The sequence below is a fragment of a genome, unplaced genomic scaffold (genome assembly GCF_019419815.1).
Source record: "Pyrus x bretschneideri cultivar Hongxiangsu unplaced genomic scaffold, Pyrus_bretschneideri_v1 Contig24, whole genome shotgun sequence".
Taxonomy (NCBI): domain Eukaryota; kingdom Viridiplantae; phylum Streptophyta; class Magnoliopsida; order Rosales; family Rosaceae; genus Pyrus; species Pyrus x bretschneideri.
The window spans coordinates 2261061-2392327 of NW_025999546.1; the positions used below are offsets into that span (position 1 = coordinate 2261061).

General features: G+C 37.1%; 14 protein-coding genes and 1 pseudogene across 34 annotated transcripts; 5 read left to right on the forward strand and 10 right to left on the reverse strand.

The window, feature by feature from the left end:
• Positions 1 to 866: 866 nt before the first annotated feature.
• On the reverse strand, positions 867 to 1949 carry LOC125478278 (50S ribosomal protein 5 alpha, chloroplastic-like). Its single transcript, XM_048586347.1, has 2 exons — positions 1787 to 1949; positions 867 to 1379 (listed from the first exon to the last, which is right to left on the reverse strand). Exons 1-2 carry the CDS (start codon positions 1893 to 1895, stop codon positions 1021 to 1023), a joined length of 468 nt encoding a protein of 155 aa, XP_048442304.1. The 5' UTR covers positions 1896 to 1949; the 3' UTR covers positions 867 to 1020.
• Positions 1950 to 2413: 464 nt separating this feature from the next.
• On the reverse strand, positions 2414 to 13708 carry LOC125478270 (tRNA uridine 5-carboxymethylaminomethyl modification enzyme MnmG-like). Its single transcript, XM_048586337.1, has 13 exons — positions 13433 to 13708; positions 11706 to 11854; positions 11139 to 11230; positions 10204 to 10317; positions 8111 to 8441; positions 7716 to 7895; positions 6390 to 6470; positions 5881 to 6099; positions 5528 to 5670; positions 4451 to 4617; positions 3640 to 3857; positions 3399 to 3491; positions 2414 to 3029 (listed from the first exon to the last, which is right to left on the reverse strand). The coding sequence occupies exons 1-13, from the start codon at positions 13635 to 13637 to the stop codon at positions 2832 to 2834; spliced, it is 2190 nt and encodes a 729-aa protein (XP_048442294.1). The 5' UTR covers positions 13638 to 13708; the 3' UTR covers positions 2414 to 2831.
• Positions 13709 to 15887: 2179 nt separating this feature from the next.
• Positions 15888 to 16601, reverse strand: LOC125478348 (LOB domain-containing protein 1-like). The gene has a single exon (XM_048586494.1). It carries the CDS (start codon positions 16599 to 16601, stop codon positions 15888 to 15890), a length of 714 nt encoding a protein of 237 aa, XP_048442451.1.
• Positions 16602 to 28952: 12351 nt separating this feature from the next.
• On the reverse strand, positions 28953 to 29532 carry LOC125478185 (stigma-specific STIG1-like protein 1). Its single transcript, XM_048585991.1, has one exon. It carries the CDS (start codon positions 29466 to 29468, stop codon positions 29016 to 29018), a length of 453 nt encoding a protein of 150 aa, XP_048441948.1. The 5' UTR covers positions 29469 to 29532; the 3' UTR covers positions 28953 to 29015.
• Positions 29533 to 34625: 5093 nt separating this feature from the next.
• On the reverse strand, positions 34626 to 35369 carry LOC125478187 (stigma-specific STIG1-like protein 1). The gene has a single exon (XM_048585996.1). The coding sequence runs from the start codon at positions 35303 to 35305 to the stop codon at positions 34853 to 34855; it is 453 nt and encodes a 150-aa protein (XP_048441953.1). The 5' UTR covers positions 35306 to 35369; the 3' UTR covers positions 34626 to 34852.
• Positions 35370 to 37452: 2083 nt separating this feature from the next.
• Positions 37453 to 38709, reverse strand: LOC125478349 (stigma-specific STIG1-like protein 3). Its single transcript, XM_048586495.1, has 2 exons — positions 38692 to 38709; positions 37453 to 37947 (listed from the first exon to the last, which is right to left on the reverse strand). Exons 1-2 carry the CDS (start codon positions 38707 to 38709, stop codon positions 37453 to 37455), a joined length of 513 nt encoding a protein of 170 aa, XP_048442452.1.
• A 792-nt stretch (positions 38710 to 39501) lies between these two features.
• Positions 39502 to 41738, forward strand: LOC125478196. 3 transcript variants are annotated; one of them, XM_048586038.1, is made up of 3 exons: positions 39525 to 39986; positions 41108 to 41280; positions 41376 to 41738. In XM_048586038.1, exons 1-3 carry the CDS (start codon positions 39798 to 39800, stop codon positions 41605 to 41607), a joined length of 594 nt encoding a protein of 197 aa, XP_048441995.1. In that variant the 5' UTR covers positions 39525 to 39797; the 3' UTR covers positions 41608 to 41738. The 3 variants fall into 3 exon arrangements, 1 of the variants encoding a protein (XP_048441995.1); XR_007258942.1 differs by having other exon boundaries at positions 39502 to 39986; positions 41145 to 41738; XR_007258943.1 differs by having other exon boundaries at positions 39502 to 39986; positions 41235 to 41738.
• Positions 41739 to 42351: 613 nt separating this feature from the next.
• On the reverse strand, positions 42352 to 43790 carry LOC103946101 (very-long-chain enoyl-CoA reductase-like). The gene is made up of 2 exons (XM_009356730.3): positions 43010 to 43790; positions 42352 to 42929 (listed from the first exon to the last, which is right to left on the reverse strand). Exons 1-2 carry the CDS (start codon positions 43376 to 43378, stop codon positions 42441 to 42443), a joined length of 858 nt encoding a protein of 285 aa, XP_009355005.2. The 5' UTR covers positions 43379 to 43790; the 3' UTR covers positions 42352 to 42440.
• A 1089-nt stretch (positions 43791 to 44879) lies between these two features.
• Positions 44880 to 60504, reverse strand: LOC103946102 (ubiquitin C-terminal hydrolase 13). Its single transcript, XM_048585979.1, has 32 exons — positions 60344 to 60504; positions 60125 to 60215; positions 59278 to 59422; positions 59003 to 59160; positions 57530 to 57795; positions 57237 to 57455; positions 57030 to 57138; positions 56831 to 56946; positions 55880 to 55978; positions 55227 to 55336; positions 53668 to 53742; positions 52226 to 52304; positions 51989 to 52135; positions 51805 to 51885; positions 51544 to 51663; positions 51064 to 51186; positions 50495 to 50572; positions 50285 to 50373; positions 50106 to 50214; positions 49860 to 49928; positions 49497 to 49607; positions 47708 to 47763; positions 47425 to 47602; positions 47228 to 47329; positions 47076 to 47147; positions 46781 to 46846; positions 46444 to 46509; positions 46242 to 46325; positions 45986 to 46099; positions 45809 to 45883; positions 45594 to 45680; positions 44880 to 45386 (listed from the first exon to the last, which is right to left on the reverse strand). The coding sequence occupies exons 1-32, from the start codon at positions 60374 to 60376 to the stop codon at positions 45345 to 45347; spliced, it is 3369 nt and encodes a 1122-aa protein (XP_048441936.1). The 5' UTR covers positions 60377 to 60504; the 3' UTR covers positions 44880 to 45344.
• A 586-nt stretch (positions 60505 to 61090) lies between these two features.
• Positions 61091 to 65265, forward strand: LOC125478322 (ABC transporter I family member 6, chloroplastic). 3 transcript variants are annotated; one of them, XM_048586443.1, is made up of 7 exons: positions 61091 to 61624; positions 61850 to 62071; positions 62173 to 62313; positions 62560 to 62736; positions 63448 to 63545; positions 64233 to 64294; positions 65039 to 65265. In XM_048586443.1, the coding sequence occupies exons 1-5, from the start codon at positions 61211 to 61213 to the stop codon at positions 63526 to 63528; spliced, it is 1035 nt and encodes a 344-aa protein (XP_048442400.1). In that variant the 5' UTR covers positions 61091 to 61210; the 3' UTR covers positions 63529 to 63545; positions 64233 to 64294; positions 65039 to 65265. The 3 variants fall into 3 exon arrangements, with proteins under 3 accessions (XP_048442400.1, XP_048442401.1, XP_048442402.1); XM_048586445.1 differs by having other exon boundaries at positions 61097 to 61624; positions 62173 to 62295; XM_048586444.1 differs by lacking the exon at positions 64233 to 64294.
• Positions 65266 to 68873: 3608 nt separating this feature from the next.
• LOC125478199 (uncharacterized protein YnbD-like) lies at positions 68874 to 71353 on the reverse strand. Its single transcript, XM_048586055.1, has 2 exons — positions 70569 to 71353; positions 68874 to 69293 (listed from the first exon to the last, which is right to left on the reverse strand). The coding sequence occupies exons 1-2, from the start codon at positions 71110 to 71112 to the stop codon at positions 69112 to 69114; spliced, it is 726 nt and encodes a 241-aa protein (XP_048442012.1). The 5' UTR covers positions 71113 to 71353; the 3' UTR covers positions 68874 to 69111.
• Positions 71354 to 77151: 5798 nt separating this feature from the next.
• On the reverse strand, positions 77152 to 96942 carry LOC103962543 (uncharacterized protein YnbD). 17 transcript variants are annotated; one of them, XR_007258955.1, is made up of 8 exons: positions 96656 to 96935; positions 96105 to 96216; positions 95547 to 95618; positions 88860 to 88975; positions 88513 to 88651; positions 87566 to 87637; positions 86377 to 86448; positions 77152 to 77634 (listed from the first exon to the last, which is right to left on the reverse strand). XR_007258955.1 is itself a non-coding variant. In XM_048586051.1 (6 exons), exons 4-6 carry the CDS (start codon positions 85484 to 85486, stop codon positions 77453 to 77455), a joined length of 726 nt encoding a protein of 241 aa, XP_048442008.1. In that variant the 5' UTR covers positions 85487 to 87637; positions 88513 to 88626; positions 88860 to 88975; positions 94971 to 95109; the 3' UTR covers positions 77152 to 77452. The 17 variants fall into 17 exon arrangements, 6 of the variants coding, with proteins under 6 accessions (XP_048442008.1, XP_048442007.1, XP_048442010.1 ...); XR_007258956.1 differs by lacking the exon at positions 77152 to 77634 and adding an exon at positions 85035 to 85587; XR_007258954.1 differs by lacking the exon at positions 77152 to 77634 and adding an exon at positions 86152 to 86281.
• A 2047-nt stretch (positions 96943 to 98989) lies between these two features.
• On the forward strand, positions 98990 to 100241 carry LOC125478350 (F-box protein SKIP23-like). The gene is made up of 2 exons (XM_048586496.1): positions 98990 to 98999; positions 99100 to 100241. Exons 1-2 carry the CDS (start codon positions 98990 to 98992, stop codon positions 100239 to 100241), a joined length of 1152 nt encoding a protein of 383 aa, XP_048442453.1.
• Positions 100242 to 107062: 6821 nt separating this feature from the next.
• On the forward strand, positions 107063 to 110291 carry LOC125478293. Its single transcript, XM_048586386.1, has 3 exons — positions 107063 to 107914; positions 108512 to 108666; positions 109143 to 110291. The coding sequence occupies exons 1-3, from the start codon at positions 107278 to 107280 to the stop codon at positions 109395 to 109397; spliced, it is 1047 nt and encodes a 348-aa protein (XP_048442343.1). The 5' UTR covers positions 107063 to 107277; the 3' UTR covers positions 109398 to 110291.
• A 9427-nt stretch (positions 110292 to 119718) lies between these two features.
• On the forward strand, positions 119719 to 120618 carry LOC125478351 (annotated as a pseudogene).
• Positions 120619 to 131267: the final 10649 nt, after the last annotated feature.

Below are 131267 nucleotides of genomic sequence, written 5' to 3' on the forward strand. Positions count from 1 at the left end.
TCTTAAGAATGTCACAAGGTAATCATTTTTAACCGCAGGATGAAATCCGACGGTCACAAAAATGCCTGTATGCTACAGGGGGCGCACCGAAGAAAAACCGCGCTTGGAGAGGGTTTTGCCCTGCAAAGATTGATACACAATACAACATAAAAAAAACCAAACAATAAATTAGCAGTAGTTGAAAGCTTGCGTTCGCACTGGATGACTGGGGAGAAAGATCCAGCCATAGAACTGGAGAACAACCCTGAACAAGCCAAGGGATGATCAAAACATGCACAAATGGCTAGGAGATGCAGAACCTTGCAAAAACACAAGGAGAGACCGACCTCCTCATGAGTACGGGGAGAGAGGATCGAGTTCATATTTCCAAATTGATTCTAGTGGAAAAATGGAGAAAACCCCCCCGGAATCAGAATAGCGAGGTGGCTGCTTGGTGTTCTACGGTGGTTTGGTTATGATCCTAAAACGTTTAGAGTTTTATTTAACATATCTGTGGATAGAACTCCAAACTCTAGGGTTGATGCTTTACAAATTCACCGTGACAGAATGTCAATCTGCACCATGCTTAAGTGGCAAAATATATTTTCGGATTCATCATGTTCGAGAGATCATTACGGGAGTTCATAAAACATTAGGAGAAAATTTCGACATTTCTAGGGGTTGCAAACAACCTTCAGTTACAGCGTTTTTTGTGCCAAGCAGCCTACCCTGCATTATTGGTTTAATGTAAATGTTGGAGCAGAACTTGAAACAATTTCTACATTTGTTAGATGAAAGGATTGCCTAAATCAACCACATTTCTCACATCTTCGACGCGGAAAAAGCAAATGCATTCTGCCATCTATAAATTCCTAGTTCACATCATATTGGGCAATACTATTTTCATTGACATCAACAAGATTCAAACTAAGAAATTACGTCAATATGAAGAGATATTTGATCGTGCACTAACAAAATGACGAGAGACCGCAGAAACAGAAAGGGTCAGAACTAAACCTGCAAGAAATCTTGAGGTAAAACTCAGACATTCTTTAGCTTTTTCATCTTTGATGGAGGCCATCTGCCTTTCTTTCTCAGTTTTCGCTTGCGAACAAGTCGGTTCCTACGAAGCCTTATCTTCTTCGCCAGCTGCATCTTCGCCTTCTGCTCTAGGCGCTCTTGCAGCTTTGATTCCAAGGGAAGCTTGTTGATGGGTACCGCCACCTCTTCCTTGCTGTCTGGAAGGGGCTCACTACCCTCATTTGCAGCAGCAGTTCCATCAATGTCAGAGGAGGCCTTAACAACTACTGAACCTGACCCTTTCACAACGGGCATACGAAGTCGAACTCCGCTGAAAAATTTCGGACGCAGACCATTTGGTTTCATGTGCATCCATGAAACTGAAAACCAGAGACACAACAAAATTATCATACGAATACGAATACGAGCAGAAAAATAAACAAGAAAGCAGCTAAACAAGCAAATTAACTACAAAAACGCTCCTCGAATCACACTGTACGTTTCCATTTTGGAAAATTTTTGCACATTTATGTATTGATATTAGAAAAAAACGAAAACGGAGGTGAAACTGGATTATTGAAGGCGAATGCCTGCACGCCAAGTGTTTGACAAAAGACCTGAACGAGCAGAAACCAACCAAGAACACTCAATTGAGCTGTGTGGCTTGGAGAAAACAGGCGAGCATTTGAAGTAATTTAAATAATACACAACAGAATGCAAAAGCTGATGTACTAAGTAAATGGAGAGAGAGAGAAGAGAGAGAGAGAGAGAGAGAGAGAGAGCTTACTAGTTGCAGAGAAAGGTGAAGGTGATGAAGTTGGAGACGGCGATGAAAAAGAAGAACGGGACGAAGCGGTTGTGAGAGGGAGAGGATTGGAGTAGAGAAGAAGACCCATTTTCGTGCTCGCTCACTCGAGTGTCAAGATTGAAATTTGGTTGGTTATGTTCTAGCTTTTGCTCCTTTGGATAAGCCGATGATGATTATAATCCTGACCGTTAGTTTTCAGTAATACCCATCTGATCCGTCGATTCTTGAAATTCTAAAGAGCTTCAACAGGTTTTTTATTTGACCTATTTTTAGCTGGACTCTGTACGCTCCATTTTGGTTTGTTTCTATGTATTCCGTCAAATAGCAGTTAAATTTAGACTTATTTTTAGTTACACTTCTTGAAATTCAATTTTGATCTCGGTTTACCCTTTAAAACTTTAAATTTACATTTTCTCTATCGTCTCGAACATATAAATAATACTCCAATAGAAAAAATGCAAATTTAAAGTCTTGAATTTTCTACCTTTGACTGGTGGGGTCCACCTAAAAAAGATGTAGCTTTATTTTTTCGGTCGCATTTTCCGGCCAAAATAGATATTTTACATTTTATCCGTTGCAGAACTTTCAGCCACCCTAAAAAAGATGTACCAACTTCATAACATCAATTGTATCCGGTTTGTTTTCTTAACGGAATAGAAAATCTCAATAACTAATGCTTGAAAAGGGGTTTTTCCTTCACCAGTTGCAGCCTGAAAAAAATGACATTGTACTTCAACTAGTACTTTTAACTTATATCTTCACTTCTGTTGCAGACATGAATACGAGACTATGCAATGACAAGGATCGATAAGCGTTCCCGGAGTATACAGGAGCTAATAGCAGCAGATCCTCATAGTTCCGTTGCAAAACAAGCTATCTGTATGCAATTCCGACCTGGGTATCCGCCCAGACAGATCTCCAATTCACCTCGTACCATGATGCGTTCTCTAGACATTGATACTTTAGGATACACTTAATACACTTGAATCCAACTCAAATGCTAACTTTGACAGGCACGGAAACATCATGAACTGAGTGTCCCAGTCAACGGCAATTCATCTGCATGCTGATCTGTGTCCGTCTTGATAGAATTTAGCAGTTCGAGCTTCTTCTGTTCATGCGCTCTCCTCCTATTAGCTTCAAGGATAATGAGGAGAGCAGTGATATCGGCAGGGCTCACCCCACCAACTCTACTGGCTTGACCAACGGTCTGCGGCCTCACCTGAAAACATCATTTGTTGTTTCATTAAAACCAAATGAAACATATTCAGAACAAAGCAGCATTCAATTACTATACGATGCATGATACAGCGACAGCTTCGTATAAAAGAGGAAACTATCACTTTCAAAAGAGATTTACTATCACGTGAAAGAATCAGTGTCATGCTTCCAATTTTCATCAAGTCATTACATTTAGGCGTCTATGCATATAAAATGACATATAGATGAAAAGTTAAAAAAAAAAGAACAGGAGTTTGGTACTACAGACATTTTGTCGACAATATGAAAAGCATATTAGTTTCTGCCACATCAGGGTTCTGGACATATTGGTAAAAAGTTATGACAAAATAAAATTATATATCGTGCACACCTTGGAGAGCTTCTCGCGTGATTCAAGAGATAAAGTTGTTATTGAATAGTAATCTAAGTCCTCTGGAAGTAATCTGTGCTGTTGATGGACCATCTAAACACAAAGGAAGAGTTGGACAATATGAGATTATGGATGAATAAAAATTAATAGTTACTAAGCATCTAAATAGAAAATAAATCAGCGAATTGCATGATTTAAAGCAATGGCAAAGGTTCTATTGAAACACATAATAGTTCCTCACTTGTTGGAGTTGGCTCTGTTGGCGCAGAATGAAGCCGGCATACTTGATGTCAATCTCCACACACTCTTTTTCTATTCTAGACAACAGTTCATTCCCAAAACCATGCTTATCAAGAACTTTATATTCTATGTGTGGTTTCTTTAGAAGACTCTCCAAAGTTGTAAAGTCCTTCACTGGCTGACTAGAAAGACGAGTAACATCAGCTGCCAATTCCCCTCCTGAAAGAAGCACAGAATAATAACTATAAGTTCCAGTTATATATCTCCAAACCCACAGATCTCAGTTTATTCGACTTTTTTAATATTCAAACCAACTTAAAAGGAATAAGCAAAAGGTTAAAAAAAAAAAGACATGGTATTGAATCAACCAACCCATGCCCAGTTTTGCCCATATAGCTTAATCCTAAGGAACAAAGTGTAAGCCAATGCGTACAGCTATGAGGTGTGTGACACGCGTCCCAACACGCGCTTTTTAAACACTGGCCATACTAGACTATAGGGTGGGTTATAGAGCACAACTGATGCTCGCATTAACAGGGAGTGAATTATATGCTTACCTTGCTACTTAGACTTGAGATCCCATGTGAAACTAAAGACACAACGTAGAAAGGATCTAAAGGAATTGCAAGGTTAACCCATCAAGTTGAAATCAGGGCCAATTGAAACTTCCTGGTAAACTAGAAGGGGAAAATGTACTTCGGCTTGATAGTTTCACTAAAATATGCCAAGTTAAACAACCTAAAGTACACAACAATGCTAAAAGTGTAAAGAGGCTACAAATTATAACAAGAATTAGATAAAGAGATGAGAACCTGAAATTCTGACACTTTTCAATCGCTTCTTTTCTTCTGAAATTCGAGCTTGTTTGTCCTGGTAGAGTTTCCATCGTCTATCATCTATTAACCCAATTTCACGCCCCAGTGGTGTGAGACGGCTATCAGCATTATCAGATCGGAGAAGTAACCGGTGCTCTGATCGACTATATTGGAAAATAAAGGATAGGATGTTATGGAATGTTAAACCAACTTGAAAATCTACAGATGAATTATGAACTTATTTTATGTCATGAAGAATTAATTGACGCTAGATAAATCAAACTATCTACGATTGGTATTCCGCCCATGGCATCTAGAGGTAGCAGTGCCCCTCAACATTCACAGGTTCTTTTGTGTAGAAGCCTAGAAGGCCACAACAATGACTTCTACTTCCACCGTTTAACTTCCAAAAGTTGAGCATTGTCTTACTGCCATATAGTTGCTCGTCCTCATTGTACCTTGAAAATTGATGGGGAGGCCAGTGATCTGCCAAGGGCAGTGATACCCAATAGAGAAAAAGAGATGGTCCTTTACGGGTGGGAGTAGTGTTACATTTAAGTTTTCTACATAGCTACATCATTGTTTAGAAGAATAGTTGGTTCTTTTTATGTCACCAATTGGCTGTGTGTTATAGTAACATCGATTGGCTTGTTTGTCTAGAAAATAATGAGATATTTGTTACAATAGAGAAAAAAAATAGATGGTCCGTTATGGGTGTGAGTAGCGTTACACTTTAAATTTTTTTACAGAACCTCTTGGTGTCATAAAAAGAACCAACTATTCGCCAAAACAATGATGTAGCCATGTAGAAAATGTTAGAATTTAGAAAGACTGTTTAAAATGATCTAAAGTTACGCAATTAAATAGTCTTCCAAGTTCTGCTTGTATCTTCAAAAACATTCACGTGACCACTTATGATGTGAACCGTGAAGTGACTAAGCCGAACCATCAAACATGCCACCTCAACCACCCACCAAATTTAATACTTAGCACTTACTGATTCCAAAAATTAAAAGTATGACTGGAAATAACAATGATCTTATATATATTGGGATAATATCATGAGCTCATTACCTGGTTAGCATGCGGTAAGGCTCTCGAAGGTCCTTCGTGACCAGATCATCAATCAATGTTCCTATATAACTGCTTTCTCTCTCAAGAACAATGAGGGACTTGCCATCTGAATGTCTGGCAGCATTGATACCAGAAATAATGCCCTTGAGAAAAGCATAAACAAGAATAAAAAAAATTAAAAAAAAATTAGAACAAATAAATTATTGATTTAGAGTTTAGACACAACAACCCAAAGGCACAAAGTTCCTTTTAAACAAGTGAAACCCTAATGCATGATTCTTTCAGATGTAGCATTGCATCGACAACTACAGATAGATTGTATTTCACTGAGTAAAGGTACTCTAAAGAATTACTTGTGCTGCAGCCTCCTCATAGCCTGTAGTTCCATTTATTTGACCAGAGAAGAAAAGCCCATCGATTTTCTTTGTCATAAGAGACCGAGAACATTGATGAGCAGGCAAGAAGTCATACTCTACAGCATAAGCAGGCCTCAGCATTGAACAATTTTCAAGGCCAGGCAAAGTCCTCAAGAGTGGTAACTGTAGTCTCTCTGGTAAACCAGTTGAGAATCCCTGTGTGGAGAAGGAAATGATGAAATTTAGGGAAATGATTTTTATAAAAAGCATATCCACAACACAGATTATAAAATATTGATACCAAGTATAATCTGCTATAGTTAATCTGTTAAAAACTTGACAAAATTCGGGTATCTATATGCATTCAATCAGAGACAAATTGATGACATATATATATATATAAGAGAAATAAAAAATGGGCACTAACCATTCAGTTAAGTCATTTTATTTATATTTTTCTCCTTTTCATTTAATGCAGAGAAGGAAAAAGGTGAATGCTAATATACCTGCACATAAAGCTCCGGCACATCTCGGCCCTCTGGTTCAAGAAATATTTGATGAGACTCTTTATCCTGAAACCGAACAATCTAAACCCAAAAAATAGGCCAAAATGACATCAGGAAGCTTCCCTTGATAGGAAAGAAGAAGATTGGAAGAATGTTATTTTATCAATGTTCCACAAGGTATATTAAACAAGTGAAGGGTTACCGGTTGTTGGAAACCATGTTTAACACGTTTGTTACTTTCTCATCACCCTTCATTTGATTTTAGTACTGTTTGACCCTTAGGAGTATTTTAGTAACACTATTGTAAATGCTTCTAACATAATGTGTTGGGGTATTCTCCATCTATAGTGTTCTCCCCACCTTTAAAGAAGAAACTAAACAGTTTCCACAGCAACCATAAATGATAGTACATAAATGGTGCTTCATGTATGGAAAGGATGCCCTATAGTGTGCATCCCAGGCCTTGCTTGTCCTAACAGCTTCAGATACAATGTGCTAAATAAATTTGACTATGTCGCCCCACTGAGGCAGAATTCTTGCAGCCACAGAACCAGTGGAGGTAATCTGGCTCAGAGGTTTAACTAGATCTGGGATTTAAAAGGTATATAACTACTGTGTTTTGTGAAAGTTGGAGCATTATTTATCTAGCAATAAAATGGACAGACCATGAGCAACCAAAGAATGTTGATATCTGGATGCAAATTATTAGGGATGTCATTGCCTACAGAAGTATAGCAATGGGTCATCAATTACCATTATCTTAGGTAACGGACAGACCATGAGCAACCAGAGAATTATCAATATCTGGATGCAAATTATTAGGGATGTTATTTGCATACGGAACTATAGCAATGGGTCATCAATTGCCATTATCATAGGAATAATTTCACTTGTTTATAGGCCTCATTTCCTAAGCCTATAAAAGGATGCTTTGAGAACCATTTGGAGAATACCTCTTTATTTCAAACTTTTTCCTTGAGAGTTATAGTTCTAGCTAGTGTGACAGTGAAATATTATCTTTTAAATTCGTTAAGTTTCATATAGAGACTTTTTCTTAAATAACAATCATGCATTCATTAATAAATAAATTAAATAAAAAAAAAAAAAAAAAACCAGTACAAGGGAAGGTCTCACTGTGAGACCTCACATCCTCACAGAGAGCCAGATTACAACAAAATTGATATGAAAGTGTCAAGACTCAAAACTATGTTGTTTTTCATGATACTTGAACACTATACTTCACTTGGTGATGCAATCGTAGTTTAAGGGCCCAACTTCATATAAAATAATTAGAAAACTAATAGTACTAGGTCAATTTCAACTTACCTTATCTTCAATTGAAGGGCAATACCTAGGCCCCTTCGCCTCAACCCATCCTCCATAAGTAGGAGTTTCATGCAAGTTATCTTTGATTAGTTGGTGAGTGCTCTTTGTGGTACGAGTGAGATAGCAGCACATTTGTTCCCTTTCAATATGGACATCAAGATCAAAACTAAACCAGCCGACCTGTTAACCATCAATTCAAATTTAGAACACAATTCTCAAAACAACAAAACTGATAGTTCTAAATATTAAGCTCTGAAAAGAAAAGGTATATGTTATTGTTATGACATTAAATACTTTTAACATCTACTTGAATGACGAGTGCAAAGCACGAATTAAAATTACGAGTGTCACACAACCAATATACAGAACCTACTTATGGGATTAAATAGATGGACCTCTTCATCGCCACGTTGTGGTTCCAATCCAGAAAAATCAACAGTGCGACAGTCCACACGCGCTGGGGTTCCAGTCTTTAACCGATCAGTTTCAAATCCAAGGCGCTGTAAGTTTTCAGTGAGTCCAAGTGAGGCTGATTCGCCAGCTCTTCCTGCAGGCATAGAAGTTCTACCAACCCAAATTTTACCACTCATAAATGTGCCTGTCGTGAGAATAACTGAAGGAGCATAGAAGTTCATCCCAAAGAATGTCCGCACACCTTCAACATTGTCATTCTTTCCTAATAAGATATCTGTCACCATTGCCTCTCGAATTGAAAGGTTTGGTGTGCTGCAATACAAAAGCAGATCAAAATATATGGAAAGAAATAGGCACAAAAACATAGATCTGCAACATGAGAATAAGTGTGATAATTGTGCTATATTTTGGTTTAAAAAAAAAAAAAAATCTGTTTCTTCTCAAAAAAAAAAAAAGGAGAATAAGGCCTTCTACAGTTAATTCAGGTGAGTTTGATTCCTATAACACGATAGTAGAGTAAGTCTGATGGAGGTGAGTTCTTTTTCGAATGGTTGACCATTTGTATTGGAACCAAACTCATGAGTTGTATGAGAGTGATTCCAAGTCTTGATTTCAATATATTAAACTCAAGGATCTCTAATATCTGAAATTAAAACCTATTAATGATTTTCAGTACAATAAATTAAAAGAGACGCTGTGAGTATTGGCAAGAGCACATGAATATATATCCTTCTAGGAAGTGTTGCATTACAAGCTTCACAAAATAAAATGAAAACTCAATTATCATTACTTGAAACTTACCTAGATAACCTGATAATTTTCCTTTGTTATTCAATTCTCTTCTTTCTTGATGAGTGATATCATGTTAACATTCCAGGTTCAAACGTGTAGTTTTATTTCATTTTATAAATGAAAGAATTTAGTATAAGAAATATGGAATGCTGCTTAGTCTATGATATCATTCAGTCAGCCACAAGGAATACGTTGGAGCAGAAATTTTTAATACAATTTAACGTCAAAATCGTACCAAATTGAACTTTTAACCTGTCAAGAATTATCCTAAGCTACGTCATTTTCAAAGCTAATTCATGTCCATACCAAATGCATAAAAATATAGAAACATATCAAATGCATACAAAGATGCATACTCATATAACCAGTGGTAATCTAACAAAGATTTAGACGAAAGACATATCAAGGCCATACAAAGATGCATACTCATATAACCAATGGTAATCTAACATAGATTTAGATGAAAGCTTCCATCTAAACCCATAGACCAGACACAGACAGTTAAGATGCATCTCATCAGCCAACTATATCCGACCTCACATTTGAGATGCAAGCCCTTAACGTAGCTCCCCAATTTAGGTCCTCGTTAGAACATTTTCCACCTAGTTTTTTTTTTTTTTTTTTTTACCACATTACTTCTTTTTCATTTTGGGATTTCATTCGTTTCCATAGCCTAAAGGTTAAAGTTGAAGAATACACTTTATACCAAAAACGTTAACTTAATGTAAGCAATTCAGCTGCTTTTACAACTGTTATCTAGTTGCTTCTATTGTTTGGCCGCACCAGTTGGCTGCACTGAAGGAAACATCTCAGAAGGGGAGAAATGTGTTTTTGCCAGTACTGGGGCAAGTAACTCTGTAGCAAATGCTGACGACAGCATCACTAAATCATAAATACTTTCTAATGCTTGATCACACAGCCAAAATAATAGCACATTTTCGTAATTCAACCTAAAAACAAAAAAGAAGCAGATATATTTGATACTACAACATGCATTTACAGGGAAAAGCTATTACATTTCAAAGTACGATAATTCAAAAAATAATACCATATCCCAATTCAAGCAATCATGATTCAGAATTTGCAAAACCATAAGAACCAGACTGTGAAGTGTTTGTTATTAAAGTATAAAGACTGGACAAAATCAGCCACATATGAATTTCATGACCGTCTATGTGGAAATAAGAGGTTAAAAAGAGAGAGGAAAATAAACCAAACCCCACAATTATCAGTAAAAGGACAGTAAAAGAATCATGAAAAAAAAAAAAAAAGTAATACTTGCCTCTCTACTATTTTTCTCATTTCCATAGCATATTCCCGTTTATCAGTCTGTGCACGCAGTGCCCGAACAGCAGGGCCCCTTGAGGCATTGAGTACACGCTTTTGTAAATAGCACCTAAGCATAAAAATTGAAAATCAGTAACAGTTGCAAAGACTGAAGGTGAACGTGGGGGACTTTAAGGTAAAACCAACAAAACTACAATATTTAAAAAGCAAAGAATAAGTAGAAAGAATTACAAATTATCTGACATGCTGGACCAGGAAAAAATTGGCAGGAACCTTACAAATACATATTGCATTTCATATTGTAAATATTTTACCATTAACAAGAAAATGTTTTACCATTATCAGAATATATTCTGCCAATTTAATGACCCTATTTAGGGCATATCGAAGCTTAAGGGTTAAGCAAGCTTACGCAATGGCAGAGTACCTGAAACAACTTCTTTTTGTCCGCAAAGAAAAACAAAAATCCCAAATGGCTTTCCCAAAAACTAAAAGGCAATACTTCCAAACCATTTGTAGACTGCTAATGAACAGCATTTTCTGATCATACTCCAATGATCCCATCTCAAAAAAAAAAAAAAAAAATTCTTTTCTTTATTCATAAATTATAGGCCCAGTTACCTAAAAATAAGAATTTTTTTGTTCTTTTCATTTCTACGTTAAGGGGTTGCAATACACAATTACTTACACCAATACAATCACTTTACTTTTGTACTTGAGCATTTTATGCAATCCTTCTTAATGCATGTGTCATTTGACCCTCTCTAATTCTTCGATGTAAATACCCCAAACCCGCACCAAAACATACAAAGTTCTTGAAAAGTCAGTTCTAAATTTCATCGTCCAAAATAAAAACAATAGCAAGCCACAAGTATACCCTCAAGCTTCTCAGAAAAGAACATTCAAATATAGGAGATTTTATTACTTTACCGATCAGAAATCTTCCCAATTTCACCACCAAGGGCATCCACTTCGTGTACAAGTTGAGACTTTGCTGGTCCACCAACTGCTGGGTTGCAGGGCTGCATAAAACATTTTTCATTAAGAAGCTCTGTAAATGATCTGTGTCATGATTCTAAACACCTAAACCATTTTGCATGCAGTAACATGATCGCACCTCTATTTGTGTGTGTGTGTGTGTATGTGTGTGTGGAGAGAAAGAGAGAGAGAGAGAGAATACAATATCAAATCTAAAGGTGAGGAAATGAGAATAATTGAATAAATTAGTTGGAAAGCCTGACTCCCAGTTTTTGTGTTTTGCAATATGTATGCTAGATACTACATCTCATTGGGTTAACTTTCAATCAGACCGGGAAAAAAAACCTGCTGAACTTTCTAGAGTAAAGGATAAAAAATTTCTCCTGCTCCTTTAGAGGAATTATAAGGTTAAAATCAAAATGAAAATTAATTTCACATATCTAATTTTGAGAAATACAACAAAACTTCTAAATACAACAGAAAAAAATATGAGGTTATCAAGAAAAAGCAGAATTAAACCTGCCAAGCAATTCTATCAATATTTAGGGTGAGTAGAAGAGTTTTCGCCCCTAAATGAGCAGATGCTAGGGCAGCTTCACAGCCTGCATGTCCTCCTCCGACCACAATGACATCATATCTTTCATCATGTATCCCATCATCACTTAGACCTGTGAAATTGTGAACAATAGAGTGATTGAATTTCACCTTTAGTATTCATACTTACAATTCCTAAATTTGTGAATGGTAAAGGCCAAAACTTAAAAAATCAAGGCCAATGTAAAACCCACACATGTTAACAAAGACCATCTCATGCTATTTGTTCAAGGTTAAGAGATTGGAACAAAAATAAGGGGCTAGGTAACAACTAGACTAGCTCTCCTCTTCAATTTACCATTATTATTAAAAATAACTATACTAATAATAATGACACTTTTATTACAAATATATGGGTAATTATTAGAATTCCAAATTTTTTGGGTTTATTTACTCTTAAATAGCAATATAGCATATACAATTATTTTTTTGGAATAAGTGCATTTTAGTAAACACAATGGTTTCATTCCAATTGACTCTACCCCAACTTTCTTCAAATCTGAGTCTGACTCTACCCCATTCAACCTTTTGCTCATTTCCCTTACTCCAATTCTGATTCTGATTACGGATTAGTAAATGAGCCATAATGATATTCCAAATTGAGTGGGTCCCAAACAAAAGTTGTGGGTCCCACAAAACAAACACAAAACAGAGGCAAAAGAAAGACCACCTTATCCTAATTGTTCATGCCAATACAAATTCGGAAGAATCATTTGTTCCAAAACCAACTCATGTTATTTGTTGAAGGCATCCTACTGGTTGTTTGTTGAATTTAATTTAAAGGCTTACAGGTACTGTAAATGCAGGATTTTGATATGACATCACCAGCTTGTCTAGATTATGCAGTCCAAGCTGGTAAGCCATTGATGGTTTCGTTGCAGTTATATTTGCCTCAGAGAAGAGTGAGGGCAGAAGTGAAAAAGAGTATGAGAGTTTGAAAAGCTTGTGACCAAATTTTGGTTTAGAGAGAACTTGTCCCTACAAAATCATCTTTGTAAGGGAAGGGAGCAGAAGAGCTCATACACTCTAGCAAGATATTCTATTTTCCTAAATGTGGGATGAAGGTGTTCCCGAACCTTTTCTTCCACCTCTCCTATCCAATCCTCGCTCAAACTTGTGTTCCCTAAGCGCTATGAAATCGGGGTCTTTCCTTCTCATGCTCTCTATTTCAAGTTGAATTTTAGCTAAAAAGACTACAAAACTATCTTAGGAGCTTCCCTATAAAAATTTCTCTCCAACCATACACTCTAATATAGGGAGTCAATGAACCAATCAAATTATTAAAACAGTAGTAATTAACGCTACGAGCCCTTAGGGCTCATTTTGAATCCCAGATTTAGGAGCTCCAAGCGGTTTTCCTATCCTAGGAGAACGATAGAAGTGTGATTGAAGACGAATTTTTCCAACTCCTGGCTAAATCTTAGTTAGGAGCTCATTCAGGGAGCCCATTGGAAATGCTCGAAGCAGATTATTCTGCTACACAAATAGAGATTGCATATCACATAATGCTCAACCAACGCAGAGAGAGACCGTTAACTGCATAAAGTACACTATTTTTGCAAATTAATGTCAATTACTGAGAGGCACGGGACATGTTCGACAAAATTACTGACTGACAAAGAGAAAGAAGCACAAACACATTGGAGTCGTACCTGGGCCGGTCGAGGCAGCAACAGAGAATCGGCGGGAAAAGTTGAAGGTGGAGAAGGAACGAGTGCGGCTGAAGGGCAGGTCAGGCAGCCTGAGAAGGAGTCGAGCACGAGGAAAGTGAAAAGGAGTCGGGAGAGGAGAAGAAGAGAAAGGGAAGTGGCGGGCGAGGCGAGAGAGATGAAGCGTCAGTGCTGGCGTGGTCGCCATTGCTGAATTTTAGAGAGCTGCTTCGCTCTCTCTTTTTCTTATTTGTGACTTCGTGACAGATGAAGCAGATAAAATTATGAGAAATTAGGTTTTTATTATTATTTTTGCTATTTTATTGATTAAAATTTTATTTTAATTTTAATTTTTTATTAAATTTTTGGGTATTATAAACGTCATTAATTATTTTAATAATAAAATATTTTTTATTCTAAATATATTCATTTAGTGTTACAAATGTTGCATTTTGGTGTATTTATATCTAGTCATGCTAAATTTTTTATCATATATTTTTATTTTTAGTTTGTGCCTAGTTTTAATTTGCAACCCTCTTTTAAGTTGTACTAATTTTCTTTTCAATTTTTATTTGTACCTATATATTAATTTCTTTTTATGCCCATATATTTTAAAATTTTATCTGTATTTGTACCCATATTTAATTCTACTAAATGTACTCATGCTAATTATATGTATTTATTTTATGTTTTAATAGATATCAGTAGTTATTTTTTAAAATATGTTAATAATTATGTGGGTTGGGTACATTATTTTCTTGCTATAATTTTGTGAAGAACAATGTTACTCTAATATTTATCTTTAAGTTTGACAAAAAAAAAAAATTTAAGTATTTACTATATTTTTAAAATATTATTTGAATTTGTTTACATTTCATAATTTGTGGGACATTAAATGCATAAATACATGAGTTAAATCTCTTAAATAATGTTAAGGACCTAGATCAAAATATTTAAACAAACAAGATTTCAGCTCAACAATTAGGTTGATTAGGGATCAGAATCAAAATTACTGTAAAATTATTATGAAATAAACAAAGCAGACAAAATCGCCATTCAGATTTTAGGTTTGTCCATATTGAAAAATTGTGTAATATTCGGTAGATACCTATTAGAAATTCAGTGGGTACCTGCTGAAAATTTGAACAGTTGCATTTGTTGCCCAATCTTTGCTTTAAGCCCACTGAAAATACACACAACTTCCGTAGCTACTTGCTGAAATTTATACAATTTTGGTAGTTTTCCTAATGAAATATTGTACAGTTACGGTAACAACTTCTTGCCAAATCTTAAATTGAGTATTTACCTGCCGAAAATATGAACAAATTCGACACTTAGAGTAAGTATAAAGGCATTAACCACAACGCTATCTACCACTTGCATATTGAGATATATATTTTTAATTTAAAAGTTGTGAGGTGTGTTTAACCACCTTTTAAGATATTACATTGATTTTTAGCTAATATGGGAGCAAAAGAAGTCTTTGAAGATGAGATGTGGGGCATGTTTTTGAGTTTGAAAATAGCTTTGGATAAGGGTGTTAGGAGGATACTTGTGAAATCTGACGTCTGTTATTTTAGTTCACTTTTCAAAAGTATTGTGCATGATTTGCATCTCTTGGCTTCATTGTTATATGGTTATCATCACTTGATTTCTCAATGTGATCAATGTGATTTAAATCATATTTATAGGGAAAGGAATATATTGGCAGATGGTTAGGCAAAGTTGAGTTTTACTTTGGACTTGAGCTGTATTATGTTGGGATGACCCTTATCGCTCAATTGTTGGTCTACTTCTAAATGATACTTCAAGGTTGTTAGGACTCGAGCTGTTTGTGTAAGTCCTTTGGGCTACTTTGTATCCGAAAAAAAAAATTAACTTGATCTTTTATTAGTCAGTTAGGGGATAATTTGTTATTGAAAAAAACAAAATTAGACGAGGACTATCTTAATTATATGAGATCACAATGTTTATTTATTTATTTTTTTGAACAAATGATATTATCTACACTAAGAGAAGGAGGTGCACTTTACCTTACAATGGGCTAACAATAATGTGATTTAAATTCGTGCAAAAATTAAATCTAAGACATGAGGAATATCACTAGACCGTAATAAGTGGCCAGGCACATTAAGCACTTGTTTAAATATTCTTAGAAATTAAGGACTTGTTATTTAATACGTCGATCAACAAACATCATGGGGAAATGTACATCATCAACATCGACCGTCTTCCTTTTAACAACAAAAATTATGAAGAACAAAACAGAAACGAAATCATTTTGTAATTAACTTATCGAGCTTAATTAATGTCTAGCTTTGTTAGCTAGCTAGCCCGAAGCATGCTGCTGCCGCGCGTATCTTGAACGATCAGCACTGCATCAGTCGGTCTCAACGAATTAAACAAATTTATTCGACTTTGCAGGCTTCTTGAGATTCATGAACTTTTTCACATGGAATTAATATCTGTCATTGGAATCCAGATCATGATAACATTGATAATTCGGAGCTGCCGGAGCATCCGTTTCTTGTTCAGCACGAATAGAAAAAGCTTGCGCCGGTGGAACAAAATTATAAGGCTGTTGAACTTGAACCGGCATAGGAGCTGCTGGTTTTACCAAATTACGATAGTACAGATCATCATCCTGACCATGCACATTGTCTTCAATCCGCCGGTTTGCATGATCTTGCAACAACTGATCCTTGCAAACCACGGCGAGATGTGTTCTAGCATGATAAAGCTCTCTCATTGCTTCTTGCAGCTGGAAATTTAATTGGTTTATGATTCCCAAACAGCCTGTGACAGGAAACTTTGCGCGCATATCGGACTCGAATACAATAGACTGCATTGCGTCTGTTTTCTGCTGAGGTTCGTGAATTTGTTTAAGAATCGTCTTAATATTGCTCACCCCATACAAACGATGTGCGTTCCGAAACGTTTCGGGCTTACTAGCTGGGAAATGTGCGGCGAGAGGGCAGTCTCGTGTGCATTTCTTTCTCTGGTGTTTGCATGCTGCACAAGCCTGACCTGCACTGCCTCCTCCTTTCGCTGGCATTGTAGGGAAACCGAAACACGTACGTTCAAAAACTGATGCAGGAATTAGTACAATGCAGAGATACAAGGTGAAAAGGACTGCTGCAGCTGAAGTTATCGAATATCGCGCTGGCTTCATCGATCAGAAAATGAAGAATTGAAGGTTTGATTGTGATTGATGTTGTTGAGTGATGAGAGCACGGACTAGAACTGAGAGATATATGGATATTTAAGAGATAATATTTAAATTTAAATTGTGTAAATTGATTAAGATTTGAATTTGAATTTCATTGAAAATTAATTAGTAGATGTTGTTGGTTAGCCGTAAAGTATCTACAAAGAGTCGTATATATGCAAATTACTAGGTTAAAATTAACTTCCAACCAACAAAAACAAAATTATAATTAAGTTGCAATTTTTAAACGCGATTAGTTCATAAAAACCTCTGTAAAACTCCGTATATTATAACTAAACTCTTTGACTCACCATTTGTTACTGACTTTGAACATTAAAACAAAAAAGGGTTTATAAGCCCTAGCCTTGTAAGCTCATACCGGCGCTCAGGCCAATACTTTTCAGCTCCCAATGCGCTTGCCAGCATGATTCAAGCACAATTATTGTCCAGCACCGACTGCTCCCTTCTCAATCCCCAAAATTAGACCCAGTTTTCAGTAGAAGTCAGGGGAACAACTGAAGCAGGCATGAATCAAGCGCAATTTATAATCCAGGACTGACTGCTCCCTTCATTTCCCCAAATCAGAATCTGTTTTCGACAGACGTCGCCGGAACAACTGAGGTACTTGAGGTTGTGCCAAAACAAATAGCATCAGGCAATGTAGCCGATGCAGAAACATTTCCAGCAATGGTGGAAGCCAGTAACTGGAGCTGCAGCAGGAGAGGCTCTCTCAGCTAGTTTCAAACAATAACCAACCCATGTTGGAGTATGCTGATTTGTTGAAACTGCTTGAAGAAGATCCAGAGGAGTTCAGCTTGTTTGACAGTGCACCAAATGCAGGTGATGCCGACCATTACTTCCAACTGCTAACGGAAACTTTACTTGAAAATTGCCCGTATCCTCATCCGCTATAATTTATCAATTCCAAAGAAGTCTTTTCTTGTTCAAAGGTTTCACTGTTTGAAACATTAATAGTGTTGTCTTCCTCGCCGAAGAAGGTTCCTCGAATTCTTGGTCTGGTGTTGCTGAGAGAGTAATGGCCGCTAAAGCCATCAGCATCGCTAGCTGAAACAAAACATTGAGGGATTTCATGTGATCTAGTTGTGATTGGAAAAGAAGAATATAGAGTATTTGATGTTGAAAATTATGAATATATAGTTTGGATGGATAAGCATGCAGGGCTTGAACATGCATACATATGTAGGGGACGATGCATGAGGGTTGACATACAAAAGTCACCAATGCGGGGAATATTGCATGGTTGGTATATTAGCAAAATGTCATAATTCAGTAAACGAATGTAGGCTTCCAGAAAAAAATTGTAACTTGTATATATTATCTCAAAATTAATTAGGTGAATAGGAACAAGAAACATGCATACTACACAGATAATATATAGGCAGATTGCCGAAGCTCCTAATTCTTTTCATTGGCCGTATAATTTCTAGTTTGGTTTATGCAGCATGCTCTAGGGGTATGTTGATTTTCATCCTTTGATTAAGAGTTTTCTGAAAATATGTGACAGTTTAAGTACTTATAAAACGTGACAATTCAATTACTATGATCTAACGGTATTCTTCTTTACTTGTAAGTGAGAATTCTTAGGTTTGATTCTCCTCAACTAGATAGCTATAGAGAATGGTGTTAGCAATTAATTATCACTTTTGACCAAACTAATTTTAATTTAATTTTTTGGACACATGCTGTTTTAACTAGTTTTATTCGGGTTTCCCATTTTCTTGCAAAGAAAAAGTTGTCCCACCAACTGGCTACCGTCTCATTGTTCGATCATATCTTGGGCGCCGATATAGATATGATCTCATCCAATTAGATGCCCGGCTGGCTTTTCCTTTGGAAATTAAATTCCTTCTAGGTCACTTAGTACTACGGTCTAATGCAGTGACAGAACCATTTGAGGACCAAGAAAGGTCCTGGCCTACCTTGAAATTTTCATTTTGTAGTTTTTGTTTGTATACTTTTAGTTGGATACTCCGCATTCTTCAACTTATGTGTGTTTTCTCCCCTCTAGCTTTATTGTGTTTCGCTAATTGACAAAAGAAAATATGTTTTACAAGTATTGTTATGAAACTAAAGACATATATCAACTAGCCTTCCTTAGTTAGTTCACTATTTTGCATGGTAGAGTGTTCTTTTATAGTGAAATTACGCATAAATAGAATAGAGGAAGAATTTATCTTGAAAAACAATTTTCATAGCTGCAGTTTTGAGTTGTGGTTATTAATTTTTGTTCAACTTCATTATAGGAACTTATAAACAAGTTTGGTACTTACGATACAATTATCTCAAAAAAAAAAAAAAATCGTGATTTCATTACTCTCTTTTGATTATAATTTTTCATTCCACTATAAAAAATGAACCTTTTTCTCTCATTATTTATATTTTTTTTTCAATTTCTTTCATAGGGCATAGAGGCCCCTCTATCTTTAATTTCTAACTTCGCCATTGTTCTAGTGGTATTCCTTAACTGAAGGAGGGCCATAGGGCTTGTTTTAGCCCTATGGCCCTCCAAGAAACTAATACTTTAATGAATAGTACATGACCATATTTCTTACCATTTTCAACCGAGGGCCAAAGGATCATAGGGCCAAACATAGCCCTGTGACAAAAAAACATCTCCAACCGAGGGCCAAAGGGTCATAGGGCCAAACATAATTTATTATTTAAATTTAAAAACTACAACAACTTAAATTTAAAGTCCATAATCATCATCATCTTCATCATCCGCCATTGTAGGAGTATAGTCAGAGGTAAACAACTGCTGCTAAGTCATAATTTCTTTCCTTTTTTTTTTCTATCAAAATAGGCCTTACTCATTGGAGTGTAATTTGAAATGTTCATTTCCATATTCTTATCATCCATCTCTTATTGTATTTGTTTGGTCGGTCTATCATGCTTACAGTTCCTTTCTTTCACGGCAATGACATTTTGCTCCGCCATTAATTGTAATGACGTTGCCACTTCCTATTGAGTGGCATAATCATCGTTTGCCTTACCCTTTTCCTTCAACCTTCGGGCCTTTTTTCGTCCCATAGCCCTAGGTATGGAACCTTCACCCGAAGACGGATTTTCTATCCTTGTTTGTTGAATGGTAGGAGATTCATCTTTATCCACATCTACAGCTGAGGATGCAATTCCGAACATCGGCGTAGGACTTACTCTATGTTGAGGTGGATCTTCAAATAACACCCACCTTTTACAAATTTCCCAACAACTGTGATGCTGAAAGGGTTTCCAGCTGCCCTCCATATACAATTCCTTCACTTGGTGTACCTAGAAAATATAATTACAAAAATTAAAGGAAATTAATTTATGAAAGTAAATGTAATATAATTAAATATTTAAAATAAATTGTGAAAACACTTACTTCGTCGTACAAATTGGTGCCACTTTCATGTCTACTTGCGGCTACTAATAGTGCTTGATGCCATTTGTTCAAACTTGGATGAAGATGTTTCTTCCATCTTGAAGAATAACTCTCGTGGTTTGGGGTATATTCAGTGGAGTGGTGCCTTCGTATAACTCGTAGTATTTTTTAGATACACGAGTCCAAACACCTTCACTTGTTTGAGAACTTTCCCTCACACTATCTTTTGAGACCCATCTATAAGCCCTGCAAAGAGCTTCATCTCTTTTTGGGTCCAAGCCCTACCTTTAATTGCAAATGAGGCCATTTGAAAACTATTGAAAAATTTGAAGGAAACATTATTGGAAGAGGTAAGAAAATACGAGAATTGAAATGGTGTAGGAATGGTGAAAAATTGTGACAAATGGTGTAGGAAAGACTTAGGCATTTATAGGAAAAAATGAGAATTTTTAAAATTGTTTAAACAAAATTTTGGCCAAAAAAAAAAAAATCAAATCCAACGGTAACTGATGTCAGCATGACATCAGCTAGCCGTTGGTGTTTAATTTATAGCCCGCCAAGGGCCGGTTAGCCCTTTGGCCCTTTTTTGTCTAGTGGGCGCCACCCTTTAGCCTAGCCCTCGGTTAGAGACGGTTTTCAGGCTGTTTTCTACCCTATGGCCATTTGAACCATTCGGTTGGAGATGGCCTTAGGTTCGATTCTCGCCAAAGGTGAATTTGAACTAAATTATTACTAACCCGTTGTGAGACTAAGCCAATCCCCTCCCGTTTAGTGTAGATAATATTGTTTGTTTAAAAAAAAAATTCATTATATCATATGTACAGTACCAAACTAATCAAATTGAATGGTGAAGATGATCTCCACATAAGAACTTAATTAATTAAACAGAAGATTATATTTCCCCTCATAATTGAGAGAGAAAGAGACCCATTTCATAATAAACCTCTAATACCAGGTACTTATTTAAAACAATAACTTGGAGTACAAGCTAGAATATTTCTTAACATAAAAGAATTATACAGCACACAAGAACAAGGAAACAATCCTAACCCTAAGAGGAAATATAGAATCCAGGTTGGATCCTCCTTCTCTTACAAATGATTTATTCCTTAATTACATTATAATAAAAAGAAAAATCAAATTATAAACAATAATTAATTGGTTAAGTCCCTCAAATGATAACTTAAATAATTTCATGTATCGTTGTACATCCTATAGACACATGAACTGCCTTTCTCGCATTTGTTGTTGTAGCTCCTATAGTTTTTCTTGTCAGACCTAGGTTTCACACACTTGCCTTTACAGCATGTCTCCCCGTACTTGCATTTCTTCCCACACGTGCCATAGTTTATTTTGTGTTTGTATCCCCACATTTCTTCTTGCAGCAATCTGGCCCTGCGTTGCCTGATGCCCGACAAACCCTAGGGCATTTGTTGCATGTAGTCACAATGGCTCGAGAGGCAAGCAAATGGCTTATTCACCTAAGAGAAGTGGTTTTGGGCTGGTATGGTATTGCTGTGCTTTGAAAAAAAAAAACTGCTTCTACTGTAATGTGAGAATAAGCTCATTTTTGCTGTTTCACCTTTTCAACTTTTTTTCACCCAAAACTACAAAAATAAGCTGTTTTTAAGTGTTTACCAAACACCTTTTTGAGCTCAGTTTTTTTTATATACCTTTTTTTTTTATAAAAGCACATCAGTACCAAATCAGTACTTTATCTAATTGCATGCTTTTGGTTGCATCATCTGTATCTTTGTTTTCCTCATCCAAGAATAATTCTTCTTGGTCCGTAGTTGCAGAGAGAGTAATGGCTAAAGCCATTACCATAAAAAGAACAAGCAAAACCTTGAAGGTTTTCATGATGTTTTGGTTACGTAGTTGGGTGTATTGTATATATAAAAGAAGAGATTTTTTAAGGGAGAGAAGATGGTGAAACAAAGTATATATATATATATATATATATGAATGTTTTGGATGAAGAAACATATAGGGTTAGAGAAATATTTATAGTGAAGAATGAGAGGGGGTTTAGTGGAAGTTAGTCCAGTGGTTCTTAGGGTTTCCTGAATACTAGGGTAGGTTTACGTAACACTGGACAATAGGGGATTGGTCAACTATTCTTCTTTGTTCCTTCTAGGTATTGATTGTTCCCTATGTGGTTAAGAGTCCGGTTTATCTTTGGGCTATCAATCTTCTTAATCTTAGTTGTCAACTCCCTTAATTCAAGGAGTTGTTATTTGTCTTCCCTAAGCCACCTGTTGTGGTGTAATTCAAGGAGTCAATCTCCTTATATATTGTTGTACAATTGTAAAGAACTTATGATGGAAATACAATACAACCTTTGAAAATCAAGATGGTATCAGAGCAGGAAAATTAACTTGCATCTGCTATACTGATATTCGAGTGTTTTCAATCTTCAAAATGGCTGAAGATAATCGTTAGTATCAGAAATTGAAAGTTCACCAGTGCTTTCCTCCATGAACGTGCATGAGGTGGATGTCAACCCAAATCAAAGATTAAGCTCAGTCGTGTTGAATGAGTTTAATTACTTGCCTTGGTCGAGAGCAGTGTCTCTGGCTCTAGTGGAAGGTCTAAGTTAGGGTTCATAAATGGAAGCATCGAAGTACCTGATGCTTCATCACCAACCTATGAATCCTGGCTTAGTAAGGATCAGCTAGTTATGTCATGGCTCTTGAATTCCAAGGAACGTAAATTAGCTGAAATGTTCAGTTACTCTGAATCCTCATACTAGCTATGGAAGGCAGTCAAGGAAATGTATGGTAGTCAGAACAATGCTGCACGGGTATTCCAATTAAAGAAGGATATCTCTGATCTGCAACAAGAGCAAGCCTTTTGTGTAACTTCTAGGAAGCATGAAGAGCATATACAATGAGTTGGAAATTTATCGCCCTCATACGACTGACGCAACACTTCTACAAAAGAAAGCAGAAGAAGACAAGATATTTCAACTCTTGTCCAGTCTCGATTCAACTTGTGAAGATCTACGATGTCACATACTCATGAACACTGAACTTCCTTCCTTCACCAGTGTATGTGTGACAATTCAATGTGAAGAAGTAAGGAGAAAAGTCATGAACATGGGTACAATGGCCAGTGTACCTAAGGCTAGGGCATATATAACCAACGAGAGGAAGTAGAAAGGAAAGCATCCGAACTTGAAGTGCCAACACTGCAATAATACGAGTCATGTTAAAGACACATGCTGGATTTTACACCCAGAGTTAAAGCCTGATTTCATGAAGGATAACAAGGGTGTACAAAGGGTGAACCGTACTCCACATCGAGCAAATCATGCGACTGCCGCTAACTCCAATGGGTCTGATCCATTCAAGAACTTTACATCGAATCCAGCTGAGCTCATGAATGAGTTTATGTCGTATCTTCAAGGTAAGAAAGGAGAGGCTGGAATTAACCATGTAGACAACATAGAAGAAGGGAACTCGATGGTATTGCTCAGCAAGTTTGCAGGTTTCTTGGCAGACACGAAACCCGTACCCCAAGAGGACATGCAAGGTATCATGAAAGCCTTGAAAACTGCTCGTAAAATAAATATGTTGCATGATTTTTGGGTTGTAGATTCAGGTGCCACATATCAGATGGCCAACCATGTGTCTAAGTGTCAAAAGTTTGAAAAATTTGCAAATCCTTCTCAAGTTTCAATTGCAAATGGTGAGAATGTAAAGGTTTTAGGAAAGGAAAAAATAAAATTAATGTCAAATGAAATTGAATCGATGGCTTTATATGTTCATTCCTTCCCATTTCAACTTCTATATGTGGGAAAGATCACAAATACCTTGAATTGCTTAGCCATTTTTTCTCTTCACAATGTCATCTTTCAGGATTGTGCTACCAAGAAGAGATGATTGGTCAAGGGTTTTATTTAGATGGTCTCTATTACATATCAAAGAGCAATCCAGAGGACTCCAAGCCAAGTTCAACCCCATTCAAGATAATCAATTGTGGCATCAACATTTAGCTCACCCTTCTCCACCCATTTTGTCAACTTTATTTCCAAACTTAGGGAATGATGCTATCTCATGTGAAACATGTCACTTGTCTAAGGCCACTAGATTACCTTTTAACTCTTCTTGTCCAGGGCTAGTAAGTGTTTTGAACTAGTTCATTCAGATGTATGGGGACCAACTTGTGAATCATTTGATGGCTATATGTATTTTGTGATTTTTGTCGATGACTTCTCTCGAGTCACATGGTTGTATCTTCTAAAGTCTAAGAATAAAGTTATGGAAGTATTTAAGGACTTTCATAACCTTGTTAAAAACCATTTATGCTCTCAAATTCAAACCTTAAGGTCTGACAATGGCATCGAATATATGTCCCATATCATGAAACAATATTTAAGCACTCATGGCATCATGCATCAAACAAGTTGTGTAGGCACACCTCAACAAAATGGCGTAGCCGAATGAAAAAACCGTGATCTACTTGAAAAAACAAGAGCTCTAATGCTACAAATGAATTTTACAAAGAGATTTTGGTCCCAAGGGGTTATAGCAGTTGCTTATATCATTAATAGATTACCCAGCCAAGTCTTGAATTTCAAGTCTCCCCTAGAGGTCATGAAAGGAAGAAAAATTAACCTCTCACACTTTAGTGTTTTTGGCTGCATCTGTTTTGTGCATATTCAATCTCATCACCAAGATAAATTAGATCCTAGAGTTGTTAATTGTATTTTCCTTGGTTACTCATCTACACAAAAGGGATACAAATGTTATAATCCCCAACTAAGGAGAATGATTGTGTCCAAAGATGTTTGATTTCATGAAACTACCTCTTTTTTCAGCAAGTCAAGTGAAATCACCGTTCAAGGGGATGGCTTCTTGGATGTGTTCCTACTACCAAGAATCGAACTTGAGGCTCTACAACAATAAGATCTCAGCCATGCCAACATTGATGCATCTCTCAATGAAAATAGTAATGAAGGGTATCATTCTGATGGTACACTGCATGAAGATGGTGACAATCAAGATGATGCGAACGAGTGTGAAACAACTCTGTCTGCTTCTCGACGCAATCCAATGCGTGTTAGGAAAACTCCCACAAGACTTCAAGACTTTGTCATCTACAAACCCACACATCCCATCTTCAATTGTGTGTTGTACAAGAGAGTGACACTAGCCCATGCTGCATTCCTAAGCGCTATATCAAGTAACAAGAAGCCTCATAATTTCCATGAGGCCAACAGCCAAGAGATGTGGAAAGAAGCAATGCAAGAAGAACTTAATGCCCTAGATCAACACAACACATGGAGTATCACCAAACTTCCAACAGGCAAGAAAGTCGTGGGTTGCAAATGGATTTATAAACTCAAATTCAAGTCAGATGGATCAATTGAGAGGCATAAAGCAAGACTGGTGGCTCGGGGATTCACTCAAACATTCGAGGTGGATTACAAAGAAATGTTTGCACCTGTTGCCAAAATGAACACAGTGAGAGTGTTATTGTCCGTCACTGTAAACAAGGGGTGGTCCATGTACCAAATGGACGTGAATAATGCATTCTTGCACGGTGATCTCAAAAAAGGAGTCTATATGAAATTGCCACCAAGGCATCCTTAAAGCAATGAACCGGATTTAGTGTGCAAATTGCACAAATCCATTTATGGCCTGAAACAGTCCCCACGAGCTTGGTATGCAAAACTAAGCTTAGTTCTCACTAGTGTTGGTTTCAAAAGTAGCAATGCCGATTCTTCATTATTTGTTCGCACAGGAGCTGTGGGCAAATTGGTTGTGTTGATTTATGTTAATGATCTGGTAATTACAGGTGATAATACTGACGAGATCTTCAACCTTAAACAGACTCTCAGACAAAGGTTTGCAATTAAAGACCTTGGGATATTGAAGTGCTTTCTTGGTATAGAAGTGGCAACTTCGCACAAGGGATTGTTTCTTAATCAAAGAAAGTATGTCTTGGATTTGCTCAAGGAAGCTAACATGAGCGATGCTAAACTGGCCATTACTTCTCTTGACAGCAAGCACACACCTAGCTTGAAGGGCATGCCACTTACGGATATCAGTCATTTTCAACGATTGGTTGGTAAATTGATCTATCTAACAATCACCAGACCCGACATCACTTGTTCTGTAAGTCTTGTGAGCCAATTCATGCACTCCCTGACTCTTGAGCACTTGACCCTTGTTAAAAGGATCTTACGCTACTTAAAAGGATCAGTGGGTCGAGGTATCATCATGCAGAAGAATGACAACAACCAATCATGAGGTATTGCGATGCTGATTAGGTGGGGAATGCAATCGATCGTAAGTCCACCACAGGCTACTGTATATTTGTCGGTGGAAACTTGGTCACCTGGAAAAGTAAGAAGCAAATTGTTATCGCCAGATCAAGTGCCGAAGCTGAGTATCATGCAATGTCTTCAACTGCGTATGAGTTGATCTGGCTCAAGGGTCTTCTGTGTGATTTAAGTGTTCCTTCAACTCTTCCTATGTCCTTATTTTGTGACAATCAGGCAGCCATGCATATCGCATCAAACCCCGTGATTTAAGTGTTCCTTCAACTCTTCCTATGTCCTTATTACGTTCGGGAACAGGTGCAGTCACAGGTGATTTAGACATATTATACAAGAAGCTTCAACCAACTGGCTGACATCTTCACAAAGCCCTTGGCTTTTCATCAGTTTCAACAACTTTTGTTCAAGCTTGGATCCATAAATCTTCTGGATCCAACTTGAGGGGGCGTATTGGAAGTTAGTCCAGTGGTTATTAGGGTTTCCTGAATACTAGGGTAGGTTTACGGTAACACTGGACAATAGGGGGGATTTGTCAACTATTCTTCTTTGTGCCTTCTGGGTACTAATTGTTCCCTAGGTGGTTAAGAGTCCGGTTTATCTTTGGGCTGTCAATCTTCTTAATCTTAGTTGTCAACTCCCTTAATTCAAGGAGTTGTTATTTGTCTTCCCTAAGCCACCTGTTGTGGCGTAATTCAAGGAGTCAATCTCCTTATATATTGTTGTACAATTGTAAAGAACTTATGATGGAAATACAATACAACCTTTGAAAATCAAGAGGGTTATGGGTGTTATTAATTTGTAGAGTATTCATCTACTTTATGGGTTGTCTAAATCAAAGGGCTACGAAGCGTTTAAGTAAACAAAGTTAGGTTTCGAAAGAAATATTGTACTCCAAATTAATTAGGTGGATAGGAACTTATGAATAAGAAGATACATATTTACTTAATGACAAAGTAGGCAGGTTAGGCTGTGGTATTCTCCTTATTTGCTTGGGTTAACCACCCTCATGCATGCATAATATTGCATATATGTTGGTACTTACGTGAGCTCTAGCCCGCCTTCTTGTTATTTCAAGGGTCCAAGAAACCATAGTCCATTTTCCAAAGGGGGAAACCGTTACAGAAGCACTTGTTGAGCCTCTATGTTAACCTTTTCCCTTTAATTAGTAGACTTTTGGAATCACACAATTGACCATTGATCGACCATATATATTAGTGAAGAAACTTCGAGGAGGGTGACTACCGATGACTTCAATACCATCCAATTCGATTCCGTTACCATAGATTTGGTTCTGGGAATAACATTTTAAACACATGATAACTACGAGTTTTATTTAAAAACACTGCAATAGCTCAACCGGAGGAAAAAAAAAAAAAAATAAAAAAAAAAATATATATATATATATATATATATATATATTTATTCTTACACATCCCACTTTCCTTCTCACTCCTTCAAATTTCAATTGTTAAAAGGGAAACCATATGCTTATATGTTATTTTATTTTCTTAATTTCCCAATACACTTATATGTTATTTTATTGAGTAATGCTATTTATACCATGTTTTTGTCCCACATTTTCATACCATCTTAGATGACATTTGATGTGAACAACCACATTATTTGAATTAATCAGATTTATAAATTTAGTTCATTATTTAATAAACTAATAATTAAGAAAAACTAGTTAATTAAATGATGATTGTGGTATACGAGGAGTGTTTCTCCTTCATTTTCTTAGGTTTTGCAAATTTTTCAAATGATGTGGCTGTCCACATCAAATGCCACCTAAGGTGGTATAGAAATGTGGTATAAAAACATGGTATGAATAGCATTACTCTAAAAAGATTGAAATTAAATGATGTAGCTTGTCCAACTCATTTGCCACTTAAGATGGTAAACAAATGTGGTATAAAATTGTGGTAAGAATAGCATTACTCTAAATTTGGAAACTAAATTTACAAACTAAATCATGTGTCACCAATAGAAATGAGTGCATTTATCAATGCTTAAATAATAAATCAATCATAACCTTTCATATCCTTTAGTTTCCAAAATTTATTCTCTAAATTTAATCTCTCTAACATTACCCTTTTCTTGCAAACTAAATTCCCTATACATACAGTCAGACTGAAAGTTAATCTTAACTAAAACAAATATGATATTTTCATCAATTAATAATAATAAAAAAAAGCTTTGCAGGCATAAAAATAAAATGTGTACGCTTAAAATTAAAAGCTAAAACAATAGGTACTTATGGGAAATTTGAATGGAAGTTAACAAAGGTGGTGCTTTAGCATTACAACAAGAGTCTAAGTGGTAATGTACATATTTGTGTGCAGGGAGAGGGAACCAGATTTCTAATTAAATGTTAAAGATCTAGATATACAAGCATGGTAATTAGTGCACACATGCCTTAAAAGGCAGAGACTGAGTAATCGTTATACGATTAACCGGAATATCTAATTGCAAGCTTAACATAAATAAAATGAAAAATAATATTTTATTCATTATTCTTAAGAATTTTTACATTAATAATAAAAGAAATAGTCAACAATTAACTGGCCAAGCTAGTACATCAAAAGGTGATAACTAGCTAGCCCTTATTATCCTTGCACACATACATAAATTCATATAGCCTTATTTTATCTTCGTAATGTCGACCGAATATAAGTTCATTATCAGCTGATCAGGAATTAATCTTCGATCACGCATAGCTGCACATGCCATACGCACATGAACTGCCTTTCTTGCACCTATTGTTGCAGCCGCCACAGTTTTTCCTGTCAGACCTTGGATTCACACACTTGCCTTTGCAGCATATCTCCGCGTACTTGCATTTTTTCCCACACTTGCCACAGTTTACTCTGTCTGTGTTCGTGTTTACACATTTCTTCTTGCAGCAATCTGGGCCTCCGCTGCCCGAGAGCCGACAAACCCTAGGTTTTTTGTCGCATGTCATCACTGCAGCCCGAGAAGCAAGGAAGCGGCTTGTTCCCCTCAGAGAAGTGCTTTTTTCTAATTGGCTTTTGGTTTCATCGTTAGGATCATTGTTTTCCTCTTCGAAGAATGATTCTTCTTGGCCTGGGATTGCGGATAGAGTACTAACGGTTAAAGTCAGTAGCATGGCAAAAACAAGCAAAACCTTGAAGGCTTTCATGATGTAAGTTTAATTTGTTGGTGAAGCGGAGAGATTTCAAAAGGGAAAAGTTGATGAAGGAACGTATAGGATGTTTTTTTTAGATGGATAAGCGTATGGGTTTGTAGAAGTATTTATAGAGAAAAATTGATCAGTGGGGGCTAGTTGATAAAGGTCAACGAGTTCGATATTATTTGAAAACCAGGGCTGCATGTATTAGTTAATTAACTTGTATAATTTGAGAGTTCATGATGTCCTTAATGCGTTGGTCTAATTCAAAGGGCTACAAACAAAACGTTTTAAGTAGACAAAGTTAGGCTTCCAAAGAAACATTATACTCGAAATTAGGTCAGTATGAACTTATACATGAACGAAGAAAGGAAACTAAGTCACTGAGTTTGCTCATAGGCTGACGGTTAATTCATCACACTCATGATGAATCATTAGATTTACCGAAAATTTAACTTGCCCCCTCCAAACTCATTTTTTCTAGCCTCTAACCCATCATATAATATTTTTCCGAATAAAACCTAATGACTAGGATCCAACTAAGCAACTTACCAAATTAAGTTTGTGTGTCCGTTTTTATATTTTCTGGATCCGTAATATACCCCCATCTAAGCCAGTATGGAAAGTTCTTGTAATTTTGGTTTAATTGATCATGTGCATTGAATTTCACAAGGTCTTGTAGCCATGAAATATAGTTCTAGATGGAGGAATTAATTTGCAATAAATTTCAATTTGAATATAGCTAATTTAGTGCTTATTTTCAACAATTTCTATTGTTGAATTTTATGAAAATAATTTACTACTATGAAAATTAATTTGATGAAAATAATATCTATTGTTTAATTTTATACCTATAGTATAATTACATGAAAATAGTTCACCTACTATGAAAATTAATTTTTTTGAAAACAATATCTATTGTTTAATTTTATGAAAATAATTTACCTACTGCATAATTACATGAAAAAATTTACCTACTATGAAAATTAATTTTTGAAAACAATATCTATTGTTTAATTTTATGAAAATAATTTACCTATTGTATAATTACTTGAAAATTAATGTGCCTACTTTTTAAACTTGTAACAAAATTAATTTACCTACTTCTTTTTATGGTAATAGTATACATAAATGTCACATCCCGAGCCTGCTCCACCATTGTAGCACGATATTGTCCACTTTGGGCCCCGACTACACCCTCACGGTTTTGTTTCTGAGAACTCACACGAGAACCTCCTAGTGGATCACCCATCATGGGAGTGCTCTCGTGCTCTACTCGCTTAACTTCGGAGTTCCAATAGAACCTGAAGCCAGTGAGCTCCCAAAAGGTCTCGTGCTAGGTAAAGATGAGAATATACATATAACGCTTACATGATCCACTCTCCTGGACGATGTGGGATGTCACAATCCACCCCCTTAGGGGCCTGATGATAAGCTCATATCTATATATATTTTATATCAAATTTACTTGTCGTTTCTTAGTTAGTTCCTTATATTATTAAGCTATTTGCTTTGTTTTTGTGTTTTGAAGGATTTATCAAGCAAAGAAAGGAAAAATAACACAAGTGGGATTTTAAGTAACAAATTCGTCAAAACTGCCTGTGCAGATCAGCTGACTTTGGAAGCAAGTTGCAGACAGCTCAAAATGAATTAGAGAATGAGCTTATATGCTTGGAAAGCTACGGATGTCTATTTTCTGGAACATTTTGCAGATTGTTAACATAATTTTTCTAGAAGAAGTTATGGCTGTTTTAACACTGAAAGGTTTTCAAGAGGCTGAGCAGTTTGTAACTGACAAGAAAGCATTGAAAGCAATAAATCCAATAAAACTAGCAGCCAAAACTGATGCAGCCAAGAACAAGCTAGCTGATACCTATTCAAATATCATAGGAAATGGAAAATTAAGTGGGAGTAATGGGCATAAAGGCTACCTAAAGGGTTACAATTGTTTTACCATTTCCTCTCACTTATTGTCATTAATAAATGGTTGTTAGTGGGGTGAGTTATGGAAAAAAAAAACTGGGGCAGCAAGCAAGAAGAAAAAGGTTGCAGGTTGCAGCGGCAAAGAGGGAAGAAAAAGGAGAAAAAAAAAAGATAGAAAAAAAAAGGAAGGAAAGGAAGGAAAAAAAAAAAAGAAAAAAAGCAAGGTTGCTATGTTGGGGAAGGAAGAAAATGAAGGAGGAAATCTTGACATTCTCTTCTTTCGGTTTTATCTTCTCAAACTCATGTCTTTCTTTTGGTTTTATTTAAGGATTATGTGTAACTAAATTTTTAGTAGTTAGGGGTTGTTTTGAAGCCCTAAATATGCTTGCAAGTTTGTTATGACATTTCATTTGAATTACTTTTATGAATGGATGAAAATTGGTTCACTACTTGTCTCATTGATGAATTCTTTATGTGTTTTCTTTGGATGCATACTTAGTAAGCATATCTAGGATTTTAATGCTATGAATATGTGTGTGCCTGCCCTTGTCAAATGAGGACCTACATATGTTCTAGAGTAGTACTTGTTAATTGCGATTAACATGTGAACCAATTTCTAGGATAAGTAAGACAACACTAGTATTTACGATGCCTTGTGATGACTCAAACTCTTTTTGTTCTTAATGATTTCTACTTGTTAAATCTATGAACACGCCATTCTAGATTGCATGTTAGGGACTAAGTTAAGTTGAAAACACCATTCTCTTAACATACTACATAAGAAAGAGTAATAGGTTGAGCTCTAATATTGAGCCAATTTCAGCATCTTCATCCAGAAATAGAAGGAATTTGAATGAAACATAACATGTTTGCATGATTATTTGGTGTTGGATAGCACTTCCCCTAACTCGTTTTTCTTAAATTGTGAACTACTTAAAATCTATTTTTGTCCTATTTTTGTTCGATTTAATTTAAATAGAAAATCAACTCCAAAAATCCTAAACATTTGTGTGGGTGTAGCTCTGTGTGTCTAGTATCTGCATATAAAATTTCGTGGACTTTAGATAAGTGTAAGTCGGTCTAATAATTATTTTTCGGTGGCTGGTCAGTAGGGACAACAGCCCAGTTTTTGTGACATTTTAAGTAGTTAGATAAAACAATCTTTAGTAGGAAAGACCCTTATTTTCATATGCTACAATTGAAAAATCTTTGTGTTAATAAGGAAAATCAATAAGACATTTGTGTGCTACTTTGTGGTGTGCTTTTAATCCCATCAAAAGTTTGGTGCCGTGTCACCGGGGATTGCTATTTCTAATTACTTATTTTTCTATTGTTTTCTTTTCTTGTCTAATTAGTGTTTTTGGTTTTGGTTTTATTTGAGGTATTCTTCATAGTATATGCATACTCGAAGGTCTAAGAGCATTGATCTAGCTTCTTACGATCCTAAGCTTGAACGAACACTTTGAAAGTTTCAGAGAACAATCAAGCAGAAGCATGCATTGGTGTCTTTACCACCATCTTCTCCACCACATTTGAGTTCAGAAGAGGAGGAAGAACCATAGGAAGGCATGGCTGATAACTGTACTTTGAGGGAGTTAGCAACACCAAATACAGATCAACAACCATTGTGGATCACATATCCAAATGCAGAAGGAGGATTTGAGCTTAAGTCCGGCATGATTCACTACTTGCCTAAGTTCCGTGGCTTCTCAATAGAGGATGCCAACAAGCAGCTCATAGAGTTTCATGTGGTATGCTCGGGAATGAGACCAGCCAATGTGGATGAGGAGCAAGTCAAGTTGAGGGCATTCCCATTTACATTAGAAGCTGAGGCAAAGAAGTGGCTTTACAATTTACCTTCGGGATCAATGAACACATGGAACCAGGTGAAGCATGCATTCTTGGAGCAATATTTTCCGGCCACAAAAGCTGCAAGCATAAGGAAAGACATATGTGCAATTCGACAACAACATGGAGAGCCCTTTGGAGATTACTATGAGCGATTCACACATTTGGTTGCATCTTGTCCTAATCATCAAATTTCAGAGCATCTTTTAATATAGTATTTTTATGAAGGATTGTGTGGTACTGATCGTGTAATGCTTAATGTAGCAAGTGGAGGAGCATTCATGGACAAGACACCAACAAATGCTAAGGCATTATTAAAGAACATTGCTGGCAACACATAACAATTTGGAGAGAGAGATGAGCTACCTCTTAAGAAAGTTAACGAGGTAAGTGCTAACTCTAGTATTGAATTACAATTAGCTAACTTGACTAATCTTGTGCAACAAGTTATGGTGGCTCCAAAACAAGTATGCAGTGTATGTTCAATGATGGGACATGCCACAGATATGTGCCTTTCGTTGATGGATCAAGGTGGTCTTAAGCAAGCTAATGCGTTATCAGGGTTTCAGGGGCAACAAAGGCAAAAGTATGATCCATACTCCAACAACTATAATGCGGGCTGGCGTGATATTCCACACTTAAAGTGGAACAATCAAGACTATGGACAATAATATATTCCTAACAACTATAATCGTCCACCTGACTGACCGCAGACACCATTTCAGCCTCATCAACAAGAAGCTCCAAGTAAGTCTCTTGAGGATTTAATTGCTTCTTTAGCTAACTCTACTCAATCTCATCAACATAAAACAGACAAAGCAATTGTGGTTTAAAATTGTGGTAAGAATAGCATTACTCTAAATTTGGAGACTAAATTTACAAACTAAATGATGTGTCTCCAATAGAAATGAGCGCATTTATCAACACTTCAGTAATAAATCAATCATATACCTTTCATGTCCTTTAGTTTCCAAAATTTATTCTCTAAATTTAGTCTTTCTAACATTACCCTTTTCTTGCAAACTAAATTCCCTATACATACAGTATCAGACTGAAAGTTAATCTTAACTAAAACAAACATGATATTTTCATCAATTAAAAAAAAAAACAACCTTTGCAGGTATAAAAATAAAATATGTACGCATAAAATTAAAAGATAAAACAATAGGTACTTATGGGAAATTTGAATGGAAGTTAACAAAGGTGGTGCTTTAGCATTACAACAAGAGTCTGAGTGGTAATGTACATATTTGTGTGCAGGGAGAGGGAACCAGATTTCTAATTGAATGTTAAAGATCTAGATATACAAGCATGGTAATTAGTGCACACATGCCTTAAAAGGCATAGACTGAGTAATCGTTATACGATTAACCGGAATATCTAATTGCAAGCTTAACATAAATAAAATGAAAGATAATATTTTATTCATTATTCTTAAGAATTTTTACATTAACAATAAAAGAAATAGTCAACAATTAACTGGCCAAGCTAGCACATCAAAAGGTGATAACTAGCTAGCCCTTATTATCCTTGCACACATACATAAATTCATATAGCCTTATTTTATCTTCGTAATGTCGACCGAATATAAGTTCATTATCTGCTGATCAGTAATTAATCTTCGATCACGCATAGCTGCACATGCCATACGCACATGAACTGCCTTTCTTGCACCTATTGTTGCAGCCGCCACAGTTTTTCCTGTCAGACCTTGGATTCACACACTTGCCTTTGCAGCATATCTCCGCGTACTTGCATTTTTTCCCACACTTGCCACAGTTTACTCTGTCTGTGTTCGTGTTTACACATTTCTTCTTGCAGCAATCTGGGCCTCCGCTGCCCGAGAGCCGACAAACCCTAGGTTTTTTGTCGCATGTCATCACTGCAGCCCGAGAAGCAAGGAAGCGGCTTGTTCCCCTCAGAGAAGTGCTTTTTTCTAATTGGCTTTTGGTTTCATCGTTAGGATCATTGTTTTCCTCTTCGAAGAATGATTCTTCTTGGCCTGGGATTGCGGATAGAGTACTAACGGTTAAAGTCAGTAGCATGGCAAAAACAAGCAAAACCTTGAAGGCTTTCATGATGTAAGTTTAATTTGTTGGTGAAGCGGAGAGATTTCAAAAGGGAAAAGTTGATGAAGGAACGTATAGGATGTTTTTTTTTTAGATGGATAAGCGTATGGGTTTGTAGAAGTATTTATAGAGAAAAATTGATCAGTGGGGGCTAGTTGATAGAGGTCAACGAGTTCGATATTATTTGAAAACCAGGGCTGCATGTATTAGTTAATTAACTTGTATAATTTGAGAGTTCATGATGTCCTTAATGCGTTGGTCTAATTCAAAGGGCTATAAACAAAACGTTTTAAGTAAACAAAGTTAGGCTTCCAAAGAAACATTATACTCGAAATTAGGTCAGTATGAACTTATACATGAACGAAGAAAGGAAACTAAGTCACTGAGTTTGCTCATAGGCTGACGGTTAATTCATCACACTCATGATGAATCATTAGATTTATAATTTGCTTGGGTTAATTCATCATACTCATGCATGCATTGATGCATGTATTTATGTTGGCAATTACATGCGAGCTCAAGCGCCCGCCCTATGGTTTCTCAAGGGTCCAAGAAACCAAAATTAGTCCATTCTCCAAACGAGGAAACCGTTACAGACGCACTTCCACTTGTGGAGCCTTATATATTGACCCCCTTTTTTTTTTTTTTCTTCTGTTGATACTTCTGAAATCATATAAGCAACAGGTAATGTTAAGGAGATCATCTATTTATGTTATATCTTGTAAATCATATGACATTGTTGTTAATGGTTAAATCATTATTTAAATGTTGAATAACGTGCTTATTTTTAATTGATGACACATTACATGCATGTTTTGAAGAAGGTTAGCATATACTTAGCACAACTCATAAGCAACCAAATATATGTATTAAGAAGCTTCAAGGAAGGTGACCATCAGGGCCTGTTAGATTAGAATTCTTAACTCTGGAATTTTTTTTCATAGTTACTATTTCTTGTATATAGCAAGTAGTAACCAATTGTAATTAGTATAAGATTCAATTAAAAAAAATTGTTATAGACTGTATATATGTTGTACTATTATGCATCGATCAAAATAAGAAGTCACCAATTCATTTCCATAGATTTGGCTCTCGCAAAAAATATAAGTATATGCAAATTTTTAATGACTATATATATACACGTGTGTGTCTTCATTATATGATAGGGCAATGTTTACTTTGTTTTGTGCATTTGTCCTTAATTATTTTCGTAAAATTACAATATATGTAACTTTTAAAAATTTGCTCCTTTAATCCACTTTTAGAGTTATGCCTACATGTGATTAATTTGAACTAAATCTTACAAGATAAAATTCCAAACTAATATGGGTCAGTGATTTCTAAACCTCAAAGGATCAAGGACTAACAAATGATGAAACGAAATATGTCAGATTACTTTATTTGGGATTAATTCAGAATAGTACTAGTATGAAAGATTGCTCATGGACCAGGACTAGTATGCGTGGGATAGTGAACGTTACATGGACACACACATCAGAATTTTGGCAGAAAAATGCATAGATAATTGGTAATGGTCTTAGAATAGGAGGCATATTGTCTGCCCTCCTGATATGGTGTCCTCCTTATGCCTTTTTATTTTATGCAGTCACGGTTAAGCCACATTAAGATTTTATGTTGATTTTTTTTATAGAGATAATAAGACAAAAAAACAATGGGAATATAAAATGTTGACATGACTTAACTGTGACCGCACAAATAAGAGGGCACCATATCAAGAGGGCAGAATCTGCCTCCCTTAGAATAATATAATTCTTCAAGCTCATTGCATTTTTTATCAACTATTTAATGGGTAGAAATTTCAGAGGATACCCTCTTGACAAGAGGGATTCCTATTTAAAAAAAAAAAAATAGGAACATCCTCTTGACCGTTATATTTGATTTTAATAAAATTATGTGGTTGAGATTGTGTGGTCTGTAATTTAATCTCAACCACAGAATTTCATTAAAGTCAAATCTAACAGTTAATAGAATGTCTCCATTTTTTTTTGAAAAATGAGGATCTCTCTTGTTAAAGGGCCTACATACACACACACACATACTAGAAAATCCCTTCTCTTTTTGGTTACATAAGATTGTTATGTAAGCTGTCATAATGTGACAGGATAAATGTATAGCAGTAGTATACTGTGAACTAATCATGCATAATGGCACATCCCATAAACACAGAAGTCTCCCTTCTTGCACTCCTGATTGCACCCACCACAATGCCTCTTGTCAAACGATGCATTGACGCACTTACCCCTGCAACAAATCTCAGTATACCTGCATCTGTAGCTGCAAATCCCACAGTTGTACCGATCAGTCTTCACGTCAACACATTTCTTCTTGCAGCAGTCTGGCCCCAGGCTGTTCTTCGCACGACAAATCCTAGGAAAGTTGTCGCAAGTATAACTGGGCAGTGGGATATTTTTATGATGATTATAAAGAAAACGGCTCACTCCTCTTAAAGAAGTAGTTGCTTCAGCTTCATCTGGTGTGTCAGGCAATGTAGTTGCTTCTGCTACAGTACTAGTCTGCATTTCCACGTCTTCGATATGATCGTCGTGAAAATTTGCAGCTCCAACAATGGCCATTGCTGCTAGGAGAGTAAAGAAGATGTTAATCAATTCATGGCCGTGACTAAATATTATCTGAAAGTTATGAAATATTTGTAAGGAAAGATGTTTTTGAAGAAGAAGAGTGTAGACTTATTGTAGGGTGTCAATTGAGCGTGTGGGTTTTATAGAACACAAGGAAAATGATCATTTTTCGTATAGTGTACAGTCAGTTTTCTTTAGGTACTATTTATATATATAATTTTAAATTTTAAATTTTTAAATAATTTTTTACCGTATAATATACGATGAATGATCACGATAATGAAATTCATAAGATTTCCAAAAAATGGATCCGGTGAGTATCCATTTCCGAAACATAGGGAGGAGAGAGTTGACAATTGGAAACTGCATGTACAAGTCTTGCTTTATTTGTGTGGCTTAAAATGATGATGGTCTAAATTCCATAGGCTACTTGTATTTTATAAATGACTAAATATCTTATATGTACAGAAATCATTTGATTGACAAGAAAGAAAAGTTGTCCTCCCTGTGATTCTGATTCTGTATCCCATCATAAAGTTTAAGATACAAAAGTTCAAATAAAGAAATATGCAAAAATTATGCTTTTCCTCACTTTCACAGCTATGATAAATTTATGTAATATTTAATTTCACCCCATTATGAAACTTAATTGCAACTCCAGTCCAAATTTTAAGGCTGGTCCAAAGCTTAATAAATAGGCCGGCACCATGTAAAATCCCTCCAGCCGAGCAAAATAGGCCAGTTCATAGCTCAAGCCAGCATGTAAGTCGGCCCAAAATGCGCTGAGGGATGTACCGACCTATGTAATGTCATGCTGGTGTCAGCATGACGTCAACGAAGCCAACATTTTTATTTTATTTTTTGCTTTAGGACGTGGGAAACATGCCGGTGCGGGCCCACATCCTAGATAGAAAATAGACGGAGCGGCCTACTGTCTAAGGTGCACTAAAAGGGCTCGAAGATGGGCCATGTGGCGCGTCTTCGTCAAACGGCTAGTTTTCTGAACCATTGGACTTCCAACGGTCAAAAAATTTTGAAATTCAAACCCAACGGTTAGTGACGTGGCAATATATGGGCCGTCCGATTCCTAGATCAATGGTCCACGATTTTCGGCCAAAAACCATAAAAAAAAATGTCAGAATTATTACCGTTGGCCACATGTTGGGCTGTTGGATTTCAATCTTTTTCAAATCTAACGGTCCAGATTAATTAATAAAAATTATTAAAAGTTGTTGAAAAATACAGAAAAGAAAACAATTTTTTTTTCTATAAATACCTAACCATCATCTTCCACATTACATTACATTTCAATATTCTCAACACTTTGAACCAAAGCCTTCATATACTTTTGTGTGCAAAAAATGGCAATTTGGACGGTCATCGAAGATATTATGTTGTGTGAATGCTAGATTCAAATTACTCACTACTAGAAAATATTATTTTGCCGACAAATTTTAGACCGACAAAGCAAACATTTTGTCGGCACAAGAGTTCTTTCCCAACGAAAATTTTAATTTATCAGCTCATAGTAGTTGAACTTATGCAGACTATAAATTTATTGGCGTAGAATATTTGTACTTACGAATAAAATGACAGTCGCAAAAGCATGCAAGTTTGTCATCTCTCACAATTATAAGAAGGGTTTGGACTAAATCATTCTCGCGCCTTTTCGTTTTTGGTATTTTGATTCACCTGCTTCTTATTTTTTCGATAAATTCACCCTTAGTTCTATAACCGCTGTATTTTTTTGGTAAAATAAAAAGAGAAAACATTGTATTTTCATTCAACCTTAATATTGTGGATAGACTAACCCTTTCCCTTCTCTCCTTCGAAACGCTCTGCTCTCCGGCGATCTCGTTCCATCTGCTCATCATCGCTCCATATGCTCATCATCGCTCCATATGCTCATCATCGCCGTCGATTTACTTACTCGTGTCACCATCGATTCGTCTACTCGCATCACCGTCACTCCGTTTGCTCTTCGTCAGCTGCTTCGTCTGCTCTCTGTCACTGTCGAAGTGCCCGGCCATTCTAGCTCCAAAATCTCCAACGCAGAGTGTTTCTTTGCATTTCGTTCTCTAAAACCTTGGGTATGTTCTCAATCTCTATATACCCTATCTTTCCCCTTAGTTTTTTGTTTAGTTTCTGCTTTATGGTGCTTTTCTTAGTTTCGTTTGACCACTGTAATTTTGAGGGATTTTAGGTAGTGAATTTGGTAGAGAATCTCATTTAGGTTTGTAGTTTGTTCCAGGTTGCCTGGGTTTAAGGATGATTAATCCACTTTCTAATTTTTTTTTACTTTTAACTTTGATTTCTGGGAAACTGCAATCAAAATGCAGTTATGGTTATATATTCAGAATCGATTATGAGTGTTTGCACCACCTCAATCAATTCATCTGTGTAACCAATTGAATTTAGGGTCAGCTTTAACTAAAAGCTTGTATCATATTATGTACGAGTAACAGTTCTGAGAAGATCAGCTTAAACACTTTCCCCTAATTATAACAGTAGAGCAATTTTTTTAGGCATTACTGCAAGAAGAGTTCATCTTCTCTTGATTTACTTACGTTTTGAAACGTTACATTATGGTGCCTATAAAACTTATTTTTGTATTGTTGGAGTAACTGTTCAACTTGATAAATGTTTCAATTTTGCATGTGTAGCTACTTTTGCTTCATTAATTAGTAGTTAGTAATTATTACACTTGTGGTTAACTTCTGTAATTTCCACTTTCCAGTAATATGTATGTTGGTTAGCAGGAAAAGTTTTATCCATACTCGGTGTTTTTGAATGGAAACATAATATTCCTAGGATCATGTATTTGTTATTAGACCATAACTTGTGGATACTAGCTAGGGTGTTTTGACAGATATGATTGTGAAGTTTTATGGTATTCGATATTATGTTAAATAGTTAAGGTGTGCTTTCAGAATCCTGGTTAAAGGTTTTGTACTTGATTGAAGACATCATGCTAGTTTTCAAGTTTTCTTATATGGTTACTCGGTAATTGACAAGTGAATTTTCACTCGAGGCCACTTTTAGGACTTTAATTAGTGAAATTTACATGTTTTACTACTGGTGTACTGATTTTAGTGGTAATCTTAATTTAAATTATTGGTTGTGAATCTTGTGATTCAAGTGAAGTACTCTTGGTTGATGAATTCTTCCTTATTGGTATGGCTCCAACAAATTTCTTTGCATCAATTTCTAGATATGGCTTCAACAAATTTCTTTGCATCAATTTCTAGATATACATGAGAGGAGAACTTCTGCATGTTTTTTCTGGCCAGAATCTGAGACCCTTTTGGCATGTGCTGCTTCCTTTTCCTATGCTATAGTTTCAGGTGATGTTGGATCATTCAAAGTGTTGTTTGCAAAATCTATGTAATTCAGTTTGCAAGATAGTTTTCTTTGTGTAACGCAAGTGGTGCAATCATGCAATTCCCTTATATTTCTAATTCCTTTGTTTTTCTTGGTAGATCTAACCTGCTACGTTTGCCCATGTCTAGCAATTATGAGTTGCAAAGCTGGTTCACATATTCCATGCCTCTTTTATTTCTATGTACAACTGGATTTTGGGTATCCGTTATTGCAGCATTAAGTTTAGATTGCTTCATTTACAAATTGCTGGAATTGCATGCTATGGTGCTAGCTTTATTGAATGAAGGGTTATCATTTTTTGATGCAATTCTTATTTTTCCTATGTTTTAGATTGCTTGGACATTCATTTCCATTTGTACAAGATTTGTATAGTTTTAAGAATTCCAGGATTTGTATATATTCACATTCAGCCTCTAAATGTACCTTCAAAATTTATCAATCAATGAATTATTATTTCTTAACAATTTTGTGTATTGTATTTTGATACATATATAGTTGCTGAGCATTAAAACATTTATTATTATTATTTTTAGAAATTAAATATCCTTCCCGACAAAACAAATTTTGTTGGGAGAGAGAAGACTATGCCGATGAAATATTCATGATGACGAACACATTTTGTTGGCTAAATAATACTATTTTTCGGCTTAAAAGCCCTGTACCGACGAGAATACTTGTCAGGAACAATGAAAATGCCGACAAAAAAGAGTTTGTTGGGAAAACTTGAACCTTACCGATGAAGTATCAAAATTCGTCAAGAAAACTCTTACACGACAAAATGGCCGACAAATTTTTTCGTCGGAAAAGGATCTTTGTGGACAAATTTTGATTTTTGCCGACAAACAAATTTTTTCGGCAAACTCAAAGTTCCTAGTAGTGAAATGTGGGGTTTCATTCAAGCAGGCATAATATTTCCCGTCAAGTTAGTAATATCTTAGTTTCCTTTTATAGAAGACCTCCTGTTCTCTTCCATCTTTTATGTTGGTTAAAGTTAGTTTGTACCAAATCAAATATTTGTAGCCAAATGAGACTTCGCTGCTTTAATCTAATTTACTCTACAACTGCGTATAAGCTAGGATATTATAGCTAGTAAATAATTGGATTGCTTACTTTTGACATAATATAGAATATTCATCAAAAAATATAAACTCACTTGAATTTAATTAGAAAACATATGGAACGAGAGCCTTGAGATTATTGGGAAAATGATATTTAAACTTGGAACGATACCAATTCCTGGTAGCATAGCTTCTTCCGGCCAAGTAGAGGGCGGTTCCAGCGGTAAAGGAAAAGGAGTAGAGAGTCTGAGAAATGAAAGATATCCCAAGAAATGTTGTGATTTCAAAGAGATAGTGAGGGCATATAACAAGCTCAAACAAACCACCCTTGGGAATCTTGTACTCCTTCTCTTCACCTGGCTTCGCCCTCATCTCCGAAAGAAGGTAGTGATGGTACAAGTTGCCAGAAATTCCTATTACAAACAAGACAATGCCGGCGCTCTTCATATCAATTGCTGGCTCTGGAAACCCTAGCCCTTGGCTGCTTAGGTATTGACCATAAATCATGCTTCCGGTCGACAACAAATAACTCAGACAGATCGGAACTGCTGTATCAACGCCCATTCCTCCACTATACTTGTGAACAAATTGAACCTATACATGTACATGCAGATACATATGTTATATATATATAGGTACGTATATACACACACAAACATTACGTATGTACGTACCTCAAGAATCCTTTTGAGAAAATGAAGGGTTAGAGCGTAAGAAAGCAATAGAGATCTGATATCGTTATGGGGAAAAAACAGCAAGGATGTGAGAGCAGTGACAAAGGCAGGAGTATAAGCGACGAGCATGCCTGTTCTACCGGACAATGTTACTACTTGTCGTTGTTGCTTTTCTGAATTTGGTGCAGTTTTTTCAGGATTATTGAAATTCCAGAACTTGGAATACTGCATGTGCTTTCCTCTAATCTCTGAAATCCCAGCATTTGCTAATGACGTGAAGCTAATCACTGACATTGCTGTCATGAATATAGAAGGAGGTGGTGGGAAAATCAACGTCGAGATTATCGACATACTACTCGTCACCATCATTAATCCTAATAAAACTCCCTTACTAGAACAATTAATGGTGGATTAGAAGACAATTTCTAGCTATTTAATCAGTCTTAATTTGTTCTAAATTACTCTCTGTGTATATATATCTAGTGGGTGGCTAAATGGTTTTTTGTTTTTGTTTCTGGGTGTTTTTTTTTTTTTTTTTTTGTTTGTTTGTTTGTGCGTAGAATGGCTGGCTGGTTTGGCTACAGGCTAAGTAAACAGGAACCACAATCCAAACCAGTAAATGAAATTAAAGGCCTTCCAGGCCACAAGTTTTCCGGCCAAGCATTAAATCCGGCTCCTTTGGAAGTTTGATTGGCTATTATAACCCATGAACATGCGATGTTTAGGTGGACCACGTTGCACAGTGCCTGCTCCCTCATCACCCCTTGTTTCATTCTCCTTATCTTTTTTCCCCAAAAAAACAAAGAAAAATGCTCGGCGGATGCCGAAATCAAGCTAAGATGACTGACACTTCGAGAGTGACGTAGCCATAATAAGTATGACTACGTAGTAGTACCTAAAATTTAAACGAAATCTACTGAAAATATGACTATGCAAAAAAAAATAAGAGTTAAAAAAATCATCAATCTTTATGAGCATACTAATTTCTTATTGAAAAACCCATATAGTGTAAAAATGCATATAAATAAAGTAAAATTCACAGTTAGGGCAAATGAAGTGGATGGCACTACTTAGTACTTTTGCTTCTGCTCGTACTCCAGTTTGCTCCGAACCTCTTGCATGCGTGTGTAATAAAGGCTGCAACTCTCTGAGGACTTTTTCTTTAATTCCAGTTGACTTTTGATCTTTGATTTATCATCGTGCATGTTAAAACTGCGTAGCAATTCATCCTCAAAACATTTTGTGGTTGATTCACACGACTTAGTGCTTATTATCTAAACCATCTAAATTTTAGATCATTTTGTAAAAATTTTTAACACATGATCTCTAGATAGTGATATATAATATTAACAGGTCATACCACATACATGAAGTTCTGTAAATCGACCACGAATTATATTTAAGAGGAATTCATCCACAATTTTGTTCAACCATGTATTGATCCAAAACGTTTAAGAATCATTTTGGTGACTTAATTTTACAATACATCAGTATTCTTCTTCATTAGTTGGTGAAAAATCTTCAATTTGAATATCGTATTTATAAGCATGCTACAAATTTTTCCATCACCCTTTTGTGTAAATACATCGTTGTGTTATAAAAAAAAGACATTTCAACTCACAACCGTGAGTTAAAATCCGATGCTGGTATGGAAGCCAGACTTGTGACCAGGAGAAAGCTGAAATACCTCTATAAGTCTTTCTGGTCACCGAAAAGGATGAATAACCGTGGCTTGACATTAGTTGTATCCCTTTTTATGAAAACAAACTCATAAGAGTTGCCAGTGTCACCCTCATGTCTTATTTCCCCATCCATCTTCGTACCAATTTCAATCAAATCCAGTCAAGAATTGGCAAAAACAAACTGGTTAGGGGCAAATGTACCTGCAGCTAATTAATTTCACACTCCAAAACAACTTACAAAATAAATAGAGAACATCCACAGGAAGCTGAAGATCCAATATTATACAGAGCTTCCATCATGCATGCATGCAAAAAGATCAACATACTAGAACTGGACAATCAAACTGCATTTTTAAACATGCAAACCTATACCCTCTATACATTGCCCGCCCCAAAAATCTTATATACGGAATTACAAGGATTAAAACGAGACGCGTCCTACGTCACACCTCAAAGACAGTTGCCTTCAACAATTCAGAAACATCAAGGATACACATCGTTTAGGCTAAAGAATTTTATGCCCCGTAAGATCAATAACTACTGCCAAATGAAAGAAAAGCTTCCTTTGTTCTTCTCGGACTCTTCACAAGACTCGGCATATGTATATAACGTTGAATCTGTGAAAGGAGCTGACAAAGTCATCACCATTCTTTTTAGTTGTAGATTTTCACTGGCTTCTCAAAGGTGTGACGATTCTGCATAATTCAAGCATAGTCCGCACAGGATTAAGAAAAACTGATTATCCGGGTTGGGCCTCTAAAGAACATAAAAAGATGCAATGTTTTCTGCATCCCTGTGCCTGATAGCTACCTCCTGTACAAACTAGTCCAAATTTCTACCGAGAATAATTGTAAAGACAATTGAGAACGATCCTGGATTGGCCTCAACCGTATAAAATATACCTGATTTGTTGTGTGTGACCTTTTAGGAGCATGATCGGCGTGTTCCAATCCAAGGTACTGTTCCCATGCTCCATACACATCCCTTCTCTGAAAAAAGATATTGAAGAATGCAATTCAGATTCCCATAGAAATTAGACTCATGACAGTGTATGTGTGAGCGTGTGGGTGCACAGAGAGAGAGAGAGAGAGAGAGAGAGAGAGAGAGAGAGAGAGACCTGAAATCGGCTGGCCACAATATCATTGTCTTGCAGGTACTCAGGACGACCCATGGACAAAAATGCAAATTTCCACTGAGCCAAACCAAAAACATATGATATATTACAATTCAAAGTAAAGCTTATGGTAATTCACGAATGTGCACTACTCTGAAACTGCTGTAATGAAGCAAATACCTTTGAATACTCCTCATCTGGGACTAGTAACTTTTTCTGTACACGCACTTTAACTTCTGCTAATGTCTCATCCTCACGAATGACCAAGAAAAATGGTTCTCCGAAATTCTGAACCTGACAAATTCAAAATTTTATAATTACAAAGTGGGGTGGTTGATGATGATGGCGATGATAATAAATTCTAAAAGAACATATCGATTCTGAGAAAAAAAAGAAAAACAAATAAGAAAAGCAGGAAGTAATTATATCTTCCTACCTGGTTTTGAGCTGTGTCCTTCATAAAATGATAAACATGGATCAGACGATCACGAGGACCAAAGTTTTTCTCTTCTTCAGGGATCTGAGCAACAGACAAGAATAAAGGTTTAAGAGCAGCAGTGTAAAACAAAGATTTCTTACATATAAAACAAAGCACTGGAACATAGAATAATTATGAACCCAATACTTTGCAGACTAACCTCTTCTGCACGCAATGTCCAGTACTGATCATTTATATTCTCAATCTTTTCATTTGGTGGGAAAATCTGCAAAGAGACAATTAGAAGAATTGCAGAAATGAATGCCGATTCTAAAAGGTTTCAAATTTTCAGATCGAAGAAACAACAATAGATTCCTGCAGCCGCAACAAGAGAGCAACTCCTGCTTCTGCCTAAAATAAAAAAATTACAGGCATTCATTGTGCCTTACTGATGCTTACTTCTTTACCAAACAATGTTGTTTGGAAGGGTTTAAGGGACGTAACATAAAGTTCTGTTCATAGACAACATCAACATTTATATGCATGTTATCCAATACCTTGTAGATTTTGTGATAGAAAACTTCTAACAATCTGAGTTCGGCATTAGGATGAGACAACTCCACCTGTTCCAGATAGAGGAAGGAGATACGTAAGTGTATTTCCATAATCATTTATACAACGTTCGCTGAAATATTGCCCTCAGAATAAAATAGAAACTGTACAACAACACAATTAGACTTAGAAACAAAAGTGAATAAATCCCAACCAGGAATATGACACTTTTGTTTCATATCCATTATCTACGTCCATGCTTTGTCTTAAGGTCAGAAGCAGAAGCATCAAAGTAATTACCTTTGTCTTAAGGTCATCAATCACATCCCCTACAGTGCTCTGCTTCGGTAATCTAATAGTATGAACCACAACCTGACAACATAAAAGTGCTTTTAAGAGGCAAGATTTTCACATATTAAATAATTAATGGTTCCATTGGTATCTGCACTCACTTCATCCTTGGTAGCATGATGAAAAGCAACTTTCAAAGTTTTGAGGCCTTGCAGCTCTGGGAGAGGGATATCTAATACTTCATAATAGAGTATGTCTGTAGTCTGAAAGAGGAATACAAAATTTATGTTTATATAACAGTCAACGTGGCAGGGAAAACACTTCTTAAACAGAGCTTAAAAATCTGGTATTAAACAACCTGATTGTAGTGCACCAGCATGTCAGACAAATGTTCTACTCCTCGATACTTGATTGGTTGGGGTTTAGGTTGCTGTGAGTAACAATTATGAGATGTGAGCCTAACTTTAGATGGATCATCCAAGCCAAGCTGTAGAGCAACCCTTTCCACAACATCATCATAGGTGTGAAACTTTGACCTAAAAGTATAGGAAAAGAATGCCAATAAAAAAGTTAATATTAAACTATTTAGACTGATTCACCCAACTTCCAGAAGAATACAAAAAATGATACTGCAAACTTACAACTCAAGACAGAACTCATCTTCCTTTGGCTTGTCCAAAGAACGAAAGCGAACAACCTGTCGGTTGTCATGGAATGTCACAATACAATAACAAAAGAAAAATTATTGACCCCCACACCCAAGGGCCCCAACACACACACAAACCCCTCTTCTGGAACTTCCCATTATCATTTGAAATTCAACTTGAACTTGCCAATGCAATGAAAGCTTCTTTTTACAAGCAAGAAAAATGACTTAAACGCACACCCTCAAGTGCACATGCGCAAATATGCAAGAAAATCAAAATTGTAAAGATAAAAAGTGGTATAGTATGCATGTCGATTGTTAATAACCCACAACTCCCCTTATTGGGATAGACGATGCCTAATAACTGGGCATATAATAATTACTAGTCCCAGCACTAAAACCTTTCCACATTTATGGACTAATAGGCAGACAATATGAAACAACAAATAAGCAAGAGACCCTATTGCTTATCTGGTTTTGGTCCCCGGGTTGCAGGAGCAAAAATCTTCCACCATACAAATAATGGAACTACCAGACATTGATCACATGATAGCACTAAGGATACCAAACACACTCGACGGTTACAAAACAAAACAACAGAGTCATCATTTAACTCTCCTATGCATGGACGATGGACTTACTTTCCATTCATTAGCAGACACTCTGTGTCTCCCGCAGTTATGTATAAACTAGTGGATGATGAGAAAAGAAGGATTAGGGGGTTTATTTAGTTTTTAGAACTTTATATAAAGGTGACAACATTGTACCCAAAGACATATCAAGCGCATTTCCACATTTAGAGGTACATCCCGTGATGTTGGTTCATCCCCATTCAAAATAATGCAGCACGTACTCGTCAAAACAATTCATGCTTCTGTTTATTCCGTTAAAATATCATCCTCCACTTGAGGGGGGAATCACAACATCCTTCATCTCTTTGCCATTCATTTGCAGCAAAAGGATTTGTTTCTCTATAATCTTGCAAACAATTATACATTCAGGTATGTTTGGTTGGTTGGAATGCTATGGTAATAATATATTTATATCACATCTCACGCTTACCAAAATAATTTGCAGAAAATAAATAGGACTTTGCAGCAGTAAACAGAAAATCACTAAAAAGTTCTCTAAAACAATTCTCAGGAGCTACGAAGGAAGGCCAATTTTGATAACCATTTGGTTGAAACCACGTTTTATAGTGCTCAACTTCAGATCTGCATCTGCATAAATTAAAGTAACTTCTTACCAATGACCAAAAAAATAGTTTGACTTCTAACAAGTTTCTCTGCACTACTCTGATAAAGAAAGGTTTGTAGAAATTTCTTTTTCCGCTTAAAACAGTATAGTTGTCAAGTGATAAAGGATCATCAGATGGGACTTTGCATCCCAAAGCTGGATGGAATAAAAATACCAACCCACCCTTGGTGTATCTAATGCGCTCAGCAGGCAGAACTGACTTCTGTCAATTCCTTGTGCTTATATCCTTTTCGAGAACTAAAGAGTTAACCAAACATGAAGACCTGATATAATGGAAAATTAACTCCCTGATCTGGATTCCAACCAAACAGACATAGCCTTAGAGAAATACTAAATCATCCAAGCTTTGACTAGTTGTCAATGATCACCAATCTCCCTAGTTTTCATTGTTAGAAGTCTTTTCTTATTCTGAATAATAGACTATAGAAGATTGACCCATTGGGCAGGGAAACTAAAATATTGAGACTCCAACATGGAGTTAAAAGTTTGGGAGATTCTGAGCTTTGAAAAGAAAAATGAAAATATACCTGACGGTTACGAACATAATCCAGGAATGAAGGAACATCTGGGTAACGAAATTGTTCGCTGCTTCCACTCTGAGGGGATTTTTGAAAGCAAATGATGTCCCCATCTTCAAGCTGAAAGAACAAAAAGGTTGCATAAGGGAATAATATCATAAAGATATTCAAAATTAAAAATCATAGTTTGAATATTTATTGAAGACCGGTTTATAATTATTAATACGTAATACACCAAACCCCAAATACAAGAGGAGGGGAAGCAGGGCGGTAAGAGAGTAATATAGCATAGATATAAGACAATAGCTTTGTATATACCTGAGCACAAATTTACATATGAAAACAGTACAAATTAGTCTTTGAAATTCATACCTGACTAACACGGAAAGTTGCCTTCTCATCAATGTGTTCGCACATGATATTAGGTTCAAACTTTATTTCCTGACAACAAAAAAGATGGATATAAAAGCCTTTAGACTTTCTTTTCAAAGAAAACTATGTGCCATAGACTCTCATAAGTGATGTGATCAGAGTTAAGCAGGTTAGGTGGCACCTATTATACAACACAATTGACACAATTCACATGACTTCTCTTCAAAAAGAATCCATGTGACTTACCTCAAAAAATTCTATCTTTTCATCAGGACTGAAACCAGCCATTTGGTTTAGTTTTGTCAATAATTCAATGGGCTTACCACTTCCCTTCACAAACAACCTCCCAACGTACCTGGTTTTGAGAAGGAAACCTAAGTAATCAAATGTAATTTCAACTTTGATGGAAGAAATAAGAAACATACCGGAGCTCTTCTTTCAAAGGGTCATAAAGTTTGAAAAATAGAAGAATCTCTTCTTTAGTCTTCTCTGGAGGAGAAAGAGGCAACAAATCCTGAATATGATATATAGAACAACGGGTGAACACCACTATTGAAATAAGATGATCAAAGCTTGTCAAAGAATCACACAACTTATTGGGGAAAACATGAAACAAATTTAGAAGGTCACATTACCGGCCCAAGTTCTACTTCAAGAAACAGCTTTAGCTCTGCATTATTTGACTTATTGGAAACTTCCCTCAACTGTCCAACCTGCAAATACCATACTTTGACAGATGAGCAAAATATATTAAGCCACTGAAGTGCCAACTTTTTTGTGAGCGCATCTTATATCTAGTTTCTCATAAGCTAAAAAGGTGCTTCTTCAAGGTACATTTTTTTTCATGTGGTTTGGCATCACTTGACATATGTATTTTTTAGCAGAAGCTAAGGAGCATCTTTTTGGAGAAGCTCCTACAATCCTATCTATATCTTCTCTGCTTCGAAATAGCTTTTGTTGAAAGCAGTATAGCTTCTTCTTCAGAACCTCTCAAAGAATCTCTACTGATGGTAATGAAGATTTCAACTGTAAATTACCTAAATGAATTTCTACAAACCCCAAAAATATTTATAAGTCATGAAAAGAGGAATGGAAAATGTTTCATTACATTTACACACAACGTAAGAACCATGAACTAACCATAAAGTCATAGAACATGTAACAACATCAATGACATAACAGGTATCAAGCTAAAGGAACTTACCGTTTGTGCTTCCTCAAGAGGTGTCAGTGGTCGATTTGGCCGGTATGTATGGTTTTGACGCTTTGCCCACAACCAGAAACGTTGACATTGAACTGGTATACCAAACTCTTTGGCAACCTCTTCCTGAGGGTGGACTTCAATTAGATTGATACTGATCTTTTGGATCCGGCAACTAGAATATTACATATAGACTACAGCTTCATCATAAGTTTATCTAACGACATTTACTTGGTTAGAATGATTCTAATCATTTGGATCCGGTAACTACAATATTACATATAGGCTCTAGCTTCATCATAAGTTTAATTTCTTTTACTTAATTAAGCTCAATATAAAACTATGAAAATAAGCGAAGACCACATTGATAATTTTCAGTATGGAAATTAGCAATACCATGGAATAAATGGAGCACAGTGCACACCGAAAACTGAAAATGTCAATCATTTCAATACAATAAAGTTAAAAGAGTAAAGACGCTACCTTAAAGAGGTTGAAGGGCCTCTGCTTCTGAACACGAAAACTACGAACTTTATCATGATCCACAAGATCAAAATAGATATTCTTTCCTATCTGTTCAAGCAGGTCCTCGTTCCGCGCAACCTAGGAAACCCATAAGAAAATCTGAATTAAATAATGTTCCACAAATAAAAATTTACATAGCTCAAACAAAAAGAGACAGAAGGCAGAAAAGAAAGGGACGAGGGGAAAGAGAAGAAATGGAGAGGTTGTAAATATTGTAACCTTTATGATAGTATAAAGGTGCGCTTCAGCTTTCTCCTTTCTCTTTTGCTCCTTTTCTTCCTGTTCTTTCTTCAGTCTTATCTGGAATATGGTGTTCAAAGAACACAGTAACACGGCATGACTTAGCAGCAAGACAAAATAAAATTAAGAATATTAAAAGTCCAAGTCAAACAATCTGTCTTACCCTTAGATGTTCTGCAATGTCTTTCTCATCCACATTACAAATTATTTTCTCCTTGTCAACTTCACGTATATAAACAAGCATGTAGGCATTGGAATATTTAGTAAATTTAAATGGAGCATTGTTGAACCCAGGATTTGTCTGCGGTAACTGTAAAATGCAAACAGTGAAACATAGAGTACATCAGAACAAACGGAGGAAGTAGAGATAACAAACGTGAAAATAACCAAAGACTTTTACCTCTTCTTCTCCACCATACTGCTCCTCTAGAGCCCTCTTCATATCTTCTTTTGTTACTCGTTCATCTTCAAATTTAAACCTGAAAGCAACGAGTTGTGGGGGATTTTAAATTTGTTAAACTGAACAGGACAAGTCATGGTATGCAATAATAACTCACTGTTGATTCTCAATGGTAAAGATCAAACTAGTTAAGCACTTTCTTAAAAGCACATGCATGTACACTTCCAAAATTGCACAATACCTTACCAGTTACTAACTTAATAATAGGATGTAATTTTAAGGGAGAAAAAAAAAAATAGAAGTAGATTGTTTTCCTAAGTTATCGTACATCCAAAATTCTGACAGACATGATTTGTCACTAGAATCTTTTTTCAATTAATTCAATTCAAATGCTAAAAGAAGAACGGATGAGTGTTGCGAAATTCTAGAATGGACAAAGATTATATAGCCTTTGTATCCAAGGAGAGGATCAACATCTAACATTATTCAGCCAAGTCAGTGTCATTGGTGCAAACTTATTGCTTTCTTTCCCAGTACTGTTGACTCCCTAGAAGTCCAGCAAGCATAAATTCATTCAAGTACAACATTAACAAATTTTGTCCAAACAAAATTTTCATTGGTTCAAACCCCAACATACTTTATCTTCATTTCAGAAGACCACCAGGGATCAAGAGCAGAAAATTCAAACCTTTGGACATCCCTCTTTGTCCCTATCTCACTTGTTCCACATTCATTTGGTCCATACTTATCTATTCTATATACATAAGTGTTTTTAAAGAGGACTAGTATCTCATTTACCACAGTTGAACAATGCCCTCCTAAACTTAAAATTGAAAAGGTCTCCCAAAACAGCTAGCTCTCTCATCAAAACTACGAGACCAATTCAACCCTTCCACCTGAAAATTCAACTTTCTTCCGGGGTAATCTAAGAAGCTACAAACTCAGGTACAATTCCTTCTTTCTCTCTCAAATCACAATGCCTTCCTCGTTGTCCAACTTATTCATCAACTTGTTCACCTTTCTACCAGAGAAACAACTTTACTTATTCTCCCACTCCTTGATCCAATCAACTTTATCCTTCTCTTTCCAAGTAAAATGAACAAGGGCATACATTTCAAAAAACTTAGTTTTCCTGATGTTGCAAATATTAAATTAAAGTAGTCCTTGAAGTACATTTTTGAGGTAATAAATTGTAAAGCTACATTATTTTGTTTACAAACCCTTAAAAGAAAAAAGAAAATCAATAAAATCAGGAAAAGCAATTCTAAACATTGTTAACTACGAAACAAACAAACAAACAAACAAAAAGAAAGCATGGCTACAAACACAAACTAAAGTCCATTACTATTAACTTCCAATTCGAGTATTTGAAAGAATATTAACCAGATATATGGTGCAGAAATTAAACTTATTATTGCAGAACGAAAAAAATGCTGATATACCACTGTTCAGAAAGGGTTGGCCTGATATAAGCATAGTAGTGTCCACCATGCACCCCGCCACTGTGCACCAAAACACTGAAAACAGACAAAAGCACACATTAACAATCTCCATGCACAGAGTCAGATACAACGGCCATGCATGTACAACTTTGTTACAATAGCAAGCACCAAAAATGAACTTAGCATAATGAACTACTAATTTTGACGCATAAAAAAATTAACCATGAACACATTGAACTTGCTATACTGCATCTGCTTTGACAAAATCTAAAGGTATGCATATAGTTCGACATTCCATCCCCATTATGCCACCGATACATGCCAATAGGTATAACTGGAGTATCAGTGGGCACTTCAGCAACTTTCAGATACGGCACTGGTAAGTGGTGGACCCATCAATGTACGATCAAGATATCTACAGGTTTATTTCGTAAATACTTGTTTAAGAGATAGGTCGAGATGTGATTCTGAAAAATTTGGGGTAAGCTTCAAGAATACCCAAAACGGATGTTGTCGTACTCACATAGCTCCTCTTTTCCTCTATGGTTCTCCACCTTTCAAAGATTGCATCCACAGAAAATGGAGCGGAAGAACGGGAGAGAAGAGGAGGGAAGAGGGGGGGGGGGGGGGGGGGGGCGGCGGACCTAAAACAAAAAACTCGCCTTACCTGCACATCACAAGACTAAGAACATGGAAATTCTATGACAAATCTTATGCCAAAATTTTTGATAATTGGAATGTAGATTAACTCTCCATCAATGTAAGTCATACAAATATGCTTAACATAATAACTTCTTCGCCCTTTTCCTTAACCAATGCAACAGGGATGGTTCATCCTATCCTGTCAAAATATTGCTTTCTACACTTATTTGAGTATGATTCTCCTAAATGACTATCATTTGCATCTTCATTTCCTCTTTTATATGACCATATATGAATGCTATTTAACCAATGGGGGCCAAACCCACGTATTTCTAATAAAAAAAAAAATCAATATTAAGGAGACAGATGTATAATCATCCCCACGAAATGCACAATATACTAAAAATAGGGTGGCCGAAAAGTATAGAAGAACTGTTGACAGCTTGGGGAGAGGTCGTGGAGATATTGCAAGATAAAGTTCCTTTTTGTTGTCTGGTGACTTTGGATTCTACATAGTTTAAGAACCACCCTGTTATTTAGCCGGAGCCAACTACTCCCCAGTATATTTGTAACTCATTAATCATAAATAAAATTTTGTTTCTCATAACAACCAAAAAAGACAGCAATGCAAACAGAATAGAAAAGACCAATACACATAAATTACAATCATTAATAAAAAAAGGTAAACTATTTTATGCTATATCTGTTTAGCCTATGATATGGTATGATTACAGAGAACTCTGTTGCAGTACATCCAGATACTCTCTCGCAAAAGCAGACACGGAAATGATACAACTCTCTCTATCAGTCTATGTCAGTCAATCTAATGAACTAACAAATTATTTACCATATAGACAACTTTTCACAACAAAGGGTATAAATAGTCTCAAACACCAATAATCTTAAATTACTAATACCTATGAAGAGTGTAGAGGTTGCGGACGCTCCTGTCAGCATCAGGTGACAGATATTTCCCATTCTCCCTATCAAGATCAAGTTGCAAGGGGAACTCAAAGCGATCATTTATCTGTTGGCAAGCAGAAGACTAAGTGATTCCAAGTAATTATGTTTAAGGAAAATTATACAAGTATGAGAAGAGAGAGAGAGAGCGCTAATAAATTACATTACCAGAGACAGCTCAATTGCGATAGTCTTAATTCTTATAGGCAAAGATAATGAAATAATAAATAAATTCTGACAAAGTTGAAAGTCCAAAATTTTAACAAAATATGGGCCTATGGCAAATGAAAGCAAATTAATATTGCTTTAGAGAGTGATTTCAAATGCACAACACAGGGTTTTAAAGCTCATTAAAAGCATAAAGTTCAAGCATTTTACCAAAATTTTATTATGAGATTACACAAGATTATAAATGCTAAAGTAGGCCTACCAAATGGGAAGAACCTAGTAGCACTATGCAATTATAAGACCAAACAGTTCCTCAATCAAACCTATGAACAGCTTCAATATTTTTGGTTTATACGTCCCAGGAAATATATAGATAGTTAGATACAGTTACAAAATATGTATGAAAAGGTTCAGTGAAGGCAGATTAATCTATCAACCACACCTTTACCATGGTGTCCCGCATAAAATCGTACTCGAAACGTTTTAGCTGAAGTTGAAGGACGGGTGGAAAATCAATGAACAGGACACCTTTCTTAGCATCCTGAAAATGTCAAACAATTGCAAAATGTTACTAAAAGCAATTTTCAAACATTCAAAATATAGCAAACTGATATAATAATACCATTATGATAAAATAACCCCCACCCCTGTCAGAAAGAAAAAATCGAACACAAGATTTTAATTTTAACATTTTACACCCTAAAGGTTTAAATTTACATCAACTTTTCATCGGGGAAAACCATTGGTTTTGTTGTTCAATTGATGATTTGGAAACTAGGAGACCCATTTTTGTGTTGATATGTGGAAGAAAAATCCTAAAAGAACAATTTTATTATTTTCTTAATATTTAAAGGAAAACTAATGAAAAGGGCTTGAAAACTTTTGAGTTTTTACGATAATGACAAAATAAAGGGTAAAGTGAATAGTATTAGGATTGAATTTTTAGTGTAAAAATGTGGCTTTTCATTAAAGTGAACAGTACTGAGAGCTTTTCGTTAAAGTTCCCGATATTTAATCCTATTATCTTTACCCCACTTTTGTCCTTTTAAGAGAAATTTTACTATTTTCTTCCCCGTCAGCAAAAATCTCATAATTGCCACCTTATATATTTAACTGCAGAACTAACAGTCTTCCCAATGGAAGGTTTAAGTTGTCGTAAACTTAAAACTTTAGGGTGTAAATTGCTAAAATTAAAACCTCATGGTCCATTTCAAAAATCACCCCCAAACACTAGGGGGTAAAATTTAGTTAATCCAAAACTAAACAAAGCATAAGAAATAAAAACATGAGTTGACTGGTGATAATCCAAGTAAAATCTCTGTTTTTTGCCAACATTCTCAAGAAAATAGATAAAACCAACAGGGAAATGTACACATATTCCAAAGAGATCTACCTGTAAACCATACTGTTCAGCATGATATTTATTATCACCCTCAAGGCGCTCCACTTCCACGTACTTATCGAATGAAGCATAAACATCCCGACACCCTTTGACATCCAATTGAAGATCTGCAAATAAACATACAGAATCTTCCATCAGACCTACAGTATTTATGTTCCATTAGTAATCTACTTCAACCTCAATCACTTACCATAAAATGATTCTTTCCTCGTTGATTTATAGTCCACATTGATGCATTCAATATAGTTCATCTGGTGCCCTTCAAATAACTGCTGTATTGTACCCTCCACAACAGTTCCCTATTCCAGTAAACAAAGTTCAGTCAAAGTAACCTCCAAAATAGATGTAGAAGAATTAAGTGCAAACAATTAAGAATGATACAGTAAGAGCTTCATACTTTCATCTTGTCTTCAAGCTTTTCAGAAAGAACCCTATTGAGTTCTTGGACGTCATGCTGCATGAATGAATCATATGCATCCCATCCAAATGACTTCGTCAGCTCTTTGGTCGCTACACTAGTATCATTGTACTGAAGCTTGTAAAATAAGCTTTGCAAGGCAAGTGGGATGCTTCCAGATGGATTATCATTCTCCGTTGTTGGCATATGGTACACAGCCTAAAAGAACAATTTGAGATATGGGGCTTTCTTGTACACAAAGTGGGATAAAGTGTATTTAGAAATTATGCTACCTTTCTAAAATAAGGAATATGGTACAGCGTCTGAAGAAGAGAGTTCATATAACAAGTAGCTCCTTGGTTTTTCAGTCCAACAAAACCAGTTTCCTTTTTAGAGTCATGTGACCAGTAATCAATAACCTTTCGAACTGCAACATCAGCTTCAACTATGCATGTATCATTCACAATATAACCTCTACTAGGGTCATATAATTCACCAAGAGGCATGAACGAAGTGAAACCCCAGTCACTCTCACGAGCATTAAATTGGTGCTGTGTTTCTGCAAAATGCAACACAAAGCAGTAACTACAAATAGTTCTAACATACATGCTATCATAAACACTCAACCTGAGACAGACAAATCAATTCAATGTCATAAAAACAAATCTTGTTCTGTGCTACCATATTAACGAATAACATTTTTTTTCTCTCTAAAACATGTATGTGAATGTTTATGAGATGTTGCGACTCCAGCTGTCATAAGAAAAACATTTCATCTACTAGAAACAGCAATATCATGTAAGAGAGGCCTTGGCTTAAACCTGAAGTAAAAGAAAAATATTGAAACATCATGTATTAGTATTTCCAACTCTTTTTCTTGTTTGGCTTATTCACCTCATCTCTGGTCAGAAAAGGTAAGAAAAGTACTCTTCACATGTTAACCGAGTATACATTTACATTTGCATCATTTTTATATTGGTAAAACCAATCCCCCAATTTCCTAACTAAAGTCTTGGAAGAACACGTAGTAAGAATCCAGTTTTATCTACTTTCACATAATCCAAACGCTACATAACTTTATTTTCTATTCAACATCTCAATGATACCAAGATGATTCTGGTCAACTCTTCCCTGTCTCAGCTTTGGAGAGAAGTTAATTTGTTCTAACTGAGCATACCTTTACATTTTGCACCATTTTTATATTGGTCAAACCAATCCCCCAGTTTCCTAGCTTAAGTATTGAAAGAACATTTAACTAAGAATTCAGTTTTATTTATTTCTCACATAATCCAACCACTACATAACTTTATTTTCTATCCAACGTCTCAATGATACAACTTTTGGAGTGAACTTTCTTCGTTCTAAGTTCAAACAAAAAGTTATTGTCCGTCTGCAACTGTGCAACATGCCAAAACAGGTGCATGTATTTTACTTTTGTGTTTATTTCACACCCCCCTTGTTAACTGGTGAGAGTTTGAAGGGCTACGAGAAGATAGACCACATGTGTTAGTAACATAAAAATCAGAGTGACATGAAATGCACATTTACTTTTGGGGAAGCTCGTGATGTGAGACAAATGAAGCTGGCTATTACACAACTTGCAAATATATGTGAAATGCCATAGCAGTTTGTGTTTTATCCCCTTATTCATAGCACTTCAACCATTAGGACATATATGAAAATTTCTAAAGGACAAATAAAGTCTAAATTTATAAAACTACTAAAACTATCATTTCTAAAAGGTACATCAGCGGCAGAGAAAGTACCTTTTCTAATAGAGTATTTACTATGAGCTTGATTGACAATAGACAAGCTAAACTGAGCATATCTACTCCATCCATAAGGCAAATTTCCAGAATCTGCAACATCCAGATACATTGACAGATGATCCACATTATTTCCTTTGGGGAAAATTAGTATCCGCCTGCAAAGCGCATTAGAAATTCAATCATGATTATAAATCATAACAAATCAAGTATCAATATCTACATGCATTCCGATCAAAGATTCAAAATTAACCACTGGTAAGAGATTTAAATACCATTTGTAGCCTCCAACAAGGAAAACATCAGAATAGAGCTTCTTCGTATTAAGCCTTGAAAAGCTCTCAATTGGCCATGTAAATCTAGCTGACAATGGATCATCCACCGTCGGAGCATCCACCGCACTGTTAGTTTCTGCTTGTGCTGCCAAACGTAATAAACCAAAAACAATTGTTTGATTGTCAAGACCAGCGGACAGAAAGAGCAAAACAAGGTAAATCTTATATCACAACTTTTTTATTATACACCCAAGAAACCACATAACTTACTCAACAAAAAAACAATCCGGTAATTTATCCAAGTTATACCTTTTCTACATATTTCTTTCTACAGAATGGTTAAATACTGCCCAAGGAGCACAATTCCAATACACACTACTGGCCTTTTTCATCTAAGTAACTTAGACAGAGAGACCGAGCTACTTGATAGCCACTCCTTGATACCGTAATCACCAACGGACCATTTTTCACCTGAGTAATAAAATTTGGCCATTCCATTCCGTATGGCTTAGCGGAAATCAATTCCGACTTCTATTAGCAGAAGTGACAAGAACAGTATGGTTAGTTACTAATAGTTTGATTTCAATTTCCTCAGTTGTCTCAGCAACCATACAATTCAGTCCCCACTGTAAATTGTAACGCATAATTATCGCAAAATAAAAATGGAAATTAGAAAAAGAAAAAAACCAAAATTACTATTGCCCTAAAAACTACTACTGTTGTGTCCAGAGGCAAAGCAAGACCTTGACATAAAACTTCACTGATTATCATTTTGCTGAAATTTTCTCGAGAAACAAACAGAAAGTAAGAAAAATAAGTAAATAAAGATAGAAAATAAACAAACAACCTTCCTCCATGGGCTGAGGACCGTCGGGCAGGTCGGAGTGTGGGACCAGCATCTCATCTTCCTCCTGCGGTTGCTGCTGCTGCTGCTGCTGCTGCAAAAACAAGGTCAATATGAGAGCTCCGATCTGCTAATTGAAACCCTAGCACAACATTCATACGCCAAAACGAAATCGTCTGGAGATCGCGTTCGAAAAGAGGGGGAGACGGGTTTAGTAATCACATCTAGCGGCGGCGGCGGAGTCATCAGGGTCATGGGCGCCGGAATTGGAGGCCGCCTGATCGAAGAATCCGAGTGACTTGTGCTTGCTGCTGACGAGAAGAGGAAGACTGAGAGATTTCGAGTCTAACTTATAATATGAAAGAGGGCTTTGCAGCTGGTTTTAGCTAGTCGAGGGATAATTTCGGAATTTTGTAAAAGGAAGGAGGAGACCAGACACAATAAAGGCAATAAATGAAACCCAATTATAGAGTACACCCTTTTTTACGAGTAAGCCTATTCACATTTTCATTTTTACTTTTTACAATCTTTTAATTTTTGTTGATTATTTCAAACAATTGAAAAAATCAAAGTTTAAAAATTAATAAGATATATGAAACATAAAGTTAAGTATGAGAATTATTTCTTCTAAAATCAATGGTTTGAACCTCCAATTTGAGTTATAACATATAATTTTGAGGGAATATTTTTCTCACCATTTTTAAGTAATGTTCACAATTTTATTTACTATTATTTTTAACATTTAAAAAAATTATTTATTATGTTAAATAAGTTTAAATTTCAAAAAATAGATACAAATTTTAATACACTATAAATATAACACAAATACATTAAATATCATGATAAAAATTGTTGAACTTTTTTTTAAATTCAACAACTTGTATTATAATAGTTGATTTTAAAAATCGTGTTGCGTCACATTGAAAAATATAGTAAAAATTTTTACTAAAAAAAAAAATATAGTAAAAATGATGGGGGAGCCGGCCACCACCAATATCATGGCTGTTGATAATTTAATTTACAGTTATGCCTTTTCCGTTGAATTGAATTAGAATTTAGGGATTTTGCAGTCGCACTGATACCAATCCAATGGCGCTGTCGCGATTTTGTTATCCCTGTTGTTCTACTCTTCCCTCCCCACCACCACCGCCATCCCCGCCGCAATCTTCGTCTGTCCCTTGTCTTGGTAGCAGCTATTCACCCTCCAAGTCCCCAGTATTTACAGGTTCTGCCCTCCTCCGCCCTCTCCGTTGGCAATCAAGCCACCGGCACCTGCGGTCTCTGACGGCGGTGAAGGTGAGGGGCAGCCTCTCTTCCGCCGCGGAAACTTCAATTTCTGGCAGAGAAGGAGAGAAGGAGCTGCTACTCGAAGTGAAGGATCTAACGGCCGTGATTGCCGAATCCAAACAGCAGATTCTCAAGGGCGTCAACCTCTCTGTCTACCAAGGGGAGGTTCATGCAATTATGGGAAAGAACGGTTCCGGGAAAAGCACTCTTGCCAAGGTCCGTATTAGTAAGGGCTCCTTTGGAAGTGTGAAAGTGTTTATGATTGAAGTGCTTTTCTAGAATTCACTTATATTTTTAATGTTTCAATACTGTTTCCAAAACACTTTCGTCAAAAGCGTTTTCAATCATTTTGAAAAGCACTCCCAAACACACTTACTTTGTCTTTCTGTCTCGAATTAGAAATTTGAAACAATTGGTAAATTAATTCGTTCATTGGTTCAGGTGCTCGCCGGGCATCCGGATTACCAAGTTACAGGAGGTAGTGTTGTGTTTAAAGGTAACAACTTGCTCGAAATGGCAGCAGAAGACCGGTCACTTGCCGGGCTTTTTATGAGTTTCCAGTCCCCAGTTGAGATCCCCGGTGTCACCAACATTGATTTTCTCAACATGGCTTACAATGCTCGCAGAAAAAAACTAGGACTGCCGGAGCTTGGACCAATTGAGGCAAGCTAGCTACGCCCATTCGTTCTTGTTTGAAGCCGCTGTTTGAGATGTCGCTGTTGTTTTACTGATTCATTCTTGTATCTTTATTTATGTCCTTGCAGTTCTATGCTTATATATTTCCCAAACTTGATCTTGTCAACATGAAGACCGACTTCCTTAATCGAAATGTTAATGAAGGCTTTAGTGGAGGTGAAAAGAAGCGCAATGAGATTTTGCAACTGGCGGTATGGTTATCATTCTTAGTTAATCTTCCTGTTTCTTTTGTAATTTTGGTCAAAACTTCATTTGTAAGAAAATGCTTGGTGTGTGTGTGTTGAATTGAACATATAGTGTAATTACAATATTTGTAGAATTATGTAAACCTGTGGGAAGTGGGTTTCTTCCCCAGAGATATAGTCTTGTAATTTCAGTAAGTTGTCGTTCCTACACATTCGTGTAAGCTTTACTGGGTACTTGTCTTTGTATTCACATGCTTCTGCTAAATGCAGGTTTTGGGAGCAGAGTTGGCTATATTGGATGAAATTGATTCTGGATTGGATGTTGATGCACTACGAGATGTAGCAAAGGCAGTCAATGGGCTTCTGACTCCGACAAATTCTGTATTGATGATTACTCATTATCTACGACTTCTGGAATTTATAAAGCCAACACGTATCCATATTATCGTAAGTCATTCAAAGATATGAAAACATACATCGACAAGAGAGGTTTTGGGTCTTGGTTCATGTATCTGTCTCATGAAATTAGAAAACAAAATGGAAAAGTAATAAGTGATGCTCTATAAATATAAGTATAACATGGTTCAGAAAAAGCATGACAAGGTAAATGAGTTTATTAGTTTCATGTGTCTGGTAGTTTATCTCGGACTGCATAAACATACGGTTTGGATTTTTGCTGTTCTATCTTCATGTTATGGCTCCTTATAAGCGAATCTGTTGAAGGTATAGCGGATAGTGCATCAGCAAATAGGGCTGTTTCATGCATTCTTCCCCAGAATTCCTGGCACTTTTGTTTTTACTTATGAGAGAACCAAGTGGGCAAGATTTGAGAGTAGAATTTTAGAAGCTCTGGATACTTGTAGAATTAATACAACCAAGATAGCTGCATCTTGCTTAGGAGATACATGAATTGGGCATAACCTTGGAGTACATCAACTCAAGGAGATTTGGAAAAAGAAGAAATATCTCTTTTGTTAATTGAATCTTTTTAGCTTTAAGAAAGCATAGAAAAAGAAAAAGGTTATATAAGTTGGCTGCTTCGACATTATACAGGATAATCAATAAATTATCATTGCGAGGAATACAGTAAGCTTTTTAAAACTGTTCCTAGATTATCTTTCAGTATTGATCTAATTATTTAATTAAATGATTTTATAGGAGGATGGGAAAATTATAAAGACAGGTGACATCTCCTTAGCAGAAGTGCTAGAGAAGGAAGGGTACAAAGCAATTTCTTGAGCATAACTTTATGAAGGGTATTGCTCTTCCTTTCTCACTCTCTTAAACCTCAAAACATCTTTTACTGCCTGGATACTAATATTGTAGGCGTGGACCATTAATTTAATTTATCTTCTCAAATAAAAGTAAATAAATAAATGTAGTGTCTTGAGTAATGCGTTTTATTATCTACAAGACTTAATTGGTCCTTCAATCACATTTATTTGCCTTTTTGCATATAATTGCTTTGGTTCATGTGGTCAATGGTATGTAAACAGAAGGGCAATTATATATGACTTGTTATTGTTTTAAGAAGGCCCTTCCCAACAGCAGAACTTTAGGTTTCTAAGTGAACTTCAGCATCCTATTTAGAATAGGAGACGACTTTCCATCTTGGTAAAAACTTGCTCCCTATGAGTTTAATAATTCATAGCAGTGTTTCAAATAGTGTTTTCCTGGCGGGCTATATCGCCCGTTTTTTGGCAATGCGTTCAGTAACTTCTACAAGGTGTAGTCATTTCGCGGGGTTCCAAATAGCATACACTGTTTTATTAAAAGCGTACGCAATTGTAGTTATAGGTGAGGTATATTTTTGGAAAAGGCAATGTAATGATAGGTGCACTATATTTGATTAAAAGCGTATGCAATTGTAATGATAGATCTCTTATCCTTTCTTTTTTGTGTGGCTGAAAACCTCATGCCTTGGGTTCGCTTTCCAAAATCAGAATGTCATTCAAGATAACACTGGACACAAGCTCAGATGTAGTATTGCTGAAACTGCTTCAGGGTATGCTTTCCCAGAAATGTTTATATTGATCATTAATGCTCATCCAATTTTTCTTGGGTTTAGTCAAGTTGTTAGGCCTGTGGTCTGCTGTCCCATGGAGTTTGTTCCCTCAAGGTGCCTATCTAGCTATTTGATAGAATTTCCTGCCTCCCAAAGATTTTAGAATTTTTCGGAGGGCCCAGTTTCATATTTGAGTTGGCAAAGCGGGTTCGGGGATCTCTGGGTAAAAAGATAGTGTTTACTGATGAAGTAAAGTGATAGGAAAATCAGTTCTGCCTGCCCTATTAGGAAATTTCGCATGCAATGGGGAAGGAAATTCCTCTAGATTCAGAATGCGAATGGTCTAATGCTGAAACACATTGATTCCTTTGAATGACTGTCAGTTAGAAATCCCACTTCTGATGACAATTGTGAAGCTTCCTGGCCATAGTTTGTTGATTCTGAGCCAATGATATATGATAAGGGTCCAAAATATACCAATAATGTTCGAGGAACGTGGGATAGTCATAGTTTGTAGATTCTGAGCCAATGATATATGATAAGGGTCCAAAATATACCAATAATGTTCGAGGAACGTGGGATAGTAGTGATTACCGAGTCACTTGAACTGCTTGCATTGTCTTGTAATTCTCACTAGGAATATAAACAAATTATATGGTTTTTTTTTTTTTTTTATTGCTGCGGCATCTGTTGTATATCTCAGTTCGAAACTAATGTTGTTTTGACCCTTTCTCATTCTTGCAGATTTGATTTGGGGAAAAGCGGGTGCAGGAGTAATGATCTCTCCCGAAAAACCATAAAACATAATCTGCGTTCACTGCTTGGTAATTTGAGTTTTACATTTGTCTAATTTGTTAGGACATATTATGGGCATCATGTGTGGAAAGTATGATGTGGTTTTTGCTATTTTCATACAGCCCTGATACCTAAGTAATCTCATATAAAAGTGAAATAACTTGAAAGTTTTGCTATCTGGTATGGTCCATGCTTCTGACTCAACCACAAACGTAAACTTTTGATGGCGATATTTTAAACTACTCTGTTCTACGATGATGAGGGGAATTCAAAATTGAGTGCAGGGGTTCGGGCACATTGTCTTAGTTAACTGGAATAAGTAGAAATTGGAAATTGATCCCCCAGAAAATTGAATTTGATTGGTTGCACTCATGGCCGGATAATACGGGATTTGATTAATTCCGCTTAATAGTTTTTGGATTTTTATACATCTTTTTTAGCTTGGCGCATACATTTTTTTTTTTTATATTTCTTGTCATCGGATTCAATAAATCAAAAAAACTTATGTGATTACATATTGGTGTAGAGGAGAAATAAAGTGCGTGTTTATCTACTTAAATTTGCGGAGTCATGAATGATGTCATGAATGAGAAAAGGAAAGAAGAGTGAAAAATGACATCAAGTAGGGCTAGTTAAAGGTGGAATCTACTCTTTTTTTCACCTTTTATATTATTTTCATATGTACTAGTGCGTTACAAGGGAAGTTAGGAAGTAGATTCTGTGTTTTCAAGGAAGCCAAATATCATTAGTACCATGTGGCGATGTCAAATTGTTAGCATTTTCATAAGATCCAGCCTACTTTTTCTAAAGCTGTTTTGTCCATTTATTCTCATAAAGTAGAGCAATAGTTTCTGATCTAATTGGTGCTTTGTTTCTGAACCAATCGGTGCTTTTGGTCTTTGAACTAAAAATTCGTGTATATTGGTTTTGAATTTGTTATAACGTAAAACAATGATTCTTTTGACTAACTCTATTAGAACTTTCATATTAAATAAAGGGTTTAAAGGGACAAAAAATGGAAGGGAGTTCTAAGCAAAGTTAGCCAAAAAGATCACTACTCCACATTGTAACAAGTTAAGGGACCATTGCTCCGCATTATAACAAGTGCAATGACCAATACTCACAAATTTTTTGTTCAGGGATCAAAGCTCCAATTAAGCTAAAGTTCAAGACCATTGCTCCAATTACTTTATTTAGTCTCCTCTTTTTCTTCTTTACTTTATAACGCACGTACGTCAACAATTAACAGATGACTGGCAGTGAATAATAGAGGTATAAAAGTGACAGAAAAATCTGTGTTTGGGTACAAAAGTGCGACAGACAACTAAAAGTTGAAAATTAGAAAAAACTTAAGGGTAGTAAAACGAAAATTTCATGTAGCCTTATTGTGCGATGGTGCCCAACCAATCCCAGCAGCAAATTTGGGATGTTAAATGTTCGAAGAGAGTGGAGATGAAAGAAGGAACAAAATGCCAAGAGAGGAAGAACGGCCATTGGAAAATTCACTTAAAAACTCAGGAGGTTGAGCTTGTATCTTACAATCATTGTATTAAATTCAATAAGTGGAAAGTTATAAATCTTCTTACAAATTAAGATAACGTTTATGCATAATCACACACCAAGTCATTCAAGAAATATTGACTTTCCCGACTTAACAGTAGCATCAGAAAACATGGCTGTCGCTGCTCTCTTTGTAGCCTGGTGGCTTCGCATGAGGTTCACCGGGTCAACAACCAAGTTTTCTACATAAGCCTTGAAATTGACAAATACTGAATACACCTCAGACTTGAGCTTTAAAGGAAACAACCAACTGTACTTGGTGAATTCATCAACAAACAACACATAGTACTTATAACCAGTGACAGACAAAGTAGGGGCAGGTCCCCAAACGTCGCAATGAACAAGTTCCAAAGGCACAGAGACAAAACTGAGACTTGCAGTGAAAGGCAATTTGTGATTCTTACCAATTGCACAATCGGAACAGAAGAAAGAAGTAAACTTTTTACCCCTATAAACTATAGAATTACTAGTTAAAGCCTTCCGAAAGATAGCAGAGGAGGGGTGGCCGAGTCAATTGTGCCAAACTGATAAAGAAGCCTTGCTACTGACAAGAGCAAATGAAGAATTAGAAGCTGGAGGAAGTCCTTGAAATGGATAAACCCCATCTTTAACAGGCCCTCGGAAAAGCATCCTCCCCGACATACGATCCTTGATTGTAGAACCATCCGAATCAAGAGTTAATTTGCAGTGATTGTCTCGTAAGAATTGATACGCAGAAAGGAGATTATGTTTCATGGCAGGAACATGTAAAACATTATTCAGACGAAAAGTGGCAGCAGGAGTAGTGAGAAAAGAACTACCAGTATGGTGGATGGGCATACCTTGACCATCACCAATATAAACCCTGTCCTAACCATTATAAGGAGCTGGAGAATGAAGAGCAAAGATGTCATTTGTTATATGAGATGTGGCACCGGAGTCCATGAGCCAAGTAGGAGCAGAAGAGGGGAGATTGGTGTGAGCACACATAGTAGCCAATTTTGCAGGAGGAATTTTACCAGCAAAGGCATGATTCATGCGTTCAAAGCAGTCCAGAGCATCATGATCAGGGGAATGACAGATTTGGCATGGATCACAATGACCATGGGAATGACTAGAGGGACGAGGATAACTGCCAGAATTGCTACGATAGTTGTTTCCTCGATAGTTGTTGCCCCGATAGGTGTAGCCTCGATAGGTATTGGTGCCACGAGAATTATTGCCTCGATAAGAGCCTTTACCACGATTGAATTGCCTCGGTACAGTATAGCCCTGTGGTGTGGGAAGAAGAGGCGGTTGAGATTGTGGAGACTGAGCTGTATAGGCTTGAAAGGGTTCAGAAACAGATGAAACAACATATTTCTTCTTACGTTGCATGAACAATTCTTTGTTAATCAGTAGGCCATGTAGTTCATCCAAGGAGGTAGAAGAGATGCGAAGCATAATGGAGTCAACAAATGACTCATAGTCATTAGAAAGGCCATTAAGAGTGACTGCAATCAAATCACTTTCAGAGATCGGAGCACCGGCAGCCATGAGTGCATCAGAGATGGATTTGATGAGCTGAATGTATTCAGAAATCGTAAGATCCCCTTTCTGAACAATATGTAGGCGAGAGCGAAGCTGGTGAATGTGAGCAGTAGAAACGCCGCCAAAGCGTTGCTCAAGATTCAACCATAGCTCACGAGAAGAAGTAACACCAACGGTGAATGGAATGAGATCTTCCGAAAGAGTAGAATTGAGCCAGATAAGGATATTTTGATCCTTTTCATACCACAGATCGAAATCTGGATTTGGAGTACCAGTGATCTTGCCAGAAGCATCAAGCAAGAGGGGGGAAGGACAAATCTTAGAGCCATCAACAATCCCGGTAAGCTTGTAACGACGAAAAATTGGAGCAAACAACGCCTTCCAAACAAGATAGTTGTCCCGTTTAAGCTTGGTAGGAACCATACAGCTGATATTCTGAATCGAAATCGAAGAAATGGAGGGAGAAGGCGGAACCGTAGGAAAATTAGGGTTCATCGGGGACGAATTTGGGGCAAGAACATCAGGATTCATTGGAGATGAACTCGACGAAGGCATCGGAATCAAATCAGAGAGGAGAAAAGAAGAAGATATCAATCAAGATCCGCAAGAAAATGAAGAGAGAGGATCAAAGATCGAAGAAATCAGAGATCGCAGGGAGCGACGAAGAAGAAGAGGATCGAAGGAAAAACGGTGAAGCGAAAAAGGGATGATACCATATTAGAAATGTATTCTCATTAAATGAAACTGGGTTACATTGGATGTATTTATACACAGCAGCTAATAACATTAGTTAACAACTAATGTAACTAATTAAGCTTAATCTATGAATTAATTACAATAGAAAACTTAAAGACTAAGCAATTGATGACTTGGACTCTAGAACTGTTGGCTGTTGGGTTGACTGAGAATAATGTGTGTCTTTAGAAACCATGGCTATCTGTTACTTTGGTTTATCAATTCTTCTTAGAAGGAGATAACCGATGTTTTGACCACTCTTCCAGAGCCCTGCGGTGTAGAGCATTCAACCTAATGTAAGGACGTTTCTCTCGAATTAGTTTCTCAGCATTTTTCCAGTCCTCTTCAACCCCAAGAGCAACTAGTAGTGCACACATGACAGCTACACTTCTCCCATGACCTATAAAAGAAAATTATGAAACAATTTCTCGTCACAACTCAATACCTACACCCATCCAAATAGTTCAGCAATCAAATATCATTACTATGAAAAAAAACAGAGTGGAAATTGTTACGAAAAATATTTAGGAACGAGCCCCTTATCACCCGAAACCTCCTATCGCAGGAAATTTAATGCAGAAAACTTTATTCATCAATCCAACTAGACATAGGAAAATTGGAGTCAATCCTAATAATATAGAAAACCAAGTTAAATCCTATCTAAAACAGGGAAACTAAAAACCTCAGGAAACAAACAAACAACACAGGAAGGTAATCCAACCACAAGGATATGTTAATGAGATCATCTTTTCTTCCATCTCTTTACTTGGTAAACAGTAAATGGTTTTTCAGCAATGTCCTCATCAAATTCTCCCAAAGAAAAGCTATAAATCTAAAGGCTAAAAGTCTCAATAATTCTGCACATAACATCAGGGTTTATCCAGGATCATGTCCAGAATTACACGCGTAAATGCAAACTTAAATTTTGTTACTGTGTGTGACTTGTATTTCTGAACACCAACTGCGATGACAGCATTGTTCCTCCATAAGAAATGACTGGACAAGATCATATCTAGCTTAAAAATGAGACAGTACAAAAAGTTTCGAACCTAAACAATAAACGAGTTAATATAATCGTTAAGTTTCTTTTTTTCATTTTTCTTTTTGTAGGACATTAATTATGCAGAGTATGGAGCATTTCAAAGATGTTTTGAAGAGGCCAAAGCTAATCGAATCATGTCACCCTCTTGATGCACTGCGCTTATAACTCATCTACGCTTTTTTAATTATTTTCGTTCTCTTTTGTGTGAACCTTTAAATGTATTTAAAAAAGCGTAGATGAGTTATAAGCGAGAAAGTGCCGAGTGGTAATTGGTATCGAAAGCACTGTGAAGCGCTACCCCGTTTCTTATCATCCATTGTTTACCAATTACCATTCTGCAGGAACAATACCCCGTTTCTTATCAAACCCGAGGATGCACCTGAGCAGAGTAGTAGTGGTTGATCAAGAAGTACGTCCTCCATAGGGCTTAACCTTAAGGCAATCTTATCTGCATTGCACCACAATTACCCCTCGCTTTACTTACCTATATAGATATCTAGGAGCTAATACCACCAGATATGTTGCATTGCAGAACAATTCACAAATATACACACACACATTATACGCATCGCAAAACAAGTGAATCTATCTCACTACCAACAGGAAAAATTACTCAAAATTTGAGCAGCATACCGTAGGCGCAGTGGACGAAAACAGGCTTATTCTGAGCCCTTTTTTGGCAAGCCCACTTGACAGCAGATTCAATGGCAGGCGGCTGAGGAGCCCTCGTGTCCCATGTTGGCACACACAAATAAGAATGCCCTGTAACCTCACACTTCCTTGGCAATTCACAAGTGCAATCAACAATGGCAGGGTCACCTGGTGGCAGTTTATCAAGCGAAGAAGGCCACCCGCCAACGAACAAACCCTCGGAGATTTCAGTGTAAGGAGCCTCCCTACTCTGCATCCTCCGCAATGCCGAGAAGAAGCGGACGAAATACAAATAGGGGCTGAACATTATAATCGACCAAGTGGGGAAACTCCCATCTGGGTTCTTCCCCAACAGCATGGGAAGGTCTATCACTGGATGAGCAGCAAGTGAAACCAAAGCAAAAACCAAAGAGGCATACAAAAATGGTATGGAAAGCACTGTGAAACCAGAGCTTTTGAGGCATGCAAACAACGCGAACAATACTGCTGCCTGCAACCCTGTCCGAACCCATAGACTAAAACCCATCTTTGCTCCACTACCGAGTACCCCAAATGTGCCTGTCAGGTACTTGATGGAAGTCCTCAGAGAGGCCAAGGGCAGCTCTTGTTTTGCAGATCATATCTCTACCGGAGAAATATAGTTTAAATAAGGGTGGGATTGGATGCTGGAGGTTATCCTCGTGTTTCTCGTAAAAGCAAATTTCAAGGTGAATTTAAGACTCCTCCTTCCATACTCAAAGAACAGAACCTGAGGAATTGATGGTTTCACGGAAGACTTTTTGTTTTAAAATTCTCATTTTATATTTTAAAATTTTTACATTTAGAAAAAAAAATACACTTGTGAAAAATATAAAATGAGATTTGTAGAATGTTATTAACAGTTTCGATAATAATAATAATAATAAAAATAACGGTTAGAGTGATGCTAAAGAGATTATTTATTTGATCCGTATTTTATAAATCACATGATATAACGATTAAAATGTAGCTTAATAGTTATTTTAAGGGAGGGATTCAATGCTGGAGGGTATCCTCGTGTTACTCGTAAAGCAATTTCAAGGGAATTTAAGATATCTCCTTCCATACTCATAGAATAGAACTAGAGGAATTGGCGGCTTCACGGGTAGACTTTCCACCACAATCCAAAGACAAAATGAAAATTTTGAACTACCAAGTTTCTATAATAATAATAATAAGAACAACAACAACAACAACGGTTAGTGTGATGCTAGAGAGATAATCCATTTGAACCGTATTTTCTAAATCACATAATGTATCATCGATAACTATTTTTCTTTTTTAAATCATTAAAAAAAGAATTCAACCATCAATTATCACATCATGTATCTACAAACTATGATTTAAAAAATATGTCTCTCTAGCATTTTCCCAAAGGTTAAGTAGAAATAAACTAACAATGTGCTGGAAAGTCATCAAACGCTTATCATTACAATATTTTCCTTTAGTGTGTAGGATTTAGGCCATCAAACATTGGTCCTAATGAATGTCAAATTTTAAAATATTACGTAATTATTTGAAATAAAATTGGAATAAGAACTAAAAATTTGTATGGCACCCATATAAAAAAGGGAGGATAGTGTTATTAACATACTTATTTTTACTTCCTACACACTTTTATTAATTTTTTTTTTTATCATTGATCTTCAATTCATTCGATCTGACGACCAATTAATAAGAGTAGTGTGTGAGAAGTGAAAATTGGCGTGTGAATGACACTACCAAAAAAAGGAATCCCATTCCAAAATTTTGGAGGAATGACATTTCTTGACGGGGTGGGATTGAAGGAGAATGGGAATTAACTTTATATATCAAAATTTCATTCACATTTTTTATTGATGAAAAGTGAACTAGTTTTTATTAGGGGTGCAATTTAGGTTGGGCCAACCCGAACCCGTTCATATTCAACTTAACTTTAAATCCGAACCAACAAGTTTTTTTTTAGTTATAACCCATCCTTACCCAACCTGATTTCAACCCGTTCATTGATTGAGTTGGGTTGATCATTTGTCCAACCCAACCCAACTCGATTGGATTGAGTTGTGCAACATGCTTCTCAATGACCTTTGCACATTCGTGGAGGATTCACTAGTGACTTTTGATAGATTATGATAGAAAAGTGCATGGAGTTGCAGAAAGCAATTGTTGTTCTAGCAGTCACACTTTGATTTTTCTGCAAGAGCTTCGAAGGACAAGACTTGAGTTGTGAAATCTCATTTTCGGATTTCACTGTTATAATCTACGCATTGTTATTATTGAAATTTTATGTTATTTTTGGGAATTTATATTAATTTATTTGAATTTAGATTTTAATTAAACCAGTTACGAAGTTTGAAGTTTGGAAATTAATTATTTAAAATCTGTAGATCTTTCGAGGTCACAGTTTATATTTCTGAATAGAGCTTGATCCCACGAACGCATAGGCGAAATCCGTTTGCGAGTCTGGATTATAACGGTATAATTATGGACGTTTGAAGTTGGTTATTTAAATGTAGTTAAATTATTTGAACTCTCATCTTGTGGGAAGGCTAACTAATCAGCCTTAAGTAAAGAGAGAAGGGAACCAATCAAATAAAAAGGGGATGGAGGATCAATGAGAAATGAGAAAAGAAGAAAAAAAAAAAAAAAAAAAAAGAGGTGGAGTAGCCTTCCTGTCGACCCACACCCGTTGCGAGCTCCCATTTTCCAAGGCTGATTCCGGCCAACTCCGGTGGAGATTTTCGACGCCACCACCATCATCTTGAAGCTCTCATTCCCCTCTAAAAACCCACCCATAAACCACCTTGATTAACCACGGTATGTGGCAGTTTAAGGGCACGAAAGTCGACGAAAATCAATAGTACTCCGACCACCTTTTTCAATTTTTCGGCAAATCAGCAAAGCGAGGCCGATGTCACCACTTGGGCTTTGTAGCCCATCATCCCAATAGAAAATCCCAACCAACCTTGACCCTGTTGGACCACTGTAGACGACGAATCGACGTTGGGAAGTTTTAGGCACCCGTTGGCTTTGTGGGCAAAATTGACCCCCTTCCGTCCACTTTTGAACTTTGTGGCTGGTATGAAAGTTGTTCCTCTCTTTGAGATATTCATTTCTGTAAATTTTGGTAATTTTTAGAAATAGTTGGATTTTTCTGACGAGTTGGGACGGCCGACCGCCATCAACGGCGGTGCGTGGCCAGGGGGCCATCGATGTCATTCTTAGGCTAAATTAGATGCCTTGAGCTCAGTTTTGATAATTGTATGACATAGGTTGATGGTTGGAACATAAATTCTCTAGGATACGTTAATTAATAAAAGTGTGAATCGACAATCTGACCGTTGGATCGTCACAAAACTTTAACTTATGTAATATGGTTATTACCTTGATTTCTTATATTGGTATCACCTATGAATATGACTTCATTTTATAATGTGAAGTCTATTAAAATGTTATTATATATATATTTAGCCATAGACCTGCCAGGTGCTTGATGGAAGTCCTCAGAGAGGCCAAGGGCAGATCCTGTTTTGCAGATCAAATCTCCACTGGAGAAATATAGTTTAAATAAGGGTGGGATTGGATGCTGGAGGGTATCCTCGTGTTTCTCGTAAAAGCAATTTCAAAGTGAATTTAAGACTCCTCCTTCCATACTGAAAGAACAGGACCAGAGGAATTGATGGTTTCACGGAAGACTTTTTGTTGCAGAATTGTTATTGCCATTTGAAAATTCTCATTTTAAATTTTAAATTTTTTATTTAAAAAGAAAAATATACTTTTGAGAAGTATAAAATGAGATTTTTATAATGTTAGTAACAGATTCCATAATAATAATAATAATAATAATAATAACGGTTAGAGTGATGCTAAAGAGATTATTTATTTGATTCGTATTTTATAAATGACATGATATAACGGTTAAAATGTAGCTTAATAGTTATTTTAAGGGTGTGATTGAATGCTGGAGGGTATCCTCGTGTTACTCGTAAAGCAATTTCAAGAGAATTTAAGATATATCCTTCCATACTCATGGAATAGAACTAGAGGAATTGGCGGCTTCACGTGTAGACTTTCCACCACAATCCAAAGACAAAATGAAAATTTTGCCTACCAAGTTTCTATAATAATAATAATAAACAACAACAACGGTTAGTGTGATGCTAGAGAGATAATTCATTTGAACCGTATTTTTTAAATCACATAATGTGTCATCGATAATTATTTTCCTTTTTTAAATCATTAAAGAAAAGAATTCAACCATCACTTGTCAACATCATTATCACAAACTTAATGATTTTAAAATATAGTCCTTTAGCATTTTCCCAAAGGTTAAGTAGAAATAAACTAACAATGTGCTGGAAAGTCATCAAACGCTTCCTACAATATTTTCCAGTGTGGTCAATCCGGACGGGGCGATTTTCCTCCACCACAGTAGCATATTGTCGCTGGGTACTTCCTAGTTTTGTTTTGGATTCGAGCACTTCCCAGTGGGCAACATGGGAATGCCCCTTCGCTTAACTTGGAGTTCCTACGGAACCCGAAGCCAGTGAGCTCCCAAAAGGCCTCGTGCTAGGTAGAGATGAGAATATACATATAAGGACCACTCCCCTGGGCGATGTGGGATGTCACAATCCACCCCCTTAGGGGCTCGACGTCCTCGTCGGCACACACGCAACCAGGGTTAGGCTCTGATACCAAATTGTCACATCCCGACCCGGGGCGGATCACTTCCTGGCCCCGCTCCACCACCGTAGCACGATATTGTCCCTTTGGGCTTACCATTTACTCACAGTTTTGTTTTTGGGAACTCATGAGCAACTTCTCAGTGGGTCACCCATCATGGGATTGCTCTAGCCCCCTTCTCGCTTAACTTCGGAGTTCCTACGGAACCCGAAGCTAGTAAGCTCCCAAAAGGCCTCGTGCTAGGTAGAGATGGGAATATACATATAAGGATCACTCCCCTGGACGATGTGAGATGTCACAGTGTAGGATTTAGATCATCAAACACTGGTCCTAACGAACGTTAAATTTTAAAATATTACGTAGTTATTTGAAATAAAATTGGATTAAGAACTAAAAATTTGTATGGCGCCCATATAAAAAAGGGAGGATAGTGTTATTAACATACTTATTTTTACTTCCTACACACTCTTATTAATTTTTTATTTTTTTTAATTTTTTATCATTGATTTTCAATTCATTCGATCTGAGGACCAATTAATGAGAGTAGTGTGCAAGAAGTGAAAATTGGTGTGTGAATGACACTACCAAAAAAAGGAATGCCACAATTTTGGAGGAATGACATTTCACGACGGGGTGGGATTGGAGAAGCAGAATGGGAATTAACTTTATATATCAAAATTTCATTCACATTTTTTATTGATGAAAAGTGAACTAGTTTTTATTAGAGGTGCAACTTAGGTTGGCCCAACCCGAACCCGCTCATATTCAATCTAACTTTAAACCCGAACAAGCGGGTTTTTTTTATAGTTATAACCCATCCTTACCCAACCCGATTTCAATCCGTTCATTAATTGAGTTGGGTTGGGTTGGGTTGATCATTTGTCCAACCCAACCCAACCTGATTAACCAAACCCGATTGGGTTGAGCTGTGCAACATGCTTTTCAATGACCCTTGCACCTTCGTGGAGGATTCACTAGTGACTTTTGATGGATTATGATAGAAAAGTGCATGGAGTTGCAGAAAGCAATTGTTTTTCTGGCAGCCACACTTTGATTTTTCTGCAAGAGGTTCGAAAGACAAGACTTGAGTTGGGTACTAGCTTTGGACAATGAAGTGGTCCTCTCTTCTTTTTTTTCTTTTGGTACTAGCTTTGGTATTTCTTGTATTTTAATTCAAACTTTGCATAAACTCGATTAAAACTTGAAAAAGTTTAGCAACCCGAACCCGAATGAACTCGATTAAAACCCAACCCGAATTGTAAAAGTGGGGTTAGGGTAGGTTGACCTTCTAACCTGCCCAACCCGCCTAAGTTGCACCCCTAGTTTTTATAATGATTTCCTAAGGGTCCTAGGGATCCCGTGATTGTGATCGTTTATTGTATATCGTGCGATCAATTTTCGTTAGGTACTATTTATATTTAATTTTAAATTTTAAATTTTGAAATGATTTCTAACCGCTCGATATATGATGAACGGTAATGATCACGGGATCCTTAGGAAAATGATCCTATTACTCCAATTACTCAAATTACTAGCTCGGGAACCAAAGCTCCAATTGAACTGAAATTCAAGACCATTGCTCCAATTACTTTATTTATTCTCCTCTTTTTCTTCTTTACTTTATAACGCACATGCATCAACAATTAATGGATGACTTGAGGCAGTGAATAATAGAGGTATAAAAGTGATGATAAAATCTTATATTTGAGTACAAAAGTGCGACACACGACTAAAAGTAGAAAATTAGAAAAACCTTTAGGGTGGTAAAACGAAAATTACTTGCAGCTTTATTGTGCGATGGTGCCCAACCAATTGCAGCAACAAATTTGGGATGTTAAATGTTCAAAGGGAGAGTGGAGATGACAGAAGGCAAAATACCAAGAGAGGAAGAACGGCCGTTGGAAAATTCACTTAAAACTCAGGAGGTTGAGCTTGTATCTTACAATCATTGCATTAATAAGTGGAAAGTTATAAATCTTCTTACAAATTAAGATAACGTTTATGCATAATCACACACTAAGTCATTCAAGAAATATTGACTGTTTCCCGACTTAACAGTAGCATCAGAAAACATGGCTGTTGCCGGTCTCGTTGTAGTCTGTGGCTTTGTGTTCCACATGAGGTTCACCGGGTCAATGGTTCAACTGGCACCGCAAGAAACCATGGCTATCTATTACTTTAGCTAATCAATTCTTCTTAGAAGGAGATAACCGATGTTTTGACCACTCTTCCAGAGCCCTGTGGTGTAGAGCATTCATCCTAATGTAAGGGCGTTTCTCTCGAATTAGTTTCTCAGCATTTTTCCAGTCCTCTGCCACCCCAAGAGCAACTAGTAGTGCACACATGACAGCTACACTTCTCCCATGACCTATAAAAGAAAATTACGAAACAATTTCTCGTTACAACTCAATACCTACACCCATCCAAATAGTTCAGCAATCAAATATCATTACTATGAAAAAAAACACAGCGGAAATTTGTTACGAAAATTATTTAGGAACGAGCCCCTTATCACCTGAAACCTCCTATCGCAGGAAATGTAATGCAGATTTATTCATCAGTCCAACTAGACAAGGGAAAATTGGAGCCAATCCAACCACAAAGATATGTTAATGAGATCATCTTTTCCTCCATCTCTTTACTTGGTAAACCGTAAATGGTTTTTCTGCAATGTCCTCATCAAATTCTCTCAAAGAAAAGCTATAAATCCAGAGGCTAAAAGTTTGAATAATTCCACACATAACATCAGGGTTTATCCAGGATCATGCTCAGAATTACATGCGTAAATGCAAACTTAAAAATTTGTAACTGTGTGACTTGTATTTCTGAAAACCAACAGTGATTACAGCATTGTTCCTCCATAAGAAATGACTGGGCAATATCATATCTAGCTAGTTTCGAACCTAAACAAGTTAATATAATCGTTAGGTTTCTTTTTTCTTTTTTTCTTTTTTCTGAGACATTAATTAGTGCAGAGTATGGAGCATTTCAAAGATGTTTTGAAGAGCCCAAAGCTAATCGAATCATTTCACCCTCTTGTTGTGCTGCGCTTATAACTCATCTACGCTTTTTTAATTATTTTCGTTCTCTTTTGTGTGAACCTTTAAATGTATTTAAATTTCACATAACTGGTACATTGCGGACCTTTTGCTATTAGGTTGCCATCTAGCAGGCTGTTGGGATATAAGTGAGAAAGTGCCGAGTGGTAATTGGTAAACAATGGATGATACTGACTTGATTTGGGTTAGTTAGACTGAGTATGAAAGCAAGGTAAAAGAAGCTACAAGAAGGCACAAAGTTAGACAAATAGTAATAAGAAATGTAACCAGAATAGAACAATGTCATTAGAATATAGAACAGTGTTGGCCCATATCCCAACAGCTTAAACTTTTGGGACTAGTGGTAAACTAACAACCTTCATCATGGTATTAGAGCAGGAAATCCTGAGTTTGAATCACTGCAATTGAATCCTCCCTATATAAGTTTAATTCCACATATCGATCTCAAAAAAGTGGAGAGTGACCCACATGTGAATGGAAATGCTAAATTATAAAACAATCGTTGAACCGCATCTAAACAACAAAAGCTTGTGCAAATAGTGGTAAGCAAACCAACTGACTTTGTCGATGCTATTACAATTATTTTTTGTATGAGGTACAAGTTGCCAGCCCCAACTTTGAGTAACTGTCCTAGGAAATTAAGGGACAGCAGATTAAGCTGCTGAGGATTTTCTGGAAGTTCAGAAGAAGATGCATATAAAGGTTCGGATGATTAAACAAAACCATGAAATGTTCACTATGAATGTCCTTCCAAATCTGTCAGAGGGCATGACCATCAACAAAGTGTTGGGCGAGGGCTGTGGCCTATGGTGGTGGAAGAAGATAGCAACTACAACAATTTCCTAAATTGAAAAGTTAAGAGGCATGAACTATTAGGTTTGAGGTGAATGAAACATGAGAAGTTTGGTGAATTGGTGGATGACTGCAGGCCCAAGTGTTGGGAAGTTGCGCTCAGTGAAACTAAGGAGTTAATTGAGAAAGAGGTTTTGGGGAAATTGTTTCGTTAAAAAGAGAAGAGTGTGGAGGAATTCAAGAAAGCTTTCTGCAGGAACGATACCCCGTTTCTTATCAAACCCGAGGTTGCGCCTGAGCAGAGCAGTGGTTGATCAAGAAGTACCTCCTCCATAGGGCTTAACCTTAAGGCAATCTTGTCTGCATTGCACCACAACTACCCTCACTTTACTTACCTATATAGATATCTAGGAGCTAATACCACCAGAAATGTTGCATTGCAGAACAATTCACAAATACACACACACACACACACACATTATATGCATCGCAAAACAAGTGAACTATCTCACTACCAACATGAAAAATTACTCAAAATTTGAGCAGCATACCGTAGGCGCAGTGGACGAAAACAGGCTTATTCTGAGCCCTTTTTCGGCAAGCCCACTTGACAGCAGATTCAATGGCAACCGGCGGGGGAGCCCTCGTGTCCCATGTTGGCACACACAAATAAGAATTCCCTGAAACCTCAGAATTCCTTGGAAATTCACAAGTGCAATCAACAATGGCAGGGTCACCTGGCGGCAATTTATCCGGCGAAGAAGGCCACCCGCCAACGAACAAACCCTCGGAGATTTCAGTGTAAGGAGCCTCCCTACTATGCAACCTCCGCAATGCCGAGAAGAAGCGGACGAAATACAAATAGGGGCTGAACATTATAATCGACCAAATGGGGAAAGTCCCATCTGAGTTCTTCCCCAACAGCATGGGAAGGTCTATGGATGGAAGAGCAGCAAGTGAAACCAAAAATGAAACCATAGAGGCATACAAAAATGGTATCGAAAGCACTGTGAAACCAGAGCTTCTGAGGTATGCAAACAACGCGAAATATACTGTTGCCTTCAACCCTATCAGAACCGATATACCTACACCCATCTTTGCTCCACTACTGAGTACCCCAAATGTGCCCGCCAGGTGCTTGATGGAAGTCCTCAGAGAGGCCAAGGGCAGATCTTGTTTTGCAGATCAAATCTCGACTGGAGAAATATAAGTTTAAATAAGGGTGGGATTGGATGCTGGAGGCCATCCTCGTGTTACTCGTAAAAGCAATTTCAAAGTGAATTGAAGACACCTCCTTCCATACTCATAGAATAGAATTAGAGGAATTGACGGTTTCCCGAGACTCTGTTACGGAATTGTTATTGTTATTTCAAAATCTTCATTTTGTATTTTAAATTTTTAACATTTAGAAAGAAAATATATCGGTAAGGACTATAAAATAAGATTTTTAGGATGTTAGTAACAGTTTCCATAATTATACTAATAACGGTTAGAGTGATGCTAAAAAGATTATTTATTTGATCCGTATTTTGTAAATCACATGATATAACGATCAAAATGTAGCTTAATAGTTATTTTAAGGGTGGGATTTAATGCTGGAGGGTATCCTCGTGTTACTCATAAAGCAATTTCAAGTGAATTTAAAATATCTCATTCCTTACTCATAGAATAGAACTAGAGGAATCGGGTTGACTTTCCACCACAGTCCAAAGAAAAATGAAAATTTTGAACTACCAAGTTTCTATAATAATTATAATAACAACAACAACAACAACAACGGTTAGTGTGATGCTAGAGAGATAATTCGTTTGAACTGTAATTTGTAAATCACATGATGTATCATCGATGTCTATTTTTTTTTTAATTATTAAAGAAAGAATTCAACTACCAATTGTCACATTAGAGCAACTCCACCCCTAAATACTTTGTGCCAGCACCCCGCTCATTTATCCACTCAAGTAAATAGTAATAGACTCAAGTGTACAGTAATAGACTAAAGCATCTCCGCCCCTAACACCAAATAGCCTAGTCAATTTTATTAAAATATTATTAATTTTTATTATAAAATAATAATTTAACAAAATGAAGGGATATGAAACTCCTCCACTGCTCCAAACTCCAAAGTCCAAGGTCCATACCGAGAGAGAGAATCTATTCCCTTATTTTTCCCGATGGAAAGGGAGCCTTTTCTCGGCTCCCAAACAGGACCCCAACACCAACTCCTCCAACCCACCCCCACCCCCACTGTTCAAGTCCCTGACTCTGATGATTTCTCTTTCAAAATCTCTCCCTCCCACAGCGAGCCTAATCTCCACCACCTCCAACAACCCCCCACCATCACTATGTCCACCAACCAGACCCGCAGCCCTCTTCGTCAGGAGCCCCGAATGCCTGCCATCAGAAGAGACCCGGCACTCTCCACCGCTGCAGGACAGCCCCCGCTATGGCCGTCATGCGAGACCTCAATCCACACCCAACAACCCAGGCCCCCAAACCCCCATCCCCATCGCCCTTTGCTCCGCCGACAAATTGGCCTTCTTCAACCTCAGCCTCGAGGAGCTCTGCAACAAGATCTCTCTACGACGTGTTGATCGTGCGGGAGGTTGATGGCCCGGCTGACGTCAGATGGCCCGGCATATGGGTCTGTAGATTTTAGGCCGGTCTCTTGCCTGGCTTGGGTTGGGTGCCGGTCAAAATGCTAGGCTGGAGTGGATAGCCTGGGTGTCGGGCTGGTTTTTTGGCTGGGTGCTGGCTTATCAGTTCCCCGGTGGAACTGCTCTTATATATCTACAAACTATGATATACAAAACATGTCTCCCTAGCATTTTCCAAAGGGTTAAAGTAGAAATAAACAAACAATGTGCTAGAAAGTCATCAAACGCTTATCATTACAATATTTTCCTTCGGTGTGTAGGGTTTAGGTCATCAAACACTGGTCCTAACAAATGTGAAATTTTAAAATATTAGGTAGTTATTTGAAATAAAATTAGAATAAGAACTAAAAATTTGTATGGCACCCGTATAAAAAAAGAAGGAAAGTGTTATGACATACTCATTTTTACTTCCTACACACTCTTATTAATTTTTTGTTATTGATCTTCAATTCATTTGATCTAACGGTCAAATATTGAGAATAATGTGTGAGAAATAAAAATGAGCATGTGAATGACACTACCAAAAAAGGAAATGCCATTCCAAATTTTTGGAGGAATGACATTTCGTGACGGGGTGGGATTGGAGAAGGAGAATGGGAATTAACTTTATATATCAAAATTTCATTCACACTTTTTATTGATGAAAAGTGAACTAGTTTTTATAATGATTCATTAGTGGCTATACAGAGAGGGAATGAGAGTTTGTAGCATAAAATAGAGTGGCGCGATGATTGTTATTAACGCACAGTGAGAATCAACAGATTCATTAATCCAATCTATCGGATTCCGGAGCACTTAACATAACCAAAATACAAAGTGGGATTTCAAACCACTCAATGGAATTCGAATAGGGTACGATTCCGAACCACTCAACGGATTCACGGAGTAGAAGGGATTCTGGACCACTCAACGAAATTTGAGTGGATACAATTCCGGACCACTCAATGGAATCACGGAGTACAAGGGATTTTGGACTGCTCAATGAAATCGCAGAGTATTTCGAACCACTCAATGAAATCCAAAACATGATACGATTCCGGACCACTCAACAAAATTGCGGAGTATGAGAGATTCCGAACCATTAAACAGAATCCGGATGGAGCAAGGAATCAGACCACTAACAAAACCCTAACAAACTCAATTTCGAACCACCCAACGAAACCGAGCAGAAGTCCAAGAAATATATCAACGGCTCGACGAAACAAGACATGAATCAAGTTACTCAATTTACAAAGGCTCAATCAAATGAAACAAAGCACAAGCACTACATTTAGAACGGATCAACGAAGCGAGAAATGAAACAATATCGAAGAAACAAATACCTATGACAATGGGTTAAGTTCCGCGACTAGCCCTCACATTTCACAAACAATTCAAAATGCATTTCAAATCACATTTCACAAATATTTCCGGGGTGTGATATCCATACACCTCTTTTTACTGCTCTCACACCTTTTTAGTTTTCAACCATCGGATCGGATGAATTGAAGAAGATCAACGGACATAAATTAACAAGGGGTGTGTGAGAAGTAAAAAATGGTGTGTGGATAGCACACCCCATATTTCCAATGCACAAGTCAAATCACATTTCATAAAATAGATGGATGGCTCAATGAAAAAAAATCACATTTCAATAGAAATCACATTTATAAAATCAAGTCATATCCACAAAGGATACATAAGAATCTCAGGATAATAACCATTACCACATATATTAAAGTCACTCACCTAGAGTTCGCGCTACGACTCCTAGCATTATTATCGAGGCGTCCACACAAAGGTCGCCAAGAACAAATATCAATTCTCGTCTCAGAACTTTAACGATAAAACCCATAATTTCATGTTCTATACGTCATCCAAGACATTGTAGAAGAATATGGAACGTGTTGACCAAAAGTCAACCTTTGGTCAACCATCAACAGTAAGGTTCACAACCATACGTAATTTGATCCGGAAGATCTGCACATCGGATCTTTGATCCATAACTTCCTAAGGTCCTCCTTATAATTCTAGAACAACATATTAAAATTTTGTCACGATCCAATAGTCGGATATCCGCCAATCGCAAACTTAGGTGGCGATTAACTAGGCAATCAACTCTAAAATTATGTTAAAACATCGGAATGTCACTAAATGGATTAGGGGCACCGATATTAGTTTAGGTGGGATCTTGGGCCAAAACCCGAAAAGTCTACAAAAGTCAACGTAAGGAATATTCCAAACAATAATTGGATCGGGTCGGATCCAGATCAAACCACGGGTTGGGTCAAGAATGGGTTATTAGATCTGGATACGGGTTGTGGGTTGGATATGGGCTGGTTGACCTGGTTCGCCAGAAAACCCATCGGTTTCTGCAGATTTTGGTTGGAAATTTGGGCAATTTTCAAAGCTTAATAACTCACTCGTTTCTCAACCAAATTCAACCCATAATATATCAAAACAAAGTTAGGGAAGTGTAAAACAAAATAGTACCTGTTGGGAAGTCAAATAGTGGCCCGAAAAGCGACAAGTCCACAGGAAAACTGGATAACTTGCTGAATTTCTACGTAAACTTTAAGTCATAACTTTCTCTTTTCTTAACCAAAATCTACTATCTTTATATGGAATTGAAGCTCGGAAAGAGGAGAATATGGTAGCACATGTTTGAAAGCCAAATGGTGGCTGCATATGTCCTGAAATTGGATGGAAAGTCTCGGTTTTCGTGGAAGCTTTTAGAATGTCAGTTATTGGCCCTTTTTTATTTTCGTGATCTAAAGCTCATTTTTAAGCAAGAGAAAAAAGGAAGGTCGACCTGGTGTTGTTTTTTAGATCAAATGGTTAGAATTGGGAGGTGTGTGGTGATGTGTGTGCTTAGGCAAGGAAGAAAGGGTTCTAGAGAAAGTGAGGAAAGATTGAAAGAAAAAGAAAGACATGAAAGAGAGAAGCCAAAGAAATCCAGAGAAGTGGAAAACGGTCTGTGGGTCTCACATGGCACACAACCCAATGCAACATGTGTTCTAAGTGGGCAAATTACCAAAATGGGCTGGAAGTTTAAAGGTTCGTAAAATCTTTACTATACCTCCAAATTTGACTCCGCTCATGCTCACGCGTTCGCATCGACGGGTACTATCTGAAAATGCCAGGAAACATGGAAAATATGAAAGGATCAATTACGACATCAAAGAATCCTATTAATCCATTAGGGCGTTTTCGTCTTTTCACACATTTCAAAAAAATTATACGCCATATTCAACCTAGGTTCAATGGGGACCGGCGGGGGAGCCCTCGTGTCCCATGTTGGCACACACAAATAAGAATGCCCTGAAACCTCAGAATTCCTTGGAAATTCACAAGTGCAATCAACAATGGCAGGGTCACCTGGCGGCAGTTTATCCTGCGAAGAAGGCCACCCGCCAACGAACAAGCCCTCGGAGATTTCAGTGTAAGGAGCCTCCCTACTCTGCATCCTCCGCAATGCCGAGAAGAAGCGGACGAAATACAAATAGGGGCTGAACATTATAATCGACCAAATGGGGAAAGTCCCATCTGAGTTCTTCCCCAACAGCATGGGAAGGTCTATGGATGGAAGAGCAGCAAGTGAAACCAAAAATGATACCATAGAGGCATACAAAAATGGTATCGAAAGCACTGTGAAACCAGAGCTTCCGAGGTATGCAAACAACGCGAAATATACTGCTGCCTTCAACCCTATCAGAACCGATATACCAACACCCATCTTTGCTCTACTACTGAGTACCCCAAATGTGCCTGCCAGGTGCTTGATGGAAGTCCTCAGAGAGGCCAAGGGCAGATCTTGTTTTGCAGATCAAATCTCGACTGGAGAAATATAAGTTTAAATAAGGGTTGGATTGGATGCTGGAGGGTATCACGTGAGACTCATAGAATAGAATTAGAGGAATTGATGGTTTCAAGCGAGACTTTGTGTTACTGAATTGTTATTCCCACTTCAAAATTTTCATTTTGTATTTTAAACTTTTTACATTTAGAAATAAAATACACCTGTGAAGACTACAAAATGAGATTTTTAAAATGTTAGTAACAGTTTCCATAATAATAATAACAACGGTTAGAGTGATGCTAAAAAGATTATTTATTTGATCCGTATTTTGTAAATCACATGATATAACAATCAAAATGTAGCTTAATAGTTATTTTAAGGGTGGGATTGAATGCTGGAGGGTATCCTTGTGTTACTCATAAACCAATTTCAAGGGAATTTAAGATATCTCCTTCCATACTCATAGAATAGAACTAGAGGAATTGGTGGTTTCACGGGTAGACTTTGCACCACAATCCAAAGACAAAATGAAAATTTTGAACTACCAAGTTTCTATAACAACAACAACAACAACAACAATGGTTAGTGTGATGCTAGAGAGATAATCCATTTGAACCGTATTTTATAAATCACAAGGGAACCTTCAAACACACTATCCTAGCACATCATTGTCTATCACAACCAATAAAGGAGAAGAGAGAGAGAGATAAAACTTTGAGGCAACACCAAAATCTGCAGTTATGAAACAATTGAGAGGAAAAGAATGAAGTTATGAACCATTACAAGAACTTTTGTATCAAGTCTTTTACTGAAAAGAAAGGGGTCACCTTTTGTAGATTCAACAATTACTGGTTGACGGTAGCAGCATTTCCATCATCCTCCCCAAACTATCCCTTTATCTGTAAGGAAGACAAATGATTAATTGATATGCAGAGGGATGATCATGACAGGAACAGAAACTTATTACTTACACGCCGAGATTATGTCGTTCGACTGATCCATTCGTTAACAAGTCATTTAACTCAAGGATGCCCTTCCAAAGATTGGACCCAATCCCAATTCGGCAGGGATATAGGGAAATAGAGTGATAGCACCCATACTTGGTTTTTCCAAAGTGGTTTTAATTGTCTTTCGTTGCAGATTTCATTTTCAAAAACTAATCTTTCTTTGACAATCCTAACTGTTCTAAGCATGCAATGACACAGTCCAAAATTCATACGAAAACTAATTTTCCACAATAATAAGTTTATATTAACTCCAATCAGATTATAGGAAAACAGTTGATATGTACAGGGAAAATTTGAGGACAACTGACAACACCATTAAGAATGATCATGACAACTGCGCATTTGTCTTGTTTAAACTACCCTTGAAATCCACTAAATCTTATTTTAGTACTAACAACAGACTATTCCAAAGATACACTAAACACAAAAACCAGAAAAGACCAATTTAATCCGTCATTGCTCAAAAACCCATCTAATTGATGCCAAATTAATGAAAACAAGACCCATATCCAGAATCCTAACAAGAACTAGGATGGAATAAAGACCATGTAAGTTATGCAGAATTCATACCAGAAAAAGGATTGTATTATAGCTAAATGCCTAGTGAGAGTCCTTGGACACAGATGTCGCGATTGGTGATCACTTCACATCTCCAAGCATTTGCATTAAGTTACAAGTTACAACTAGAAGAATGACTAAAGCAAAACTACATTATACAATATGTTCCAACGATATGAGGATCCTAGAGGAAATTAGCAAGATTCAAATATGTCTCTTTTGGTTTTCAGGACTTGAAACAAAACCAAGGATTCAAACCTACGGGAACCTTCAAACACACTACCCTAGCACATCATTGTCTATCGGAACCAACAAAGGAGACGAGAGAGATAAAACTTTGATGCAACATCAAAATCAGCGGTTATGAAACACTTGAAAGGAAAAAGAATGAAGTTATGAAACATTACAAGAACTTTTGTATTAAGTCTTTTACTGAAAAGAAAGGGGCCACCTTTTGTAGATTCAACAATTTCTTGTTGACGGTAGCAGCATTTCCATCACCCTCCCCAAATGAACCCTTTATCTGCAAGGAAAGATAAATGATTAATTGATATGCAGAGGGAAAACTCATTAGTAACAAGCCAAGATTATGTCGTTCGACTGATCCATTCGTTAACAAGCCATTTAACTCAAGGATTCCCTTCCAAAGATTGAACCCATACCCACTTCGGCAGGGATATAGGGAAATAGAGTGATAGAACCCATACTTGGTTTTTCCAAAGTGGTTTCAATTGTCTTTCGATGCAGATTTCATTTTCAAAGACTAATCTTTCTTTGACAATCCTTACTGTTCTAAGCATGCAATGACAGAGTCCAAAATTCATACGAAAACTAATTTTCCACAATAATAAGTTTATATTAACTCCAATCAGAATATAGGAAAACGGATGATATGTACAGGGAAAATTTGTGGACAACTGACAACACCATTAAGAATGATCATGAAAAGTGCACATTTGTCTTGTTTAAACTACCCTTGAAATCCACTAAATTTTATTTTGCTAGTAAGAACAAACCACATCACAGAAAAGACCAAATTAATCTGTCATTGCTCAAAAACCCATATAATTGATGCCAGATTACTGAAAACAAAACCCATATCCAGAATCCTAACAAAAACTAGGATGGAATTAAAGACCATGTAAGTTACGTAGAATTCATACCAGAAAAAGGATTGTATTTACAGCTAAATGCCTAGTGAGAGTACTTGGACACAGATGAACATGCTGAGTCACGATTGGCGATCACTTCACTTCCCCAAGCATTTGCATTAAGTTACAACTAGAAGAATGACTAAAGCAAAACTACATTATACAATACATTGCAACGATATGAGGCTTCTGGAGGAAATTAGCAAGATTCAAATTTTTATAGGCATCAAGAGAGATAGAAACATACAGGGAAAGAGGTGCTTGGAGAGAGTATGATTAGGAATGTATTGTGCCACCAACAGCCTCTCATTTCCCTCACCAATCTTTTGTGCCTAAACTTCCCAACCGTAGCCGCCTCCGCCTTCATCCAGATACAACACGAACAACTGCATCAGTTCAGAAACTCAAAGAGGCATAAAATGCACAAACTCAGCGGCAATTGCATACCCAAAAAAATCGGGGCCTTTCGCAATTCAAAACAATTCTGAAAATCTGAGCTCATTAATCTAAATATCATTTGCGTAATGTATACATATATATATGTGTGTGTAAATCAATGGACGGAGAGAGTAAGGAGATGAGTGAGAGTAGTACCTGATGATGATTGAGAGCGGGTGAGACGGCAGAGGTTGTGACGGTTGTCAACACTAGCTATGGAAGATGAAAGCTTAGAAATCTAGAGAGAGAGCTCGAAGAGAAAGAACGATAATCTGCAATAAACTTTTCTCATTACAGTTAATGAATTATTACAAGGGTTTATTTCACTGTAAATACATGTCAGCATAACTAACTCAACTTATACAATCCAATGACACATGTCACAATTCTAACCACTAATATATGCTAACATTCCCTCTCAATCTTATGTCTTAGTGGAACCAAGCATAAGATTGGAACAGTGTGTTGTAAACAAAGAAGAAAATAAGTCTTTTGTGAAAATGCCTGCATATTGGTCTGTTGAAGCAACAAATTGCACTGAAATGACACCTTGTTGAACTCTTTCTCTCACAAAATGACAATCCACCTCTATGTGTGTTGGCTTTAGAGTGCAAGATAGGATTAGTAACTGAAGTCATGGTTGAGATGTTGTCATAGTGTAAGAATGAAGGAGAAGAAGTGTTAATATGAAGGTCTTTTAGAAGTCGTTGAAGCAAAACAATTTCGACAGTGGTGGTTGCCATAGCCCTGTATTTAGCCTCTGTCGAGGATCTGCTATTTGTGTGTTGTTTCTTAGAACTCCATGAAACTGGATTGGAGCCTAAGAATACAATAAAACTTGTAGTAGAATGCCTATCATTGGGATCACCAACCCAATCAGCATCTGTGGATGCTTTTAAAACCAATGAACCAGGTCTAAAACAAATGCCCCAACCTAAAGTACCTCTGAGATATCGTAAAATTCTCTTGACAGCAACATAATGAGATTCCATAGGAGAATGCATAAATTGGCACACTTGATTCGCAGAATAGGCAATGTCAGGTCTTGTAAAGGTTAAGTACTGTAGGGCTCCTACAATGCTCAACTAGGGCTACCATGGTTCAAGAGTTTCTGATTAGGATGACATGGTGTGATACAAGGCTTACATTGCAGCATGTCTGTCTTTTGTAACAAATCTTGGACATACTTTGACTGGTGTACAAACAACCCTTGAGACTGATAATCAATTTGCAAGCCAAGAAAATAGTGTAAAATCCCCAAATCCTTCATGTCAAACTCTATGGTTAATTGAGATATAACAGGCTGAACACAAGTATCACTATCTCCAGATATCATCCACATATAAAAGTAACACAACTATGTTTTTGCCATCATGCTTGACAAACAATGAAGGATCGGCATAAGAAGATTTAAAACCCAATGAAAGTAAGAAAGTAGTGAACCCTTCATTCCAAGCTCTGGGAGCTTGTTTGAGACCATAAAGTGACCTTTCTAATTTGCAAACATACTCTGGGTGGATCTTGTCAACAAAACCTTGGGGCTGGGACATATATACCTCTTCCTCAAGAAACCCATGTAAAAACGCATTCTTGACATCAAGTTGCTTAAGTTTCCATCCTGATTTGCTACTAAAGACAATATGAGTCTCACAGTGGTTGGTTTCACCACTGAACTGAATGTTTCATAATAATCCAATCCAGCCTCTTGAGAAAAGGCTTTGGCCACTAATCTGGCCTTAAATTTGGCAATCAACCCATCTGGATGTCTTTTGACCTTGTACATCCATTTACATCCCACCAGATTTTTATTTGCAGGTAATGGAACAAGTTGCCATGTGCGTTGCTGCACTAAAGCATCCATTTCTTTCTGCATAGCTGTTTTCCACTGTGTCACCATCGTTTCGTTAAACTTCTGGTCACTTGCTTCATGGTGAAACACTGGGAATATTCATAAATGATTAGAGCCTTCTTATGCTCTCAACTTTTGGCCCCTTTGGTGCGGACACATCTCTGCCAAAAACCATAAAGCTTTTAGGCCTAATTTTCAAACCAAAGAGCGATGATTGTGCTTCTACAGGTTAATTGTTGGATTGCCCTTATTTTGTACATGGAAATATTTTGGCAGAGCTTGCTGAGATGATAATAGCCTTTAACATGGAGATGTGTACAAATTTCGGATTTTTTTAATTTTTTTTTTTTGCTATGAAATATTTTTTCGGCATTGTTGGTTTCTTGCTATGCGTTTTACTATTGTATGGTTTGTAAAAGTTCATAGAACATACAATTCTTTCACTCATTGCCTAGCAAGTGCCTGAGAGATACAAAATGTTGTCTGTGTGATCCATTTACATTTAAATTTTAAAATTTGCTTGAGAACTTGCTAGGGCTCATATAAGCACTGAAAGCAACATTACAAAATCTGCAGGCAAGATCCAGATGCCCTGGTGCATTCCATGATGAACGAAAATAACTCGCATGCAATGGGATACACCTCTTTTCTTCCTTCCCGCTTCTTTTCCTCATCTTTTGATGTCCGAGAAACGAAGAGAAGGGTTATATCTAGGTTGCATGAAAGATTCCTTAGAAATGTTTAAGGTAATGATAGGGAGACTAAATTTAATTAGAGTAATGTTAGGGAGACCAAATTTTTTAAACCAAATGATGTGTCACCAATAAGAAACAAACACGTTAATCGACACTTAATTAATAATCCAATCATCTACAACCACATCATTTAGTTTGCAATTTTGGTTTCCCTAGCATTACTCCTAAATTTATAGACCAAATTTTGCAAACTAAAGGACATGGATGTTGATGATTAGTTTATTAACTTAAACATTGATAAACGTGCTCATTTGTATTGGTGAACGTCATTTGGTTTGCAAATTTAGTCTCCCTAACATTACCCAAATATTTATATAAAAGTTTTGCGGATAATCATGTAATTAGTTAAAGATTCTATGATTGGTGTTGAAAACTGGATTAAGAGTAGTGTTTTTTTTTTTTCCCACGTCTTCTCATGGAATTAAGGGTTGAAATGCAACAGGTGTGATTAGAAGACAAATACAATCATTAGCTTTTGTTTCAGGTTAAGGACCAAATTATTCTGCTTCCCTCTCAATTGGTAATTGTGGCAAACTTAGAGAAAGAATGAAAACTGTTTGAGAATGAATCTCATATTATATGAGCTTGTAAGGAGTTGGGAAATGTCAAGATCTTTCTAGTGCTTTTGGAGTATTTGAGGGACTCTCGGTCTGCTCTTTCGTGGGCTTGTAAGTTAGTCATGGTTTCATAAATCTTCTATGGCCGTTCAACTCTCTTTACTATTGTTCGATGCCATCATTCTCAAAAAGGAAGAAGATATATACCGTTATTTGGTCCGCCGTTTCTTCTCTCTTCCATTTTCAAATGCTAATCTTGTGTTAATCACACCCAAAAATGGAGATACAGGCTAGCATAAGAGTTAAGCACTTACCAAAAAGAAACAATATACATCTTCTTAGAAAAATGCACTTCGTTGTTGGTCACAATTATATTTTTTGGTCTTAACGTACGTCTTTATTATTTGTCAAACATTTTTTTCATTGCACAACTTAATTCTAACGGTGTAGAAATTAAATATATATGTATGGGCTTAATGTACTCTATCAACCTAAAAAATGCTTCCATAAACAATGGAAATTGGTTTTAACATGGAATTCATGAGCTATGATTACTTTATCCTTTTGAAACAAAACCGAATAATTGCATTTTGCCAATCGACTTGTTTTCTTTCACACCTATTACATTTCAACCCTCAATTCCATGAAAAGATAAAAAAAAAAAAAAAAAACCTTTTGTCATTTTTGAACACTATGATCAATGCTTTAATTGATTTAATTGAATACATGATTATCTGCATCAAACCCTCACTAAAGTAGTTCTAAAGAAACGTTCATACAACAAGGACATACGTTATTTGCGAGAAATAGCAGATGAAAGGATATAACCTTTCATGTTACTTTCTTCAAGTGCCATAGTTACTGCTCTCATAGTTGCTAGTGTTATCATCATAAACGCTAAACTCTAGAACTAAAATAACTTATCCGTAACGCGGATGTACCCCTTTTTGTCCTTTCCTATGCTTTTTCTCACAGATAATGGATATCTCCCTTACATGAAAGTTTTTTTAGAACTACTTTTGGAAGAGTTTTGGTGCGGATAATCATGTAATCCGTTAAAACATCTATGATTAGTGTTGAAAAATGACAAAAGGGTTGGTCTTTGCTCAAGGAATTGAGGTTTGAAATGCAACAGGTGTGAAAGAAAGACAAGTTGATTGGCAAAATATAATCAGTAGCCTCTTCTTCAAGGGGATAAAGTAATCACAATTTATGAATTCCATGTTGAAACCAATTTTCCATGGTTTATGGAAGCATTTTTTAGGTAAGTGACCAAATAATTATGCTTCCATCTCCTCAATTATTCTTAAAAGAAGTAAATTAAGCCCATACATATATATTAGATTTCGACACCAGTCGGTAAGTTGTGCAATGAAAAAATTTCATGGACAACGGTTGATAAATAAGAACAACGTACATTAAGTTGTTGAAGGAATATAATTATATTCGGTAACGAAGTGCATTTTTCTGAGATTCATATCTTCTTTTTGGTAAGCGTTTTAACTCTTATGTTAGTCTGGGCTGGTTTTGTATTGCTGTGCTTTGAAAAAAAGATGCTTTTGCTGTGCTGTGAGAATAAGCAGCTGTGAAATAAAACAGTGGAGTGTTTGATAAACTTTTTTGTAAAAGTGCTTTTGAAAAAAGAAAAAAAAAAGCAGTATTACAGTGTTTGGTAAACTTTTATGTAAAACAGATGTGAAAAAAAGTCGATTTTTCAAAGCTGGGTTTTGCAGTTTATTGTTTTTGGCCTTTTTTTCACCCAAAACTATGAAAAAAAAAGCTGAAACTGAATGTTTACCGAACACAAAAACAGCTTCTAACTTTTTTTTATATCAGTTTTTTTTTTCAGGACCACCTCAGTACCAAACTAGGCCTATATCTCCATTTGGGCAGGCAATATAACGGTATATATCTTCTCCTTTTTTGCGAATGGCGGCGTCGAGCAATAATGAAGACGGTTACGGCGGTGTAAGGTTTAAGAAACCACGACTAACATGCTCTTTGAGCACCTTGACCATTGCTATATAGAAGTATCAACCCTTGCTGTTTTCTTGAACAATTTGTCCCAAAGAGAGATAAGGGTTTGAGAGCCTGAGGGTTGGAGCACCATGTCTAATGAGGAAGCTGAGGAGGATAGAAGGCAATCTCAGTGTGCAATGACTTGTGGAAACACAGTAAAACAGGTGAGAGTATGCAATGCATCTTAAATCCCTAATCTATATTTAACCTTCTTCATAAATCGGTATTAGTCAGATAATTACCGCTTCGAGCATCCTTAATACTCAGTTTAATCTCTGCTTTTCAGTTTGATGAGCTGATTAAGAATTTAAGATGATGGACACCAGGAGCAGACTGTCTAAGCGACGAAAGTTATCTCCAGCAAGATCACTTATTAGCTAATTTCGATTAGTTCAATGTTTATATCTTACCTAATTATGTGCATGCTAATCTGCAATGCAATTAAATTCTCAGTTTCTCCTTGCTTTTATACATGACAAAATTCTACAACTGCTCCTGCCCCAGAAAGTCAACTGGAGGACAATGAAGTGTTTGTGCGGACAATAACAAGATTTCTCCATGACCTGAGAACTAACACTTCAGAACCTGACGGCTCCACAACCCCCGGAGATCGAAACTCGTTCTCTTCCTGTAGGGAAAGATTGCGGGAGGGGTACGATTATCTTAAGTATTAACTGTATTTAGTGGCTAATTACTGTCGGTGAATGCCTGACTAGATAGGCCAGCATGGGAATCATGTAATGCCTGTTCATTTCTTAGAGTTGCTCCACACAAACTCTTTATCCAGTTTTTATTCTCTTTACCAACAAAAAAAATGGGAAAATTACTACTAGTATAGAACAATAACAGAAATTTTAAATAAAGCCAAACGAACAGAGACAATCGGACATCTGATATTTCACGCTTTCAATCAAATGAATTACAGGCTCTGAAAAACCATGGGATCTATAACAAGAAGGAATTTTACAAGAAAAGAAAATGGTACATTCGAGGTTGAACAATTTACAATGGTTCCTCAGCATGAAGATAAGTAAGATGCAAACAGGAAATATCATTGTATATTTAGTAGAAGAAATGCAGTCATTACCCGAATACCTCAGTTTCCCGGAAAGCAGCATGGATTAAAAGCTGTAAGGGGGCACGTGAATCTTGTCCAAAAATATGTGTTTGATCGTTTAAGTAACCACTGAAGCTAAAAACTTTCCAACTGGTGTTCTTATGGTCTGTTGAGACCGAGAGCATATGAATTGGACAAAATGAAAAATGCGGTGACTTTTATTTTCCTGGGAAATATTTTCAGGACTTGTAAGAAAAGGAAGGATTCAAACCTAAGGGAACTTTCAAGCACACGACACTAGCACATCATTGTCCATCTGAACCGATAAGGGAAAAGAGAGATAAACTTTGATGTAACATCAAAATCCGCAGTTTATACACATTATTTGGGTTCAGAGCATATTTGATTTGTAACAAACGATATTTAATAATACGAGCAAGCCATCCTCAGCATGGTTTCTAACGAGCTCCTAAATATGGTTTACTAAAGGGTGCATAAAAGTGGATGACATTGAAAGAAGATAAACGTTTGAGCGGCAAAAGAATGAAGTTATGAGACATTACAAGAACTTTTGTACAAGTCTTTTACTGAAAAGAAAGGGGTCACCTTTTGTAGATTCAACAATTTCTGGTTGACAGTAGCGGCATTTCCATCACCCTCCCCAAATGATCCCGTTATCTGTAAGGAAGACAAACAATTAATTGATCTGCAGAGGGATGATCATGACAGGCACTGAAACTTCTTAGTTACATCCCAAGATTATGTCGTTAGACTGATCATTTAAAGGAAAAGTCATTTAAATCAAGGATGCCCTTCCAAAGATTGAACCCAAACCCACTTTGACAGGAATATAGGGAAATAGAGTGATAGCACCCTTAGTTTAGTTTTTCCGAAGTGGTTTTAATTATCTTTCGATGCAGAGATCATTTTCAAAGACTAATCTTGCTTTGACAATCCTTACTATTCTAAGCATGCAATCACACTCTCCAAAAATAATACGAAAACTAATTTCCCACAACATTGAGTTTATATTAACTCCAATCAGATTAGTGTATAACAATGACAACTTACAATCAATACCAGCATTAAACACACAAATGAAAACTCTAATTGTTGAAAAAGTGATGTAAATAAATTTAAAGAACGGAAGAATATGACGCGAACCTGTTTGAGTTGATTCATACACTTGGTAGCCTTTTCGGCTTCTTCATTGTATTTCAGCCTCCACTCAGCAGATTCATCCATTGCTTCCCTATTCGCAAGGTCAAACTGCTGCCTACAAGATTTCGATAGAAGAGCATATAAAATTGAGTGACAAACTCTCTAAACCAAAACTAGAAACAGAAATAACAAGTAAACTCCCACATACAACTAAACCCCAAAATCCCATAGAAATAAAAATAAACCCAGTTCATTCCATGGAAACATTATTAACATTCGTGCCATATGAAGCTGTGAAAATTAAAGTGTACATGTGAGATCATATAACAATAATACCGAGTATGAACCATATGAGCCCAAACACAAAGTTGGAATTTCTCATCAATCACTAATGGAAAGTAAAATCTAAGAACTTGGGCTTAATTTAATTGAGGTTATATCTAATGGGAATTCATTCATTCAATCATTCATGGAATCCGCAAAAACTATGAACCCTTGAGAAGAAATTTGAGATTTGCAGTAGAAAAAGATGAGATGGGAAGCAAACAGCAAACCTGACGAGCTCGGATTCATCGGAAGAAATGGAGTAGTCGATGGTCCAGAGCCGCAAGTAGACAGCGATTCCTAGAAACATGACCAGTACCAAACCCACCAGTATTTTCTTGCTCCCTCTACTACCACCCCCCAATTTTTTTTTTTTATAATTTTATTCTCTCTCTCAGTTGCTCAAGCTTCTGCAACTTCTCTACAGGCTTCAGCCATAAAAAACCATCTAGCCGATCGGTTAAGAACCCAGGCCTCAATTACTCCACAGTGGACCCAACAACATAAATTCGACTTTATGGTACTTTTTCTTTCGGCCTAATGTTGTAATTAGAATTTTTCTTACAGTACTACAGTTCAGTGATAATTTTTACTTGTAAGTAAGATGTTTTAAGTTTAATTTTTGCCAAAAACGAATTTAAACTATATTATTGATAGGCCATTATAAGGCTAAACCTACTCCTATAGTTTAGATAATGTTGTTTGTGCATAAAAAACTATACGAGTGATACTAGAGAATGGTGAAATTGAACTGCATTTGGTGCATAATATAATTGTACAGAATAAAATTGAAATTGTGGTTTATTCAATTTGCGTTTAGATAGAGTGTTGGCATTTGTTCAATATTGAAAATTAAGAAACGTTTTTAAGTACAGAAAAGTTTAATGTACAAGTTGATTAAAGCGTGTCACATTGAAAACACTGTTTGTAAATATAAGTAGGGTTCAGTATAACAAGGGTAAGAGGCTACATTAGCCTCACGTGCGGGAAGAATATGATTTCTCCTCTCTAGTAATAAGAGAGTAACTTAAATGGAACGAGTTCACCAACATCTCTATCCGATGATGCAATGTATCTGGGGAGAAATTTACTTATTACCTTGTATATTGTTAGACCGGAAACCATTAGTAACAATAAACCGGTTCTAAGTGAGTCTCTCTGCACTGATAGTAATACGTGAGCAAAAGACTCCAACAACACGTACGCCGTCATCCCTCTCCTTCCTAGATCCTAGTAGTTGGAGAAGCTTGACTTTCAATCTGCCACTAATCCAATCATCCCTGGCTCCCTGATCCACCGGCCGTAACGGCACCACAAATCAAATCAGATTCCGTTGACTTCTGAACCTAAAGAACAGTGGGTAAGAGATCATCGAGGGTTAACGTTCTCCCTCTTCAAATCGGCTATTTTTTTTGTGAAAATATGACTTTAGCCCTTCAAACTTAATTTTCTTTATATAAAACCCTACATAACTTTTTTACTCAAAGAAAACCCAATGATTAGGATCCACATAAGCAAATTCATTAACTTCATATTAATTCACACATTTTACATTTTTCACATGCCTAAAATACCCCTATTACATACTTGATGTAGACAATTAATTGTAAGGAAATAGTAAATGATTTTGTGACAAGAAAAAAAAAAGAGACATTAATGTTAAAAATTTATTGCATATTAATTTTTTAGAAAGGTATTGAATTTTCATAAAACTATTTGATTTAGTTTTTTCACCCTACTCTTGAATACTTTTGAATTTATCCCTTTTTTTTATTAATATATTAGAACATTGTATTTCATTATCTACATGCACATTAATTTACCTACGAACAAGTATACCATGGGTGTAATTCGATGTATATTAGGAAGAAATGTAGTTCGATGTATGGTATTAAAAATAGTATGTTACACCCATATTTATACAACAATAAAACGTGCCTAACATATCTAACAATACATGAAAAATAATTTACCTACCAATTAATATGGATAAAATTGCTACAAAATATATCACGAAAAAAAAAAACTACTTTTCTAGTTTGACATAGATACGGTTAATGCAAACACTTTTTTCATTTTATTTCACTTTTTCTACTACTTTTAATTTGGCATAAATTTAGGAATTTGGAAAAGGGACCATAAAGTATGAGTGGCATGAGTGTAAATAAATTGTATTAATAGGTCAATAGTGTTCCTATATGTTTGCGAATTTTAAATTTGGGCTTAAATTAGATCTTTAAAAATAGATGGGTTTTTATCTACAAATAATGAATTGTAAGGGCCAAAATCTAAAGCACCCATTTTTTTTTAATTTTAAATTTCTTGTTGAGAATAGATTATAACATTCTTCGAATATATCCAGTTTCCTAATCCTAATCGGTTCGGGTTTCCTATTTGTTTGTGTAATCCTATTTCCTTCAAATAATTTTATGTATATATGTATATACATGCAGGTGCGAGAGTTCATACAATTACATTGCACTGTTACACTTGTATAAGACGATTCAGCGGCAAGCACCAAACTCCAAATCTTCCTCGTGTCGTCGTGTGGTGTCTAATTAAATATGGGTTCAGGTATGCTCTTTCGATTTCAGTTCTCCAAGCAATTTACTTACTTTTATATCAGGATTCAATAGTCTAATTTCTAGTACTGTAATTTTGTTTTCTGTTTCAGCAGATTGGGCACAGTTGCGTACCAGCCTTTTGGATTTAGTTTTGGAGACATTAGTGTCACCAGCAGACTATTTGCACTTCGGCTGCGTTTGTAAGTCGTGGAACCATGCAGCAAAGGCTAATAAAAAGCAACGTGCTCTTGTGTCAACTTTCTGTCCTCCGTTGCTCTTGATATCTACCGGCAAAAACGGGACGTGGAGGTTATGCGACGCAATGAATAACAAGGTGTTTGATTTGCAACTCAAGTTGTCGAACAAGCGGTTTTGTGGTTCTTCAAAGGGATGGTTAATAGCGGTGGACCAAAGTCAAACCATAACCCTAACAAATCCACTATTGAGGCACAAGGGAAGGCGAATGAAGGACAATTCAATCATTCGCCTCCCTCCGCTCACTCCACGAGATGAGCATGAATTGTTGATGCACCCCTCAATATGTAACTACGGAGTCTACAAGGCTACAATCTCGGCGGATCCAATATTATTTGCAGAGGATTGCATTGTTCTTGTCATCTACGAGGACCTATTGCAGTTGGCATTCATTAGACTCAAAGACACAAAATGGACTTATGTTGATAGGCGATGGAAAATGTTGGAAGACGTTGTTTGCTTCCAAGATAATTTTTACCTTGATAACCGAAGAACACTCTTGTCGTTTCATCTTACCCGTCGGTCCTACACAAAGGTAAGCGTAATTGCAAAACCCAAGAAACCAGAGGATCCTTGCTTCAAGACATATCTCGTGAATTCAAATGAGGAAAAATTGTTGATGGTTCAAAGATTTATTTGGGATTTTGAAGATGGAACACGAGACACGACGGAATTTAAAGTTTTTGAATTGGATTACGCTAAGTGTAAGTGGATAGCGATGGACACCTTACGTGATACGGCACTCTTTTTGGGTGACAATTCTTCAGTATGTGTGTTGGCCTCGAAGTTTCCAGGATGTCAAGCGAATTGTATATACTACAATCACGATGCTGATCGTATGAGCTTTGATGTCGGGCCTTATGGACCGCATGATTTTGGTGTGTATAACGTCATCACGGGACAAGAGATTTCAAAGCCGTACACCAAAGATGTCATGGCCTTTTTAAAGAACAGCCGGAAACCTCCAATATGGATTGTGCCAACTTTGCAGTTGTAAAAAGATTGTTTTGCTTACTCTAGAAGCTTTTTATATATCGTTCCTATTTTATCGGATGTCCCTGAAAGGGACCGCTGGAAATTAATTACGTGCACTTCTTTTCTTTTTTTCATTTTTTTTTTTTTGGTTGCTGTAAACATACAACTCCACTAATTGAAATTTGATTTTACTTTTATGTTGCTTGGTTGTATATACTATTTTGTGACTTAGCCCAGATCACCCTTTGGTAAAATCTCTTTTGATTTATCAAAAAAAAAAAAAAAAAGAATTTTAAGTACTCAGAATTCCATAAATTTTTGTTATGTGAAATTAATTCTTAGTTCACATGGCATTTGTTACTTATTTATTTTTTATTTTGTTTTGTGAAACCACAAAATTGTTGTATTAGGTTGTAGATTAAGGAGTTGACGGAATTCATCTCCAATCTTGTGGTAGAGGACCACTTGCATTTGCGAACTTATGTTCATTATCACCCCATTTTGGCAAAGGAGATCAAAAGTAATGGTGGAAAGCCAATTAAATCAACCAAAATACAAGTTAATAAAATAAATTCCAAAAACCACAAACCAAATCCATTTTCAAATATTCATATCAAAATTCAGGGATAACATTTTTAAGAGCTACTACGAAAAGCAAATAAAATTAAAAAAAAAAAAAATAAAAAAAAAACACACACACACACACCACACTTTGCAAATTACAATCATTCTAATTTCTCGTCTTCCAGTGACATCTCCATCTCCATCTCCATCTCCATCGCCTATCCATGTCTTCGTTGGAGGTATCGTTTTAGTCCTCTCTACTTTCATCAAAATGACTACGCTAAACTCAACAATAAAAAAATTACGAAAAAGAAATGCACAACAACAATAATCATGTTGCAAACAGCATACAATACACCTACAGATTAACAGGAATAGAAAAAGATGGAAAGCTAAAAGCATACTAGACAACTATAAATTCGTTACCATAATCTCCGTCCTTGAAATTAGTCGCCATGTCTTGAATACATGTAAACCAATGCTAATCGAGCTTTCTATAACTACATTACTACCTACATATAGAGAAAATCATGCCAGCATTTTTATACTTCTATGTTTTCTGTCATTGGTTGAGAGGAGCGGCGGTAACTCAAATAAGCATGAGAAGAATTATAGAGGAGATGACAGGGTAAAGAAGTCTATGGATCAACTGAGAAAAACAGAGGTGGTGGTGACTGAATACTCCCCTTGCGAGTGCCTCTCTCTTCATTTGCTCTATTCGTCGTATTGAGTTGCTATCGTAGTTTTACAACTTGGACGTCTTAACTGTTAAGTCCTTTTATGAACTATAGCTAAACTAAACGGAGCACTGATTAAATTTATCACTGCATAATCATTCAACCGCATCGACCACGCACTTTGTTCAGGTGCCATAAGTGCTGTAAATTATGCTTTTGTAGTTTATAGTGTTACCATCCATTGTTTCTTACCACACGAAGACATCATGTCATCCAAGACTGAACAAGTTCATTCTAGAATAATCAGCATCATAGGAGCTGACAGGGTTCGAGCCTCTACTGTGATGCAAGAGCAACACTCCTCTCCACCATTGCGGTAGAGGGCCACTTGCATTTGGCAAAAAAGATGAAAAGTAATGGTGGAAAAATTTGAGTTTGCCCAATTAGGGAGTGATGCAGTTCACGTAGAAGCTGCAAAGAATAGGAAGGGAAATAACCATGCACAAGCTAAAAGAAAGAGAATAGGAAGGGCCATATTTTCCGGGAAAATATTTTCAGGACTTGTAAGAAATCGAAGGATTCAAACCTAAGGTACTGTGTGGTACGTGGGATAGGACAGAATGTAGTGGGACGAGGCGTTCCGTCCCGCGTTTGGTATGCCAAATTGACTGGGACGCGCTGTCCCGTGGAACGAGTTTTAGCCATTTTTTCGTTGCACCTTCCCTCCTGGAACGACTTGTTCCAACCCATGAAACACAAAATTGTAATTCTTTTGAACAACAATACCCCTTCTCCTTTTCATTAATTCCACTATCTACCCTCCCTCGCTCTCGTAGTCTCCTTCTCTTCGAACCCAATCCCAGCAAATCCATCCGAACCCAATCCCAGCTTCCTTCCGCCGCCTCCCTCTCTCACCGCCTCCCTCCTCCTTGGTTAATGCCACAGTCTCTAGAACGTTGACATGGAAGGTTGCTTGATGAGATGCTCTCACAGCGGCACTCTCCTTATGATGAAGAGCCACGATTGTTTTCCAAAATTAAAAAAATTATAATTAACATTTCATTCAAGAGTTAACCAAATCCAAATCCCTAAATATAGAAAACCCTAATTGCACACCTTATTTGGAACAACAATGGTGAAGGACAAAGGGTCAACGACGACACTGTGATAGACGGGGATGGACAGAGGAACTCCGCAAGGATTGGTAAGTGACGAACGAATAAGTGGAGGATTGGTTAGTGAATGAGTCTGAGAGAGCAGAAGGTAAGAGTCGATCAATGGTGTGGGAATTGAAATTGAGGGTGTAGATTGAATATATAAAAGGATTTAAATCCGCCAAACAAATTCTTATGCATTGGTGATGAGTATATAACGCAACTTGAATAGTAAATTCTTATTTAACAATTTATTTGGCGAATTCAAATTCTTTTATATATTCAATCTACATCCTTAATTTCAATTCCCACACCCTTGATTCAACTCTCACCTTCTGCTCTCTCAGACTCATTTACTAATTAGTCCTCCCTTTCTCTGTTCGTCACTCACTAATCCCAGCGGAGTTCCACCATCCATCCTCGTTTGTCGCAATGTCATCCCAAACCCTTTGGCCCTCACCATCTTTGTTCCAAGTAAGGTGTGCAGTTAGGGTTTTCTATATTTAGGGATTTGGATTTGGTTAACTCTGAAAAAAAATGTTAATTATAATTTTTTTAATTTTGGAAAACAATTGTGGCTCTTCATTGTAAGGAATAGATAATGCATGTCCAGGATTATGAAAGAGTTTTAATTATGGTGTTGGGGATTTGCTAATTTTGTTGTGTTTGGCTTTGATTTCTTGACTGATTACTTTGATTTGGAGATGATTTGTTGTGTGTGATTTCGGTGGATTATACCATAGATTTGGGGTTTTGACTGATTGCTTTGATCTACCACTTTGGAAATGTTTTGTTGTGTGTGTGTTGGACCATATTCCTAATTATCTTTGATATACAGATATGGCAGCAACACCACAACTAGAACCAAAACAAGAACAATCCCCTCATGTAAGTTTGTGTTCCGTAGCATGATGAATATGTCTGTGTTCCGGAGCATGATGAATGTGTGTGTCATCTAGTGTCTGTCTTATTTAAATTTTTTTTGTTTTTTGTAGAGTATAATAGAACCAATGAACAAATTAGACCCACGCGAATGACCCATAACCTCGCAGTTACAAGCCTTTTTGGACTGTGTGGGTTTAGGATTTCAGGTAGATAAAACTATGATAGATATCTTGGTTAGATGCTATAATAAGGATGATGGGAGTTTTATATTCAATGAAAATCGTTGCTACTTCAATTTAGTAGATGTTCAAATAATAACAGGCTTGCGAGTAGATGGCAAGCCTGTATTGGGTAGGATGACCTACTTGCAGAGACTTTTCAAATGCAACCTGATGGTAAAATCATTAAGAAAAGGAAAATAAAGTTATCGTGGCTCAGGAAGACCTTCTTCAAGTTAGTGGTAAGTGAGGGTGATCCTCTCTGGGATCAATACATTAGGGCATATTTTCTGAACCTCATCGGATCTTATATAGCACCCGATACGACCACTGGGAGTGCGCATTCCCACTACTCGACTATCTTAGGTGATATCGAAGCTGTTGGCCAGTATCTGTGGACCACCATGCATGATAAAAGAGGCAAGATGAATGGCATGTATGCGCTAATGGTAATACTCTAATTAAATTTTTTATATTTATTTTACTTGGTTATTTTTTTTTTTTTTTATTTTTTTAATTTTGCAACTTACATTTCGTCTCTTGTAGGTGTTTGCCATTGAGCATATAGGACCACTCTGTGAAAAGCTCATAGGAAACGTTGAGCTTCCTACAGAATTGCCATTGACGGTGCCTTGGTCCCACATCTTACACAAGGTGATACACGGGAACACGCTTCGAAATGGTCAGAGTTACATCCACAGTTTAAACAACTTACGTAAGTATTTTAAAATTTTTAACCTTTTAGACATAATGGCGCATTATTTTAACTTTTTAATTTTTTTTATTAAAGCTCGTCCAACATCCCTACCAAAGGCTTAATCTAGAGCCTTATGCTCGTGAGCCTGGTATGGCTTGTTAAACGACGATATTCATCAACTACTTTGACCTCGCCATTCACAATCCAAAGGTGTGCCATGTTCAATTTGGGCTTGAGCTAGCATTGATTCCTGCTTTTCCTAAAATCTTGGTGTACCCAAAAATGGGACCAAGGATAGAGAGGAATCTGATGATGATGAACGGTATAACCTTTACACTTGGGCTTGGTTGGAAAAGAGTCCATTGCCTGGTAAGCCAAGTTTTTTATTTTATTTAATAATTTGGTATCAGTGGAGCCAGCCTGCTCAACTTATTTTTGGTACATTAATATTTTTTTTTTTGAGTTATGCATTAATTTATTAACTCTTTTTGATTACACGTCTAGCTGGTTTGACATGTCCGCCATGGATGGTGGATGATCATGTGCCCCATTACTCTTGTTGGAGGATCATGTGTCAGAGGATTAGGTGCCCCTTTAGTGTCGAAGGGTCATGTGCCTCCCTTACACGTGCCGGAGAATGAAATGTCACCCTCACACATGTCGGAGGATCAGGTGCTCCTCTTACACATGTTGAAGGATCAAGTGCTTTTCTCACATAGGTTGGAGATGATCAGGTGATTCTGCCACACGAGCTGGAAGATTAGGTTCCCTTGATCACCCCTCCATCATTAATGACGATCACCTATCCACCATCATTGCTGCCAAATGACAGTCTGTTGACAGAGACAAAGGCAGCGGCGGTAAAAATAGCCGCGATAGAGGTGATTGTGGCAGAGACTGTGAGGGCCCCACATATCTATACCAGAAAAAAGATGGGTCAAAATCAAATAGGAGTCATCGATGCACCACCAATCGGGCGGGAAGGTAGCGTTAGTAGTTGAGGGGTCATGATGCTGCATAATCAGAAGTCTATAGCATCACTAGTTTCCCTAGTTGCACCATAGAGGGTAGTGCCAATTGTTGGGGGTCAGGATGCTGTAGAGTCAGTAGTTTATGCATTGTCAGTTGCTACCCTAAAGGATGCTCTTCAACATAAGTATGATTTTAGGACAATCTTAAAAGGTATAACAATGTATGTTTTTGAAAAATTGGAGGATATTAAAAGGAATAAGGATCGTAAGGATAAGGATACATGACAAGATTTGAACAAAAAAAGGGAGTTAATTGCCCCAGTGATGGGCAAAGAAAGGTACAGGAGGAAAGGCCTTTCAAGTGGAGGCTGCGCCTGAGGAGTCAATTGCCCTGGTCGTGGGAAAAGAAATGGTAGAGGAGGAAAGGTCTCTCAAGTGGAGATTGCGCCCGCCGAAGGCTAACAAGTGATGCAACTTAAAAAGAAAGGTTGAACCAATATGAAGATGTCTCCTGCCTCTCTGCTTTGACCTCTCAAACTCGCCTCCAACGAAGATGTCTCCCGCCTTTTTGCATCGGACCCTTCGGACTCGCCCGTAAAGGATAACACCACTTTTACACTCCTTGTCATTATGAGTGATCCAGGGTCTTTAAGACTTTTGGTTTATATATTTCAAGTTCATGTTTATAATCATCTTAAGAACGTCGCAAAACGGCATTGCCCTAAAACAGTTGAACCATTTCTCAACATTCCATTATGCTCAACCGTCTTGATTTGTGACAGCTGAAAGATTACAAAAGCTCGAGGCCTTGAAATACATGTCTGCATGTTCGACCTAACAACGAAGAATGACTCCATATGTCACGCCCCGACCCTGAGATACATCTAGGATCGACATCTGACGTAACCACACACATGTCCGTCTTTTGATATGTCTAAACGAACCTGGCCAAATCTCGTTGATTTAGTTGAGTTTGAAGGTGTAGGACGACTCCCCACTACCAGTAAACCACAGAAGTGCTCCCTTAGACCACTCAACAAAATCTGATATTTTATTTCTCTAATTTTATCAATTTTTGTATAAGATGGGTAGAGAATTTGCATGAGTTGGTCATTGGTGAAAGAGAGTAACTTTTCAAATCTTGGTGTTACAGATTCTTACTTGTTTTTCTAAATAAAAACGATAGTTTTACTTTAACTACACTAGCGAGAGGGAGAAAAGTTTGAACCTGGACATAGTAGGTTGAAAAGGAAGATTCTAATCATCAAGACAGTTACCATTTTATTTTAGTTGTTAGGTGACTAATCAACCTTGTTGGGTTGTTAATGGGTAATTGTTAAGACACTTTAATTTGATATCACTATAATATAAAGGTGAGATTGGTAATGATGGTGTCAAATGAAATTTTAACAACTCAATGAGTTGATTTGCCATCTCCGCTTATAGGACTATATTGATTTGCAACACCTATTTTCAGGAATTATTTTGATCAACTTTCAATTTCAATGACTATCTTTATGAGCTGCGTCATTTTCAAAGACCATTTATGATAACTTTTTATTTATTTATTTTATTGGACAAAAGGAGAAGTTTGGTTGACGTAATTTGCTACTAACTTTCATTATAGTCTTAGTTCGGATCATACTTGGCTTGACGCTGTCTCTTTCTCTCTCTCTCTACTTTTTCATCATATCTTGTTCCTCTTTCCATTCATTCCCTTGCAATGCAAGCAAAGTTCCCATGTAAAGAGGAATCAACCACCACAACCACTGCTACTCTATATAGTAATATACATGATGAACGAATCTAACGGCCTTAATTTTCCAAGTTTTTCATATATAATAGCTAGCGGCCGCTACCGATGATATATGTATATCTTTGAATTATAACTAATGGGGATCTGTTTCGGGAAGCGGAAGAAATCGACGGCAGAGATAGTGCCGCAAAAACAGCCGACGACAACAGTCCGACTGTACGGCTCTCCCAGCAGCACAAACTACATCCGATTTGCCCTCAAATACAAGGAGGCGGCTGTCTCACTTCGCTGCGTGGTGGTCGCCAGATCTAATGACGACAACGACGACAATGACGAAGATTATAGAAACTTGGTGGTGGCGATGGAGGTGGAGGAGGGCGGGTCATCGTCGGAGCCAGCTGAGAGGGTTTCAGGGCCGCCCAATACTCTGCTGCAGTTGATAGAGGCCAGATTCCCTCATCCGCCGCTTCTTCTTCAAACGGGGTCGTCCTCTGAAACCCAACCGACGTCGCTGGTGGCGGCGGTGGTGAAGCTGACTGAGCTGCAACACAGGAGCCTGGCGTGGCACTTGGAGAGGTTGGTGAGGTGGGTTATGGATCTGTTGAAGCGTCCGGGTAAAGGAAGAGGAGGCGTGGTTGATCCGACGGTGGGGAGTGCTCGGATGGAGGTAAGGAAGCTGGGGAGGAACTACTCGCAGCTTTTGGAGCTGATGTTGGAACACGCTCAGATGGAGGAGAGACTCCTCTTCCCCATCTTCAACTACTGTGATCCAGGTCACATCTTCCTCTTTCCCAATTAAACTTTTACTTTTTTTTTTGGTATATATATATTTTCAGGATTGCAAAAATAAAGATACATGTAAGAATCTTCTATAAATATTTTCCGGCACCTAAATTTCTTGTCATTTGTAAGAATTTTCCATGAATATAATTTTGATGGAGTAAAAAACCGTAAGATTATATATGTAAATGCATATGGAAAGATTTTTCACACATACGCCATGTTGTATAATAACATAGGAGTAAAGAGAATAAATTAGCATTGAACTCGTCAGTTTTGAAATTTGAATATAAAATTTTTATTTATAAATGAAAAGAAATAATATTATACTGTAATATTAAGTGATATAATAATAAATTATTTTAAAAACCCAGCAAATGTCATTACTTAGCTAAAATGTTGAGTTAAAACAAGAAACTATTATTAACATTTCAAAAATCTCATTCTACACTTCTTATAAATTTTTTTTTTTTTTTCTGATTATAGATAATTTTAAGAACAAATGAGATGTTTAAAGTCTTAATAACAATTTCTTAAAACAATTATTATTAATAAAGTTAAGATGGTAAACTAACCAAATAATTATGCAGGGATCTGTAAAGCTGCGAATGAAGAACACGCAAGGGACCTACCCATCATGAACGGAATCAAAGAAGACATCAAATCCATTGAGGTTCTTGACATTGGGAGTCGTGACTACAAAGAAGCTCTTTCCAACTTTTCTAAGCGCCTCAAATCACTACAGGTGATCCATGTTAACTGCCTCTTGTCAGTGATTTATTAGTGTTATATACAATGTTAACTAGTGAGTAATTTAATATAACATTAACTGCATGTTTAAATTCATTCCATAGTCTCTTTTCATAATTCAAATTTTTTTTTTTTTTTTGAAACTTCACTCAAAAATCTTTCTTACAGATTTTATCCATATCGAAAAGCGTTTCAATACTAAATTGGGACAAAGAAAAAATAGAAACGCACAGTGTTGCTAAAAACACAATGAAATGTTTATAACAACAATCATATAAAATGATTTTTTATTTGGACGAATTTTTGTATGGAGATCTAAACAAAGGAAAGGTTTGGAACCTTGGAGGATGAGAGAATATTATACAGTGGGCATGAACACGTGATTAGTGTTGTATTAAGTTATACAATATAATAATATTCTACACATAATAATATTACTAAATATATATTTTATTTGGACTTAATATGTAGGAGCGTTATAGACAACACTTTACGGAGGAGGAAAGAGAAGTATTGCCGTACATGGAGGCCGCCGAGCTGAGCAAAGAGCAGCAGCAGAGACTATTGGACGAGTGTTTGGATGTGATGCAACAGTCACACTCATCGCATTTGTTCAATTTTCTTCTTGAAGGGTTACTTCCTCGTGAAGCCATGCACTACTTGGAATTAATCTCCATGTCCACCAACAAACAACGAACAACTTCTCTGCTTCACATGATCATTTAGCTACTTATAACATCAATCTAGCTAGGGTTTTTTTTTTTTTTTTTTTTTTGGCTATATTGATTTGTTGATTTTGATACTTTTTTATTTTATTTTATTTGGCTATTTTAATTTGTTGATTTTGATAAAAAAAAAAATTAATGATTATATAGCACGAACAATATTTCACTGAGAAAGTTAGTGAAACTTACATAGACTTGTGCAGTTTGAGACTTACATAGAAAACCAGCCACAAACTCAGATATGCCCCCTATCGATCTTGTTGGTCGGTCGGTCTACTAAAGCCAAATTGGTTCTACAGCTCCAGCCGTCAATTGGTATCACCGGTTGCCTCTAGAATCTCTTGTCGGACGATCTTTTTATCTGCCTTACTCAAGCCAAACTTGTAGATTAGGGCTCAAATCATATCATTATAATTCTTTTATGTTTCATTTTGGTAGTTCTAATTCTTTGTTTTATGTCTATTTGGTCTTATGGTTTACGAATAATTGATTATGTGATGCAATTTTATGCATCTAATACACAATGTTCGTTACTGTGTTTGTTCATGATAAATACATCTGGGAAGCAGCAATGAGTCTCCTGCAATAAGAGGTAAGCTCAATATAACCCGGATTTATTATTGGGAGAGAACTGAACTTCAGTTGTTTTTGGTCACGTTTGATGGTCCGCATGCGATTGAATTCGGCATTTCGGATTGATTAGGTTAGGACTGGAGTGGACATTTTAGGAGTTACAAGTAAATTGTTCGTTCTAGTCTCGTAAACACACAAAAGGAAAATGTTGTGGTCTCTAAAAACACGAAACATATGAACACGGTGTGAAAGAAAAGATTATGCTGAGTCATGTTTTTTATATCTCGATGCAATAATGCTCCTTTTGCATGATATGGTTCAACAAATCAAATATTGAAGTGCTTAATGTTTTCTATTTCTTATATAAGGTTAAAGTAACGCTTTTTCTTAACAAAAGAAAATTGTTTGCACTTGATTTGAACATTTTGATTGTGTGAGATATTGAAGCAAATTAAATGTGTTTGTCAAATGGAAGATATAAAGGATATGGGCGTGTTTACTTATGTTTATACTACCCTACTTTTGATTTTATTTTGAGCATTTATCCAAGATGTTTAAACACATAGTCCACACTTTTCAAATAATGGAACTACCATTTTAGATATCTTTGAAGAATAAATGGCGGATTTTACTTCAGTCGTGTTCTAGTTATTTTAATGTTTAATCCTAGCCATCCTCTTTCTACTCTTATTCATCCTCTTCGATGGCTTTTCTCAACACCTTGTACTCTATTGATGATTGGCTTTTAACACATTTTTTAGCTTATTCATACTGATGTCGTCTTTTGGGCTTCAACCTTTAGCAAATATACTGAACACTCTACTAACTTGTTTCCGATGAAGCAAGTAGGAAGGAACTGATATTTTGTTTTATGTTTTTATTTTATGTTTTATTCATAAAGATGGAATAAGAGATGCGTGTTTTGTGTAATGCTTTTATTCATATTTATCTTTCAAGTCATTATTTCTTTGATTTAGCCGGGGATTTAAACAAATGAGAGACCGACGGATCATGATTAGGAGTGTGGTTGGTTTGTTTACTTATTTAAGAGATTAGAAAGTACATTTAGACTAAAAAATATTAATCATTAAGAATGAAATCTTTGCTTTATTCTTTCTTTTTCGTTTTTGATAATCTAACATATTTCATAGAATGTTTTTTTTCCTGTAAACAAAACTTCATGTACTCTACCAATGTTCTTGCCATTTAATGGCAAGAAGTTTGTTCACACACATTGATAATGGGAAGAGGAAAGATGTTTCTTGTCCTGTTTAGCAATGTAATATTTTTTGCTTGTGAAAAAAGAGCGACATAAGAGGAGGAGGAAAGATGTTACAATTTTTAACCTTTGTATATCGAAGACCAGCGATTTGATTCTTCTACTTCTGATGGATGCTCTAGAGAAGATGAGAGAACAAGAGTTGGGGGTGGCCTAAAAAGGATTGGAGTTGGGTTAGAAAAGAAAGGAAGAATACTGATTTGTAGAACTTGTGTGTGAAGGGGAAAGAATTGCAAATCGCTGAAATCCCTCTCTCAGTCTCATCTTATTCTCTATGCAAATCCCTGAAATCCCTCCACAAATCCTCTCATCTCTCTCAGCCCATTCCGCAAGTTTTGGCTAAAGCATAGCCAAACGCACAAACATGAATAGTGCCCATTTCAATCTCTACTTTAGAATCGACTGGCAAAACCGTAAATATTTCGAAATCTGTTCAAACATAAAATTACCCTTCTAACTTTTAATAATTACCTTCCAACCCAACCACAACTTTGATGATAGTGGTGTAAATAAAGCAAAATCAAGTGTCAACAATTTGATCCCTCCCTAATTTTAGAATAAATCATGTTTATAGAAGGACTTCTAACCCGTTGTGAGGTACATCATCTACTTCTTATGAATAGGTTGTTCAAAGCTGCACGATTTGAAAGCATTGACCTTTTAGTTGTGATTTATGATTGGTTGGGTTTGTAACGACCCGTCGAATTTTGGAACAAGGGTAAAGTTGTAATTTCACTTTGGTTGGGAGATATTTTGTTATGTTGCTTTTGGGTCTTAATTGGTGTGCCATATGGGGGCCCACTTCCTTTTTGGTTCCCCGGCCCATTCCCTATTCTTCTCTCATTCCTCACCCGGTAAGGCTCTCATTCTCTACCTCTCTACACTCTCAACTCTCTCTCAAACCACCCTTTCCGAGGGCATTTTCACACAAACAAACAACACCACAACAACAACAATATCACCACCATCACCCTAGTGAACTCAAAATCGAACGAGAAGCCTCTAAACCCTTCCAAACTTGATGTATAGTACATTCATTGTTCACCGAGTTTTTCGACGAGTTTCCACGTCCTCTAGCAAAGGTAAGTCTCAAACCTTGTCCAAAGTTGTAGATTGTGTCTTGGCGTATGTTTGGAAGTAGTTTTGAGAATTTTTGGTGATGTTTGGATGTAGGAATCTCACAGGGAAAGCTTCCCCTATTTTTCAGCAAGCACTGCCACTTTCGAGGCCTTTTTTGGCCAAAATACGGTGAGTTAGCTGTCGTGCAAGGTACCATTCTCTTCATCTCGTTGAGAACTATGATTTTCATTTTTGAATAACTCGATTTGGTTGAGTATTGAGGAAGTTATGAGCGTTTGAAGGTTTGCCTAGAAACCGGCCAACCCACGACCTGAAATTAGGCCGACCCCACCCGATACCCTTAAACCGGATCGAAAACCCAATTGAGTAACTCGACCCAAACCCAAAAACGCTACCTGGCCCAAACCCAAACCTTCGGCCCACTAACCCAAGCCCAAACCTAAACCCATAAACTGGCCCAAACCCAAATCCAACCCGACCCAATCGGATCCTAGTTCCAAGTTAACACGTGGGTCCGCATGTGGACCTGCGCGTAGGCGCGCGTGGGTGCCTATCTTGGTTGGTGCGTAGAGCACACAAGCCTCCATCGAAGGTACTATGCTTCGCCACCATCCACGACAGAGACCACGGCGGCTCTAGCGACCCAACTCGACTCGTGGCGGCGCATGTGGGTATATGAGATTCCCCTTTAGGTTTTTTGACGTCTTGAATCCGTTTACAGTGTCCGTTTTCCCAAATTCAATCGTTATACTATAGTTTTATTAATTGGTCCCTTTATGTGCTTAGGTGCATTTGTTAGCGACATTTCCATCTTCTTTAGTTTGCACGGCTTTTCGACGGCAGAGTAAGGTGAGTGGACCCCTTCCAAAATGCATGTTTTTACTATTATAAATGCATACGTGAAAATATGATTTTATAACTACATTTTATGAAATGTGTATGAGTAAATCGAATTTACACCTTATGAAATATCATGATTTATCAGACTTACGTTCTTTGAAAGATTTATGATTATATACTACAAACATGATTTATGATAAGACGTTTGAGCTATTGAGCTTCGATGAGATATATTTTGGAAGTATTATGTTTATGATTTTATTTGCTTATATATGCCTACGGGCGGAAAGATATTTATATATGGCTTCGGCCGGGAGATGTAGTGCCTACAGGTGGAAGATATTTATATATGGCTTTGACCGGAGGATGTAGTGCCCATGGGCGGAAGATACTTATATGTGGCTTTGGTCGGGAGATGTAGTGTCTTTGGGTAATTGTGATACCACTACTAAGCATGTCACGCCCCAATCTCGACATACGTCCAGGATTGACACATGACGTCACCAAATACCCGTATCTCTAACATACCCTGCCTTCAGGATATGTACAAAGAGTAATTCAAGAACCGGCTGCGTAATAATTTTTGTACATTATATGGCTACATCTAACATCCTCGTTAGACTGCCTACGTACCCTAAACAGGAATCAAGCCATTCGTAGTTCACCAAGCCATCAAACACACCATCATCATGTGTTGCATCTCCCTCTAAACTACAGCAAATCACCAAACAACCAACAACATAAGTTCAAAAACTAAAATCAAATTAATCCATATTTAATCATAATTTAGCATAAATCCATGAAGCACTCATCTTTTGTACACTTCACCGAATGTGCCACCATATAGCTGCTTCTTAAACATCCATCTTGAAAACTAAATGACTAAACCAAGATGCTATATAATTTAATAAATAATGGTACAAATATAATGGAAAAGGGACCATTAGTGTGACATCCCATCCCGAGATTATTAAAACGTACACGTGAAATGACCTTTCTACCCCTAGTTTGTGTTCGTTATGTCGTTTTTGGTTGCTTGGTGTGGGGTTGGCAGGTACGGGGCCACCCACACACTCTCATCTTCACTGTCTCTCTCTGTTTCTTTCCCTGTCTCTCTTCCCCGAGCTCCCTTCTTTCTTCTTCTTCCTTCGAGTGTACGGACAAACCCAAAACCCACCAAATCCTTGCAGATCGAAGGAACCAAGGGCACCTTCAAACTCATGAGGCTGAGAGGAACACAGACGTACCATTTTCAGGTAGGAACTTCGACGTTTTCACGTCGATTTTACGAGCTCCGATTTGAGTACTATTCATGCAAACTTATTCTAGCTTGTTTTTGGACTTTTGAAGCGCTTAGATGTCTTTGCGAGGTTCCCAGGAGCCTCGGAGTGTTTCGTTGGACGAGATTGGACGTAGGAATCACCTGGTTCGAGCTTGACCGGTTTTGGAGGTTTGTGGACAGGTGAGTTTTCGTGAGTTTTAGCCCTTAAGACTTATATGGACGTGTTCTACTAGTTCTAAGGGTTAAAATGGTGCAAGAATCATGAAAAATGGTGGAAAAACGAACGAGAAAACGTCAATTGTAGGTTTTCCAGTTTTCGGCGCCGGCGACGGCGCCGGAGATTGAACGGAGAAGGAGACGGAATATTCCGTCAATTCTGACGGAATATTCCTGACGCCGTTAACGGAATCTGTCAACTTTGACGGAATATTCCTAACGGCGTCAATTGACGCCCTCAGTGTGCCAGGCACCCTGCGCGTGGGGGCGCGTGCGGCGGTGAAAAATTTTTCTAAAAATTCTGGTGTGTTCCTGAGGTTGTGTAGAGCACGTTGGTATATTCAATTGTCCATTTTGAGCAATGTATGAGAAGTTATTTTGAACGGAAGGTTATGTGCTTTAAAATTAACGTTTTTATAGTATTTTCGCATATAGGTGACACGTATCCCGAGGACGAGCGTACTCACGCGAGGCAGGGGGGCTACGACCCTTCCACGTACCAGTGAGTGGGCTTTTGTTTTCCGTATATACCTATATACTTATAATTCCCAGAAATTTTATATAAATGCTTATTCGTTATATGCCATTCCTTTTATATATTATTGGTGGTTATGCATAATTAGTCGCATATACGTTTATTTATACATTCAATTATATGTATATATATATGGATATGATGGTGCTGTGGAGGCACAGGTAAGTGCCAGGTAAGCGTTATTTAACAATTGCATTAAATAGTGGTTAGAGATGTTTAGAGAGCTCATAACCTGCACCCCCGGTGTTAGTTCTCCCGCCTAGAGTAGGGCACAGTTCTTCACGTGTCGTTCACCTCCCGCACCACACACTCAGCTTGGATCCAAGTTAGGTGCACAGTCTTGTCGTACAGACCATTGTAGGTGGTTCCGACTCGTAGGTGACCCGCGATTACTCACACAACCTTCACGTGATCGTAGCACTAGAGCGTTTATATATATTACACCCAGGCCTATCGTACAGACCACTTTAGGTGGTTCCGACTCGTGGGCAGGTTTAGTTATTGAGATTGAGATTTGAGCTCTAGATGCAGCCATACAGGTCACGTTAGGTGACTCCGGCTGCCAGACTATATATTATTGATACAATTTATAACTGAGCACTTGCATATTGTTATAAGGCTTGAACATGGCATAAATTTGAGCATGATTGGCATGTTTATATCTACGTACTTATGTTTATTTTCTGGGAAGTATACAGGTTTTACGGTGAGGGGTTAGAATGTATTTTATTAAATGGTTTTCAAAGAGCTTTGTTTTTGCCCACTCACACTTTTGTTTTGCGCCCCTCCAGGTTTTAGCTAGCTAGCAGGTTCGGTGGTTTCCCAGAGGGCTTTCCGGCGCTTCTGACAGACACGCACCAATGTAGGGTCACTTCGGGTGCACTGTTATCGTATTATGTTAATTTGGACTGCTGTAGACTTAATGCTCTGACTTAGCGGTTCACTCGCACTAGCACTCTTTACTTTGACCTTATGTATGCTAGATTTTAATTAATCATACTTTTATATCATTACCTTTTTAGCTTCCGCACTGTGCACATGGCTACGTCGTTTGCACGTGACGGCCAGCACGCCCAGATTTCGGTCGGGGTGTGTTAATTAGAAAGAGCACTGACTGCGTTGTGCAATCTTATTCAAAGATTTCATTTCATATGTTATATATATTTATATATAGAGAGAGAGGTCACATATACTTCTAATGGAATGCTTTTGGTTAATTATACTTGAGCACAGTGCCATAAGAGCACTGACTACATTGTGCAATCTTATTCAAAGATTTCATTTCATATGTTATATATATTTATATATAGAGAGAGAGGTCACATATACTTCTAATGGAATGCTTTTGGTTAATTATACTTGAGCACAGTGCCATACCCTAAAGCCGATCCTCTCAATCTCAGAGGAAACTACGTCTGCTACATCTTTCTCAAACCATTTAATGAAGTGTATGGCATGAACAGATTATCACTTTGATCCAAAAGGAACTATAAATGGGAATCAAATAAATTGAACCAATAGTCATTTCAACTTTTATACCGAAGCAGTCCATTCAGCTTTTGTATAGATGACAAATAAAAACAAGCATCTGCATAATACTAGTCTTGAAAAACAGGGCTAATATATGACAGGTAATTGACTCCACCCAATAATTGATGTCATACAAAATATCACTTTCAAGTATTATATCAGCTAGGGTTTAGGTATTGGCACATATAGCAACTACATATAAGACTAATTTCCCATAGTAGCATCCAAATAAATGACCATATAAGGAATCAAGAGAATCAGCGAATAATTACCAAGGCTTTCCACCCATTGGATACCAACATACAAAACCATGTTTATTTCATGATTCAGACCCACCTTCTTCGACCCTCTTCTTCCTTTTCTCATTCTTGCCTTCTTTGTCACCCTCTCTTCCTTCTTCAGTTCTAGTTGTCCTGTGTCTCCACTTATACAACTGGATTTAAGCTGGGGTGTAGAGTCGATTTATACCATAGGGAGATGGGGTTGGAAGATGGAGGAAAGCAAGATGTGATGGTGATCGACGGCGAGATGAATTTGGGAGAGGTACTGGAAAGTGATGACTTCTTTCCCTATGCAACCACCGACCAAAAATGAGATAGAGAGGGAAGAAAGAGTTCCCTAGAGTTAACTGCCCCTCCTCGGAGAGAAAATGCAGTAGGAAAAAGAAAGGGCGTGGGCCCAAGGGTGTGGGCCCAAGGGTGTGGCCAAACATCCAAAGTATCTAGGGCTAAACTAAATTTACAAAAATACTTGTAAGCTTGTTTATTAATTTCTCCTTTGTTAAAATCTCGTTTCACGGGCAGTTTTCACCCCATTTGCTCATGAGATCGGATTCTATCTAAAAATATTTAGTGTCGTCCTGTCTATGGATTTTAAATAACCAATTTTCAAACTTCATTCTTCGTAACTAGCTTAATTAAAATCTAATTTCAAATAAATTAATATAAATTTTCAAAAAATTAATATAAAATCTCAATAATACCAATACATAGATTATAACAGTGAAATCTAGGAATGGGATTTCACAAAGCACATTATATATGATATATGTTTTATGAAAGTTTTATGGCATGCTAGGGTTTTTCGGAAAACCTATTACTTATTATGTTATATGAGTTTTATAAACTGAGGGTTAGTACGTTGAAGAATAACTATTTTAGTATTACTTATATATAACTTAGTGCACTCATGTTTTGTTTTGCGCCCCGTCAGGACTTAGAATTGAGGCGTACAATCTCGACGTCAAGGCACTCCTGCATCGGTATCTTCGAGTTCTCTCAGTGTAGGATCCATTCCTTTGTTTGTACCTTGTTATAATATTCCTTCTATAAGGTTCTGGATTAGTTATATGCTTTGAACACGTTCCACAATTGCATATTCATTATAGTTAAATTTACAAGTTTTATTATGTTCGTTCTTTCTTCATAATTCTCATGCATATTAGTATGGTTTTGTCACCTTCTGGTGTCGGTTAGTATGTGTCTACCCTAGTGTTTGGAGGATATCAGGGTCGGGCGTGTCAGGGTTGGCTTCTCAGATACTCATTGTTCTATTAGTGGTTAATTTGTTTATTGGGGCTTCAATCGTATCTCCGGGTGTTCCAAAAAGCAGTCCATTATTGCTCATTTTAGTGCCAAATCTAAATACCGCTCATTGTCTCACTCATATGCAGAAACATCATGGTTTTCTAACTTATTTTATAAACTTGCCGTCTTATTGCAGTTTCTAATGCTTCTCTATTTGTGATAACCTCAGCGCCACTTACATAGTTGCTAATCTTGTTTTTCATGCTAGCACTAACCATATCGAGCTGATTATCACTTTGTTGAAAAATAGTGTTGGATAACCATCGTGTTCACTTCGTTCCCTCTGTTAGTCAGCATGCTGATATGCTCACCAAGCCTCTTCACAAGATGTGCCATTGGCTCCTATGTTTCAAACGTGTCCACCCTTGGTTGTCCAGTTGGAGGATGGACGGCGGGGATATTAGTGAGATTGTCTCTCATCCTAAATTATCTCCTTAATCTTCTACATTAAGTTAACTGTATGAAAATATCTATAAGAAGTGGTGCATTACCAAATCCTGAAAACTGTAAAGCAATCTTGAAACCTAGTAATGAGTAAGAAAACAATCTTTATTTTTATTCCACTAAAAAAAAAAAACCTTAATACATAAAATACTAAAAGTACTCTAACATAAAAATAAAATAAAAAAACCTAATTCATAACGTCTAGTTTGACATTGCAACTTTTTATCGACCAAATCCTCAAATATGCAATTGATTCCAAAACGGAAGGGATCAAAGGTAATAATCCTTTCAAGCTTACAACTAAGGTAATAACCTTTTTGTTTCTTTTATACATTACCGTGAGATAATGTTAAAGAGACTAAATTTGGAGACTAAGTTTGTAAACTAAATGATGTGTAAGTAATAAGAAATAAACACATGAATCATATTCAAGTGATAATTCAATCATCAATTTCTATGTAATCTAGTTTACAAAATTTTGACTATAAATTTAATCTACCTAACATCATCATTTTTTTAATGATCATCATTTCCCTATTAATATTTGATTTACATGTCATTATTTAAGATGGGAATTGTTATTGACACTCCAAATTTCTTATTTTACACTCCATAATTTCTATATTTAGAAAAAAAAATACACTTGTAAGGGATATATAATGAGATTTTGGAAGTACCAATAACACTTTCTTTTAAGATTACGTGTCTTGTTTTTCTTTCAATTTTTGGCGCTAATTTTGGATGAACCTTTATCCTATCAAGAACTCAATTCCAAGAGTTGGGCCCACATGATGAGTCGGGCTACCCATTGAAGTGAGCGGGAAACGTTTGACCTTCCTCATACTATACACTCTCCTATAATCTTTACCAGAGAAACTAACCCTAAACCCTAAACCGTAATCCCTAATTCCAGATCTGATTTCTCCAGATTATTGTTGCTCCTCCGAGAAGAAACCCACGTCAATGTCAGACTTCCCACCGGAGCTACTGATCGACATCCTATCAAGGCTTCCGCCCAAGGATTTGATTCGATTCCTCTGCGTTCCCAAAGGTTGGAATGCTATCATCCGCCACCACCACTTCATCAAAGCTCATCTTCAACGCTCCATCCAAACCAGTTCCTTTTTCGCACCATTTTAGTCAGGTCAATGGACTCCCCCTCATCAGATTTTTTTTCATCGGCTTTCGACGGCAGCGAAATGTTCCGGACAGCCGGTAAATATGAGCGGCCGTTGAAATCCCCTGAGAGGTATCAGATACTAGGGTACTCGATTCATGGAGTGGTTTGCATTTCCAATAGTCTCCGTACGATTGTCGCTTTGTGGAACCCGTCAATTCAAAAGTTTAAGACGATTCCCCTCCCAGCCATTGAGCAGCAGCAGCCATCATCAAAGTGACATATATCCCTAGGGTTCGGGTATGATTCAGTTACCGATGACTTTAAACTTTTGAGAATGGTGGAGCTTGTTAGTAAGGGAGTCTTTATGAGTTCTGAAGTTAGTATTTACAGCCTCAAATTGAACTCATGGAAAAGGATCAAGAACTTGCCTCGCAATGATTTTAGTACACTGAATGTATATAACACGGCGCTGGTGTTTTCAAATGGTGCTCTGTGTTGGCTAATGCCGAACAGATTAGATATGTATCGATTCATAATTCTGACCCTTCATCTTGCTACTGAGAAGTATCGGGAGTTTGACACCCCGGTGGATGAGGATTACAGTACGGTCATGGAGTTGGAGGTTTTAGGGGGACTCTCTATGTGTTTCTGTTCATGATTGGGAAACCGGAAATGATGTTTGGATTATGAAGGATTTTGGAGGACCTTGGACCCTTCTGTATTCTATTAAAAAGTAAACTATGACTTGGTTGCTTAACTATTGCCGACCTTTGGTCTTCGCAAAGAACGGTGAAATGGTTCTTTGAAGAAGGACGAGGAAGCATTTGTTTGGTTTGATTTAAAGGGAAAAATTGGATACCAAGATAATATTTGCGGTCTTCCACTTCACTTTGATGCAAAGATTTGCGAGGGCAGCCTTTGTCTTATTGATGGTGATCCTGTGATTGGTGGGAGGCAGCAGTAGTTTTCTTCTACCTCTAATTTCGACCAGTGAAGGGTTTGTAGAGGTAGTCAAAGCAACAAAAGATGACCTTAATTACGGTGGAAGGTAGGTAATTGGCTTGATAGGGTGAAATACAAGTCCTGTGAACTTATGTGCCTTGCTATGTGCTAGGCTTATTGATCTCTCATCTTTTAGTTAAGTGTTTTTTCTTTATTGTAACAGTATTAACTAGATAGTTTGCTACTTGTCAGAATTGTTTTCAAATCAATCGTTGCCTTTCTCGTATGTTTGGTTGGTTGGTTTTCTTCTTGTGTCTGAATAACTGATGATGTGCTGCAATTTCCTGGCATCCGATTGACCGGTGTTCCATGGTCTTTTCTCTTGATGTTTGTCCTGTTTCTGTGGGAGCTTTATAAGCATATTAACATTCGGAGGACAATTAACCATTTATGGATCAAATTAATGACATGCTTCAGATTCCCTTTTGAAAAGGAACACACATTTTTCGTGCAACCTTGCTGCAAGGCCTTGAACATGCAACGGAACATGAAGGTATGATGTTTTCTTGTTTGTCTCTTTTTGAGGGAGGACTGTCGTAGGTTTTTCTTTTAATTCGTTACTCTGTAGGCTAGACACATTTTCTCTCCTTTTGCACACTCTTATTTTCTTTTATCCCTCAATTTTCTTTTAATTCGATTAATCTGTAGGTCATAAATAAACAAGGATGTGCAACAGAAAAAACAGTTCTCTTCAAAAAGGAAGAAAAGAAAGTGGTGATTGACAATGCAAAAACAGAGCATTGATAGTCGTTAATATGTTAAGAATTAATTCCACATCAAGAAAAAGAGAGATTTGCATGTGCTTATAAGTAGTTGGGCTACTCCCTTTATTGCCAATTGATTTTGTGGTGGAACCTCAACTTCTTCATAATAGAATGCTATGATCACACAAAACCGCCCTCGCCTCGCCTTGCTGCGTCATTCCTTGCATTTCAACACCATTTGTTTGTAGACATGCAAAGGAGGCGGGGCTATGTAGTCACCCTTCCCCAAAGTCTGTTTTACATTCGAAACATAAAATAAGTTGTGCAAACATTATCTATGGAAAGTGAGTGAAAACTTGTGCAGCAACTCTACATGGTTTGAGGGCAGTCAAACTTGTTAAAATGCAGCTAAAGATGGTGACTATTCCAAACTGTTCCAGTATCTGTTCAACTGTGTCGCTAACTCGCTTGATCTTTAGGAAGTGGAAGACCACGGGATTTTCGGTGCTGGCGAGCTCGTGGATGGAAATTGTTGGGAAATATTGCATTTGATTGAGGCTTGGTAAATAATGCTGAACTCTTCAGTGCTTCATATGTCCATACTCTCTATATATAGGAGACCTTTAAGATAAGAGATCCCATTTTTTGTCCAAATACATATAGAGATATATTGAAAACAAGAAAAAGAGCAGAAAAAAGAGAGATAAGAAGAATAGTATTCTTATCTGTTTATAAATAAAAATGAAAGTCTGTACTTGTGTGTGTGAATAATTCTTCAAGTATCTCTGAGAGATTCAATTTGAGTCAAACACCAATATAAATGGTTTTGTGGCACTAATATATGAGGTTACTAACATGAAAATTGAAAATCTAATACATGTTTCAGCAAAATTTTTCAAATATTTCTAAGATATATATTGTGACTTTCTACCATCACAACAAATAGTTTTTATGTACTACTACTTATTAATCTATCTTCTTGTATCTACACCTGTTCCTTTCCATTAATCTTAAGTTAAAATTTTATGACTTTAATTAATATCGAAATAGTTTTATAACTTAATATCCGACGTTGATTTCATTGTAATGTTACTATGATTTTGTAATTTTTGTTTATTTTAAATGCATTTAAGTATCACAATACATGATTGACCTATTTATAATTAACATAAATATTGTTGATCTATTGTTAATATTGTAACTTTTTATTGATTTTTTCACAAAATCACCCTAAACTTATCCCTTAAAAACGGATACCATCATTCAAATACCTCCATAGATAAAGAAAAAGATACCTTCATAAATCCCAAGTACTTTCTTTTCGGAATATTTGGGAAAAAAAAAATGATAAAATGAACATGTTTATCTTATTTAAATAAAAGGTGAACAAAAATTATAAACAAATAATTGTTTCAACAGGCAACACGTTTCTCACTTTTCTCAACTTTTAGTCAGCTTCACAAAGACATGCTCAGTCAGTTTTCTATACAGTTTAAGAATTTTCTCTCGTACTCTTATTCAGTCATTTCTCACTTATAACTCAAAAAGACAATAAGTTAATCTTCTTTATTCATACATATGCTTAGTCAATTTTCTGTACCGTTCAAGTTTTCTCTCAACTTCCAATTTTCAGAAAGACATGCTCACTTTTCTATACAGTTTAAGAATTTTCTCTCTTACTGTTATTCATTCATTTCTCACTTATCTCAACTTTCAGTCAACTTCAAAAAGGTGTTCTATACATTTTAAGAATTTTCTCTCTTACAATTATTCATCAATTTCTCACTTATCTCAACTTCAAAAAGACATACTCGGTCAATTTTTTGTACAGTTTAAAACTTTTATCTCCAGTGTTATTCACATTACGATTCCTCTCTGAGTTAAAGATCAGACGTGAATCAACTATGTAATTGGATTTCGAATTTAATTAAAAAAAAAATGAAAACTGAGAAAGCAAAACTGGAATTTTGCTCCTCTCCGATTGCCACCTGAGCAAGAAAGCAAACAAAGGTGTAATCCGTGTATTAGAGATTTAAACAGTGAGGCTGTCCATGGACACGATATCTCCCGTTCACCATGCCAAGTATTCAAGCCCTAACCTCCACAAGCTACGTTTCAGTCATGTCTGCCTTCCTCCATCATATAAGTACCACCACCGTTACGGGTTATGGTTTCTCAAACTCACCAGCCGAATTAAAATAAAAAATCAGGAAAAAAAAAATCCTCAATTCTTCTCAAAAAATTCTCACAATGTCGAACTCGTAGATGGTTGTGTTGAAAATCAATGTCAAAGTTAGGTATGGAAAATTAGGCAATGTTAGGCATGGTTGAATAAAAATAAATTAGGTGCAATTAATGTGTTTTGTGTGGTAATAAATAATCTTAGTTTATTCATTTGGTTTGCTATAAATACCCAAGTCCTCAAGCATTGTAAATCATCCAAGGAAATACAAAGCCTAGAGCTAAATAAGAAAAGCTTTGCTAATTAGTTTGTTTTGTGAGCTTTCTTTAAGAGTGTGTTCTATTTTCTTCTTCTTGGGATCATTAGAGTTATCTTGGATACTCTTCTTATTCAACAATTGGTATCAGAGCCAAGTCGGTCAGGGATCGTTCTTGGTAGAGCATTGGTTGTAAAGTCTCTTGGAATTCCGAGTATGCTCTGTGGTTGCAGTTTTGACTGATCTTCCACATCAGAAAAGGTTTCTTGAGATTATTGCTGGGGTTATCACAAACCTTGAGAGGGAGCTTCTTTGTGTCGAGAGTAGTGTATTACTCTGCACGGTAGTCACTCAAGCTTGCTCGGTGTAGTCAAAGTCTTGCCGATATGATGGGTGATCTTCAAGTTGTTGGAGGAATCAAGAAGCTCAACAACCAAAACTATAACACGTGGGCAACGTGTATAGAGTCTTACCTTCAAGGTCAAGACTTGTGGGAGGTTGTCGGTGGTAGTGAAGCTACACAACCGGCAGCGGAGGATGCTAACGGCGTCTTGCGGAAGTGGAAAATTAAAGCAGGCAAATCAATGTTTGCTTTAAAGACCACAATAGAAGAAGAAATGATGGAGCACATTCGGGATGCTAGAACGCCAAAGGAAGCATGGGACACTTTTGTTACACTCTTTTCGAAGAGGAACGATACAAAATTGCAACTTCTCGAGAATGAGCTGCTATCGATGGTACAACGCGACATGACGATTGCCCAGTACTTTCACAAGGTGAAGTCGATATGCCGCGAAATTTCAGAATTAGATCCAACAGCTCCTATTGGGGAAACCAGGATGAAGAGAATAATTATCCATGGTTTGAGACCCGAATATCGAGGGTTCATTGCCGCTATACAAGGATGGCCGACACAACCATCGCTTGTTGAGTTTGAAAATTTGCTTGCAAGTCAAGAAGCTATCGCCAAGCAAATGGGAGGAGTCTCACTGAAGAGTGAAGAGGAAGCGCTCTACACCAACAAAAGCAAAGGCAGCTTTAAGCAGCGTGCTGGTGGTGGATCTAAAAGAAATGGTGACAAGGAAAAAGGTCATCAAGGAGGAGGGAGTTCTCGGCCAGGGGGAGCTCCAAAGTATCACGGCAACCGTGGTCAGTCCCAGAATAATAAAAGATTTGAGGGCAAGTGTTACAATTGTGGAAAGAATGGCCACATGGCGAAAGATTGTTGGACCAAGAAAGAGCCTGTTGAAAGTAATACTGCTACTTCCAGTTCGAAGGAGAATAGTGAAGATGGCTGGGATGCTGAAGCATTATTCGCTACGGAGGAAGAAGAAGAATTAGCCCTCACGGTAACAACACCAGAACGCATTGACTACAAAAATGATTGGATTGTAGATTCGGGCTGCTCAAATCATATGACGGGTGATAAACAGAAGCTGCAAAATCTATCTGAATACAAGGGAGGTCGTGTGGTGGTGACAGCCGACAACTCAAGGTTACCGATAGCTCACATCGGTAAAACAATAGTTAAGCCTCGATATAATTCTAACCAGGTGTCACTTCAAGATGTTTATCATGTCCCAGGAATGAAGAAAAATTTGCCATCTGTGGCTCAATTGACATCATCGGGCCACTATGTCTTGTTTGGTCCACGAGATGTGAAGGTGTATCGTGACCTCAAAATCTCAGAAACACCAACAATGGAGGGGCAACGATTGGAGTCAGTCTACGTAATGTCAGCAGAATCTGCATATGTAGACAGGACAAAGAAAAATGAGACACCAGATCTATGGCACATGCGGTTAGGCCACGTTAGCTATCACAAGCTAAATGTGATGACGAAGAAGTCAATGCTTAAGGGGCTTCCTCAACTTGACGTGCGAACAGACACAGTATGTGCAGGATGCCAGTATGGTAAAGCACACCAATTGCCATACGAGGAATCGAAGTTTAAAGCAAAAGAACCATTAGAGTTAGTTCACTCTGATGTGTTCGGACCAGTTAAGCAACCGTCCGTTGGTGGTATGCGGTACATGGTAACATTCATTGATGACTTCTCAAGGTATGTGTGGGTCTTCTTTATGAAAGAAAAATCTGACACATTCTCAAAGTTTAAAGAGTTCAGAAAGTCAGCCGAAGGAGAAGTGGGAAAGAAGATCCGTTGCCTGCGCACAGATAACGGGGGAGAATATAGCTCAAGAGAGTTCTCTCAATACCTAAGGGAATGTCGAATACGTCATCAGTACAGTTGTGCCAACACACCACAACAAAATGGTGTAGCTGAGAGAAAGAACCGGCATCTTGCAGAAGTCTGTCGAAGTATGCTACATGCAAAGAACGTACCGGGAAAGTTTTGGGCTGAAGCAATGAGGACTGCAGCCTTAGTGATCAACAGACTTCCTCAACCAAGGTTAGGATTTGTTTCTCCCTTTGAGAAACTTTGGAACATGAAACCTACAGTTAGTTACTTTCGAGTATTTGGCTGTGTATGTTATGTATTTGTTCCTGATCATGTACGGAGCAAGTTTGACAAGAAAGCTGTTAGATGTATCTTTGTGGGATACAACAGCCAGAGAAAGGGATGGAAATGTTGCGATCCAACAAGTGGAAGATGTTACACTTCACGAGATGTGGTGTTTGATGAAGCATCTTCTTGGTGGTCTTCAGAGAAGGAGGTGCTACCAGACTCCAGAGAATTTGGAGAAAAGTTGCAACAGAAGATGGGGGAGCATACTATCCAACTCCAACCAAGTTTAGATGAATCAGGAGATCCAAATGACGATGATGTCGAACAGAGAGTGACTCAGAATCCTTGGCAAACTGGCATGTATCAACAACCAGACGAAGAAGGTGGGCCTAGTGTACCGGAAGAATCAACTCCACAATCTCAACTCCGAAGATCAACAACTTCCCAGACATCGTGTGCACCCAAAAGGGCCTTTATTTTGATACTCCAATTATTGAAGTTGTTGCTGTCGAGCACTGGAACTTGGAAGGCTGCCATAGCATTGCTAGCCATAGCTCTGGTACCACTTTGTTGGGGTTTAAAAATGCTTCACTACTTTGGAGATGTTTATCTCACAAAGAAGAATGTAACGCAGCGGAATTGATAGGCAAGAGAAAGAAAGAATTCTCAAAGTATTACACAAGGTTTTATTCACACACAAACTTAGTACAAAAGGAAACACTCAAACACTCTTAGAAGCTTTGTTGCTTCTTCTTATTTCTTACTTGACACTCTCACTTCTTGCTACTTGCTCTCTTGGTTGTTGCAAATGGTGTGGATGCCTTCTCCTTTTATAGGCATGGATGGTACCTTGGAGAAGCATGAAAACATTATGCTAGAGATATCTAGATAATTCCACTACCTTCCTAAGCTAGAATTATCTACACTAATCTTGTATGTTGGTGGAATCCTCACCATTCTTCTAGACTCTTCTACCAACTTGAACTTTGCTAGAATTCTCTAGCATGTGCATGGATCTTTCTTTGTGTATGGGCCGGATCAATTATCTTTGGGCCAAGACAAGATTACAATTCAACACCTATGTACTCTTGTTGACGGAGATCCTGTAATTGTTGGGATGGAGCTGCACGTGAAAGGTTCCTGGTTCTGGCTGTTGAAGAAACATAAGATGATCAGAACTATGGAGGAAAGTGCTTGATTGGCGCAACAAGGGTGAATTTGGTGGTAATAGTACTTAGTTTGTTAGTTTGCATACGTGTCTTCAAAGCATAACATTACAACTCTTACTCGTTTGAGTTCTGGTGTAGGAATTATAGCCCTGTAATTTGTATTTTATGACCTCAGTCTTACGCAAAAATCCCAGAAGGATCAAGCAAATATTGATAAATTTCAACGGTTGATCGATTGTCTTTAATTTGTGCAAACTTTAAGCAGAGATTATCTCAGTAAAAAAGTTTAATTTTCAAACTCATGATGGATTGTTTGATCTTGAATTATTCACAACTTTTCGCACCCTTTTCTCTCCTTCTATTGTTTTGCATATCTGTTTTGCATTGATGGCAGTCGAGTTCCTTGAGGCCTTTTTACGGTCTCTCTATAGCTTGGGGTAAAGGGTTCTGTCCGTTCTTGTGGACGTGATTTTGCTGTTGTTCGGCTTGTTCTTGTAGAGAATTGCTGTTGTACCCCAATGGAAGCTTTACTTTTGCCTTGCAAGACTCTATTACACAGAGATTGGGTCTGTCTCTAGATAAATGAATTACTGTTTCTGGGACTCCTCCTTGTTATTAGAGATAACGATTTGATACGAATTTCTAAGCTGAGAGATGTTGTCATGTAGTTTTTCGCTTATTTTAGGCATTAAATTTGATATGTTAGGTTTGGCAATACATACTCCAAATATACTCACTTCGAATTGCATCCTGTTTTAAGCTTGTCTCAAATATTCTTTTTGAGTTATTTGCTAGATATTTAAGTTGGCAACCTCAAAGGCTGAGATGACTCAATTAATTGAGGTAACCCAGAAGCAAGGGAAGGAAGATGAACAAGGCAATATGGCAAAAGTAAAAAGTTAGAACGATTGGCAAAAAGTGGTTATAGGATGGGGAGTCGAGCCGGGCAGCACGCTAGGTAAAGGCATCATCATCTGCGGGATCTGGGCAGCCGGACAGCTGTTGTAACCCATCACGCCCCGGCCTAAAGCTCGTTGTTGGTTTGCTACCCACCTTTAGAGAGTGGGGTGCCCTACTAACCCGAGTAGCATAGGGCGTGCTTAATGCGACCTCACTCCCCGATGGTTTGTGAACAGATTTCAAACACTTTTACCCACCTGGGTCGGGCTCCACTTCCATCAATCACCTTAATACCCTGCTTAGTTACAAGCCCACGCCACTAGGCTCGGCAATATAACTGTGTGTTGTAACAACTTAAAAGCAGCTGTGTCAGTAATAGTATTGTTCGATGTGGGATTAGAGTAAGAGCCTAGAGGTAGGTCTATTTCCCGGTTCAACGTGTTTCTTTTATTCAAGCCGCATGCCTCTAGTGAATAAGAGAACAAATAATGCTTTGTACATTCAGATACAAAAAAGATAAAACAGAAACTAGAATAATAAAACACCGTAGATATTATTGGAAATCTAAATAATATAAACCAGAAGTTGCAAATTAAGGCGAAGGTGAGAATGATTCTACGACGGAGAAGGAAAATCAAAATGAGATGGTATATTAGTTGCTAGTTTGCAGAGAGAGCTGATCAGTAATGCCCTTGTCATTCAAGCAAAAGGGATCTTAATCAATTGCTAATTTGTTTATGCTCGTAGAAATGAAGGATATATAATTGGAGCCAATTGTCAAGTTCCATGCATCTCTTATAGGCGGTCAATATTGGGAGCAGAGGAATATGAAAAGCATAGTTGAAAGCTGCTGCTAACGTTTTGGTTATTTGAACATTAAGGGAGTACTATGGATTGTTGCTAGAGTGAACTTCCAACCTTGAGGACAAGGTTATTTTCATGGGAGGGGTAATTTTAGGATGCTATTAAGCACTCGCCACGTCACATGCCATATCATCCTTTGTAATACGATTTTACTGGTCCATGTGTAATATTTGTTAGGAAGTTGGTTTGATCTTTAGCCTGCAACAATTCATATAATGTGATCTTGTGCAGAGAAAACTGTGCTGAAGATGTTGATTGTAATCTGGTTGTTCAGTAATTGCAATTGTTCTTGTGTATATGAATCAAGGTTTGAACAGGGTCTAAATTATGAAATTTTGGCAATCATGATCGTGAGGAAGGATGATGCTAGTGAGTTCTCGAGCCAGTACTTATGATCGCGAGGAGGGATGATGCTAGTGTGAGGAAAGTCGTTAATTGGCGCGACAAGGGTGAATTTGGTGGTGCAGTTGTAAGTGTGGAAACTTATGCTTTTTCCCTTTTTTTTTGGTGAACACTTATGCTTCTTGCTTTAGACTGATCTTATTCATCTCTCTGCATGAATCTTTTTCATTTTTGGTATTTTTGGTAACAGTACTTTGTTAGTTTGCATACATGTTTCCAAAGCATGACATTATAAGTCTTCCTCGGTGTTCCGGTGTAGGAATTATTGCCCTGTAATTAGTATTTTATGATCTTCATAGTGCGCAAAAATCACTGAAGGATCATGTTAGATTCCACATCGCTCATAAGAGAGGATCATCTATGCCTTATATGTACATGCTCACCTCCATATAGCACAAGACCTTTTGAGAGCTCGCTTAACTTCGGAGTTCCAACTCCAAAGTTAAGCGATTTCACCGAGAGCAATCCCAGGATGGGTGACCCACTGGGAAGTTCTTGTCTGATTTCCCAGAAACAAAACCGTGAGGGCGTGGTCGGGGTCCAAAGCGGACAATATTGTGCTACGGCGGAGTCGAGCCTAGGATGTGGTGGAGCCCGAGTCTGGGTCCAAAACGGACAATATCGTGCTACGACGGAGTCGAGCCTAAGATGTGGTGGAGCCCGGGTCATGCGAATATTGATAAAGGGCAACTCCAAGCGTGGTCGGGGTCCAAAGCGGACAATATTAATATTTTGCATATCTGTTGTGCGCTAATAGCTAGCCGTCGAATTGCTTGGGGCCTTTTTACGGTCTCTGTGGCTTGGGACAACGAGTTCCGTCATTTTCATGTGGACATTTTAATTTGGGAAACTTAAGATGTGATCTTTAGCTATGAATATTCTTTTACTAGAACCTTGTTGGTTTTCAATTTTTGATTCAAGTCCCTGAACTTAATGTAATAATTTATTTCTATGTACGTTACTATATTTTTAAATTAAAAATTAAAATTTATAGTTGTTTATATGTCACATCCCGACCCGTGGGGGACCACTTCCCCGGCCCCTCTACCACCGTGGCACGATATTGTCCGCTTTGGGCTTACCATTCCCTTACGGTTTTGTTTTTGGGAACTCACGAGCAACTTTCCAGTGGGTCACCCATCATGGGATTGCTCTTGCGCGCTACTCGCTTAACTTCGGAGTTCCCATGGAACCCGAAGCCAGTGAGCTCCCAAAAGGCCTTGTGCTAGGTAGGGATGGGAATATACATTTAAGGATCACTTCCTTGGGCGATGTGGGATGTCACAATCCACCCCCCTTAGGGGCCCGACGTCCTCGTCGGCACACACACGACCAGGGTTAGGCTCTGATACCAAATTTGTCACATCCCGGCCCGGGAGGGACCACTTCCCGGGCCCGCTCTACCACCGTAGCACGATATTGTCCGCTTTGGGCTTACCA

Coding starts and splice junctions, on each gene's coding strand:
- LOC103962543 (XM_048586051.1), bottom strand. CDS start 85,486: ATGGGTGTTGGTATATCGGTTCTGATAGGGTTGAAGGCAGCAGTATAT. Junction 79,761..85,034: donor GTGCCAACATGGGACACGAG/GGCTCCCCCGCC, acceptor ATGGGACACGAG/GGCTCCCCCGCCGGTTGCCA. Junction 77,635..79,668: donor TTTCGTCCACTGCGCCTACG/GTATGCTGCTCA, acceptor TTTCTTTTATAG/GTCATGGGAGAAGTGTAGCT.
- LOC125478322 (XM_048586443.1), top strand. CDS start 61,211: ATGGCGCTGTCGCGATTTTGTTATCCCTGTTGTTCTACTCTTCCCTCC. Junction 61,625..61,849: donor GGAAAAGCACTCTTGCCAAG/GTCCGTATTAGT, acceptor TCATTGGTTCAG/GTGCTCGCCGGGCATCCGGA. Junction 62,737..63,447: donor CAACACGTATCCATATTATC/GTAAGTCATTCA, acceptor ATGATTTTATAG/GAGGATGGGAAAATTATAAA.
- LOC103946101 (XM_009356730.3), bottom strand. CDS start 43,378: ATGATGGTGACGAGTAGTATGTCGATAATCTCGACGTTGATTTTCCCA. Junction 42,930..43,009: donor TTCTCAAAAGGATTCTTGAG/GTACGTACATAC, acceptor GTACATGTATAG/GTTCAATTTGTTCACAAGTA.
- LOC125478185 (XM_048585991.1), bottom strand. CDS start 29,468: ATGAAAGCCTTCAAGGTTTTGCTTGTTTTTGCCATGCTACTGACTTTA.
- LOC125478199 (XM_048586055.1), bottom strand. CDS start 71,112: ATGGGTTTTAGTCTATGGGTTCGGACAGGGTTGCAGGCAGCAGTATTG. Junction 69,294..70,568: donor TTTCGTCCACTGCGCCTACG/GTATGCTGCTCA, acceptor TTTCTTTTATAG/GTCATGGGAGAAGTGTAGCT.
- LOC125478187 (XM_048585996.1), bottom strand. CDS start 35,305: ATGAAAGCCTTCAAGGTTTTGCTTGTTTTTGCCATGCTACTGACTTTA.
- LOC125478196 (XM_048586038.1), top strand. CDS start 39,798: ATGCTCATCATCGCCGTCGATTTACTTACTCGTGTCACCATCGATTCG. Junction 39,987..41,107: donor TTCGTTCTCTAAAACCTTGG/GTATGTTCTCAA, acceptor ATCAATTTCTAG/ATATGGCTTCAACAAATTTC. Junction 41,281..41,375: donor GTGTTGTTTGCAAAATCTAT/GTAATTCAGTTT, acceptor TTTTCTTGGTAG/ATCTAACCTGCTACGTTTGC.
- LOC125478348 (XM_048586494.1), bottom strand. CDS start 16,601: ATGAAGCCAGCGCGATATTCGATAACTTCAGCTGCAGCAGTCCTTTTC.
- LOC125478278 (XM_048586347.1), bottom strand. CDS start 1,895: ATGGGTCTTCTTCTCTACTCCAATCCTCTCCCTCTCACAACCGCTTCG. Junction 1,380..1,786: donor TTCACCTTTCTCTGCAACTA/GTAAGCTCTCTC, acceptor TCTGGTTTTCAG/TTTCATGGATGCACATGAAA.
- LOC125478270 (XM_048586337.1), bottom strand. CDS start 13,637: ATGGCGACCACGCCAGCACTGACGCTTCATCTCTCTCGCCTCGCCCGC. Junction 4,618..5,527: donor CCTTACCGCATGCTAACCAG/GTAATGAGCTCA, acceptor TTTCCAATATAG/TCGATCAGAGCACCGGTTAC. Junction 3,858..4,450: donor GAAAAGTGTCAGAATTTCAG/GTTCTCATCTCT, acceptor TGCTTCTTTCAG/GAGGGGAATTGGCAGCTGAT.
- LOC125478293 (XM_048586386.1), top strand. CDS start 107,278: ATGGGGATCTGTTTCGGGAAGCGGAAGAAATCGACGGCAGAGATAGTG. Junction 107,915..108,511: donor CTTCAACTACTGTGATCCAG/GTCACATCTTCC, acceptor ATAATTATGCAG/GGATCTGTAAAGCTGCGAAT. Junction 108,667..109,142: donor AGCGCCTCAAATCACTACAG/GTGATCCATGTT, acceptor CTTAATATGTAG/GAGCGTTATAGACAACACTT.
- LOC103946102 (XM_048585979.1), bottom strand. CDS start 60,376: ATGACCCTGATGACTCCGCCGCCGCCGCTAGAT. Junction 46,510..46,780: donor TCTATCACAAAATCTACAAG/GTATTGGATAAC, acceptor GTCTCTTTGCAG/ATTTTCCCACCAAATGAAAA. Junction 46,100..46,241: donor AGGACACAGCTCAAAACCAG/GTAGGAAGATAT, acceptor TGAATTTGTCAG/GTTCAGAATTTCGGAGAACC.